The 130,438-nt window shown below is 36.7% G+C and overlaps 3 protein-coding genes across 6 annotated transcripts; 1 reads left to right on the top strand and 2 right to left on the bottom strand.

Annotated features, from left to right (window-relative positions):
- Window positions 1–14,390: 14,390 nt before the first annotated feature.
- Window positions 14,391–51,486, bottom strand: NUP37 (nucleoporin 37). 2 transcript variants are annotated; one of them, XM_023504422.2, is made up of 10 exons: window positions 51,311–51,486; window positions 48,730–48,888; window positions 44,408–44,532; window positions 41,943–42,015; window positions 40,939–41,033; window positions 24,842–24,932; window positions 22,161–22,342; window positions 19,274–19,324; window positions 15,297–15,390; window positions 14,391–14,662 (listed from the first exon to the last, which is right to left on the bottom strand). In XM_023504422.2, exons 2-10 carry the CDS (start codon window positions 48,883–48,885, stop codon window positions 14,549–14,551), a joined length of 981 nt encoding a protein of 326 aa, XP_023360190.1. In that variant the 5' UTR covers window positions 48,886–48,888; window positions 51,311–51,486; the 3' UTR covers window positions 14,391–14,548. The 2 variants fall into 2 exon arrangements, with proteins under 2 accessions (XP_023360190.1, XP_012406058.1); XM_012550604.3 differs by having other exon boundaries at window positions 48,730–48,885.
- A 53-nt stretch (window positions 51,487–51,539) lies between these two features.
- Window positions 51,540–121,789, top strand: PARPBP (PARP1 binding protein). 3 transcript variants are annotated; one of them, XM_003771080.3, is made up of 11 exons: window positions 51,541–51,603; window positions 59,010–59,164; window positions 73,370–73,600; window positions 80,853–80,960; window positions 86,679–86,849; window positions 88,108–88,262; window positions 101,451–101,634; window positions 105,053–105,231; window positions 106,865–106,946; window positions 117,711–117,849; window positions 120,742–121,789. In XM_003771080.3, the coding sequence occupies exons 2-11, from the start codon at window positions 59,015–59,017 to the stop codon at window positions 121,083–121,085; spliced, it is 1,743 nt and encodes a 580-aa protein (XP_003771128.1). In that variant the 5' UTR covers window positions 51,541–51,603; window positions 59,010–59,014; the 3' UTR covers window positions 121,086–121,789. The 3 variants fall into 3 exon arrangements, with proteins under 3 accessions (XP_031796538.1, XP_003771128.1, XP_023360191.1); XM_023504423.2 differs by having other exon boundaries at window positions 51,583–51,642; XM_031940678.1 differs by lacking the exon at window positions 86,679–86,849 and having other exon boundaries at window positions 51,540–51,603.
- PMCH (pro-melanin concentrating hormone) lies at window positions 121,781–122,562 on the bottom strand. The gene is made up of 2 exons (XM_023504426.2): window positions 122,311–122,562; window positions 121,781–121,993 (listed from the first exon to the last, which is right to left on the bottom strand). The coding sequence occupies exons 1-2, from the start codon at window positions 122,548–122,550 to the stop codon at window positions 121,781–121,783; spliced, it is 453 nt and encodes a 150-aa protein (XP_023360194.1). The 5' UTR covers window positions 122,551–122,562.
- Between the last annotated feature and the right edge of the window lie 7,876 nt (window positions 122,563–130,438).

The following is a 130,438-nucleotide window of genomic DNA, read 5'->3' as shown; positions in this document are numbered from 1 at the left end:
GAGAGAGAGAGAGAGAGAGACAGAGAGAGATATCTAGGCTGACTTCATAGGGCAGCTGGATAGTGTAGTGGATTTAATCCTGGATTTAGAAAAAGGGAGACCTGAGTTTTATGTCTGCCACAGATACATTTTCATTATGTGATTTTTGGCAGTTTCATGACTTTCAGCTTCAGTTTGCTATTTTTGAAATGTGAATTAGAGTACAATTTGTTTTATAAGGCTGTTGTGAGACCTTGTGAACTGTCAGGTGCTTTCTAAAACTATTAAGACAAGATCAACATGTTTTACATATATATATGTTTTATCTTTTGATGTCCTATGGGTTGATTCTATCCAAATGATGAACTACTATAGTGATGAACATATTCTTGCATAGTATGGGTGTTATGATGAATTGAAGTTGACTCTAGTGTGTAGGTAGATTTCAAAACAGCAAGGAGGGAAACTGCCTAAAGGTTTTCTTTTATTTGCTTGTTTGACTTTTGGTGAGCCAATGAATGACCAAAGGATAGCTGGAAGCTGAGATCTTTGCTCCCAAGATTATATGTACCACCATGTAAATGAACTTCCAAAAGAGAAAGGATAGGGTAATTGTGCTCCTAACTTCTCCCCTGTCCAGAGATGAAGATGTATCATTTCAAACCAAAGATCTGTGGTTTCACATGGTACAGTATCTATGAAATCCAGGACGAAAGACTCTAATTAGGTACTGAAAAATTCCTTTTTGGAAAGTAGCACAAAAGTCAAACTAGGAATGTGAGATGTTTTATGTTGAGTAGTCAGCTGCAGTGACTGTCTCAGTGGCCAGAAATGTACTTTGTAAGAAGGTATTTGTTAAATAGGCGTATCGGGATGCAAGTATCTGCGATGTCTGATGTACTGATGTTGCCATTGATGACAACATTGGTTCTTTATAATGGCACTGCATTTTGTAAAATGATTCCATGGTACTGATGACTTGAGAATTGGGATTGAAATGCTAATTATAGGATCTAAAATTGTGAATGATGTATATGATTTTAATTCTACACTTTGGATTTTTGAAGCAATCCAATAAAAATCTGTTACTTTCCAATATCCTTATTGTGCTAATCCTGGAGGGATTAGATTGGATATTTGGGGATCAGGTTAACACCGACAATTTCAATCTGGAAAGTACATAAAGACCTAGAAAGAGAACAGACCTTGAAAGGGATATATGTAGAAGAACAGCCCTATAGGACATCATTAACCCTATTTTATAGATGAAAAAAAAGAGGTGGAAATGAGTTGCTGAGATCCTAGTTTGAGAGATTTTCAGCATAGAGTTTTTCTCACACCCACTTTTCCCCAAACTATAACTGGTAAGTACAATGCAATAAATGCTGTAAGAGATAAGAAGCAAAACACTGGAATCAAAGAGTAATATAAGGTATCACTTTTAGCTAAATGGTGCTCTAATGCATGGAACACCAGGTGTAAAGGTCAGGAAGGTCAGGGAAACTAGAGTTCAAATTCAGCCTCAGACACTTACTGGTTGTGTGATCCTGTTTGCCTCACTTTCCTCAACTGTAAAATGAGGATAACAATGGTCCTTATCTCCCAGGGTTGTTATGAAGACCAAATGAGGTAATATTTGTAAAGTACTTAGCACGGTGTCTGCCACATAGTAAGCACTATATAAATGTGAGCTATTTTTATTAGCTGGGGAATTCTAAGAGAAGGCTTCATGGAAGAAGTATTTATTTGAGATAAACCTTTTGGATGAGTAGTATTGAAAGTGGACTTTTGGGAGAACCTAAGTGACTCCATTTTGTCCATTTTTTGCCATTTTTCTTTCTGTGTGATGCTTCTTTGAGAGTACTATCTCCTTCACAGAAATTGGGATGTTATTGCAGTAAGCCAGAAGAGATTTGGTGATGGTCCGAGCTAGAATGTTGGCTCTGTGAATGAAACGAACAGGACAGATGGGAAAAATGTGGACATATAATTGAAAAGATTTGGCTACACACTGGCTGTGTGGGGGAAGGCGGGGTGGAGTAAAATCCCAGATCTGGACTGAAAAGATTAAACCTGAACTTGTTCACAGCTAATCACTTGATGGAGGACCTTGTCCAAGTTCTCTTGAATCTCTTTTTGTCAAATATAATGCTAGCAGCTCCAGTTCTCACAGTGGGGAAATACTTGATGTTTCTTTGCCTACTGGATGCCCAACTGCTACTGCTCATCAATCATATGTCATTATAACCCCAGCTTTGTATAATCACTGAACTCCTAAACCCACTAAAATGGATTTGTACAGCAAGTACTCATTAAAAGAATAGTCACAGAAATTCCAAAGAAACTACTCATTTTTCATGTGCATGTGTACCTCTTAAAACCTGTAGACATTTGTTTTATTACTTCATTTGTTGGAGTGATCTTGGAGGCTCTGATTTTACTAATCAAGGACTATAGAGATTGGTCTTGCTTATTTTCATTCAAGATATCTTTTCTAATCTCCATATTTCAAAATGGATGGATCCATGATCTTGTCACTGTTTCTATTCCTTCCAGGTTCGATTGCAATCTATCTCTCTTCCCTTCAACTCCGAGTTCCTTGGCCTTTGCATTCTTAAGAGCTCAGCCCACTGCCTGGCACCGAGCTAGTGCTTAATGAATGTTTGTGGATTCATTGGTTCTTTTAATCTTATCTGTCTTTTATCCATATCCTACCATAAGTCCACCATAGAGGATTTGTTCCACATGCTAATGATTTTCCTTAAGGTCTTTCAAAGTCATGTAAGGATGAAAATAGCTTTGCACCATCAAGTGTCACTCCTTGAAATCAAATTAAAACAACTCTGAAGTAGCAACTCATACCTATCAGACTGACTAATCTGACAGAAAAGGAAAATGATAAATGCTTGAGAAAATGTGAGAAAATTAGGACCCTAATACACTATTGGAAAAGCTGTGAACTGATCCAGCCATTCTGGAAAGCAATTTGGAACTTCAAATTATGCATACCAATCCAGCAATACTACCACTAGTTCCGTATCCCAAAGGGAAAAGGACCCACATGAACAAAAATATTTATAGCAGCTCTTTTTGTAGTGGCAAAAAATTGAAAACTGAGGGGATGCCCATCAGCTGGGGAATGGCTGAACAAATTGTGGAATATGAATGTAATGAAATATTATTGTGCTATAAGAAATGATGAGCAGAATGATTTCAGAAAAGCCTGGAAAAACTTACATTAACTGATGCAAAATGAAATGAACAGAACCAAGAGAACACTGTACACGGTAACAACAATATTGTACGATGATTAACTATGACAGAATTACCATCCTGGGTAGCAGGTTATGTCTGCTGTCCAAAGATCAGTCCAGTTATTCCTCGACAGATTTGTCCCCACTTGGCTGACCAATTGGTGATAGATATATTTTTTCCTCCTGGTGACCCTTTAAACAAAGGAAAATACAAAATGATATTTTGTCCTGAGCAACACCTTTCCATGCTTCTGTTGTAATGGTGGCTGTGTGTCTGAGAGAGGAGGCAAAGGGTGCTAAGTCGCACAATTTCTTGACAATTTTTATTGCTGCCTTGAAAATGAGATCTTTTTCTAGTGTATTTTCTAGTGAGTGAAGAAATGAGTCAAATCAGTCTTGACATTGTCCCTATGAGACCTGAAGGCAAATGGGAGTTGCAGCAAAAGAATGAGAGGTAGGTTTTCCTTGTAGAAGCAAGTCAGAGTTATCCAATTTAGGTTTACTGCATATCCATTGTCTCATGAGGCATTTGCTTTTCTATTCGCTGTGTGACTTTGTGTACATATTTTATTATCTTTGGGCTTCAGTTTCCTCATTTTTAGATGAAAGGATTAGACTTTATTACCTCAGAATTCTCCTCCATCACTAAACTTGTGATCTTGTATTGCAATGTTCAGGATAAACATTTACAAAAAGATCACTTGAAAATAATTGCAAATTGCTCATCACTATCCATGGTAGGGGATGAGGAGACTGACAAATTCTATTACGAACCAGATGATACAAAACCCTTCAAATTAATGTATATTTCGAGGTTCAGTTGACTTCAGTGTAAGGACATAGGCAGGAATGGTAATGCTGGAAAATATGCCTAAGTGAAGGTGGAGAATCTCCAAGTTTGCAAATTACACTGAAGTCCCAAGCATCCATAACAGTGATTCTACAGCCCCCCCACTGTCTGAAAGCCAAGTATATTATATTTTCTCCCAGAGTTCTCTGATACCTTTATTCTTTTTTTTTTTTATAGCTTTTTATTTACAAGATATATGAATGGGTAATTTTTCAACATTGAGAATTGCAAAACCTTTTGTTCCAATTTTTTCCTCCTCCCCCCTTTCCCTCAGATGGCAGATTGACCAATACATGTTAGATATGTTAAAGTATAAATTAAATATAATATATGTATACATATCATACAGTTATTTTGCTGTACAAAAAGAATCGGACTTTGAAATAGTGTACAATTAGCCTGTGAAGGAAATAAAAAATGCAGGCAGACAAAGATAGAGGGATTGGGAATTCTATGTAGTGATTCATACTCATTTCCCAGAGTTCTTTCGCTGGGTGTAGCTGGTTCAGTTTGTTACTGCTCTATTGGAACTAATTTGGTTCATCTCATTACTGAAGATGGCCACGTTTATCAGAATTGATTATCATGTAGTATTGTTATTGAAGTATATAATGATCTCCTAGTCCTGCTCATTTCACTCAGCATCAGTTCATGTAAGTCTCTCCAGGCCTTTCTGAAATCATCCTGCTGGTCATTCTTACAGAACAATAATATTCCATAATATTCATATACCACAATTTATTCAGCCATTCTCCAATGATACCTTTACTCTTTGCCATTGGCTCAAATCCTCACTGATTGTGTTCTCCAAATTTTAAGGGTCCAAGCACCTCAGCTCTAATTAATCAGTGAACAGTTCGGTTAATTTTTACAAAGGATTATTTACTTCAAATGCATAACAAGAACAAACAGCTTTCCTAAAAATGAGGGGGAGGGGACATTACTTTATTTACTACCTCCAGTCTTTGAGGAGGGAAGGAGGATTATTAGGTTCATGGCTTAACAAGTTTCTATAAAGCGTTAGTCCCACCGAGTTCCAAATCCAAAGGCCCCTGGGCTTCCATCTCAGAACCCTGGCTTCTCAGGGCTTTCTTGCTGGGCTGGCTGCAACATCTGCAGCATGGCTCCCAAACTGCCACAGCTCAAACTCCAAGATCCAGCCTTTTACTCCCTGCATTTAGAACTGAAAATGAATGAAACAAGATCAAAACCCAAAGACTATTTTTGTAGCCCACAGGCCTAAAAGGAAGGAGAAGATGGCTCTTTCCCCACTCAGCTTAGTGCATAGTACTCCTATTGTGGGTTTATAAGACCTTCACATCCGAATGCCACTGGAAAGAGAGGCTATTCTGGTCTGCTAAATGTAGTTTGTTCTGGCTGTGCAGCCAAGCAAAGAGGCAGGTCCCATTCATATCGTACTGGACTGAAGGATATTTTTCTCTCAGAAGAAGAAGAATCTCCCACATGGATGCTTCCATCCACATACCTAAATCCCATTACCCTGCTGTATCCCGAGTATGAATGCTTTCTTCAGTAAAATGGCTGGGATGTGCTCTATAGGATTCAAAACAAAACAACCTGATTATTTAAACACACAGGCAATGACTCATTAGTATTGTGGAAGTTATTCCCTAACTCAATATGCATATTCTATTTTATTACATTATATTTATATTCAGATCATTAATTTATTAGATAAAAGATCAAAATTAACATGCAACTAGAAAAAATGAGAAAAAATGGCATGCAATTAAGCAACTGCATGCTTAGAATGCTCTCCTTTCTCCTCATATTTGAGTCTCTTGGTTTTCCTTCTTTCACAACTTGATTCAAGCCCTATTGTCTGTAGAAAGTCTTTCCTTATCCTCATTCCCTAAATCCCCAGGTGCTAGAGGCGTCCCCTCCAAGGTCACTCTATCTATCAAGGTTACTTTGTGGTTATTTTATATATACCTACACATATACATGTATGTCCATGTATATGTGTCTACTTTGTAGATATCTGTATATACCTTATACAAAACACACATATATATTATAAATACATATAGGATGTAGACTTGTGGGGGTAAGTTTTTGCTTTTTTTTTTTTTTAATCTCCAATGTTTAGCACAGTACCTGGAATTTAATAAGCACTTAATACACACTTACTTGATGAAATGAACCTGACCTCTTTATTTTTATCCATCCATGTATAAGTTTTATACATTTATATACATAAATTTTATACATCCATGGTCTCATGGTTGTAGGTACTCTCTCCAATCCTTCTCTGGTTTCTTGGTTTGTGAGATTCTAAACAGCTTTTCCTCATAAATTCTTCAGAAAGTCTCTCCAATGGATTACAATCCAATGGACTTTTTTTATTCTTTTAATGATCACTTAGGTTGTCCAACTGTTTCTTATTCTTTCTCTGTGCTGAATTCATTCCTTCTTTCAGTTACCCATATCCTTGCTTCTAAAAATTTAACTACTTAGAAACCTATATAGTTAATTGTTTTTTGTTAGTTAGTACAAGATTACATCTACTACAGGGAGAAAACATACAATAAGTGAAAATAGTCCTCCAAAATTAACAGTTGGATTATTTATGTCTGATTTTAAATGCATAGCAAATACAAGGGAAAATTATTTGATTAAAGCTTAAGCAAAGGAAATCTGTTTAAGTGATAAACTCAAGCCACTTAAAGAAGAAAACCAGTTTATAGAGAAAACATCTTTGTTTCCTTATCACTGTTGTGCAATTTGCCATCAGTGGCCTTTGGCTTGTTTGGGCTGTCATTGTTGTCCTTGACTGTGTGTGTGTGTGTGTGTGTGTGAGACAAAACTACCTCTCCAGAATTTTGCCAACAGCTTTCAGAGAGCTCTTACTTCAATTGACTTCAAAAATTAGCCTTACTTTTGGTAAAAGGCTAATCTTGAGGTCTTGGCTCAATCAGAAGTAAGACAGCTGTGTTTATAAAAAAAAGATCAAAGTTGTATGTGTACCACCGTTGGGAGCAAAGATACCAGCAGGATTTACTGTCTTTTACTACAAAGCAAAGAAAGAGCTGAACAGCTCAACAACAGTAAATGAAGTTAGGAGGAATGCTTAAATTACACAAAAGTGAAGCAGAGAGTCTACTGGGGAGTTAAATGCCAGTAATTGAGATTGTTTGTATAGGCCAAGGAAACTGGCAGATACTTCTGTTACTTGCAATTGTTTGTATGGATTTTATAATCTTCTCTAAGTGTTATAATTCCCCAGGTAGACTATTCTGTTAATAATCAGTGGAGAAGTCAAACAGCTATACAAGATGGGGTAAGTTAAACAGAAATCTGCTGACCCAAGGAAATTTCCAGACATGTTGTTACCTGATCCTCCATAAGGGCAGCACTTGTTTTTACGGAGGTGGTCCAAAAGAACAGCCCAAAGGGTCACAAAGTGGATTGAATTCTTTTGATTTCCTATGAAGCCTAAGTCCATACATGGAGAGGAAATATGGTTATATTGTATTTGTGTCGTGGATTATGTCCACTAATAGGCTTTCCACCTCTACTTCTATGAAATGACAAGAGTCTTCAAGCTGATACTCTAATTGGTTTGTTATATTAATATATTATATGTGAGGAAAGTATATTTTGCAAATGAAAATTCTGTGGATTTAAACAAAACAACCAACAACCTCTTCCTCCCCCTATAATTTTAAGGTTCATTTCTTTTAAAATACATAATTTTACTTTGTGTGTTTTCTATGTTATTTCTCTATTCAGAAACCCGGCAATAGTTTTGCTGATGGTCTAAAACGCAGAATGCTTTAGGATTGTTGAAACAAAAGTCAGGATATCACAAACATTGGCTATTTTGAATTCTTTTGTTATAGCTTTTAAGAAAAAAAAATATTTTTAAATCATCAAGGTGTTAAAGAAACTACCATCATAAGGGATATAAGGAAAGAGGCCATGATAATATTTTTTTTCTTTTTTTTTTTTGCTGCTGCTTTTAAACTTTTGAATGTAAGGTCATATTTGGGCTCAGCCCTGGGACTGTTGGTATGATATTAAGTTGGGTTAAACAGAGTTTAACTTTGGGGGCTATAGAAAAACATGAGAAATACCCTGGAGCAGCTGCTCTTCTCCCTTCAGAACTATTAACATTAAAAGTCTTGGGCACGAGAATATCTCATAACTTCCCAATCAGTATTTCTGGGACAAAGTCAGATTTTGGACAATTACAAAAATCCAGACACAAATGTGCAAACCAGATTCCAATTTCTCCTCTTGACATGAGATTTAAAACAGCACCAGGAACATTTCTAGGTCAGTGTCAACATGTAGTCACAAATTACCAGAGTAAGAAACAAATTGGAGTGCATGGGTGTGCGAGTTTGTGTTTTGGCAAGGGAGCAACATTGAAATACTCAAAGTGTACAAGCCAAATCATAAAAATAAAATGGGATTTATGATCCCATCCTTTTTGAAAGAGTAGGACTTAGTCCTGACATCTTGCAGATTTGTGATATCCTGACTTTTGTTTCAACAGTCCTAAATCATGCTGCGTTTTAGACCATCAGCAAAACTATTGCCGGGTTTCTGAATAGAGAAATAACATAGAAAACACACAAAGTAGCTTTAAATGCAAAAGAAAGCTGATCTACCTTAGTTATTGACCAACAAAGAAAATTTTATTCAACTCAACAAGAATATGTTAACTTCTGATGATGTATAAAAAATGAATGGGGTGGGTTGGGTATTTCTTAGTCTGAAATGACTTTAGACTCAAACGTTTCAACTGTGTACTACTCTTTATGACCCCATTTGGGACACTGGAGTGATTTGCTATTTCCTTCTCTAGCTCATTTTATAGTTAAGGAGACTGAGGCAGATATCAGATTTAAACTCGGGTCTTTTTGGCCTGGCACAATGGAGCTGTTCTCTGGAGATAAAGAGACAAAAGCAACTTGCTCTCAAGGAGCTTACATTTACTGATTATGATAGGTTACAGAAGTCAGATTGCACAGTATGTGTTAGGAATTGAAAAGCTATTAACATCCATTAATTTTCCCTTTTCATTCTCTCCTTGATTTAGGGCTATATCTCAACAAGTTCCCAAAGATGGAACATACACAAAGAAAAGCAAAATTGCTATGCTCTTTTGTGGAGCACATATCAATATGAATGCTGAAGGCAGGAGTGGGGAAGAGAGTTAAATTGAGGATGAAATGGTAAAAAGGCGAGGCTCAAGAACTTCATTCTCCTGAGGACACATTAAAGGTTGGAGATTTAAGGCTGGAAGGGATTTTTGAGATCTTCTGGTCCTGGACTTTTGGGTTTGTGGGCAGGTGTTTTAGGGGGTCCATGAATGTTGATGGGAGAAATTTCATCTTTATTCCAAAATAATTGGTTTCTTTTGTAATCCTATGCATTTTATTTATGCATCTGCATTATGCATTTGAAAATGGGTCCACAGACTTAACCAGAACAACAAAGGGGGTCCATGATACAAAAAAAAAGATTAAGAACCCCAGCTACATTATTTGAGGACAAAAGATCCTCTACTCCAGATTCTGTTTGGGACAAGTCCTTGAATGAAGAGAAAATCTCTGGGATGAAGTCAACATGTAGAGAGGAAGTAGTACCTTGGTCATATTTTTATCACTAGCTTACTATGCTAGGGACTTGAGGGAAATTTCCTCTCTGGGGGAAGATCTAGGAATTTCTTGGCTGAACTTTTTTTTTTTTTTTTTCCCAATCTCTCTCTCTCTCTCTCTCTCAATATATTTACAGCTTTTTATTTACAAAACATATGCATGGGTAATTTTTCAACATTGACCTTTTCAAAACCTTTTGTCCAAATTTTCTCCTCCTTCCATCCCCTCCCCTAGCTGGCAGGTAGTCCAATACATGTTTAATGTTAAAGTATATGTTAAATCCAATATATGTATACATATTTATACAGTTATCTTGCTGAACAAGAAAAATCAGATCAAGAAGGAAGAAAAAGAAAAACTGAGAAAGAAAACAAAATGCAAGCAAATAACAGAGAGTGAGAATGCTATGTTGTGGTTCATACTCTGTTCCCACAGGATGTAGATGGCTCTCTTCATCATTGAGCAAGTGCAATTGGTTTGAATCCTCTCATTGTTGAAGAGAGCAACGTCATCAGAATTGATGGTCGTATAGTCTTCTTGTTGCCGTGTATAATGATCTCCTGGTTCTGCTCATTTCACTTCCCATGAGTTCCTATAAGTCTCTCCAGGCCTCTCTAAAATCATCCTACTGATCGTTTCTAACAGAACAATAATATTCCATAACATTCATATACCACAATTTATTCAGCCATTCCCCAATTAATGGGCCTCTAATCAGTTTCCAGTTTCTTGCCACTACAAAAAGGGCTGCCATAAACATTTTGGACATGTGGGTCCCTTTCCCTCCTTTAAGATCTCTTTGGGATATAAGCCCAGTGAGCTATCTTTCTTCTAGTAAGGGAGTTTATTCATTTTAGGTATTATTATATGGTATATTCTCATTTGTTTATTGTCTCTGATTCTGTTTGCCATTACCTTAGATAAATGGATAATTATTTGCTAAAACAACAAAAATTTTCCGTAATTTAATCCTCTCATTTCCAAGTAAATTGAGGCAGAGAAGTGATTTGATTAAGAACATACAAATAATCAGTGTGAGCAAAACAGGATTTTAACCCAGGCCCAGCATTACTGTTTTCTTGCCCTTGGGGTATTATAAGGGCATCATTGCCATATAGAGATCTAACATTTTTGGGGACTTAATTCTTTTAACTCTTAGAAATGCCCATGATTTACAAAACAAAACAAAACAGCTCTTTCACAGATGCCCCTTTCTTGCACCTCCAGTATCCTACCATGGCAATCTTTGGTAATAATTATGAGTAATCTGGATTTGCTTTTCTCACGATAGTTCCTCTCCAAAACACACCAACTGAATGGAATCATTTAACTAGAGATAATATTCCTGAATGTTTCCTAGGGTAGAACTATTGTCTGTCATCCTTGAACACACATGCCGAATAGAGTTCTCAAATCTCTACCAAACACAATTTTTTTATTCTCCAAATCAAATCCTCCAATTAAGGGCAAATCCTTTTAAATCCTGCAATAATTGGTGCCAAAGACATCCTTTGAATGCCCTCCAGCAGCGCCTGTATCCTGAGAAGGCAAACCTTCCTGAAGAGTCAGAGGTTTGAAGTCTGAAGATCTGAAGTTAAGGCTTGCCTTTGCTTCTCATAATCTGAGTGTGATGGTGACTTTCACAGCACAACTGAGAAATTTCACAGGTCATTAATTCAACAAATATTTAATAGTCTATTATGTGACTAAGGAATGGAGCTAGTGATTCCAGAGGATATAGAAAACAAATTATGGTTCCTGAACCCATGGAGCGTATGGTTTAGGAGGGTTGGGGAAGGACTCTAACAGGAACTGTGTGAAAATGGCATAGGAACCCTTTCCCTGTCTGTCCTCTGCTGCTGGTTCAGAGTTCAAAGAAGGCAGGGATTTTCAGCTGGAGTTGGGGCAGATCTACTTGACTTGATTCAAAGACCATCTCCTTAGTTATCATCAACATCTGTCTCCTCTCAAATATCTTTTATTGATGCAAATTTAGGTGTTGTATCTTCCAGGAGGAAGTAAGCTCTTTAAAGAGTAAGGACTACTTATGGTTTTTGCTTTGTATCCTCAGCACATAAGGAGTTAACGGAAACACAATAGCTATTGAGTAAACGATAGGCACATTGTTTTCACATTTTTCTTTGTTGTCCAGAGGCGTTTGAGCTTTTGAGGTATGGAGTTGTATTTCACATTTATTAAGTGATGCTTTTTTGCAGTTTTTTTCATGCTAAAGAATACAAAGTTTGAATTCGTATATATTACTAATAACGAATATGCACCTATATGTACATCTGTGTGTGTGTATCTATATATCTCACTTTGTATATATTTGTTTGAATGTCATCTCTCTCAACAGATTTCAAACTCCTCGAAGGCAGAGAAAGTCTTTTGCCTTTCTTTGCATCCCCTATCCTCAGCATGGTGCCTGACACATAGCAAGTACTTAATAAATGTTGATGATTGATATGGTGCTTGTCCTTATAGACTTTGGTAAATGTAACATGTTAGTAGAGCTAATTATTAAAACAATGCTATTACATTTCTCACTCTCTTGGGACCTCATTAGCTCAAAGAGCATTAATGATAATTCTTTGTTGATTACTTGGAGCCAGTCTCTTGCCTGAGCTCTAGTCCCCCATTATCACTTGCCTACTGGACATTTCCTAACAGATATCCCATAGGATCTCAACTTCAGTATTCTCAATGCCAAATGGATGTCCCATGGGGATCTCAAATTCAGCATTCCAAAATTCCAAAACAACTCACGATCTTCCCAAAGCCATCCCTCTTCTGTTGAAGACACCCACCATCCTTCCAGTTACTTAGGTTTGACACATCTCTTACTTTATTCCACACAGAGTAACCTAACTTGCTAAATCCTCCTGATTTCACCTACACATATTTTCCATCAGTCCCTTTTCCCTCTATTCCCATAGCCCCACTTAGGTTCAGGCCCTCATTTTCTTTTATTGGGACTACCCCAACAGTCTCCCAATTGACCTCCCTGCCACATGCCTCTTCTCGTTGCAATCTATCCTCCATCGAGCTGCCAAAGTGATTTTTATTTAAAGCTCAGGCCAGACCATGTCACCTTCCTTCTCATTAAATTCCAGTGGCTCCTACCATCACTAGGACCAAATCGAAACTTCCCTCCAACGTTTAAAGACTTTTACAATCTAGTTAACTTTCCAGTTTTACTTAATACATGTTCCTTCCCTTCATACATGCTTCTTCATACACAGTACTCTACCTTCTATCTTCGTGCCTCTTTCTAGGTGTGAAACAAATTCCTTTTTCTCTCTGGATCTCTAATGCTGAATGACAATCTTCTTTTCATGAAGTCTCACTCTGGTGACAGTGTTGTGTCTACACTGATTCCTTTGTGTACAGCATATAGTAGCTGCTTAATAATGGCTTACTTATTACACCTTAAATAACGTACCATGTGAAATCTGAGAGGGAAGAATGGGGAAGGCTTCATGGAGAAGTTGAGTTGGATTTTAAAAACAGCTAAAGAGTGAAAGTGTCATTACAAGCACAGGGGAATGTATGGGACACAAGAGTGGTCCTCTTTGGGTAGAACATATTGTTTGTTGTGGGGAGCAGCCTGAATCAGAAATGGCAACGGAGAGTAGTGTTGGGTTATAGAGGAACTCAAGGTCAGGCAAACTTGCTAGCCATCGAATCCACTCAAGGTTTCTGAGCAGTAATGTGACCACATCTGTACTGGTGACATTAATCTGGCAACCAGAAATATGAGATCGTATGTACATCACAGTTCCCCTCAAACCAACGTACCTTGAGAAGAAACTAAAAACTAGAGGCAAGAAAATTTCAGGCAATGAAATTTTGATAGCAATGATGGCAAAAGGGATGCAATAGACCATACTGACAGCTCAGTGATAAATGATGTGATTGCGATATCAGTATCATAAGAACTTTCTTGAACTTTAAAGCCAATCAATCACTTATTGGATATATGGTGGTTCTAGATTAAAAGGCTATATATTAGCATTATGGGAAAAAAAAATCCCAGAATCTGCCAAAAACCAGAGGGACATAGGTAACCAGGTAGATTTCAGTTTTCTAGGTAAGGAGAAACATTATTCTTTTTTATTTACTTTCTATTATTTAGCTTCCTGTACATTTGTCTTAATGTTAGTGGAGGAATTTTGGAAGAAAGTCTCATTAAAAGTATGTTTTTGGGATTCAGATTTTGAGTGGCACTGATTTCTAAGATTTATTGCATGAATCATCTGTTAAATCATCTGTTGGTCCTACTTTGTTGAGCAATTAATCAGATGAATTTGAACAACAAAATAAGTTTCCTATGATAAATGAAACAATAATACTTCATACTCACTGATGAGTTCAAAATGTTCTATAGATTATTAAGACCAACATTCCTATAAAGTCAAACTGCCAAAGCAAATGTAAAATACATATGTATATACACATTCTGGCAGTGGTGGAGAAGTAATGTAAGGTAACTAAATAATTTTCTGATATTTTTCTTCCTGTAAAAAGTGTTTGCATTTAGGAGAACTGGGAGCAATAAAGGAGATGCCCTTTGTATGTTACTGTATAAACAAAAGCACTAACTTTTAATTGATATTTTTTGGATTAAGGCCAATTATTGTTCTCAAAAATATATAAAAAATGAAAATTTAGAACATATTATGAATAAATCATTTAATAAGAAGACCAAATACGTAGACATTAGTATTAAAACATTTGACTGTTTAAGTACATTGGAAATATAAAAAATAAAGATTGTAACCAAAATATTTATTAAAAATATAGTTTGAGAACTTAGTGTCCAAGGAAGATATTTTTTACATCTCAGTCACCCAAAACAATAACTTGTGGTCACCTCCTATGGCACACAGAGGGAGAGTCCTGTGCCAGGACAGACCAGATCCCACAGCTGCAGATCCAATGAGGATAGGCTAAAACCAGAAAGCAGATCATAGGAGAGGAGGTTAGTTAGAATGTAACAATAAATTCAAAAGGCACAACAAATTTAAACAAAGCAGCCTCCAAACAAACGTATCCTCATTTAACAACATGTGCTTTATCAATTAATTTTCCCGTTATCTATCAACTAGACGGATGACCACACCAACAGATTCAGGGGAATGCCATTCTGACTGATGATCCAGGAGTGGGGATGAGACCAGGTACTTGGCCAGTTCCTTCTGCCCCATAAAGAATGAGTTACTGGGATGGTAGGATGGAAAGGGTCTCATCTGAGATCAAGAACATAGGAAGATGACCAGTCTATCCCTTATGGAATTGAGCTTGTGGCCTTATAGTTCAGCCAGACAATTTCAAGACACAATGACACAATTTAAATAAAGGAGGAAAATAGAAAAGTAACAGGAGGGAAATATTAGCATGTGATTATCTTCTAAATTTGAAAAACTTACTTTACTAAATTGCTAATAATAATGTAAAAAAGATACCTTTATATGTAGTTTACATGGCCAAAAGAGCAGTCAATTTAAGGATTTTAAGTTTGGAAAGAGGAAAACAAGTAGAAGGGATGGATAGAAGATGACAAAAACTCCAAGCCAGTACTACCTGAGGGTGCCCCAAATGATGAATCAGAAGCTGAGTGGTCATTTTGCCAGGGTAGCCAGTGGTTGCAAACAGGTTTTCATTAACAGTCGACCACCTGAGAAAAGAATCAATATCAGTCATTCTGTCTTTTTTGTACAACTGAGGTTAATTCTTTCACCCAATCCTGATCCTAAACTCCATCCTAAATATTTATCCAATCCCATGTTATCTAAGAGAATATTTCCATCCAATTCTGGTGACACCTAAAACTCAAATTTACTTAGAATACTAATTCTACTTTGGCTCCTAATTTGAGAAAGTTAATCATTATTATTTATTCAGGCTTGGGGGTCAACCCACAGATGGACTACTTGACTAAATTCTGCTTCTGTTACTCTGACCATGTCAGTCCTGTTGTTTCCTTTCTATTCCCAGATTAACTAATCTGCTGCATCTGTTATCTTCTGCCTGGGCTGCCACAGGAGTCTCCTATACTGACTGATTGCTGTATCTAGTCTCTTTTCTCTTTGAATTCATCTATCTGCTGCTATCTTATTAACCTTTTATCTCAGGGATCTTGGAAACCATCTAATTCAACCCCTTGGTATACAGATGCAGAAACGGAGGCCTGAATATAAGGGCCTTTTCAGAGGTCACTTAGAAGGTCCTCGAATTCCGAATTCAGTGCTCTATTAGAATGAAGCCATGGTGACTCCACACTGGCAGCATCACTACATTTTGTGATTCTTCTTTTTCATTTTGCATTATACCTTGTATCATCACCTACTAGATTAAAAATTCTATTAAGAGACTCTTGTTTGTATCTCCCACAGCACAGATGGCAAACTCAGAGCCTAGGCAGCTTGCAGCCTGCAAAACTCCCCACTGAGGCCCAAATCAGATTAAAATATCCTGAAGAAACTTTAGCAAAATAAATAAAATATAATAAAACACAGATAATGTCATTTTGTGGCTTTCTAAACTTTTCTTTGAATTTGACACCACTACCCATTTGAGCGAGTAGTTTCAAACTGTTTTTGATAATGACTAGATCAATTCATGGCTCCAATTACAGTGCATTAGCATGCCTGTCTCTCTGACATATGTCATTGTTATTTTTCATCTTTGCCAAACTGATGAGCTGTTTTACAACAAACATAGCTATTTTAATTTTATAATGACTTGAAAAGTTTTTTTATATGATTGATAGCTCTTTTTGAAAACTGTTATTCTGTATGCTTTGACTATATTTCTGTTGGAGAATAGATCTTGTTCTTATATATTTGGATCAGTTATCTATATATCTTAGATATGAAATGTTTATCAGAGAAATTTGCTGCAATTTCCCCCTCTTGATTAACTGTTTCCCTGATAATTTCAGCTACACTGACTTAGTGAAATTATTTTCAAATTTACATAATCAAAATCATTCATTTTATTTCTTGTTATCTCTTATTTGGTCAGGAACTCTTCCTATAGACACCTGTACCTGAGATGTATAACTTTTTATCTTTAGACCACATATGTGTTTGGTTTAGCGTGGCAATACAATGTGAGATATTGGTTAAACTTAAATTTCTGCTAGATTGCTTTCTAACAGTTTTGGTCAAATTCCCTGTTTCTTTATTACATATATGCCCTTGAAACCTCCCAGTCTTTTCCTAAGAGGCTGGGATAAAGATAGGGTAAAATTGTGGATTTATTGAGCAGAGATAATGGAATCCTGGATTAGGAAGATGGTAGTATTTGTGAAAGGAAGAACCTGCACTAAAATTTCAAACAAAGATATGAAAATGACAGCTTGGACTCAGTAGAAACAATCAACAATGACTACAAGGTTTTGGCTAGAAAGAGTGTAGAGAGAAGGAGATGAATAAGGGTGCTATTCCAATAATCCCCTTCCCAAAATACAGACTACGAAGACCTTTTCTCATATAGAAAACAAATAGAATCAAAGGACTTGTAATTTAATTGGAAGCCTGCCAAAGTCACTACTAAAGGAACTAATATGTTTAAAGCACAGATTTTATAGTAATCAGTGTGGATCCCTGTTTTGGAAGGGTATGGTGAGGAGGGAAAGTAAAGCACTCTATGATGGAAAAACTATGCCTTAAGGCAACCCCTGTAATTGTATACAATATTGACAGCTCTTTGACTATGGAAATATTGAAAGTGTATTAAAAAAAACTAATGAAATTTAGGTTAGAAAGCTAGCTTTGGTCCAAGTGGAGAGACACAAGTGTTGGGCAAAGAAGCCCAACTAGATTTTACTCAGTAAGGAATGGGAGCAGAAGCAGGGAAGAAGCAAGTTTAAAGAAAGTCTGGCAAAAGACCCATCAAAGCAAAAACAATCCTGGGGGCATTTAAGGATGAAGCGAGGAATATGACGACAAAGAAACAAAAATGGAAACAATCTGTACAGATTTTTCTAACAAACTTTTTGCTGTCAGTAACAGTGGAGCAGCCACATCTGGATGCTCCCTGATGGGCTACATGAGGAAGGAGAAATAGAGCAGCTGGACTACTCATGGCCAGCATCCACAGGAAGTCCCCTGCTCGAGAGGGCACAATTATGAGAGAGAGAGGAGACCAAAGGCCTGGGAAATGTTTTGGAGCTTAATGTTATTTTTAACAATAACAATAACAACAAATGTGACTGAGAGAATGTTAAAAACTACTGATCCATGTGCCTACTTTTCTATTTCCGCAAAATTTTTATGAAAACAAGATATACCTATATTGAGGTTTATTCTCAATGAAATTATCAGAGAGAACAGGTACAATTATACAATTTAAGATCTTACTGCGCTTATAGCTTATTAAAAAAAAGCACTTGACTGAGTAGAGCTAAATAATGCCTTAAAAGCTCTCTTTCAGCAATGCTGAAGTCATATAAAATTCCTTAAATGTTGTAATAACAAACATAACTTTGATGACTCTCAGCTTATTAATATCAAAGAAATCCTTAGAAAGTGGACATGACTCCCATCATTATGAAACATTATCATGTACAGTATCCAAGTGGGAGAGGGATTCCCCATATATTTACTGACTGAATAATCTCAAAGTATAATCTCGTGCACTATAATACAAATTATCATCAATGGGAAAGGATAGTAGACTGTAGACAGGACTTATATTTGTTTTCTTCCAGAGGTATAGACAAAGGCCTCTTTTCTTTCTTGCATTATCTTTCTATTCTCTGTATTCTAACTTGTTTTAGGTTTTACAAAACCAAACCAAACTGACACTTCCTCCCCTCCCCCCAAAATTATTCACCAATCTATGCATTTTTGTTTGGAACTTTTAAAAAGAAGTTATTCTTGAAATATTGGTGGTGATGATTCCACCATTATATTTATTCCATTTCAGTCATCCAGAAAGTATTTACTGAATGTCTGTGTGCTTTGTGGTTAGAACTATGGGAACTCGGGGGAAGGAGGGGAATGAGTGGTGATAGTGGTAGAGAATGAATTGTGGGAGATAACAAAAGTAATGAGAATAATCTCTAACTTCAGAACTTATAAAAGTTCTTACAAAAGAAACTTAATACATGTGAAATTGTCCCTAATAAGAAAACAAACAATTAAGTGATAAGCTGTGTGGAATGTAGAATACATTTTCTAAGAGTTCAGAGAAGAGGGACATATAGAGAAGAGCTACAGTAGTCAGAGGATGATCTTGAAGTCTGAACTAGACCACGAAGGCTGAAGGAATGATGGATAGGTGAAAGAGAAAGTGCAAGCTGGGGAGTATTTTTGGGTGACAAGAGAAGTCAGTTCATATGATAAGAAATTATATTGGTATTTTGAAGAGGTTGGATTACATAGTCTCTAAGATCCCTGTGAAATGGTTTATGATGTTTTTTTTCCCCCTTATCCCTATCCATTTTTTAAAAATTAAAAACTGAACTTGACTTAAAGATTACCTTACCAACTATGATATATAGGATTCAAAAGATTAAATCAGTAATTTTCGAAATAACTGGGAAACTGTACCTGAATAAGTGAGCTCGATCCATATGGACAGGTCTTTTATCCTGAGGATAACTTAAAAAAAAAAAAAAGTATTTAATTACAACCTGTTATTCAACCAGTTAGCCAATAAACATTTACTAAATGATCATTACATACTAGGAGAATGGTAGAACAGTTCATGTTCTCAAGGAGCTCACATCCTAATGAAGGAGCCAGGATGCAAACAACTGTGTAGGAACAAGACCTAAACAGAATAAAGTGGAGATAATCAGCAGAGGGAAGGCATGAGAAGTAGGTGGGATTAGGAAAGATTTTCTGCACAAAGTGAGATGTTAGCTGGGAAGGAAGCCAGGAAAACCAGGAAATGGAGGTGAGAAGGGACAGCAATCCAGGCATGGGGAATGGCCAGAGAAAATTCCCCATGTGGAGAGATGTAGTGTCTTGTTTGTGGAGCAGCCAGAAGGTTGATATCACTGAATCAAAGAGTATATGGGGGGGGGGGGGTAGAAAGAGAATAAGGTATGAAGAGATGGAAAAGGTATGGGAGAAGGCAAGATGAGCTTTGAAAATCAATCAGTGCAGGTCAGACATAGGTCTAGGAAAATCAATTTGACAGTTGAGTAGAAGAGTCCATAGCAGAGAGACCAAGTAGCAGGCTACTATAGTAGACCAGGTACAAAGTGATGAGAGCCTGCATCATTATGGTGAAGGAGTCAGAGGAGGGAAGGGGCATGTGGAAGACATAGAAGTCTGAGCATGGAGAGGAGAGGGTGAGAAAGAGAAGACCGAGGAGAAGAGGCCAGTTGGAGAGAAGGAGAAACAGAAGAGGGTTTTGTCCTGAAAACAGAGAACAAAGAGAGTGAACTGTCACTGAATAGAGAGTGACAGCAGAAGTTGCAGAGTGGTCAGGAGAACAGGCCCTTAGAATTGGCCACCATGAGGTCATCAGCAAAGTTGGAGACAGCAGTTACAGTTGAATGATGGGGCCAAAGCCAAACTAGAGGGCAAAGAGGGAGTAGGGACCCCCATTCCTTGTAGTCAGCTTTCTCAGAGAATTCACCTGAAAAAGGGAAGAAATCTGGGGCAGTGACCAGTGGGATGGATGGATCAGGTGAGGATAATCAAGCTCAAGAATGGGGGAGACACAGTCCTATTCAGGAAGCAGACAGAGAAAGAGGAAGAGTGGCTGTGGAGATGATAGGGGTAATCAGCCGGAAAAGATAGAATGGAACAGGGTGACTTGACCATGTAGAGGGGTTAACCTTGGGAAGAAGTGTTACTTCTTCATGTGAAATAGGGGAAAAAGCAGAAAAAGGCATTTTAGTGATTTGAGATGGAAGAGAAAGGGAGAAGTGGGAGCTTTTGGTAAATGGGTTCCATTTTTTCACACAATAGGCAAGGGTCTCAGCTGAATGGGGAATGGGGAGAGTCGCAGGAATTATGAGGAGGATGAAAAGGTTTAGAGGAGCTGTTATGGTGAATAGACTAGCAAGTTAATTAGGGAGAAAGAGTTTTCTTACAGCAGTGAAAGTCCAGGTGAAGTTATAAATGTGTGGATCCAGTCAGCATATTTTCTCTATAGCTTTGTTCAGCAACACATTTGCAGGAATGAAGATAATGAATGAATGACTGAAAGCTGAAACTTAGCAGGGAATGATTGGCAATAAAATAAAGGGCAAGGGACTCAAAAGAAGAGCTGAAGTGGTCAAGATATGGAAAGGAGAGTATAGATAGTACAGAAGTGATGAGTGATGGCCTGGGAGAGAACTAAGGAACTGGTCATCACAGTGTAGATGAAAAATAGGGTATGGGGCTGCAAACCAAAAGGAGAGGTAGATTGACATTGATCAAATAAAGGAATTTCAGAGTTTGAGAACAAAGAAACGGAGCAGCAAGATCCAGGATGTGACCATCTTTGTGTGTGACTGAGATGAGGTAGAGGAGTACATCATGTGAAACGAGTAACTGGAGGAATTGTGAAGTTGGAGTGCTTAAAGGATGGTTAATATATGTCGAAGATCCCTAGTATAAAGATAGGAGCTAGAAAGAAAAGATGCGAGTTAGGCACTGAACTCAAGCAGTAAAGAAGGGGAATGTCCCAGAAGTTGGTAGAGGAAAGCTATGAAAATTTTGATTGGGTGGAAGATATGGACTCAGTGACCCTCAAAAGAGGTGAGCCCTGGTAGGCAGGAAACCATAGGAGCAAGGAATATTCCAACTCCCCCACATCTACTGGTGAGTCAAAGGGAATGAAAGTACGATCTGTGCTGCAAAGGAGGTCACAGGGAGGCTGTGTTATCATGAGGGCACCAGATCTCCCTTGGGCATATGGTTTGAATTGAAACTTGAAATGCACATTTTTTGATTAAAATAGCGACTTTAAAGTATTCACACAATGATTGATTGATATAATTATGAAAAAATATCAGAAAAACAATAGTAGCTTGAATCTCATAAACACGGACAATGACTTATTATCATTAGAAAGGCAAGAAGTGAGTCACTGGGGAGATACCAAAAGTAGTGGTGTAATGCCAGCGTGGCATAGAACAGTGCTCAGCACATAAGAGGGGCCCCAACAATGCTTGTGGATTTCATGAGAATCCTTAGCTATGAACTTACTTGTTCCCAGTTAGACGCACTCTCCAGACCACCCCATCTCTTCTCCCCTCTGATCCTCCACTTCCCAATTCTCCTTGGTGTTTTGTCCTCCCCACAAAACTGAACTTTCAAGAGTAGAGACTGACTGGCTTTCTTGCATTCATATCCTGAGCACTTAGCATAGTGCTAGGCATAAAGTAAGCACTTAAAAAATACTCACTCACACTACCATACAATAATGTTTAACATAATAAATATTTCTGTAGAATAAAGATTTTTTAAAATAACAAAAGTGCTAAGGAAATACCTGGACCGAGTAATATCCCAGATTAGCCAATCGTTTCCTGCAACAGCTCCAACTTTGAAGGTATTTCTTAAACACCAGTGAGCTGACATTAATGGCATCTGTTCAGATTCAAGAGACAGAATAGCCTGCTGGGTAATGAGATCATAGAACCTGATTGTTCCATTCTTCTCTGCAACCATCAACTAAAAGACAGAAAAAGATAAATTTACTGAAAATGATAATTATACTTTTCTACTCTTTAGTTGATAAGAATTTGACAAAGCAAATCTGTGGTATGAGATGCTGATCCAGCCCTGAAGTCAGGAGGACCTGAGTTCAAATCTGATCTCAGACACTTAACACTTCCTAGTTGTGTGACCCTGGGCAAGTCACTTAACTTCAATTGCCTCAGCAAAAACCAAAAAACCCAAAGAAGATGCTAATCCAAACTCCCCCAAACATTTTTTGCTAATACTTAAAGTGTATACTAAAATATAATACATTTCAATTCACCAAATTTAAAAGAATTTAACGTACAAGGTATTGGGCCAGGTTATATTGGATAGGGCTTAAATTTTCCTAGAGGTCACAAGGTTGGGTAGCAAAAGGTTTTGTGTAGGTACTCAGTTAGTGGGAGACCTTGGAAAAAGTAGGAAAAATAAATTTTAGTGAAGAAATTCATTAGTGCAATTTCAAGTGATAAAGTAAAATCATTAATGGCTAAGAAAGGTCTCCCTTCCCGAAAACTGTTAAGACTGTTATTCAGAATGAGTTTACTAATAATAAAATTTTTATAAAATGACATCAATGATATCCCTTGGATTAGGAGAATAAGTTCAAGAGTTTATCAAATACATACAAGTATTTCTTCTAGATATATTTCCCACTAGTTTAGTTATAAACTTTCCCACTGAACTACTGGCCTAAATCTAATTTCTGTTAGAATGTTGTCCAATTTTTTCCCAGAAAGTTTTGTCAAATAATGAATCCTCCCAATAACCAATAAACCTCCCAATAAAATGATGCTTTCTTCTGTATATGTCACACTAAATCTATTCCATTGCTTGCTCAATTTCTTCTTACCTTGTCTCTCTCTTTTACCAAACTTAAAAAAAAAAATTGATTGCTGCTTAGTAGTACAGTTAGAATTTTGGGATTTGTAGATTCCCTTCTTGTTCTTTTTTTTTTTTGCTTTTTTTCTTTATTTTTAACACACATTGCTTTATGAATCATGTTGGGAGAGAAAAATCAGAGCAAAAGGGAAAAACTATGGGGGAGATTAAAAAAAATGAAAAAAAGAAATGAACATAGCATGTGTTGATTTACATTCAGTCTCCTTAGTTCTTTTTCTGGATGCAGAGGGCATTTTCTGTCCAAAGTCTATTGGGATTGCTTTAGATCACTTAATCACTGAGAATAACCAAGTCTTTCATAGTTGATCATTGCATATTTTTGCTGTTACCATGTACAATGTATTCCTGGTTCTGCTAGTTTCGCTCAGCAGACTTACTTTTTTCTTGTCTCAGCAACTCTCACTGTCCCCCTGGTTCTAAACTCGAGCTCAGTAGGACGAGCCTAATTCCTCTCCCACACTGTAGCTGCCCCTTATAAGTCTTGTCTTACCCAGGTTAAGTATCTCTGACTTCTTCAACCTTCTCATAATCACTATTATAGTAAGGCCTTATCCCCCTATTCCGTCTACTTTGTGCAGTTTATCTATGTCCTTTCTAAAAGTATGATGTTCACAAGTAACATAATAATATAGTTGTGATTTGACCAGAGGCAAGAACAATAAAATGATTACCTTCATCTTTCTGGACACTAGGCTACTATGATTTAATACAGCTTAAGATTATTTACCTTCCTTTCCCTCCAATTTAACAAGCATTTATTAAGGGCATACTATATATGAGATTCTTTTCATGTTGGAAATATACAAAGGGCAAAAATAAAACAGCTCCTATTCTCCAAGAGATTTTACAGTCAACTAGGGCAAAATCATATGTAGATTGAAAAATAAGAGTATAATGTAGAGAAGAAAAAGAGTGAGGGAGAACTCAAAGTACTCTAGGACAATCTGATGAGGAAAGCATTAATAATTCTGGGCCACAGGGTAGAAGTTGGGAAGGCTTCCCAGAGGACACAGCACTTGAACTAAGCCTTGAAATTAAATTCAAATCAAAAAGCTTTAATAAATGCCTCATTTGGACATAGCACCATAATAGACAATGAAAATACTGATACGAAAATGGCAGTTTCTGCCCCAGAGAAACTTAAGACTCTATTGGGGGATAAAAGTAATACAGAGAACAAGATAACTACAAGAAGTAGAAAGTGTAAAAGGCTAGAAGAATCAGTTAAGGCTCAGAGAACATAAGAGTCGAACTGTGAAGGGAACTAAGGATTTTTAAGAGGAAGAGAGAGAAAATGCTTTCTAGGCAAAGGCACAGTGGTAGAAGGAATACAGAATTCTGAGACTAGAAAGGCCAATTTGGCCAAATGAGTTGGGCCTAGACCTGAGTGAGAATTCTAAGAGATAGGATCTAACAGTTGATTCTTGTATTAACCATTTACCTTATTAATTGCATATGCAAAGGATATATGCCTAGCCCCTTGGAATCAGTCTCATGATAGTCATAGTCCATGTACAAACTCTCACTGATTAAAAATAAAAAAAACAATAAAATCCTATGACAACTCACCTTACAAGCTTCTTCAGGATGCCAGCAGACACTCCTTCCAGGGGAACGGAGAACAAAATGAGCTTTCTGATTTCCTTCTAAGTCCCAGACTCTAATAAGAGAATATGACAAAATTTCTGTTCGTTTACATGATATTATTTAAAACAATTAATAAATTGAGATTTTATAGTTTCTCAGTATTTTTAAAAAAATATTATATTTTAAAAAAGCAAATGAGACAGTATTACAAAAATTCAAGTCTTGCTCTCTATGGCATTATAAAAAACTGAAGTATTTTTATACTCAAGAATATAGGAAGTTGCCATACACTTTCTGTGGTGTGATTAATATGCTATTGCACATGCCAAAGTATTCTGGCCCTGTGACATGGTAGAAAAAGTTTTAAGTTAATTACTTTCTATATTGTGGGCTATATGCTGGAGGTTCCAGGAGCTGAAATTCACTAATAGGCTGCAGTTCCCCAATTCTACAGTCAGTTCATATTATACTTTCCATCAATGAAGCTTAAAAGAAAAGCAGGCCTCCTGTTTTCAAAATAACAACATATAATTATGCTGTAACTTCTAATGTGGTTTGACAAAATTGAATTCATTGAGGTCAATGGCCATTTACTTGGTATTCCCTTGACCTCCCTGATCATCCTAGCCAAATAACTGCTCTTATTCATTATTCTTTTGCTTTAACTCTCCTCTCTTTTTACTGTTGCTACCAAAAATTCAATTTCTTTGTTACAAATTTGTCCTCCAGCAGAACTCAAGTTTGGGCAAATGGAATGTTGTTCCAGTAACTTGTTTTTTTTTTTTTAAACAAAAATATGTAATAATGGTAGCCAGCTTATTATCTCTGAAGAAGGTACTAAGTACATATATAATGCTCAAACTTTGGGATATGCAAGGTAGGAAGGACAGGCCAAAATAAGAGATTACCCATGCTCACTTAATGTTAAGAGGCCTAATGCCTATTGGGTGGACTCCTGATGGGAAGAAGATAAGGATAAACTACCCCCAAGAATCGTGGAGGGAGAGTCTAAAGAAAATCCACTATGGATATATATGGATATATATGGATTCTGTCTAAGGAAGGCACATATCTGATTATCATCAATCAATCCATAAGCATTTATTAAGTGCCTACTCAAGTGCCAGGTATAGGGGAAATGATGTATTAGTTCTTCAGAAGGAGCTGTTTTAATACATTTACAGACGTCCATCAATCAATCAACTTTGGTCAGAGTTAAGGTGACCATTTCTGAGAACGATTGATTTCTCAGAACCTTATCTTAAATTTTTTCTTTTGCCTCCATAAAGCTTCCCATGCTCATTGTCTATCAATTGTAGACAGTGAAATGGCACAGTAGATGGAGCATCGTGCCTGGAATTGGGAAGAACTGAGTTCACATTTGGTGTCAAATATTTACTGTGTGACTCTGGACAAGTTACTTCATTTCTGTCTGACTCAGTTTCCTCAACAGTAAACAGGGATATCTACCAGGGTGGTTGTAAGGAACAAATGAGATAATATTTGTGAGTGCTTAACATAGTGCTTAGCACATAGTAGGTGCTTAATAAATGTTTGTTTTTTTCCTTTTTCTCTCCTTCCCTACCTCTTTTCTATAGAAAGCAGGAACAATGCTGACATGGGAAAGGGGAGTCAAAGTGGCCACAGGATTCTTTTATGACTCATCTGAATAATTACACACTTTTTTGTTTGTGCCACTATATCTTTCATTGAATTTTACTTCTACGCTTTTTGCAAGAAAATATATTTATAGGGAAAAATGCCCATTCCCAAAGTTGAAAGATCAATATATTTGCTTTTAAACTCGTGTTTTTCTTTTAAAGTAAGTAATAAAGTGCTAATACTAACACTATTTTATTTCTATTGAAATAATAACATTTTGCTTTGTCTATTTAGTGACTCCCATGAGAGAATGGTTTCTGTAAACCCCCATTCTTTTGATCCCACTCTAATACACAGTTGAGTTAGTCATTATATAAAACACACATCTACACCAGGAATCAAGATATGGAAGTTACAGAATAAGGATAACAATAATTTTAAATGCTAGTCAATTAAGGAAATGGATTTTCCCAAAACTTTTATCTGATCATTCTGCTATCTTCACTTAACCCTATACCCCAATATCACCTCAAACTGCCTTGATTTGATCCCGGGTAATAACAACAGCCTCACAAACTTCTTCCTATTCCTCTTTGGGACAGGATGATTTGTGATTTAAAATTATAGGCTTATTTAGGTAGTTAGAGTATAATCAGGAGGATTTGAGTTCAAATGCAGTCTCAGGCACTTGACACTAGCGGTTTAATAGAGGCAAGTCAATTTAACTACAACTCCCTTCACTTCTTCCCCCAAAACTATATGCTTATTCAACAAATTTCAGTGGTTGTATAACCTGTCCAAACACGCAAAAGATAATAAATGGGGCTACAATTAGCATAACTAAATTAGCTATAGATACATCTTTTTATAAGTTTTCATTAAATTTCAAGACTTGTTAGAGCTCAATAGACTTTTCTATGACTTTTGACTGTCTTGTCTGATTTATTCAACAGATTTTTATTTCTTGGGAGTTCTCACTAGAAGTGCAGTAATTTTTGTGGAACTTAAACCTGCATTCACATGTTCATTGTGGGAGTCTTCCTAACTTTCTCAAATGTGGCACAATTAGGAATTTAATTTATACACTTAAATTGACTCTGTCTGCTGACATAGCCTAATTAACTTTCAGGGCATGGAAAAGGCAAAGCTTTTCTATATTCTTTATCAGAAAGTAAATTTGAGATTTCTTCTTCTGCATTAGAAATTTGGCTACATTTTAATGTTTATGAGTGACTATGACAAGTTTTCTATATTTAAAAATCTCAATAATTTTCAACACAAATCAATAATATTTTATGTTGTCTAAATCAATTCATCTTTATCATTCCAATGAAAAAATGTAGCATATAAGAAAAAATTTCTTTTCTAAGACACCACTGATGGTATATTAAATAATATTTAGAGAATGAAAATGTACAAAATAAGGTATTTTAAAAGCTGATTATGAACCAGACACAGTGCTAACCTGTGTTACAACAGCTCTGCAAAGTGAGTGCTATAAATATTTCCAGTTCTCTTTCTTTTTTGAGAGGCAATTGGGATCACACAGCTATGAAGTATTAAGTGTCAGGTAGGATTTGAACTCAAGTCCTCCTGACTCCAAGGCTGACTGCTCTATTCATTGCATCATCTAGTTGCACTAAGCTCTGGACTTTTATAGGAGGAAATATAAAGTGGAACAGAAGCTCCTTATAGGAGAAGGGGAAGAGATATGTTCCTCATATTCAACTCTGAATATGGTTTCCATAGAAACAATATTATAAACATTGGTTAAGTTCAGATAACTAGGGGTTAAATAAGTTCTAAATCCCAAACTTACATACCAAGTTTTGGAAAAAAGGGATATTTGGAAGTGTGGGATTTGCCTGTATAGATCTTAGTGTACCATAATGCAGAAAAGTTTTGTTTTTCAATATTATTTGCCTATAAGCTGAAACTGAAATTCAGTATTAGCTTTTTGAATTGTTAATCATTTCGAAGAGTTAAACTCATGTAGATCTAAGTTCAGCATATTGGGCCTTTCTTTATGAAGCCATTGGAAATGAAAAAATGGCTCCATTTTATAGTTTTCCTTTAGAATTTAGATGGCAGAAAGCATTTAAAAAGAGTTAAAAAGAGTGTGTGTGGAAAAGATTACTTGTATCTTAGGTGTCTAACAACACATGCATTTATTAAGTGCTTCCTAAGTACTAGACACTGTACTGGGTGTTGGGTTTCATGATAAGAGTACAAAGCATTACAGAAAATTATTCTCAAGTTATTTCCGTTGTGTCCATCTCTTTGTGAACCCTTGTGAGATTTTTTTTTTTTTTTTGGCAGAGATAATGGAGTGATTTGATATTTCCTTCTCCAGCTCATATTACAGAGGAAAAAACTGAGGTAAACAGAGTTAAGTGATGTGCCCAGGAGAATACAACTAAGAAGTATCTGAGGCCAGATTTGAACTCATGAAGATTAATCTTCCCGAGGGCAGGTCTGGCATCCTGTGGACTATGGAGCAATCTAGTTACCCTTGATTTTTGAAGGAGAACTAACAAGCACTAATAAGTAGGTGAATCCTGAAAGGCTTCCTATAAGTGATACCTGAGCTGAGCTTTGAAGGGAATAGAGACTTTAAGAGGGAGAAGAGAGGAAAATGGCAGGAGACAGAATATTATGTATAGGGCATGGCAATTAGGCTAGTCTGGCCAGAATGTAGTATGTATATCGAAGGGAAAATGTCTGGAAAGACAGCCGGGTTATAAAAAGCTGTAAATGTCCAATTCAGTAGTTTGTATTTTGTCCTAGAACCAATAGGGAGCTACTGAAGCTTCTTAAGAAAGGGAATGACATAGTCAGTCTTGTGTTTTATAGTATCTATTTGGCAGTTGTAGGGAATAAATTAGAGAGGGGAAAGATTGGATGCAAGGAGCCTAATTTGGAAACCATAGCCACAAGCAGAGAAAGAAGTGTTAGGTCTGAGCTAGGGCAGATGATGTATGAGTGGGAGGCGAGGGATGAAAATAAAAATGTTGTGGAGGTTTAAGTGACAAGACTTGGCAATGGACTGGATGATGGTGGGGCCTAGGGAGAGTAAAAAGTCAAGGCACTTGAAGGCTGCAAACCTGGGTGACTGAAGAGAACGGGGGTAATCTTGACAGAAATGGGTATGTTTAGAGGAAAAACACTGAGTTTTGTTTTTAACTCTTCATCAGAATATTGCTTGATAACATTGCCAAATAACATATTGTCATTTGAAAAGATTTCTTGGAATATCGGCTTGCCTGTTGTTAACTAAATTCAACTGACTCTTGAATATTCCTACAAATAGAGGTAAGGATAATACAAAACGGCAGATAATCCAAAAAATCATTTATACTTGGCTTTAGATGGTGTTTTTGTACTTACATTTGACTATGGGTGTGTCTGATATTCTGGGATTCATTTCAAACCAAAAAAAAAAAAAAAAAGAAACCACATTTTGAAGATCTAACTTAAGAGTTGGGAAGCAGTTCAATTTCTTCATCTTGCCCCCTGCTAAACTTTTCCTCTACAACCTACTCTATGCTGAGAATGGGTCACTTATTCTCATACTAATACAAGAATGATCTTTTAAAAACTTACTTTGGTTAGGGGAAATAGTTAAACTGTTTGGGTTTTATACAGCTTCAATGGCAGGCAAAATCAAGTGGAAAGGGAGCTCCTATGTCCTTTGTGAAAGAGATAAAATCATATTGGATAGGTCCGAATAACCCCTGATTCTGCGTTGTTGCTCAAATCAACACAGAATGGTAGGTAGAGTTAAAAACAGGGGCAAAGGCAAACACTGCTGGACAGAGCACAACCTCTGCGCTGACAGAAAGCAATGGCTACTATGGCTGTTGGGAACTCTGTATACTGAAAAGTTTCCATTGAAAATATCTGATGTCCCTTTTGAGTATAAAAATCTTAAGACTACTAGGTGTGGTTCATAAGATGTGAGAGCTGAAAGGAACTTGAAGAGTGAGATTAGGTGACTTCCAAGATCATTTTTGGAGAGTTTGAGTTTGGATACCTAGTTTGCTTCTTGTTGGCTAGAATTAAGTATTAAAATAATTGCTTAATTTCACTTAGGAGCAAACAGGATTTTTTATGGCATATGAAATGATCTGTGCTCTTTCTCACTCTTCCCCTGCCCTCTTTTCTGAAAAACATATTCACAAGATGAAAGGACTTATACAAATTCAGTACTGGGAAACTGACAAAAACCTAGATATTCACAAGGGTCTTTTAAAAATGATAATTAGTAGAGGGCAAAGTTTCTTTTGTGGATTCCAAAGGAGCTTTTGGGGTAATAATTTATTCTTTTTATTCTATTGTTCTTGATTTCTGGCTGGCTAATTATCTGCCTGGGAGTTCACTGCAGAAGGAAATTCCTGCTACCAAATGTTTTTGTCAATATGGACAAAAGGAAAATGGATGGTATTAACTGACACATCTGTATCCACTTGGCTTCTTTAACTGGTAGAAACCATGGTCCTTGTGAAAGAAATAGGGGTGTCTGATGAACTATAATGCACAATAAAATTTGGTAAGTAGCTTGGAGATATAATCTAAGTGGTTAAAGGCCATCCTGGCGAGTTGCATGGGAGGATGGACTGGTACTTCCTCCAGTACCTAAGGAAATAAAGGTAATAAGGAGGTGGTCAGGGAAAGAGATTTTCCGGTACATCTTTGTCTTTTGATAATGTCTGTCCATACTATGGCTTTATACCACCTATACCTTTTTTCCCACTATTTCCCAACATCTGGTCAGCCCATATGATCCTAATTTTGTTTACAACTTTGATTGTAAAAGCAAATCTGTTTTCTTCTTTACTCAGATGAATCAATTAAGATTCATGAATACTATTATGTGCCAAGAGCACTGTGGAATAAAAAAAAGGAAACAAGGTATATTTACTCAATAAGAATATAATCTCTGAGTTTTGATACTCTTCCCCCCGATTATATGAATCCTAGAATTCAATTTAATTTAATTTAATGAGCATTTTAATGTCTATCTGTCCACAAGAAGCTCCCATTTTACTGGGGGAAATATGTACAGACAAGTAAATACAAAAGCAATACCCAGAAATTTGGGGTGAAGTGCTAACATCTGAGGGAATTAGGAAAATCAATGTGTATGGAAAGTGATTCCTGATTTGAGCTTTGATGAAGTCAGAATGTGCAAGAAGAGGGAAAGCAGAGCATACCTGGGATGGGAGAGATGGAAGTGGTGTGTGTGTGTGTGGTATATGTGTGTGAGAGAGACAGAGTATTATGCACAGAGAACAGCAAGCAGCCTGGTCTGGATAGAAAACAGCATGTGTGAGGGGAGAGTTAATGTGAAATAGTCAAAAAAGATGGTGGGAGCCAGATTGTTGAGAACTTTAAATGGCTGATGAGCTTACATTTTATCCTGGAGGCAAAAGGGAGACAGTGAAACTTTGAGCAAGGGAGTGATATGACGAGACCTGTGCTTTAGCAACAATAATGTGGCAGCTCTGTGTGAGGTGGATTTCCTCTCATGTGGAAAGAAAACTAAATGAGGCGGTTATCCTAATGGACCAGGCAGAGACAAGAAAGGTTTCAACGGGACATTTCTGGATTTCTCTTCACATGACTTTTTCTGTAAAATGTGACTCAGGTATACTTGAAGCAATTAACAAAGACATTACTAGAAAAAGTATTCAGCAGAGGGATTGAAAAGTATTTGTAAAATATGGAAGACTTTACCAGAGAGGCACAACTTAAGCAGGACATTGATGAATGGGAAAATATGAATAGGTTGGAAATAAGGAAGAATTCCAGTTAAGAAGAATAGAACAAAAATATGGCATTAGGAGGACATGTGCTAACCCTCTACTGGATGTACCAAGAAAGAGCAGGGCTAGATTAATTATCTTTCCAGGTCATCTGTAAACAGTTTTGAAACTTATAAAGCAAAAAGTCACAATGACAAAAAAAGGATAAATTGGTTAAATTATGGTTTTCAAGACTTCCTTAATGAATCTCTAAGAATTTCTAAAAACAGACTCCTGAAGGACAGAGATTACACTTAAATAGATGTTTGATGAATACTAGAAAAGTGACATATGTGCCCAGGTATGCAATCATCATATAAAACTGTCTGGGAATATTAGTAATTTTACTTTCAGATAAAAATAAGGGCCCCAAATAAGGGAGTACTACATGAACATATCTTTTTAAAATCCTTACATGGTAAAAACATTACTATCTGGTTTAAACAATAAACTAGGTAGAATTTCAGGGAAAAATATCTCTGAATTTCATTTAGGTACTTAATTTTTAAAACTAAAATTTCAAAGACTATTCTTTGTAAAAGGTCATAGACTTTTTTTTTTAAACCAATCACATATGTCTGAGATAAGCTCAAGTTTTGAAGGGAAAAATAGTCGGGTAAGAATATTCTTAATAAATTTAAAAACTGCAAGGTCTGACAATTTAGTTTCCTGGAATTGTTTGAAAAGGATTAATCAATGCTCTGTAAAAACAGCTAATAGATATTTAAAAAAAGATTGTGAAACAACCTTTATTTTTATAGAGGTGAGAAGCTAATGTAAGGTCAGTCTACAGAAGAATCATTAACATGATTTAATTTGTATAGACAAACCTTACATCTTTTCTGATTAGATATATTTTTGGAAAGATGAGGATACTGAAAGATTTGTCACCTCTACATTGTGCTCATGTGTTCTACTTTTCTGTATCTATCTCAGAGAAAATCATCCCCTACTGCACATGAGGACAGGGCCCCTGACTTTTCTAAATTGTATTTCTTTTATGATACAATAGGTGCTTAGTAAACTTGCTGAATTTTGCTGGTAGTTCAGCAGGAGCAGTGTAGAGCCTCAAAATCAATACATTCCCACTGCTACTGAAATACCACATGTCAATTTTTCAGCAGATCACATGCAATGATTTCATTTTTAAGGAATGCAGAATAAATAGGAGAAATTTTTCTGCAACATAATAAGTTTTAACATAAACTTACCAGTAATATCACTTAGGGAATATTAGTATTCCATTATTTCCAAGAAAAACTATGAGTTCAATTTGTAGCCTCAGATTTTCAGCCTCTGCTGAATATCAGTTCCAACTTGAAAAGAAAATACCCTTTACCATTCACATCAACAGATAGTCTTAAAACAAACCCAAACACTTCTCTGAATGATGCTTAGTGATTTTTTGGTGCAGCCCATCCATTTTCTAGGAACCATGAGATCCACAGAAATTTGAATTTCTATAAGAACTAATATGGTAATTCAAGGATAATAGAATGAGTACTAAGTAAACTCACCCTGAATAACACATTGTGGGCAAATAAAAGTTTTTCACAGGAACATTACATTGAGATTCAGGAACCATTTCTATTTGGGCACTTAAATCTTACTGCAAATCCTAATGTAATCTTGCCATTGCATTGGATCAACACTTCAATACCTGGCTAGTTCCAACTAGGCCACAGCTCCTCAACTCTCCCTCCCACCCCTCAATCAGAACTTGGTCTCCCTCCTTCTCCAGGTCTCCTGGGCTTGGCCTTTTAGCTTCTCTTCCTCAGCTCTAGTGAAGCAGAATTCTTTTCCTGCCAGCTCCAAACCATATGGTTGTGCTCTGGGCCAGTATCTTCCCATCCTCTTCCAACATTAGCTCCCTGTAATGGCTGCTTCCTCACCTCCAACAGAATGCAAATTCCTTGTGGGCAGGGGCTATTTTGCTTGTTTGTATCTGTAGCCCTAAAGCTTAGAACAATGTCAGGTACAAAATAAGCAATGAATAAGTATCCTTTCGTTTACTGATGGATCCATGATCTCATCTATGTAACTATATCCTCTCTACTACCTAGGTGGCCAGGTGGTGTGGTAGACAGGTTTAGAGTCAGGAATATCCAGCCACAGATGCTTATAGCTGTGTTATCTTGGGCAAGTCATTTAACCTCAGTTTCCTCAACTGTAAAATGGAGCTAATAATAGTACTTACCTTCCATGGCTGTTGTGAGGATTAAATGAGATAATTTTGTAAAGTGCTTGGTAAACACTATATAACTATGATCATTATTAATACTGGTTTGTATATTAACCCTTTCATATCTTCTCATCCTAGTAAATTCTAACATAGGTCTTGGCCATGACCGTATTGGTGTGCCAAAGGTGGGTTTTGCGGCAGCAAACAAACTGGGATTATTATAAATACTGCAAGTTTACACTGCACCCAAGTGCAAGGTAACAACCTTCTCCCTCAAGAACTTAAATGACCTGCCTAGGGGCCCAGAGAACTGCCTGGATTCTTCCTGTGATATGGCCAAGATTCTGAGTAAGTACGTGCCTGTTTTATATCTTGCTTTATGCTGACACTCATTGAATCACTGAACAAAATCACATCCATAATCATACCGGTTATGGTTTCTTGTATGTTTTTTTAATAAGCTTGGGAAACTACTTGTTTGGAGACAGCCTTTAAGGTTCCCTCTTGAAACACAGAATCACCTTAACAAGTACAGACATAGCAAGGCTATATGAGTGCAGAGATGATCTATGTTGGTAATCTCTGAAAATCTATCGATCACCTTTTCGGTACTGTCTTTTTAGATACTCCAAAATACATATGGACCATTCTTGTAAAGACTGTATACAGATGAGAAAAGAGTCATTTTAGGATGCAAATCTTAGTCCATCAGTTAGCTTCTTTAACTCTGGTGCCCTCTATATTCATTTCACTCTAGTCATAAAAAGGATGGGCACACGTGCGATCCCATCATTGCCCATAAACTTACTGCTTACATGATCAAAATATATGAAATTCCAATCATTATCTCTTTTCAACATTTACCAAGCCATACACTGTTGTAAGCTTTGAGGGTACAAAGAGAGGACAAACCATTATCCTTACTCTTAAGGTGCTCACATTCTAATGGGGAGAAAACATGCTTAGGATTATGTACATATGAGACATATAGTGCAAGGTACCATCAAATGGAATTTCTCTCCCATCTTTCTCCAACTTTCCTTCTTTCTTAAACCACTTGATTCCTAATCTCCCTGCCCCTTTGATGATGAAAACTCAAGACACCAAACTCTGAGCCCACTTTCCCAGTTTCTCAATATTGATCCTATAGGTATCTAGTTAGATAGTTCTTTAATACTCTTTGCCCACTTGTCTTATTACTGTTCATCCCTTGCCAAATATTAACCCTGGATTACTCCTAATCACATGCAGCTGGTATCCTATTAGAGGAAGTTACATAGCTACACTGACTACCATGTGGATTACCTCTCCCATCCTCCACAATGCCCATTTTAATCTATACTCTCTTCCTTTCCACTGGCTTCTTCCTTACTTCAAGCAAACTTGTTTAAGTCTACCCCTATTCTTGGATAAACCTTACTTTATTGCTAAATCCAACAGCTTCTCTCCTCTTTTCCTTCATCATCCCTGACCCTTGCACCCTTAACTTGGTAGCTCCTCTTTCCTTCTCAATATCTGCAAAAGTGCTCTACTGGCACTCAGCACAGATAAGGCAAACTTCCTACTTTCAAGGAGACTGTAGCCCAAAGGCAGGATTAAAAAAAAAAAAAAAGTCTACAAATTAGATACAGCAGCATCAAATTCAAAGAGAAAAAGGACCACTAACCCACACATAGGATGCTTGTGTGCCACATATGGACTTAAGTTTCCAAATGTATTAATATTGATGTTTTATTATTTTACTTATTTTGTTTAATATTTCCTCATTAGATTTTAATTTGGTTTGGGCTGCACTTGGGTCACATACTTACCATCTGTGTATTAGAAAGCTGAAAAACCAGGTGTTTTGTGAGACCTGAGGGAGGAAGGTCTTTACTGACTAGGAAAGGGAGAGTTTGGATGATGCTGGTTTTTTACTGGAGTAGTTCTAGGATCTAAAATGCAAAATCAGGGAGGGAAATCTTGCTTTCCTTGAGGGGGGGAACACCCAGACCCAATCAGAACCTTCCTTTCCATGTTCAACATGAAGATCAGCACTCATCTAGAGTATTCACATGGGAATGAGACAGTGCCAGCATGAACCATGAAAGTGATGCTGAATATTAGGAAGTCCTGGGAAAGTAACTAAAAAATCTTGAGGATACAGCTGGTGTTTTCATCCTTGCTATAAAGCTGACAGGAAGAACTTCATAAAAGAGACGTGTTTCTGAACTGGCTTGGATAGTGATGGAGAGTGAAATTTCAATCTGCCCAGAAAGGTTTTTGATATAAAAATGAACTAAGAATGGGGCACAAAAAATAAGAATGAATAAAAATTAATATTTACCTGGAGAATTTATGAATCTGATTAAATAGGCTTTAAGCAGAAAATGGAAAAGGAAGAAGAAAATGGCCTCTATTTAACCATTGAGCTGGTTACTATAGAGGTTAATAGGCATGATACTGGGAAATCAGTGGCGAAGAATAATTTTTAGCAGACATATATCCACCAAGAAAGGCAATAATAAAGCTTATAGCTTCAAATATTTATATATCAATGAATCAATTATGGATGATAAATTGAAATACTAAACTTGACATAGAAAGGCAAATTCATTACTACTGGTTTAGGATATGACTTGATTACTAGTATTGTTAGGAAAGGGACTAACTGTTTTAAAAAACCCCAATAGACTAGATTAAAAGGGGGCAGTGAAACAGTAATTTATATCAAGAACATATACTTAGGAAAGGAAATCCACGTACTGGAAGACAAAACTGTAGAGAGCACATATGTTCTGTGTATAGTTTGCTTCGTATATATTTGTTTGCATGTTCTTTCCCTGTTAGATTATAAGTTCTTTAAAGACAGGGACTATCTTTTAGCTCTTTTTGTATTCCAGAATTTAGTACAGTGCCCAGCACATAATAGGCATTTAATAAATGTTAACTGACATCCTTCACATCCTATTTAGGTTTATTTGCAATCTGATTTCAACTTCTAAGTCAGGCCTTTTGACTTCAAGACTAACTCTATTACATCATACTTCAAATTTCATCAGTATTATTTAGAAAGGACATCTTGAAAAATCCATAGTATTCTGCAGGTTTATAGATTGCTGATTGTTTTTTGCTAAGAATTGACGGTCATCAGAAAATACATTTATCACGATATTTAGAGCAATTCATAATTTCAGTAGCGTAATAAAGGACCAGCAACACAGATCAAAGCTACACTCCAAAGTGTGGCTTTCTCATCCTGGGAAAACTTTCATTTATTTATTTCATGGAAGATGAGGTGTTCCTATTTTTATTTTTCTGTATCTTGAGGGTACCAGTATAGTTCCTGTGTTGTCTATTATCCTTACCATCTAATTGGTAATGTTTTCTTATCTTATACACATTTGATTATGTGTTATTCCTTGCATACAAAGAAAATACATATGGTTCGATAAACTGCCTTTGATTATAAATTGCTCATATCTTTTCAATGAACACTGGGCCCTACTCTTTTCCATTAAACAGTTATATACTCATTATCTGTAATGGAAGCTGGGTACTAGATTTGTTTACTACAACATGTTCACTACAACATGTGAGCTTTTTCCTACTGTTTAAATATATCTACATAGGGAGATCATAGTGAGTCAACATTAGTTCACAGCCAAAATGCTCAAGAACTCTGAACAATGTACTGACCAACTGTGACTCTAGAGGACCAATGATAACACATGCTTCCATTCCTGACTGGTGACGGACTCATAGCTAGTCATATGGTTTTGTTTTACTTGACTATGTATATTGTTTTAAAAAGTTTTGTTTTAAAGAAAGTTTAAGTAAAAGGGAAGAAAACACTTATTAACTGAAAAGAAATATTTACCAAAAAGAAAATACATAATTTGTCAAAAACTGTCATAATAAGATAAATTGTTACCTTAAAAAAGAATAAACCATATTAATCTAAACTAATTTTCTTTTACGACTAAACTACTACAGATTGGGAGAATGGCGAAGATAGAGAATATTTGCATCTCATTACTAAAGGTTCTTAGACGTTTATTAAAAAAACACAAGAGGGAAATGATTAAATGGGAAAGTTTGGCAATGATCGACTATTGCCCTTTGATAAAAAGAATGTAACTCAACCTAAAGTGAGAACCACCACATTTTGGAAGGAATACCGACAAGCATATTATGGAAAAACATGTCAAGGAGATTCAAAACTCAAGTTATACTGGATGAGAGCCAGGAAAACTACAGATCTGGAGAGGGGTGGAGGAGGGCCTACAGAACAGCAACTGGACATGCTCTCATGGCTAAAGGAAGCAGAAGAAATGCTTGGAAGTCCTAGGGTGCAGACTTTTTAGGAAGGCTTTCCTTGTGCAGAACCAATGAGAGCTGCCCCTACAGGGAAGGACTTCCTGTAGAGAGGAGGGAGTTCACAAGCCCAGTGCTAGAGCCTGTCATACAGGCTGCTGGGCACTCTGTTCCTGATGTGATGGAGTCTGAGGTCCCTGTCAAGGCTAAGTAAGCTTCCATACTTCTCTGATGTAATCTGTGCTCAACTGTTAGTCATGGTGCAGCACATCTCCCTAATACTCTCTCCAACTAGTAAAAGGAAAGGGATATGACTGATATTTCAGAAGAGCTTGGTAGCCGTGGCTACGCGGGCAGGACAGGGCAGGCTCTGTTTATACATGGATGTAGGCCCCCCTGTCACCAGGGACAGCAGAATGCAGGCCCAGGCCAGTGTCACTGGCAGGGTCACACTTAGTCACACTGAGTCCAGATGGCCGCTGCCCTTCCCCAGCAGGGCTCTGACCCTGCTGCCTGGGTCGGGGGCTGGCTGCTCTCTACTTTCCCCTCATCCCTGATCGCTGGCTTGGTCTCCTGGGGCTCTGCCCACATAACTGGGCTTTTCTGCTAATAGGTATGGCCCATCTGAGCACTCCCTTCCTCTTTCTGGGCAGACTGAAGCACCATGGCTCGCTGGGCGTTATCCCCCAATAAGGGACTCCGGTCTTTCCTTTTGGTGCTCCCAGGCTGTTCTTTCCTAGAGAGGCTTGTTTACCTTGAGCCTGCCAGCTTCAGGGTGAGTCTGGAGCTTCGAATTGCTTAGCCCAACCTCTGTACATCTGTCTCAAGAGAGGCTGTCTGATGTCTACCCATGTAATGCTCATGACTTTCAGAATGCTTTCCCCCACAAGTGGCCAGTGTGGCTGCATGACGGTGCAGGACATGGTCAGAAGTCCAGGGTCTGCCCTGAGGACACCCAGCTCATAAATGCAGAAGTCTGTCATGAAGTCAGGTCTTCTGACCCTCAACTCAAAGCTCCCCTTATAGCCTAGTGATTTCAAATGGGTTTTTCAGGACTTAGTCAAGTTTTGGACAGCCTGGCTTTGGATTTCCTAAGGAAATATCAACTTTTATTGGATGGTCAATGTATATGTGATGATGACAAAAATGATAAAAGTACACATCAGAGAGCTTTGGCTCTCTAATATAAAAATGTCAATATAAAAGGTATTACATAGTGATTGTCTTATTTCTGCGACTTAAAAAAGCTACTGATGGTATTAGAAAACATAAATTACTTGATGAAAGTAAAAAAAATATTTAAACTAAAAAATTAACTGATGCTAATATGAATAGATATTCTACATGCACATAGGTGGGTACTCGATAAATCTATATCACCAAATAGTATTCTACGATAAAATTGTATAAAGTATTAATTTTACATAGAAATTAGTCCTTCTCTATGACTTAATCCTTCTCCTTTCAATTCTCTTTCTATCCTCTCTTTCTCCCCTTTGCATCTTCCTTCTACCTCCTACTCTTTCTCTTTTAGCATTTTTATTTGTGATATTCACAGGTTTTAGAATTATTAGCATTTCATAGCTATCCCATCAGTATGTAATCCTGGACAAAATACATGATCCTCACATATAAAATTTCTGTATGAATGAATGAAATTGTGGCTTTTCTTTAAATAAAAAAGTCACACTTCATTTTCAAATTCAATTTTCATTCTTTTATAACAGTGGTTCTTTACCAATTTTACATAGAGACTTTTGTTATCTTTTTGACCATACCAGAAAATATGGAGATTTTGAGTATGAAGGACAAAGATTTTATATACAGAAAAATCTCAAACAAGTTAACTATGCAGGGAAAGTAGCTTGCATGAGGCAAATAGGAAGTACAAATTAATAATGAAGTTCATTATTGCTGACTCTGAAATATGTATTCATATCCCAATTCCCATTGAAATTATTCAATATGATGCTCTGCCCATATTAGGTACTAAAGAAGTCCTTAGTGAGGAAATCCCTTGTTTACTGCTATGAAACTGACTGCTCAAGAAACATCAGGAGTCCCTGAGCTAGCTGCTAAGTGACTTGCCAGATCCTCCAAACAGTTGTCCTGTCTCTGAGACCAGGCTTCCAACCACTTTACCATGCTACCTCTTGATTATCAAAATACAGTTCCACTGTAGAAATACAACCTACCGGCATGTATGATCATCACTCACGCTTGCAATTTCTTGGCCTTCCTTGGGGGAAAACACCAAATCATTTATGTAATCTGAATGACCGGCTAAAACCTGTCATGGGGAAAAAAATAACAAAAACATAATAGAAAAATATTGCATTTCTATTTTTACTTCCTTGCCTCAACAACTTCTGCTGAATGTGACTGTTTTCTAGAAACACTTCTTAAGCAAGATGATATTGTAAAAGTATGACACACACACTTTTCTGAAGTTTATCTTGGAAAGATAAACTTCAAATGTGTAGTAGTTGTTAAAATGGAGATACTCCATTCTTCACCTATTGACTAACCTCCTGCTGTTTATGTTTTACTTCCTGTAGAAGGTAATTAAATTACATTCTGAGAGAGATATATTCTGGGGACATTCTGACTATCATGCAGGCCTTTTTGCTGTTCTGTTCCCTTATCCACTTCTTTGATGATGCAAGGTCTGTCCTTATTGCTATAGCAGGAATGACCTGGAAGGAAGGAGCCTTTTCAGCTGCGACTAAACCTGCCTGAGGGCTCAGAGCCATACACTGACCCATTATGAAGGACAACCAGAGCAATGGGTATGTCTCCTTTAGGAGGCTGCTCATGATTTCTAGGGGGCGGTAGAAGGGCATTCATGGGGAGACGGTGACAAATAAAAGCACTAGACTGAAGAGCCTAGACTTCTCCAAATCACCCCCTCCAAGTGAAGTCATCCAGAGATGATCATTTTATTAAAGAATGATCCCAACTTAGAGCATAGGTAGAAGGTTAAAGAAATTATTTTGGATGTTTCTGCTTATTGCTAATAATAATTTTTAAAAATGGGTTAGGGAGGAGGCACATTTTGCTCAAGCAAATCAGAGAAGCAGGTAATACAAATATAATATTTTCAATATACTGCTGAAATTTTAAAAAAGAGAAACAAATATGGACCAAAGATTTATAAAAGCTTGAAGGGCTATAAATTATTACATCTATTACTATGTACCTTGTATTCATTTTTTTCCTGAAGATCTGAAGTGAACAGTCTCAACTTCCTATCAGCAGCTGCAGTACAAAATCTAAAAAAAAGATTAAAAATCTGATCACTAGAAGTGAAATAAAAAATAAAATACAAATAAAACCCAGGGGACATTATAGATAAATACTCCTACCCATTTGTTTTTTTCTATGCAATAAAATACTGACTGCAAAGCACTATGCAAAAGGCTGTGAAGGATAAAAATTATAAGATATAATCTGTACCGTTAAAGGAATTACAATTTAGCTGTGAAATTACAGCTTGTAAATTATAAAATTATAATTTAGACAATTTTTAAATTCATGAAAAGCTAAATAAGGAGAGGGAGGCTACACAATGATAAAATGTGACATCAAAGTTTGATCATTAGTCAGGAAGACTCAATGTATATAATCGTTTTGCTCACAGAAAAACTTTAAAACTTTTCAGAACTTAAATATAATATTGATTTTATTTCTAATACTATATAAATCTACACAGAAAAAAAATTCTAGAAGGTATAATTCTGTTATTATCTTGGCAAAATGAATACATTTTTAAAAAAATAATTATCCTTAACAAATTTATGTTTTCAGTTACAATCTCCTTTTTTTTCCCCTTTTGCTATATTGTAACTTTTGTGCTTGTTAAAGATCATTACGTTCATCAAAAACAAATTAAGTCCTTCAGAGTTGCTAGAAGCAGAAAGAAGTCAAGTTACTTGGTCAGTCATCTAATTTAATGTCAGTGGGAGGATGTAATAGCAGGTTCTCCTGACTGCCAGCTTAACACCAGGTCCACAGCATTGTGGGGCTTCCCAGAAAAGTATACACAACATATGCAAAGCAGTGGCTTCCCCGTCCCCAAATATACAAAACAACCTGATTATTGTATTTACAAAAAATTAACTGAATTAAATAATTATTTTGTAACTGAATAGATGAAGTCTTTCCTATCTACCAGAATAATGATACTTAGATGTCAGTGATTTTCTTTTTTATTGAAGTGTTGATATAATCACAAATGTAATGTTTTAACAATTTTAAAATAGGTAAACCTCATTTGACCTACATTAAAAAGAAAAATTGCGTCAAGCCTTTTAAAAATTTAGCCCACGGACACCCAGGGCAGTTCCTAGCTTTCTCTCACTGGCATATGGAACCGATGAGAAATAGAAAGTGGAGGAGCAAGTGGAAAAGGATGAATTTACTGCTGAGGGAAAAAAAACTGGGCAGTAGCCGCTCTGCTTCCCCCTCTGTCTTGAGGATGGGTACACTTAGATTTCCACATTCAGAGAATCTAGAGAGCCTAGATTATATCCTCCTGTCTTAAAGTGAAACTATAATGAAACTAATTGAATTATCTGTTTAACAACTTATTCAGACATTATATTTAGTAGCAGGGGATACATATGCTCTTTCAGAAAAGTTTTTTCAACAGAACCTATCAGTAAGACAATTTGTAAAGAACTGCAGGTAGAGTCAACAGGCTGGAAAGTAGCATGCTTAAAATTATCATTCAACTGAGTTCTAACTAAAGCCAGCAAACAACAAAGGGGAGAATGGTGAGTTGCTTGGTAATTTTTTAAAAAACAAAATGGAGAGAAAAATTGTTATAGAAATCATAACCTTTAGGAAGTCTTATGTCTAAAAGTCTGAAGACCTACAATAGGATCATAGGTATCAGGACAGCCATGGGACACTCAAATTTTTTGAGTTTCAATTTCCTAATTTGTAAAATGGGCACAAAGTAACATTGCAACTAAGTCCTTTGCAAGATTGTTGTGAAACTTAACCAACCACCCCCTACCTATTAAACATCTATTCTGTGTCACGTGCTGGGCATTCAGAGAAATGAAACAGTCCCTGTGACCAAGGTCAGAGCATGGGAAAGGGCTAGGTAGTCAAACTCAGACTGTGTCTTAATTAGGCTGAATAGCTCAAGTAACTTGTGGCTGAAACAAAAACACAGCAGTGGCCAAGCAATAAGCTGTTACCAATGCAAGGCAGACTGGTGGGAGTGGATTCATGAGTGATCCCGGTATGTCTCTTCCCCTCTAGGTCCCAGATCCTCACGTACAATATGGCACTCTCTATGGCCTCAAAGATCCTTCTACTTCCTTTTCTATGATCCCAGGACAATGAACAAAGACACTCTCCCCCTACCCCAACAAAAAGCTCACATGGCGGGTATGAGAGCTGCTGAAATGGGGAGAGCCTTCTGAAGTTAAGCACTGGTTAGAAAAGTGCTGAACTGGCCCAAAGACATTGATTCTTTCACTGTGACATATCGATATCATTGACTGAGATGGTGCTGAGAGCTGGACAAAGCGTCTTCCCCAGGGAGTGCTTTTAGCTCAGACAGGGAAAGCAACTTTTCCAAAGTCCGAGAGCAGCAGGGATTCTTCTAGCTGCAGGGCCTCAAGGTCACTACCCAAATTCACTTCATTTTACCTGATCACCGGAGGTAAAGTATCAAGCCTGGTCTCTGGGCTCCAAGCAATGGCATCCACTCTAAGCCCATGGTGAAATGTTCTCAGCGTTCTGTACTGAATCCCTTCTACTTCTGCCTCCTCCTCCTAAAGAGAGCAAAGCACAGTTACACAGTCATTAGGGGAAAGGCAACATGAGGCATTGTTTGGAGAAGAAAACTCCCCTCAAGTATGTGAGTAATCTAAGGCAAATCAAACATCATGACCAAAGTAACTCATCATCTCTCATTTTCTTAGATAATAAATTTTAGTTTTAGGAGGCAGCTAGCTGGTGCCATGGATGGAGTCCTGGCCCTGGAGCCAGGAGGACCTGAGTTCAAATCTGACCTCAGACACTTAACACTTCCTGGCTGTGTGACTCTGGGCAAGTCACTTAATCCCAATTGCCTTACCAAAAAAATACATTTTAGTTTTTAATGTTATAATAGATTCTTTAATATGTTAAGCTGTTTAGCAAGAATAGAGGAATATTGTTAAATGAGTTACCATACCCAAGTAATTTCTTTCTTTTTTGCTGAGGCAACTGGGGTTAAGTGACTTGCCCAGGATCACATGGCTAGGAAGTGTTAAGTGGCTGAAACCAGATTTGAACTCAGGTCAGGTGGACCTATCCTTCAGGTGCTCTATCCACTGCACCATCTACCTGCCCCTCTGAGTTATTTTTTTTGAAAAAAATTACGTGTTTTAAAAAAACAATTTGTTATTTAGGAGACATTTCATTACTGTGTAGTGCTCTAGGGTTATTACTATGAACAGCCCCAATGAATTAACATTGAGGGTATATGGCAATTGAATGATGTGTGGAAGCTTTGTGGAGTCAGAAAAATATCTGGGATCACAAAAGAAATGCTATCTTGAAAAGCAGAAATTTCTGAAAGTAATGATTTGTACGCTTCTAAGAAGTCATATTCTTACTGCATACTTGTCATTGTGCTGCCCTTCCTCCCCAAGGGATCTAGGACCCAATCCTAGCTTTCTCATGTTATAATAGATGAGCCCGGGTAAAGATCATTCACTAACCTCTTCCCTTCCTCCCCCATTCAAGCTCATTTGAGAGTTGTTTTTTTGACTACATTCCTGATATTAACTTATTTACATGCCACCTGCCTGGCTCAAAAAGTAAAGAATATATAAATTCCTGTTATTTGGGTTATTTGTTGAATTCTGTGCAAAAGGCATTTAATTAGATCTAATTGATTGCTACAAGGAAACACTTTGTAGCTGCGTGACTGAGTTAGGATTACTAACTTCATGACAGCAATAGCAATTCTAAGAAATAGAAAATTTTAACTAAGAAGTTAGTCAATTTGGCCTTCACTGCTATGAACAAATTAAGTTTGTAAAGCATATTACACCTAATCTGGCGAAGAAGCATTTCTTTGCCAAAAATCTCACAAAATTTCATGGTCAATGATAAAATATACCCAGAATATGCAGGAGTTGGTATTTTCTAGGGGCATCTACTTGAATATTCTCTTTTTCTAAGATCAACCCAAGAACTTCCCTGAGATTAAATTCAAACTATGCTTGCTAAAAGGTTTTTCTATATGTGGCAAATTCTTTCTGGCCACTCTAGGACAGTCACAAGGACCTAGGATACTAGGGCATTAGCTTGGTAGAGAAGCTCACAATATTCCTTCATACTTATTTCACATCATTAGAAAATGATTATAATTTTAGATTATTTCAGAGTAACTACCAACTATTTCTTTAAAATGAAAGAAAAAGGGGGCAGGGCTAGAGCATCAGCCCTGAAGTAAGGAGGACTTGAGTTCAAATTTGACCTCAGTCCCTTAACACCTCCTGGCTGTGTGACCCTCAGACAAGTCACTTAACCCAATTGCCTCAGCAAAATAAATAAATAAATAAATAAATAAAATGAAAAGTGAAAAGGAAGGAATGGACACTGATTTATCAAGGAAAGAAACACAATTGGTTTTAGAACTTTATGGCTCACATATATACTAGATTTGTAATTTTAGCTGAAATCTCATTTTGTCAAGGGACATCTACTGAACAATTTAAAAATAATTTAGAGTCCCAGCAAATTTCACTTTTATTTTTAATTTTTTAACAAATTTTCTCCACTTGACTAATCAATCTTTTGAAAAATGAATCATACAGATTTTTAGATCAAAATACAATCCTGTGGATAGTGGAACATTACATATAACAATTAGTCACTGTAATTTGTTGCCAAACTAACACAGGGAGTTTTATGTAAAAAAAGCTTCAGAAAACGTAATGATTATATAGACTATACAATCATGTGTCACCAATGAAGCTTATTCCTGGAAGCCAATAATATATCTTGAGCCAGCTAAAAGGGCAGGCGAGTGTGGTAGACGCAAAGGATGCTATTTTGTGGCTAATGTGGAACTGATTGCAAGTTATTGTAGAGACCAGAAATCAAGACAACCTGCTTTTGAAAACTAGACAAAGTGTTGCTAACATATATTTCCATCATATTTGATGTGGGAACCATTGTTGGTTGATGGAAAAGTAAGAATGAAAATTTCCTAACTTTGGGACTAAAAAGGATATTCAAAATTATCCAGTTGAACCCACAGAGAAGGAAACAGAAATTTTAATGTCAAAATGCCTTGTCTAAGGTCACAGATAAAAATGTAAAGTTGACAGAAGTTCCTCAGATGTCTCCATTCCAAACATGTTATAAAGTAAAGACTCTTATCAGCTTGTGCTTACTTTATAATCTCCACGTACACTACATTTTACTGGGTGGTATGGAACCTGGATAAGCTGACAATCTCCAAAGAATAGTCAATAAAAATTTACTAAGAATTTCAAATAAGTGGTAATAACTTACACGGTAGGAACTGGCCTATCTCTAGCCATGTTTATCCACAACCCCCTGAATTTTCTTTTCTACTTTTCTCTTCTTCTTCTTCTTTCTATGGGTCTGTTTATTTCCCTTTCTTCCTTTTCCTGTTTCTTTATCCATTTTGCTCCCTTTTCCTCATCTACCAGCTTGGTTCCCTGCCCTCTAAATTCCGGACAATCTAATTCTGTTCTTCCTCTTCCCCACATTATTTTTTTTATAATTTCAATCTCTATTCTACTTTTCCAGTAACTGACATAATGAACTGAAATATATTCCTTAGTATTTGTTGTTCTTTTTATATAAAACTTTACATCTCCTCCTAGATAAAATTAACTTCAGTACAGATTTAATGTGAAAAGTATATTTCAGTTCTCTGGAAACTAGTAAGTCATGCATTCCATTAACTGGAATGATTAACTGAATAGAGTGGTTGATAAAAGATTAATTGTAATTTTTTTTTTTTTTTTTGCTTTAAGTCTTTTTATAGAGGGATAAAAGCAACTTCCTTTTTTTTTTTTTTTAAATAACTTTTTATTGACAGAACCCATGCCAGGGTAATTTTTTACAACATTATCCCTTGCACTCACTTCTGTTCCGATTTTTCCCCTCCCTCCCTCCACCCCCTCCCCCAGATGGCAAGCAGTCCTATACATGTTAAATAGGTTACAGTAGATCTTGGATACAATATATGTGTGCAGAGCTGAACAGTTCTCTTGTTGCTCAGGGAGAATTGGATTTAGAAGGTATAAATAACCGGAGAAGAAGAACAAAAATGCAAGCAGTTTACATTCATTTCCTAGTGTTCTTTCTTTGGGTGTAGCTGAAAAGCAACTTCCTTTTGTAAAACACAGTGTGTTTGATGCAATTAAATTTTTGATGACTGAACATCTTCTAATACCTTAGGGTTCATTTTGAACACTAATTATATAGCTCAACCCTATAAATGTAGGTGTTTAAGAAACCTATAAATGTAGGTGTCTAAGACCAATAATTAGCACAAATACTATATTATACCTTGAAGTTATTTAAAATAAATCCCAATTATCAGCTTGTCATGCCTTTTTTTCCCTCTCATGATGGTGAAAAGAAAAAAGGAATTGTAACTGAGCATCATTTGATGGAGATTTTACTGCATACGACAACTCATCTAACCAGAATATTAATGCTACTACTCAAAAGATTTTAGAATAAAAAGGAATTTACTTTTTAGTTCTTTGATCCTATTTCCTTCTGTACAATTTGCATATTGGTTGTACTACATAATTATTCTTTAAATTAATATGAATAGAATCTTGTCTTAGCATTATAATTCAGTTCAATGCAATGGGATAAACTTTGGTTCCTATTAATTTAACAATTCAATGTCATCTCTTTCCTAAAATTTTCACTGCATCCTTCCCCCTTATCTAGTTTCAGTAACTGCTACAATATTGCACACTCACCTGAAATGTACAGGTGCCAACGACCACATAATTATTGCCACCATATGCAATTAAGGTTCCTGCATCGCCACATTCAAAGGGATTAAATTCCACCACATGAACATAATCCTCACAATCCACAGTATAGGCAGCATTTCGAGAGTTATCTTGCTTCATCTTCTATGACAGAACATAAGCAAAGTTAAAAAAAAGCAAAGTCAGAAGACTGGACTGCAGCATAAACAGATTCAATTAGATACAGACAACTTGTCACCAGAGCACCACACATTCAGGTATTAGAACATGGAAGAGCTTATATAGCCCAATATTATTTGAAGAGGTAATAAACAGGTAAAAGTCTTTAAATGATCACTGTGCCCCTTCCATTTCCCTCCCCCCAAAAAACCCTAAACCTCCCAATATCCCAAATCCATGTTAAAAATCTAAGTCAAATTCTATGAGGTTATGCTTGATGTTTCTCCACAAATATTAGTGATTGATACCTGCAAGACATGACTGCAAAATTCTCACATAATTGGCTATATTGAGGATCAGGATTATAAAAGTTAGAGTATAAAGAAAATCTAGAGATCATCTAATCCAATCTCTTTTTAGGAAACAGAGGCCCAGAGATTGCCTTTTCCAAGTAGCAGAATCAGATATATGAGAATTCAGGCCATTTTTGATGTCAAATTCAGTTTCCTTTTTGCTGTACCACAGCTGCCTCATTAACTGGGGGCACCATCAGGACTATTCTAAAAGATACAAGTGGAATCCCTAGTTAATAGTAAGTATTTAATGGAGAAATGGCACAAAATAGCTACCACCAAATTATGATTTATTCTGAAAGAGTAATATTGCTACCTTTACATGATTGTTTAACTTGACATTTAAATACAATTTTTTTTCCCATTTATGGGGCTACTGAATATATTTATCGTTCCCCCCCCCCGCCCCCCCAGGCAACTGGGGTTAAGTGACTTGCCCAGGGTCACACAGCTAGGAAGTGTTAAGTGTCTCAGGCCAGATTTGAACTCGCTGGTGCTCTATCCACTGAGCCATCTAGCTGCCCCTACTGAATATATTTGTGAAAAGAAACAAATCTTCCTGAACCTAAAAGCCAACCAACAAAAACTGAGAAGTTATGTGCAGATAAAGAAAGATACTTAATGCATCATTTGGCTCATCTTTTTCCTTCTTATCAATGAGAAGACAGAGATCACATAAACAGAAGTGACATTGTGTTACAAAGGGAAGAACTTGAGCTATCAGCTCAGTATGCCTGCGCAGAGACACAGTGCTGACTTGTACTGGCAGATGTAACAACGTTCAGACCAACGAAATCAACTTGGGTGCCCTTGGGTAAGGAGACCTTCGTTTCTTCATTTGTAAAATGGGGGCAATCTCAGGATTCTTTGTGTGCAGAAGGGTATGTGCAAGGAAAATAAAGTCAGTCCAATTGGTTGATGCATTTGGAAAATGTGTGTAATGTGCAACACCTGTGGATCTCTCAGCTCCAGCAAGGAGGAAAAAAAAGTGTCATCAGAGGTCAAGCCAGACACACTGAGAATATTCTGATTACGCAGGCTTGCAGAAACATCTCACCGGGATAATGAGATACTTGTAGCATGATCCACTAATATTTGACTGAGGCACACAAAAAGGGTTACTTCTAAATGGATACAAGACCTGGGCCAGGAAAGGGTGACATTCTGAACAACCTAGAGGATCAAGTTAGACATTTTCCTTCTGATCCATGATAGGGAAAGTCTATGACCAAACAAGGGATAAAGAGGATGACAGCAGATAAAACAGACAATTTTGAAATTTTCTTTTTGATTAAAAAAAAAACCAACGAAGCTCAAATTAGAAGGGAGAGCGTTAACTGGTAACTAGTGATTTTCCTAGAACAAATTTCTTGGATAAAGGACTCAATGCAAAGATATAAAAGTCACTGCCTCAAATTCTTATAAATAAACATCATTTTTCAGCTAAGGAATGGTCAAAACATGATCAGGTCCCTCAACAATCATAAGGAAAAATGCTCCAAAGCATTAATGACCAAAGAAAGAAAGACAAAGCAACTCTGAGGTCTCACCAGACTGGCAAATACAGCAGAAAGTGGAAAACTGCAGGGGTAGAGGAGTCGTGCGAAAACAGGTGTATTAAGGCTCATGAGGGTAAAAGTGAGTTAGTCCAGACATTCTGGACATCAATTTGGAACCATGACCTAATTAAACATCCTGACTCAGTCTTATCTCTACTAGATATATACTCTCTACTATATATGCTGTAAAACACACCAGATATAGGATCCGGATCGAGGAAAAGGGGACGCATCGGTATAAAAACATTTACAGAAGTAAGAGCGTCATTAAATAGAAAATGCGTGAACAAATGCGTGAGATACTCTTTCACGATAAGGGCTGTTTTTAGAGAAAACTGTGAAGATCTATATGAACTGATGCGGAGACGGGCAGAATGAGGGGAACACTGTGAGGGGCAGCTCCGAAAGAAAGATGGAATAGTGCTGATTGACGTCAGCACCAGGATCCCGGCTCCGGCTCCGGCCCCGCCCCCTTCCTGGCCTCAGTTTCCTCACCTGCGGAATGGGTACCCGGGGCGTCGGTCCGGCGGAGCGCTAGGGCTGTTGTCAGTGAGGAGGAGGGAGAGAAAGGGCTTCCCGGCCCGACAGACGCTACCACGCCGGGGAAGCGCGAGACAATCCTCCACCGCCTCCGCCACGAGCGCACGCGCGGTCTGGCCCCGGCACCCGGCGGGCTCAGGCGCCACTGCTTCCGGGTCAGAGGGCGCCGCCGCTGATTGGTCCGTGGCCTCCAACCGCTCCCGGAGCCGGAGGTTTAAATCTATCGAGCTGCAGGTGGAGCAGCCGAGGTGAGAGCTGGCCGTTGGCGTCCGGGAGATGCTGGTCAGGTGAACCCGGGGGAGGGGGGGGGGGGGGGGGGGGGGGGGGGGGGGGGGGGGGGGGGGGGGGGGGGGGGGGGGGGGGGGGGGGGGGGGGGGGGGGGGGGGGGGGGGGGGGGGGGGGGGGGGGGGGGGGGGGGGGGGGGGGGGGGGGGGGGGGGGGGGGGGGGGGGGGGGGGGGGGGGGGGGGGGGGGGGGGGGGGGGGGGGGGGGGGGGGGGGGGGGGGGGGGGGGGGGGGGGGGGGGGGGGGGGGGGGGGGGGGGGGGGGGGGGGGGGGGGGGGGGGGGGGGGGGGGGGGGGGGGGGGGGGGGGGGGGAGGGATTGATGCCTGTCATTAGCATCTCCGTTTCACAGGTGGGGAAACTGAGTCAGAGCCGTTTCCCCGAGGACCCCCCCAGCCTGCGGTGGGATTTAATAACCACAAATAACTTTACGGTCGGGACCCCCGTTGGGGATCTTCTCGGCAAACACGCGCAGGCGTTTGCTTTTGTCTTCTCCGGCCCACTTTTACAAACGAAGAAACGGAGGCAGGCAGGGGGTCGCACAGCTGGGAAGGGTCTGGGGCCGGATGTGGAAGATGAGTCTTCCTTAAGGGCAACGCCCCGCTGCGGGAGCCAGCACGCTAGCGGCGTGGGGGAGTGGGGCAAGCTGGACTCCTCAGTGGCAGAGGAAGGTGCAACCCGCGGCAGGAGCATCATTCTCCCTCCTGAGCAATGGCCTTGGCTCCTCGCAGTCACAGACCGACCCTTGCCCCTTGTCTCTTTGCAAACCCGCGTCAGGAGCATCATTCTCCCTACTGAGCAATCGCCTTCACTCCTCTGCAATCACAGACCGACCCTTGCCCCTTGTCTCTTTGCAAACCCGTGTCAGGAGCATCTTTCTCCCTCCTGAGCAATGGCCTTTGCTCCTCGCAATCACAGACCGACCCTTGCCCCTTGCCCCTTTGCAAACCCGCGTCGGGAGCATCATTCTCCCTCCTGAGCAATGCCTTCCTCCTCGCAATCACAGCCGATCCTTGCCCCTTGCCCCTTTGCAAACCCGCGTCGGGAGCATCATTCTCCCTCCTGAGCAATGGCCTTCACTCCTCGCAATCACAGACCGACCCTTGCCCCTTGCCCCTTTGCAAACCCGCGTCGGGAGCATCATTCTCCCTCCTGAGCAATGGCCTTCACTCCTCGCAATCACAGGCCGATCCTTGCCCCTTGCCCCTTTGCAAACCCGCGTCGGGAGCATCATTCTCCCTCCTGAGCAATCGCCTTTGCTCCTCGCAATCACAGACCGACCCTTGCCCCTTGCCCCTTTGCAAACCCGCGTCAGGAGCATCTTTCTCCCTCCTGAGCAATGGCCTTCACTCCTCGCAATCACAGGCCGATCCTTGCCCCTTGCCCCTTTGCAAACCCGCGTCGGGAGCATCATTCTCCCTCCTGAGCAATGGCCTTCACTCCTCGCAATCACAGGCCGATCCTTGCCCCTTGCCCCTTTGCAAACCCGCGTCGGGAGCATCATTCTCCCTCCTGAGCAATGGCCTTCACTCCTCGCAATCACAGGCCGATCCTTGCCCCTTGCCCCTTTGCAAACCCGCGTCGGGAGCATCATTCTCCCTCCTGAGCAATGGCCTTCACTCCTCGCAATCACAGGCCGATCCTTGCCTTGCCCCTTTGCAAACCCGCGTCGGGAGCATCATTCTCCCTCCTGAGCAATGGCCTTCACTCCTCGCAATCACAGGCCGATCCTTGCCCCTTGCCCCTTTGCAATCCCGCGTCAGGAGCATCTTTCTCCCTCCTGAGCAATGGCCTTCGCTCCTTGCAATCACAGACCGACCTTTGCCCCTTGTCCCTTTGCAAACCCGTGTCAGGAGCATCATTCTCCCTCCTGAGCAATCGCCTTCACTCCTCTGCAATCACAGACCGACCCTTGCCCCTTGCCCCTTACTACCTTTGTGACCCAGGGGGAATTCTTCTCGTTTCAGTAAACATTTATTAAGCTGCAACTGTATCCTGGGCACTGCTGTTGCTGCTGCTGCTTTACTGCCAACGCCATCATCATCTACTTGGTACATGGGATAAAGGGTCCGTTTGCCTCCATGACCTCGGGCAAGTCCGCGCTCCTAGGCATATTACAAAATAGTGATCTGCATTAAGAACCAGCTCTTGGGAGGAAAAATGTATTGGAGGTGGGGACTGTGTGCCAGGAGCTGTGCCTGATGCTCGCAACTTACAAAGTGTGAGCTATTATCCCCAAATCACAGCTGAGCAGATTGAAGCAGGCAGAGGTTTAATGTTTGGCAAAAATCACACATCTTGGGAGTTTCAAAAAACTGAATTTGAACTCAAATCTTACCAGATTTTAGGACCAACTGTTCAGGAAATACTTTTAGTAATTATTAATCATTTTGCATCAATACAATTAACTAATACATTTTGCATTATGCAATTAATGTAATTTTGCATGATTAATGCAATGAATTAATGTTACCTTTTTGTTATTGATGCAATTAATACCTTTTTGATATTTTTCACTTTCTTAACAAAATAAGTCAAAACCTGATGGGTGGTGTTTCAAAGGTGTATATGTTCACATTAAAATTTAAGTCATCTCTTTCTAGTAGATCTGAGCTGGCTTCAGCACATTCTGCCTTTGTCAATGAAATAACAAGTTAGATGATCTACAAAAGTATCCAGAAAAAAAGCAGAAAGTGGTGTCAGGAAATCTTGTGTTCAAGTCCTGTGACTGACATACACTGTATTACTGTGGGTGATTCATTTAATCTGTGAATTGCTTCTGGGTCAATAGTATCAAATTCAAAAGTAGAGCCATCAATCCATATGTAAGGATCCATATAAACAATATATTCACTGAGTTTTAAAAGGTAATATTATCTATGTTTTATTGCATTTAAAATGTTTTTCTTCTCAATTCTGAATTATCTGTAGTATTTCTTAATTCTTGATATTATTAATCAATAATTACATGTTATATGAGAAGTACATTATATTATTATACATAAAGTATTTCCTACTTTTATTCTGGTTCAGGCCACACTCAGTAATGTTTAGAGCCATATAAGGCTTTTGGGTGTCTGACATCTCTATCTGTGCCATACTCTTGATTCATTTGCAGAGAAGATGTTCACCTTAGACCAGTAACTAGAGTTTTTTTGCTGTAGAGTTCCTTATGCCAATGAAATAATAGATCTAATCTAAAAAGAAAACATTAACTATCCCATTTCAACATAGTTTTTAAAATAATAGCTTTCTATTTTTCAAAATACATGCAAAGATAGTTTACAACGTTCACCCATGCAAAATCTTGTGTTCCAAGTTTTCTTCCTCCCTTCCCCTAGACAGCAAACGATTTAATATAAGTTAAATGTGAAATTCTTTTAAACATATTTCCACATTTATTATACTGCACAAGAAAAACTAGATCAAAAAGGACAAATATGAGAAAGAAAAAAACAAGCAAGTAAACAAGAAAGATGAAAATGCTATATTCAACACAGTTTTTTTTTTGAAGTATCTACTCTACAAGAGATAATTTTTTTTAAATTAAAAATTAGCCTAGAGGCACAAATATGGGAAAAGTCAATAATCCCTGTCCTTAAGTAATATAAGCTACAGTTTTTGTTGTTGTTTAATTTTGTCCAACTCTTCCTGACTCCATTTGGGATTTTCTTGTCAGGAATACTGAAATGGTTTGCCATTTCTTTCTCTAGCTCATTTTTACAGATGGGAAACTGAGGCAAAGAGGGTTAAGTGATTTGCCCAGGATCACACAGTTAAGTGCCTGAGCCCAGATTTGAACTGAGCTCTTCCTGATTCCAAGGCTGGTTACTCCATCCACTTTGCTACCTCACTGTCCCATAAACTACTTACTATATGAACAAGACCTGGCTCATCAAGACCTGAATTTAAATATGCCTTAGAAGCTTACTGTATGATTCTGGGCAAGTTACTTAACCTCTTTCAACCTTAATTTTCCTTAGGTGCATATTGTGGAAAAACATTTGCATGTATCTTCCAGGATTCACGAATCTTATTTGTGAGCCTCAAACCTTAAAGTGTTCCATGAATACTATTAGCATTACCAAAATGATAATAATAATTATTAAATTATTAGGAAAAACTTAATGTGGCTATCTAAAAGTGTAATGGACTGCCAAGTTGTGATTTAGAGAGCTCCAAGCAGCGGCTGGATAATCCCTTGTTAACCATGTTTTAGAAAAGATGCCTTTTTTTGTGGATGATTTCAACTCTCAAGATGCTGTGATATATAACGCCCAAATAGGATGCTACAAATAGGATTTAGACCAAAGGAGAAAATTAGTGTACTATGGGAAAATCTGAGGAACATATCATTTCTAACTTGTTGAATTAACCATGGCTTTATCCCCGTGGCAATAAGAGGGCTTTGCAAATCTAAAAGCTTTATATAAATGTACTTGTCATTATTAATGCTACTTGGGACCTTGGCCCATATGTTGAATGATAATAGCTATACTTTATCACATTTTTGTACAAACTACTTTATATACATGGTTTTGTGTGAATTAGGCAGTGAAAAGATTCCCATTTTACATACAAAAAAAGGTTCAGGTCTCCCTGATGATAAGCAAGTCTGTGAAGTGACAGAGGCAAGACTCTAGAAGCAGGGTCTTCCGACTTCAATTTCTATTTACTTTCCATTATGCTGATATTATAAAAAGGGAGATGTCAAGAATCAAAGAATCAATCAGCAAACATTTATTAAGTACTTATTCTGTGCTATATAAAGTAAAGAGTGAAGTGGTTCCTGCCCTCCAGGACTTTCCAGTGTGGGGGAAAGGAGGTGGAAGATACAATATACACTTGTAAAAGAAGATAGTGAGACAGGAGACAGAATTTGAACTGATTTTTTAAAGGAAATGAAGGATTCTGAAACAGGGTGGTGATAAGGACATAATGGGGATACACCTCCCTCCCTGAGGGGGAAGGGTACAGACAATGCAAAAACCACATCATTAATTTCATCAGATTAAAACAAATATTTTATTTTATTTATAATTATTTTAAATGGAACTTCTCTTTCTACCTCTTGCTGCTGGGCTTTGTTGGTAACATAGAAAGGCCCATGATTTATGTGCGTTTATTTTATATCCTGCAACTTTGCTAAAGCTGTTAATCATTTCTAGTTGTTTTTTTAGTTGGTGCTCTAGGATTCTCTAAATACACCATCATATCATCTATAAAGTGATAGTTTTGTTTCCTCATTACTTTTATTCTTTCAATTTTTTTTCTTTTCTTACCACTAAAATTAACATTTCTAGTATAATATTGAATAATAGTGGTGACAGTGGGCAGCATTGTTTCATCCCAATCTTATCGGAGGATGTTCCTAGCTTATCCTCATTACATATAATGCTTGCTGATGGTTTTAGATAGATGCTACATATTTTTATTTATTTATTTTTTGCTGAGGCAGTTGGGGTTATGTGACTTGCCCAGAGTCACACAGCCAGAACACGTTAAATGTCTGAGGTCAGATTTGAACTCAGGTCTTCCTGACTTTTGGACTGGTGCTCTATCCACTACACCAACTAGCTAGCTGTCCCCTTACATATCATTTTAAGGAAAATTCCATTTATTCCTAGGCTCTCTGGTGTTTTTAATAGGAATGGGTAAAAAAAAAATTACATTTCAGTAGTTATAGAAGGCACTGACCTTATATCAAGCCTAATTATCTATTTCTTCTATATGATATATATTCACTTGCTTCCTTAAGTGATTTATTTATTTTTTTTGGTAAGCATCCCACATGTATTCAGTTTTTGGCTGTATTTGTTTTCTGACCCAGATCTTTCTTTCATTCTTAAGAGCAGAGACTATAACTCATCTCTAATTAATTTGTGCATTTCTTCTGTATGATTTTAAAAAGAAATTGTGGGAAGTGAACTAGGGAATTGCTTAGGGAAGAATAAAAGAATTACCTTACTGAGTTGAAAGTGTTATACAAAAGGCTTCTGCAACATAAGCCTCCTTGCCACAACTTCAATCTCATCTGATTCTTCCCACAGGCTTTGGCATTAGATCTGGTAGGTACTACAGAGAAACTGAGCCAGAGTAAGTCAGTGACGTGGCCTGTTCCTGCTAAGATTCTTTCTAGCAGAAACTCATTGTAGGTGGCAGCATGATAGAGACCAGGAAAAGGGAAGAGGGGAAATATTTCAGAATTGGGTTGTTTTTGCTAGAAACTTCAAATTGTGGTAATCTAAGATTCCAGGGGGGTCAGGTTAAAATCAACTGGAACAGGGGCAGCTAGATGGCACAGTGGATAGAGCACCAGGCCCTGAAGTCAGTAGGATCTGAATTCAAATGTGGCTTCAGATTCTTAACATTTCCTAGTTGTGTGACCCCTGAACAGGTCATTTAACCCCAGTTACCTTTCCAAAAAAAAAAAAAAAAGGTTAAAAAATCAATTGAGACATGTTTAACAAAATAAACAAAAAGACAATACAATACAAGATAATGTTAATTTGTGGTTTTCTTACTCTCCATGCTGAGGACAGATTTCAGTTTTATATCCCTGGTTTCTGCCTTCTAGGGCACAGAAATATTATTGTATTTTGGGAATATGGGCAGAAGCCTTGGGAAGATATTTTATTTAGTGATTTTTCAATATCTAACTTTTTGTGACCCCATTGGCAGAGATACCGCAATGATTGGCCATTTCCTTCTCCAGTTCATGTAACAGTTGAGGAAACAAGGCAAACAGGGTGAAACGACTTGTCCAGGGTCACAAAACTAGAGAATGTTTGAGGGTGGATTTGAATTCATGAAAATAGCTCTGGATTCATTCTTCTAGCCACTTTGATACCCCACTGCCAGTGAAGCTCTTTTATCTGCATAAATCTTTAAGTTCAAAGGATCACAGCTCTAGACCTGGCAGGGATTTCAGAGACTATTCTAGACTAACTTCTTTTTTTCACAGATAAAGCAACCCAGGAAAATTTAATGACTTGCTGACTTGACACAATTCTTTTTATGTGCCTGAAAATTGTATGTGTCCTCTATGCTCATAATATGTGTTTTGTATCTGTTTTTAGTCATACTGTTGGATTATTCTTGCTGAAAGATTTTCCTTAAACTAAAAGAGACAAACTTTGCCTGGGTGGGAGTTATTGCTATTTGTCCCCTTGCTCTCCTTTCCTTTCATCCCTCCTATTCCCCAATTCTCTCCCCTCCCCGAATTAAATAAAAACCCTGACTTGTGGATATGAAGGAATTTCTTCCTTGACTATTATCTTCTGGGTCCCAACTGTTCCTGTTTACAACCATCTTGGGTTATCGGCAAATAAACTTAAGTAACTTAATTAACAAGGTCCCTTTTTTCCATTTAGGAAAAATGGCTCCACTTTCTGAAACTGTCTTGGAAATGATCAAGAGCTTGAGAAAAAATTGGCACAGCCTTTGTCCTTCTGAGAGAACTACTGTGTGTGGGGCTGATTTCATGCTCCAGGCTTTGCAGCTGTCTATGGCAGAGATCAATAAACAGGTCAGTAGACTTCCAGGGGGTGAGAGTAGAAATAGTCTTAGTAGCTTCAGGTACCAGTTGCTTTAAGGAACTCTGTAATAAACATAAATGCTCCAAGATCTTCTGGAGTTTCCTATTATGCCTCTGTAAGGATTCTGCTGTCCCAATTACCTTCTTATTTCTAATCATGGTAAGACTATCGAGATGAATTTTAAAATTCTCCCTTTCAAAAGCTGCTATCTGTAGTGCAAACCGAAGAACACTTAAATGCTTTTTTTTTTTTTTTTTTTTTTTTTTTTTTTTAATGCTAATAGGCTTGGAACTTATGTGTGTTAGTTTTAGCCTATTTTTGTAAACTTTTTTTTGACATTTTATTTTTGGGAAAAGCTTATTTTTCAAACCTTTGTTTCTCCCCTGAGAGTACATGTCTTGACTTAATCATATTCCCAAGAGGTTATTTAAAGCCACATTCACTTTTGACATCTGACTTTGGACCTACTAGCCTGTGTGATGTTCTTCCAATTGGTAATTCACCTGTCTGTAAGCATTGATGACAGGTGGATGACTGTTGATTCACATGGTTGGATTTGTAAATCATTATCAAGCTTGGCTTTCATCTGTTTATTTCCACTTCCTTTTAATAAATGGAGGAATAAATGAGTTATGTGAGGCTTAAGCCAATTTTTACACTGGCAGAGTTAAGTTATAGTTTGTAGAGTTATTTTAGTGTGATAGGGAAAAATATAGGTTGGAAGCACTGAACCAGATCATTCTTGTACAAGGCTGTCTGTATTTTTATTCAGCAATTTATTGAGCACTGATTGGACTTGAGGTCTTCTAATTCAGCTGAGTAAACAAAAGAGATGGTGTCTTCCCTCCAGAAGGTTTCTTGTATTTTGGAAAGACAGGGTTCACCCATTTAAATCACACTATATCTTCCAAGGATATTTTAAGAAAGCTCTTTTTCAGCCTTCAGAAACTATCTGTCTGTCTATTTATCTATATATGTATGGAGGTTGTGATATTGATGAATGAGTGCATGATTAAGTCTTTTTTTCTTTTTTTTTTTTGCTGAGGCAATTGAGGTTAAATGACTTGCCCAGGGTCACAGACCTAGGAAGTTTTAAGTGTCTGAGACCAAATTTGAACTCAGGTCCTCCTGACTTCAGGGCTGGACCATCCATTGCACCATCTAGCTTACCCTCCCCCTCCTCCCTTCTCCCCCCCCAGCCTTTAAAAAAAAAAAAACCTCATCATTCAACCAGAACTGCTCTTCCCAAGATTATTAATGACCTTTTAATTGCTGTTTTATTCTCCCTCCCCTCTTTTTTTTTTCAAGAAAGAGATTTTGTGGAGGTTTAATGTGAATAGTTAGTATGAAACATTTTCCTCAAACTAGGAGTATACTCTCTCCTTTTACCTATACTGTATCTGGGGACAATAGGCTGGAAATTAAAGTAACAGAGATAATAAAATATATATATACACATAAATACACACACATACACACACATTTAGGGAACATGTGTGGCTAAACTCCCCACTTCTGAACCTAGAAATCCTTCATGGAGTCCTCATGAATTTCTCTTCAGGTGAAGTTCCCTGCTGGGTTTCAGGCCATCTATTGCTGGATTGGGCTAGGGACTCTTGCTCTGTACCCTCTTCCAATGTTTTCCATCCCCTACCCTTCCCCTGCACATACAGACCTCAGGGAAAGGGAAACACCCCAAAGCATCACTTGGCTGTGGCTGGGTTGGGCTGCTTGCCTGCTGTCTCACATTTTCCCCAGATCTTGCAATACCTTCAAGATCACTGATGGGACTTCTGGGTCTTCTGAACTTACCAGTTTCAGTACTTCCATTCTTGAATATTCATCCTGCTTACATCAGGAAGGCAGCTAGGTGGTGCAGTGGATAGAGCACAGGGCCTGCAGGCAGGAATATGCATCCTAATGAGTTCAAATCTGACTTCAGACACTTTAGCTTTGTGTCCCTGGGTAAGTTACTTAATTTTGTTTGCCTCAGTTCCCTCATCTGTAAAATGAGCTGGAAAAGGAAAGGGCAAACCGCTCTAGTGTCTTTGCTGAGAAAACTCCAAATGGTGTTAGACGTGACTGAAAAATGACAACAGCAAAACTGATCAGGAAAGAATAAATATGGGGGAAAAAAAGACATTATGTGTCTTGCTTCTATTAAAATTAGTTGAGATTTGGGAATTGGAAGAGAGATTTCAAAAGGTTGATAAGTAAGACCCTCAGCATCTTTATCATAGTCCCCAGAATATCAGAAGATGTATTAAAGTGAAGAGAGAGACTGTGAGCCAGCCATCACCCTGGGAGGAATAGTGACTCTGATTGTAACTTTGCCCCTCCATAGCAAAACTTGGAGAATAGAGCCTTCTGTTGGCCAGGGCCAAGGCCAAAACTTGCTCCCTGCTGATTCTGTCCCCTCCAGTCTTCTCTGGCCACTCATCGCATCAGCCACCCCTTTTGCTTTAATTTTAGTCTTTTTCTTCCTGCTGGCTCCAGCAGACATCTCCAGCTCTCCCTAGCAGAAAAAAACTGACCACTTGATGCTGCTCTCAGACTATCTTGTGTCATTTTTTCCCTAGCTCTTAGAAAGTCAAGCTGAATCCACATCCTTACCACCCCCTCACTTGTCAGGGTAGGAAATAGGCTACATCCAGCCTCCTCTTATGATCTGTGAGTCCTTCTGAGATTGAGTTGTTTCAGAATTAATAATCACCATTCATTCTGCATCCCGGGAAAATATTTGTGTTTTAAAAAAAATGAAGAGATGGGTTCTTGTGTTGCAGAGCAGCGTGTGATCCTTAAAAGCACTTTACAGTTACTAAGTGCAGTTCTGAATTCTCTTATCTTCCCATTCACTTCTGGGCCCTGCTTGTTTTGCTTTGGTGAGTTATTTTCTGGGGTTGACTGTGTCTTCATAGTCACATCCTTAGGTTGAGATGTGCAGTGGATATAGGATCTCATTGTGTTTGATTTTTAAAATATATGAGACGATATTTCGCGGAACAACTTCAAAATAGTTCTTCTACGATGAAGAATGAATAAATGAAGATTATACAAGAATGCTTGATACATATGCTACCACAGAAATGACTTCTGTTTAAGAGTTATCAATTGGACTACCTGCCATCTAGGGGAGGGAGTAGAAGGAGGGAAGGGAAAAGTTGGAACAGAAGTGAGTCCAAGGGACGATATTGAAAAATTACCCATGCATATATTCTGTCAATAAAAAAGTATAATAATAAAAAAAAAGAGTTATCAATTGTTCAAGGCAAGGGAGGTGTAGAAAAGGCAGTATTTGTCCATCAAAACATTTGCCTGTACTGCAAAGGACATCTTGTTCAAGTAGAAAGACTATCATTGCAGATAATCAGGTTCTCCAGATGCTTGTTTGTCAATGATTGTATCAAACCCCAGAAGATTTGTGATTACAACAGAGATTGGCCAACAGGGAAAAAAAAAACCCAAATGTGTGAAAAACCCTTATTATCTGGACCGTTGTGCAAATGTTTGAATGGTCAGTCTGCTGGTGGGATAGCAGGATATCTGAAATAGACCCTACAGAGACATCATTTCTGATAGAGCAAGAAAGACAACTAACATTTACAAAAAATACTCCATTTCTTTTCTTTTCTTTCTTTCTTTTTTTAAACATAGCTCTCTCCAACTAGATCTAGATGTGAGCATTTTTTTTTAAGGAATAAAACTCTGAATTATTACAAAAGAATAACTGTTCTGACACCATCAAAAAGAACAACCGTTGTGTTCTGAAAAATCCATAAACCTTGTCTTTCTCATTATATTCTTGTGAAATATAATCTTTCTGATGTCCATCAGAGAATTAAAGCACTGAACATTTTGAACTTCCTTCAAACATTAGCCAGCTGGCATGTTTTCCTAGCAAAACATTTTGTGATTTGACCACAGACTCTCTCAATCAGTCGTTACTGGTTTGAATCATAGAATATGCTGTCATGGTGGGCACCTGATCATGAAAACTGATATATAGAGTGCATTTTTATTTAGATTTTAAATGTTTTTACAATCCCAATATAAATGCTGTTAATCTAATCAAAACCTTTTCTCATATGATCAAGGGATTGCAAAGTTTTATTTTAACTAGGTACATCAAAGAAATTTATTTTTAGGTTGGTGTGAGAAAACATTTTAGGTTCACTATCATTTTTATTAGATTTGATCTCTTAAGGATGTTATTAGAGAAAAAAATTGTACCTGGAATATTTACGATAATTCACATAATTCATATTTTCTTAGAAATACCTGAATTTGCTTAATTGGGGAGTAGGTTTTAAAAGCATAGATCACTGAATTATAGAGCTGTAAAGAAAGTTGGAAATGATATCCTCATTTTAAAAGTGAAGAAATTGGCAGGTTAAATGATTTGCCTCACTTCACATAGCCAGTTAATTAAAGAACTGATACAAGAACTCCAGGTTCCTTATTCTACTTTATGATCTGTTGCATTGAGTCTATATATGTATGTGTATAATTTTTTGGGGACCACTGGACCTGTGATTTAATTGGAATAGGGAACATTCCTCTGTTGATACCTATAGGCCTTCTATCAATGTTGGTCAGCAAGCTTTCACCTTAAAGAGTTACCTATAGGCTCTGAGAGGTTATGTGAGTTACTGAGGGTCATATAGCCATTGTAAGTCAGAGACATGACTTGAATCATGACTTCAGAAGCTGTGGTAGGTACATCGTACTGCCTTTTATGTGTATAATGTAATTATAAAACTGGAAAATTATCATTTATCAAAATAATTATCTTTTGAAAAAAAAAGATTGCTAATTGGGCCAGTCTTATGAAATATTTTGTTTTCCCAGATTCTGATATAATTAATTAAGGAGACATTGAGGATGTCTTACCTAGGTGTCTGGAAGCTTAGATTTTACAGTTTCTTTTTTTTTTTTTTTTTTTTTAACATCATATAATAATTTAATTTATACTCAATTTTGATGTTAATTTTTTTTTATCTGAATAAAGGTTTATGACACTTGATTCAGCACCACATTTAAGATTTTACAGTTTCAAGGAACTTCAGAGTTCACACCATTCCCCCTTAATTTTCTGATAAGCAAATAGATCCAGGAAGCATGTGATTTGCCTAAGCCAGATAGTTATTAACTAATATCCAGGATGCAAGCCTAGATTTTTTAACACTAGATTTGGTGTTTTTAAAAACATTATTTGACCTTTACAAAAAAGTGCAAAGAAGAAAATTTCAGGCCATTTCAGGTTATCTTGTTTTAAATATGATTATCAAATAGAGAATTAGGTTTTGTGGAATAAAAGAGCAACAGGTAGCAGAATCCCTTCCTATATTTCCAGCCTTCTTTGACCATCATCTCCTTACCATTAATGAATAAAAAGAGGGATCCTGGAGAATTACTGTGACAAATCTCTAAGTGTAACAGAGACAACCTGGGTGCTAGGTAGAAATTTTTTTATTCATAAATAATAGATTCTTAGAACAGCATGTGAAATTTCTCAAAGCCCTATATAGCCATCTCACAAACAGTTAAACTTCATAAATATGCTCTGTTGGAAAGAGGCAGCGAAATTACTGAGTGAATTAATGGTTGGCATTTTCTGAAAGGTCCCATAATAACTGTCTGACTACAGATTCTTTGAAAAAGAGGATTATAAGAAGGAAAACCAATTAGTAATGAATCCCAACCATGGTCATTAAGTGATGCTATCATGGAAATATTGAAGGGACTTTCAGGAAAACTATACACTTATCTAAGATTTGCAAGGAAATGTTGATAGTGAGTAACAAAATGTCCCCATCAAAATATTGGGTCTCTAAGCAACCAGGATGTAATTCAAGCCAGATTGCAATACATACTATTTTCCTGGGCAGTAGGCCAAGCAGAAAGGACTAGAGAAGATATTGATTATGTATATTAGTTGTAGTCTGATCTTTCTTGAAAGAAATCCTAACTTAATTGACTTTTAACATAAGCATACTTTAAAAGTTCAGCCTTGAATCAAATCATGCTCACTAAGCTGGGACTAAGGTGGGAAAGTGTAATGTTAGATTTTAGCAATGATATTTTGCTTTCCCTGGAACAGATTAAAGAAATGAAATCTAATTCTCCCTCTATATCTGTGTGCCCATATTTTAAGACAAACACTTCTTGGAATAGTGTGGGCTATGGGAATTCATGAAGACATTAGACAGATTCAGATGAGGTTAAAAAATACATAGATGGACTTCCAAAGGTGGAGCCAAAATGGTAAAGTAGGGAATGCACTCAGCTGAAGTCTTCCAATGTTCCCATTCAAGCAACTTTTAAAATAACACCTTATTTTCTGGAATGACAAAAACCACAGTAAGGTCAGTAAGATATTCTTCCAGCCCAAGATAATGTAGAGGTTAGAAAGAGGTATCTGTGACATCAGAAAGGAGGCCCAAACGGATGAAACACCAGTGATGGCAGCTTTGGGAGCTTTCAAATCAGAGATGTTAAGGGGACCTGGCAGCTGGTCAGAAAGGATTACAGGGGATCCCTGTACTAGTACTGGACACAGCCCAGGTGATGTTTGACAACTCTTTTATCTATACCCAGTTCTGGGTTGTTGCTCAAGGGCAGGAAGGAAAACTTTCAGTCAAGAGAAAGTGGAAGCCCTAAGGAACAGTATCACTTCTGGCCCCAAGATCAGGGATTCAAGGAACAATACTGGTTCTAATCCCAAGGGAACAGGGGTCCTAAAGAGTAGTATTGATTGTAAGTCCAAGGAATCGGGGCCCTTTCTAGGTAAGGACCAGAGTATAAATAAGGAAAGCAGTGACTACACCTCTCCCCACATCATACCATCTTGGAAGCCTGAAAGCCTTCTGACCTCAGTATTAGCTTTTAGAATAGAGCAAAAAAATCTGAAGCTTGAGACAATGACCTTCCTGCTGCAATTCTCCTGCCCCCACTCAGAGTTTAACATTGACATAAAGTCCCACATCAAGAAAAAGGATTGAAAAATTAGCAAACTTCAACAGCAATGACCATAAAAAGCTAGTATGATGACAGGTAAGATCAAGACACACAAAAACAACTTCATACAAAGCCTCAAAGAAAAATGGGAATTGAACACAAGCCCGACAAGAATTCCAGGAAGAACTAAAAATTGATTCTAAAACTGAAATGAGTGATAGAGATAAAAATAGGTAAAGAAGTGAGAACAAAAGAAGAAAATTATGAAAAGACAACAGCTTGGTAAAAGAGGTACTAAATACTGATGAAAATAACCTTAAAGAATTGACAAAAGGAAAAAGAGATACAAAAATTCACGATAACAATAATTTCTTAAAAAGCAGAATTGGTCAAATGGAAAAAGGTACAAAAGCTCACTGAAAAAAATAAGTTTTTAAAAAATTAGAATTTGACAAGTGAAAACTAATGACTCCATGAAAAATCAAGGAACAACATAACAAAATCTAAAGAATGAAAAAAAAAAAGAAGAAAATATGAAATATTTCATTGAAAAAACAATTGATCTGGGAAAAAAGATCAAGGAGAAATAATTTAAAAATTATCTGATTACCTAAAAAATTATGATTAAAGAGAGAACCCAGTTGCATACTGAAGTATCTCCATTTCTCCCACTCTCCCTCTCTCCTCCCCTCCTTTTCTCCTCTCTCTCTCTCTTCCTTCCTTTCTTCCTTGTGTTCCCTCCCTCCTTCCTCCTTTTTCTCCCTTCCTCCCTCTCTTCTTTTCTTTCTTTCCTCCCTTCCTTTCATCTAAAGAAGGATGCCCTGGGAGAAAGGGGAAAGGAGAGATAGAATGGGAAAAATTATCTCACATAAAAGAAGCATGCAAGGAAAAGCTTTTACAATGAAAGAGGAATTGGTTGGGGGTGGAGTGAGGAGAGGCAATGCTTGAACCTCACATTCAAGGTAGAATGGTGGAAACAAAATAACTTGAGAGGAGGGACACAGTAAAAAGAGAAGAATAAACTGAAGAAAACAGGATGAAGGGAAATATATAGTTAGTAAACCAGACCCAACAACATATTGTTTACAAGAAATACTTTTAAAACTGAGAGACACAGAATTAAAATAAGGGGCTAGAGCAGAATCTGTTTTGCATTCGCTGAAGTTAAAAAAAAAAAAAAAAGCAATCATGACAAAAGCAAAAATAGAATTAATTGAAAGGGGTTAAGCAGGGAAACTACATCTTGTGGGGAAAAAAAACATATACAATGAAGTAATATCAATAGTAAACATGTACATCCAAATTCTTAAAGAAAAGTTAGATGAGCTAATAGATATAAAACTTTGCTAGTGGGAGACCTCAACCTTCCCCTATTAGAGCTAGATAAATCTAACTGTAGAATGAATAAGAAGTCAAGGAGATGAATAGACTCTTAAAAAAGTTAGAGATAATAGACATCTAGAGAAAATTGAATGGGAATAGAAGGGACTATATCTTTTTTTCAGTTGTAAATGACACCTTTACAAAAATTGACTACACATGGGCATGGAAAACCTACAAGCAAGTGCAGAAAAGCAGAAATATTAAATGAATCCTCTTCAGACTTCAATACAACAAAAATTATATTAAGGGCTGTGGAAGCATAGGTTTAAAGTTAATTATAAACTAAACAATCTAATATTAAAGAATGAATGGGTTGAAAAAGAAATCAAAGAAACAATTTTACTAAAGAGAATAACAACAATGAGAGGACATTACAAAATTCATGGGATTCAGCCAAAGCAATACTTTGGAAAATTTATATCTTTAGGTATGTATATCAATCAAAAAAAGGCAGATCAATACATTAGATAAGCAACAATAACAACTAAAAATGTAACCAAAAGGCCCTAATTAAATGTCAAAATGAAATTCCTGAAAAATCAAACTTACTTCTAATATCATCCTTTATGTAAGTTGGGGGAAACATGAAAAAATATATCTGCCAAATCTAGGGATAAGGGAAGAGATTATGACCAACCAAGAGATAAAGATCGCAGGATGTAAAATGGATAATTTATATTACATGAAATTAAAAGACTTTTGCACACATGGAACTAATATAGCCAAACTTACGAGAACAGAAAGCTGAGGGGAAAATTTGCTACAGGTTTCTCTGAAAAAGGCCTCATATATAAAAATAAGAGCCATTCCCCGTTTGACAAATGGTCAAAAGGAATGAACAAGCAGTTTTCATATTAAGAAATTAAAGTTATCAATAATCGCATGAAAAAATGCTCCAAATCTCTATTGTTTAGAAAAATGCAAATTAAAATAACTCCCAGATATCACCTCATACCTGTCGTTGGCTAACATGACAGAAAAGGAAAATGATAAATATAGGAGATGTGGAAAAAATAGGGACACTAATGTATTGTTGGTAGAGTTATGATCTAGTCCAATCATTCTGGAGAACAATTTGGAACTATGTCCACAGGACTTTAAAATTGCAATACTCTTTGCCCTAGCAACACCACTACTAGGCCTGTATCTCAGTGGAATTAAATAAAAAGAAAAAGACCTATTTGTACACAAATATTTATAGCAGTTCTTTTTGTAGTAGCAAAGAATTGGAAACTTAGGGGATGCCCATCAGTTAGGGAATGGTTGAGTGAGTTGTGGTATATAATTGTGATGGAATATTATTTTGCTTTAAGGAATGATGAGCAGACTAGTTTCAGAAAAATCTGAGAAGATTTATATAGACTCATAAAGTAAAATGAACAGAACTAGAAGAACATTGTACACAGTGATAGCATTGTAAAGTTGATTAACTGTGAAAGACTTAGCTACCTTAATTAACACAATGATCCAAGACAGTGCCTGAGCACATATAATGAAAAATGCTATCCACCTTCAGAGAGAGAATGTACGAAATTTTTTTTTTTGAATGAATGAATTTTTAGGATAGATTGAAGCATGTGTTATTTTTGTTTTATTTTGTTTGTGTTTTCTTTTGCATCATGACTAATGTGGAAATGTTTTGCATGACCTTATATTTATATTAAATCTATGTTAATCTGTATTAAATTGCTTGCCTTCTCAAGGAGAAGAGACAGGAATAGAGAGACAATTTGGAACTTCAAGTTTTATAAAAGAATGTTTAAAAAACTTTTACATGTCATTGGAAATAATGAAATAAATAAAAATAGTTAAAATATAAAATATAAAAATAGTTAAAATATAAACCTTAAACTCAAATGCAGTAAGGCAGAAATAATTAAATGCATCCTTTTCAGACCACGATGCAATGAAAATTACATTCAATAAAAAGCTAGGGGAAAATAGACCAAAAAATAATTGGAAACTAAATAATATCATACTAAAGAATGATTGGGTGAAACAGCAAATCATAGACATAATTAATAACTTCATCCAAGAAAATGACAATAATGAGACGTCATACCAAAATGTGTGAGATGCAGCCAAAGTGGTAAGGGGAAATTTCATATCTCTAGAGGCCTACTTGCATAAAATAGAGAAAGAGAAGGTCAATGAATTGGGCTTGCAACTAAAAATGCTAGGAAAGGAACAAATTAAAAACCCCCAGTCAAACACTAAACTTGAAATTCTAAAAATAAAACGAGAGATCAATAAAATTGAAAGTAAAAAAAAAAAAAAAACAACTATTGAATTAATAAAAGTAAGAGTTGGTTCTATGAAAAAACCAACAAAATAGATAAATCCTTAGTAAACCTGATTAAAAAAAGGAAAGAGGTAAATCAAATTGTTAGTCTTAAAAATGAAAAGGGAGAACTCGCCACTAATGAAGAGGAAATTAGATCAATAATTAGGAGTTAACTTTGACCAACTTTATGCCAATAAATTCGATAAATGAAATGGAAAAATACCTTCAAAAATATAGCTTGCCCAGATTAACAGAGAAAGAAGTAAATAGACTAAATAGTCCCATTTTAGAAAAAGAAATAGAACAAGCTATTAACCAACTCCCTAAGAAAAAGTCCCCAGGACCAGATGGATTTACATGTGAATTCTACCAAACATTTAAAGAACAATTAACTCCAATGGTATGTAAACTATTTGAAAAAATAGGGGTTGAAGGAGTCCTACCAAATTCACAGACATGGTACTGATATCTAAATCAGGTAGGTTGAAAACAGAGAAAGAAAATTTTAGACCAATCTCCTTAATGAATATTGATGTTAATATCTTAAATAAAATATTAGCAAAAAGATTATAGAAAATCATCCCTAGGATAATACACTGACTAAATAGGATTTATACCAGGAATGCAGGGCTGGTTCAATATTAGGAAAACTATTAGCATAACTGACTATATCAATAACCAAATTAACAAAAACTATATGATCATCTCAACAGATACAGAAAAAGCATTTGATAAAATCCAACATCCATTCCTAATAAAAACACTTGAGAGGATAGGACTTTTCCTTAAAATAGTCAGGAGCATATATTTAAAACCGTCAGTAAACATAATATGTAATGGGGAAAAACTGGAATCTTTCCCAGTAAGATCAGGAGTGAAACAAGGTTGCCCATTATCACCATTATTATTCAATATTGTATTAGAAATGCTAGCCTCGGCAATAAGAGTCAAGAAAGAGATTAAAGGAATGAGAGTAGGTAATGAGGAAACCAAACTATCACTCTTTGCAGATGATATGATGGTATACTTGGAGAACCCTAGAGATTCTACTTAAAAAGCTATTAGAAATAATTCATAACTTTAGCAAAGTTGCAGGATACAAAATAAATCCACATAAATCCTCAGCATTTTTATATGTCACCAACAAAATCCAACAAGAGATACAGAGAGAAATTCCATTCAAGATAACAATCGATAGCATAAAATATTTGGGAATCTATCTACCAAAGGAAAGTCAGGAATTATATCAGCAAAATTACAAAACACTTTCCACACAAATAAAGTCAGATTTAAATAATTGGAAAAATATTAAGTGCTCTTGGATAGGCCGAGTTAATATAATAAAGATGACAATACTCCCTAAACTAATCTATTTATTTAGTGCTATATCAATCAGACTCCCAAGAAACTATTTTAATGACCTAGAAAAAATAATAGGAAAATTCATACGGAAACACAAAAGGTCAAGAATTTCAAGGGAATGAAAAAAAAATCAAAATAAGGTGGCCTAGCTGTACCTGATCTAAAACTATATTATAAAGCAGCAGTCACCAAAACCATTTGGTATTGGCTAAGAATAGATTAGTTGATCAGTGGAATAGGTTAGGTTCACAAGACAAAATAGTGAATAACTATAGCAATTTAGTATTTGACAAACCAAAAGATTCCAACTTTTGGGATAAGAATTCATTATTTGACAAAAACTGCTGGGAAAACTGGAAATTAGTATGGCAGAAATTAGATGGACCACCTTAACAACCCATACAAGACAAGATCAAAATGGGTCCATGATTTAGGCATACAGAATGAGATCATAAATAAATTAGAGGAATATAGGATGGTTTACCTCTCAGACTTGTGGAAGAGGAAGGAATTTGTGACCAAAAAAGAACTAAAGATCATAATTTTGATCATAATTGATCACAAAATAGAAAATTTTGATCACATCAAATTAAAAAGCCTTTGTACAAACAAAACTAATGCTAACAAAATTAGAAGGGAAGCAACAAACTGGGAAAACATTTTTACAGTTAAAAGTTCTGATAAAGGTTATTTAAAATATATAGAGAATTGACTCTAATTTATAAAGAAACGATTTCCAAGATAAATGGTCAAAGGATGTGAAAGACAATTTCGATGATGAAATTGAAACTATTTCTACCAATGAGTGTTCCAAATCACTATTGACGAGAAATGCAAATTAAGACAATCTGAGATATTACTAAATTCGTCAATTCAAGATGAAGGAAAAAAAAGTTGAGGGGATGAGAAAATGGGACATTGATGATTTTGGTGGAGTTGTGAATGAATCCAACCATTCTAATTTTGAATTATGCCCAAAAGTTATCAAACTGTGATACCCTTTGACCCAGCAATGCTACTACTGGGCTTATACCCCAAAGAGATTAAAAGAAGGAAAGGGACCTGTATGTCCAAAATGTTTGTGGAGCCCTTTTGTAGTGGCTAGAAACTGAAATGAGTGGATGCCCATTAATTGGAGAATGGTTGGGCAAATTGTGGTATATGAATGTTATGGAATATTATTGTTCTGTAAGAAATGACCAGCAGGATGAATACAGAGAGGCTTGGAGAGACTTACATGAATTGATGCTAAGTGAAATGAGTAGAACCAGGAGATCATTATATGCTTCAACAATGATAATGTATGAGGATGTATTCTGATGGAAGTGGATATCTTTGACAAAGAGAAGATCTGACTCAGTTCTAATTGATCAATGATGGACAGAAGCAGCTACACCCAGAGAAGGAACACTGAGAAATGAGTGTAAACTATTTGCATTTTTGCTTTTTTTCCCAGGTTATTTTTATCTTCTGCATCCAATTCTTCCTGTGCATCAAGAAAACTGTTCAGTTCTGCACAGATATATTGTATCTAGGATATAATATAACATATTTAATATGTATAAGACTGATTGCCATCTGGGGAGGGGGTGGAGGGAGGCAAGAGAAAAGTCAGAACAGAAGTGAGTGCAAGGGATAATGTTGTGAAAAATTACTCAGGCATATGTTCTGCCAATAAAAAGTTATAATAAAAAAAGAAATAATAAAAAAAATTTTTACATGTAATTGGAAATAATGAAATAAATAAAAATAATTAAAATATATGGGTAAAAGAATCTAAAAGTAACTTTAAAAATAACAAAATAATAATAATAATAAAATAATTGAATCTAATATTTCCCTAGTTAACAGTTCTGAAATACTGTAAAATATACAAATAAACTTTATATCCTTTGGTTAAAAAGTAGAATTTCAAGGAAACCCAGGAAATTTATTCAAGTCTGAATAATGATGTATGTTTTGACTATCACAAACTAACCTTAGATTAACCACTTATAGAACTGCCAAATACTTTTCCTGATATTTGTCTTCCAATAATTGGTTAATATCTCAAATTGGCTCTCTTGTTTGTGGGTAGGAGGGAAGAAAAGGGGATAACTCCAAAACAAGTGGCCAACATAAGGTCAGTTGTAGCAAACTTTAAATTTATCTTGACATTAACAACTTAAAACTCTCATTTTGAAGCATTCTAATTTTCATTTTTCATCAGCACTTTGGAGAATTTACCGTCTCTCTTAGTGATGTATTGATGGCTTGGAAGCAATTACTACATGAGAAACTAGATCTGCCATTTGAAGACATGGAAGTGGTTGAACATTATAAAGACATCAGAAAGACCTATGATGCTTTTCTGAAGAATGCTAACATTCTTGACCTTATTGATGTGTACCAGAAGTGTCAAACATTGACTTCTACTTGTGAAAATAAAGTAATGTCTCCTGTAAGTAATTTTAAAATTATTATTTATTTTACTTTTAAACAAAACATGAGCTTTTATAGGCTTCTTTTTTTAAAATACTACTTTTATTTTGGGAAATAGGTTAAAAGTAGAAAATCTCTGAAAACTTTTCTTTAAGGATGTAATTTAGTATTATGTAGAAAAGTAGAAAGAGCAGGAGCTCTAGAATCAAAGCAACTGGTTTCAGATCTTCTCTCTGAGGCCCTATGTAACCTTGGGCTTAATATCTCTGAGCTTCAATTTCCTTATCTACAAAAAATTAAGTTAGATTTGGTGGCTTCTGAAATTCCTTCCAGTTTTAGATTCCTTATTTAGACCTAATTTTTTATCATAAGATTTACTTCCAGGACCTTGACTTTTACTATTTACTTTGCACATGTGATAATAAAACTGTACTGCTAGAAATCTCATTTCCTACAAAATATCTCAAGGACTAATTTTGTTTGCCTATTTAGATTTATAGATTGTTATTGTTTGTCCTTTGTTCTTGAAGAGGACTATCACATTAAGAAGGTGATGTCATGACTTCCATGTGAATTGGATTTAGGTGAGGCAGGGCTGTGCAAAGTCATCCAGCTTCATTTTCTCCTCCAGAGCCATCTGGGTCCAATGGCCAGATAGAGATCAGGACTAGAGCTAGAAGTTTGGTTATTGATGTTATTGTTGTTGTTGTTGTTGTTTGGGGAAGGGGTCAATAAATTTCAGAGTCTAGCACAGGGCCTTGCACAAAGAAGTTATTAGAAAATTTTCTTTATCTGATTTATCTTTGCCTTTTTGTGAATTGAACCTTTTTTAAACTCACATTAAGAATAAGAAAACCATTTTCCTCTACATTTGGAAACGGTTTGAGTAGTGGTGAAACCACCTAGTAAAAGTACCTTTTATGTGACTGCTCACTAATGACTTTCATAATTTTTACTTTTGAGAGATCTAAATAAAGTAAATTCTTGTTTTTTGTTAATTTGAATAATTTTGCATTTTTGGAAATATTATGGTTATATTTCTTTCAAAATTTTAGTTTGTTGATATAGTAGTATTATAGTTTTTCCAGTCTTTGCTATTTTCCCTTTCTCATTTAAAATTTTCCTTTTGTTTTTTGATCACATCTGCAAATTATTTATCATTTTCATTGGTCTTTTTTTTTTTTTTTTTTTTATACATGACCAAAACGTTATTTTGCTGTACGAAAAGAATCAGACTCTGAAATATTGTACAATTAGCTTGTGAAGGAAATCAAAAATGCAGGTGTGCATAAATATAGGGATTGGGAATTCAATGTAATGGTTTTTAGTCATCTCCCAGAGTTCTTTTTCTGGGCATAGCTGGTTCAGTTCATTACTGCTCCTTTGGAAATAATTTGGTTGATCTCGTTGCTGAGGATGGCCTGGTCCATCAGAACTGGTCATCATATAGTATTGTTGTTGAAGTATATAATGATCTCCTGGTCCTGCTCATTTCACTCAGCATCAGTTCGTGTAAGTCTCTCCAGGCCTTTCTGAAATTATCCTGTTGGTCATTTCTTACAGAACAGTAATATTCCATAATATTCATATACCATAATTTATTCAGCCATTCTCCAACTGATGGACATCCATTCAGTTTCCAGTTTTAGCCACTACAAAAGGGCTGCCACAAACATTCGTGCACATACAGGTCCCTTTCCCTTCTTTATAATCTCTTTGGGATATAAGCCCAGTAGTAACACTGCTGGATCAAAGGGTATGCACAGTTTGATAACTTTTGAGCATAGTTCAAACTACTCTCCAAAATGGTTGGATTCGTTCACAACTCCACCAACAATGCATCAATGTCCCAGTTTTCCCGCATCCCCTCCAACAATCATCATTATTTTCTCCTGTCATCTTAGCCAATCTGACAGGTGTGTAGTGGTATCTTAGAGTTGTCTTAATTTGCATTTCTCTGATTAATAATGACTTGGAACATCTTTTCATATGACTAGAAATAGTTTCAATTTCTTCATCTGAGAATTGTCTGTTCATATCCTTTGACCATTTTTCAATTGGAGAATGGCTTGATGTTTTATAAATTAGAGTTAATTCTCTATATATTTTGGAAATGAGGCCTTTATCAGAACCTTTGACTGTAAAAATATTTTCCCAGTTTATTGCTTCCCTAATAATCTTGTCTGCATTAGTTTTGTTTGTACAAAAACTTTTCAGTTTGGTATAATCTTTTCTATTTTGTGATCAGTAATGATCTCTAGTTCTGCTTTGGTCATAAAGACCTTCCCCTTCCATAGGTCTGAGAGGTAAACTATCCTATGTTCCTCTAATTTATTAATAATTTCATTCTTTATGCCTAGGTCATGAACCCATTTTGACCTTATCTTGGTGTACGGCGTTAAGTATGGATCAATGCCTAGTTTCTGCCATATTAGTTTCCAATTTTCCCAGCAATTTTTATCAAACAGTAAGTTCTTATCCCAAAAGCTGGGATCTTTGGGTTTGTCAAAGACTAGGTTGCTATATTTGTTGACTGTTTTATCCCTTGAACCTAATCTATTCCACTGATCAACTAATCTATTCCTTAGCCAGTACCAAATAGTTTTGGTAACTGCTGCTCTATAATATAATTTTAGATCTGGTACAGCTAAGCCACCTTCATTTGATTTTTTTTTCATTAATTCCCTATTTTCATTGGTCTTTTAAAAAACCCAGCTCATGGTTTTACTTATTATTACTTTTATTATTCACTTTATTAGTTTCACTTTCTTAGCTCTGAGTTCTGTCTATTCCAAAAAGTTTATTTTATTTTATTTTGTTTTTGTTTTCTCCTCCATTGGTTTTTTTTCTTTGTGGATTTTCCAAATACTTTCTCTTTTTTTCTTCTTTCTGTTTTTACCAAGCTAGAAGCTATCACAAAGCAAGTATTTTTCTTTTGGTTTTGCTCATGTGTACAGCCTACACTTGTTTAAGAAAATCTACTTCACAAATTCAGGATGTGGGAGGTGTGGTTAGACAACTGTTTCTGTGAAAAAGATCTGGTGGTTTTAAATGGACTTCAAGCTTAAAACAAGTCAGTATGCAACATGATATTAAACATCCCCCTAATAGACTGTGTGTGTGTGTGTGTGTGTATATATATCTTTATATATATATACACAAACATACACAGAAAGAGATACACACACAGAGAGAGAGAGAGAGAGAGAGAGAGAGTCCAGAGTGAGGGAGATGATTATTCCTTTGGTTACCTGATATCTGCACTACTGTGTTTATTTCTGAGAACTGTAATTTATTTATTTAAAAAATTTAAAAATAAAATAATAAAATTTAAAATATATTTTCTTTCTCCAATTACATTTTTAACATTTTTTTTTTAAGTTTTAAGTTTCAAATTCTGCCTGTCCTTTCTTTTTTCACCATTCTCTCCCTTGCCCATCTCAACTCTGAGACGGTAAGTAAATGTAAGTTATGCATGTACAATCATGTAAAACATTTCCATATTTTTCATTTTGAAGTTTGGAATAAGAGAAAAAGAATGAAACAAAATAAAAAATGGATTGCTTCAGTCTATATCCAAACAATGTTAGTTCTTTCTCTGGAGATATAGAGTATGCTTCATCATTAGCCCTTCAGGATTGTCTTGGAACATTGTATTGCTGAGAATAGCTAAGTCATTCATAGTTCTTCATCCTATAATATTGCCGTTACTGTGGGCAATGATTTCTTGATAGTGTTCCCTTTACTTTGCATCAGTTCATGTAAGTCTTTCCAGGTTTTTCTGAAATATCTTCCTTGTCATTTCTTTAGCACAATATTCCATGACAGTCATATAATACAGTTTTTTAGCCATTCTCCATGGTCATGCCTTTTTTCCACTTCTTAGGCACTGCAAAAAGGGCTGCTATAAATGTTTTTGTACAAATATGTCTCCACTCCCTATCCCCTATATCTTTTTCTAGTTTCTAATTTTTGTATCCTGCCCATCCTCACCCCAACTTCCCTGCCCTTGGTTCATTTTGCTTTGATCTTTAATTCTGACTGAAGTCTTCATGAAGAAGTAACAGGTCTCTTCTGGTTAGTAATGTCTGTCCTTAGCCCTTGCCCCTTTCTCTTTAGCTGAGTAGCAGCTTTCTTCTGAGTCTTAGTTTCTCTTATTAAAACAAATTTTGACAAAGGAGAAAATAAGATTTCCCCTATTTTCCAGGAATTTACAGACTTATGGTAGGTGTTAACACACTAAAAGGGATCTGGAAAAGGAAAGAAGAATGGACAAGGGGCAAGGCTGCTGGGTGGAAGCAGAGTCAGAAAGAAAGTGAACAGTGCATTGGGGGCTTCTCACAGCGTCCCAGTTCCAGGCAGGAATTCATCAGTCTCTGAGTCAGCCTGATGGAGGAGTCATCCTTAGCAAGGCAAGACAGCTGATGTGGAGGTGGAGCCAGAAGAGAACCCTCACTAATTAGCTAAGCCTGTTAGCAAACACGAAATCATCTAATGCTGCTATTACAGATCCACCACACCACTGGCATTGGTAATAGCCCCAAATGATTTTTTCATACAGGAAAAATCCGATCAAGTTAGAGTTGACACATGCTTTTTAAGGCTAAGTACGTCTTGTACAATACCAGTGTGCAGGATAAATCTGCTAGTTCTGATGAGATGACAATTCAAGAAAGACTGTTTTTAATTCTTGTTTTTGTGACTTTCAGTTGAACCCCAATAGTACTTGAAGGCAAATTTATTAGATTATAGCAATATATCACAAAGATTACATCCTAGGGTTGGGATGGAATTTTGCTAGGCATATAGGGCTGTATCAATAGTAAGAAAACTATAAATATAATTCATAAGAATAACAAAAATAATAATCATAATTAAGATGTACAGAAAAAGTTTTTGAGAAGACATAATACCTATTTCCCAACAACATTAGAGAGCATTGCATTAAAAAGGGTTTTTCTTCAACATGATAAGTAGAATCTGTTTAAAATCAACAATAAGTATTAACTGTAAGGAAGATAAAACTAGAAGCTCTTCCAATAAGATGAGGGGTAAAGCAAGGATGTCTGTTATCAGAATTACTATTCAGTATAGTGTTAGAAAGGTTAGCTATCACAATAATAAGAAAAATTGAGAGAACAGGTATAGAAAAGAGATGAAATTATCACTTTATTGCAGATATGACAGTATACTTGGAGCACCCCAGAAAGTCACCTATATAATTGATACAATAATTTCAGCAAATTTACAACATATAAAATAAACCCATACAAATCATCTACATTTCATTACCAACAAAATCCAGTACAAAGAGATAGAAAGAAAAATTCCATTTGAAACTACTACAGAAAGTATGAAACTACTAAGACATCTATAGAAACTATATAGCCATATTTACAAAACTTTTCACACCAATAAAGGACAGTTCTGAATGACTAGAGAAATGTTAATTGCTCATGGGTAGGCCAAGTCAATATAATAAGCATGACAATGCTATCCAAATTAATTTACCAATAGTGCCATTTCAAATTTCCATATGATTACTATAAGGAATTAGAAAAAATAATAAAAATTTTCTGGAATAAAAGTTCAAGACTATCAAGGTAATTAAGGGGGAAAATGGGAAGAAGGAGAGCCTAGCAGTATCACATTTCAGACTATACTTCAAAACCATAATTAACAAAATGATTTGGTATTAGATAAGAAATATAGTGATTACACAAACATAAGTGTTTAATGAACATAAAGATCTCAACTACTGGAACAAGAACTCACTATTTCAGAAAATCCAAAAAACAAGTCCAAAACAACAAAACTTTGGGGAAAGTTGAAAAATAGTTTGGCAGAAATGCCTCACCATATACCAAGATAATGGGTACATGATTTATACATAAAGGGTAAAATCATACATTAGAAGAAAATGTAAGAAATAACCCACTAGATCTATGGATAGGGGAAGAGTTTATGACCAAAAGAGATCTAGAGGTTCATGGAAGGCAAAATGGATAATTTTATTACTTGAAATTAAATTTTTTTTTCCCACAAACAAAACCAATGTTACTAAAATTAGAAGAGAATCAGGAAATGGGGAAAGATGGGAATTCTTTGTAGCAAGTTTGTCAATATAAGTGCTCATCGTCAGGACATGGCTGAACAAATTCTGGTATGTGAAGGTGATAGAATACTATTGTGCTGCAAGAAATGATGAAAAGGAAGGTTTCAGAGAAACTTGGAAAGACTTGTATGACCTGATGCAACGTGTAGTGAGCAGAACCAGATCATCAATTTAGAGATTAATAGCAATACTGTAAAGACAAACAAATTTGAAAAGGTTTAGGAATGCTGATCAACACAATGATTCATCACAATTCCAGAAGACTCATCATGAAACTAATCTCCAGATGAAAAGCTGATGGCTGCCTGTTTTTGTCCTGATTTTGGACATAGCTAAGACAGGAAACTGTTTTGCTTGAATATATATATATTTGTAATGGGTTTTGTTTTTCATATTTTCTCAGTAGGACTAAGGATGGAGTGGGTGGGAGGGAAAGAATATGAAGCCAAAAATAAAATTGAATTTGGGAAAAACAAAAGGAAAAAAAAAAAAGATAACAAACTGATGTGGATCATGTCAGTTCAGTTTTATTCTGGGATTACTCCTGAGAAATGACTTTTATTTTCTCTCCTGAATCCCTCTCACCTAAGAAACAATTCTGCTCTTTGTGGTTCTTTGTGTCCCTAGAAAAGAATTAGGGAATAGAGAGTGGGAATAGAATTAACAAGCCAGACAACTTTCCAGCTGCTCTTGGGTTAAATCTTCATAGTGTGACTGTTTGTTTTATGAAGTAACATAACCTCCAAGCATATTAACTGTAATCCTATTTAAATAGATATGAAATGCATTTCAAAATAAACATTTCTTTAATTTTTTAGTTATCTTAACAGTTACTTTTTTCTATATTCACTTGTTATACATAATTGACTATCATCTTTAGGTATTTTAGCTAATTATGATACATATTATGATTTGTCTAAGAAATGGAAATATGTTTAAATGCTGTCTGTCTTTAGTCATGTTGTGAAATTGTTCTAACTTCAGGCTTCCTCTTTTGTAACACTAGAGAAGAAAAATAAATTGGTGGAAGTGCTATGGTTCAGAAATACCACGGCAAACTCCTCTGATATATCCTTGTCCTTACAGAGGTACTTATTAGAACTTTTCAATCCTTTGTATTGTGACATATTCATTTTATCTTGTGTGTTTATTGCAGGTACAACTATTAGATTTCATATCTGGAAGATCGTGCACATCCTATGAAAATATAAATCCTTTTGGATCAGAATCTCCAACCACTAAATGCAACTTGAATAATAAAAAGGTACCAGGAAAATGGGATTAGTAGAATATGATTCCAGAAGCACCTCTACATAAATAAGAGAGTTCAGTTTGGAGTCAAGTAGTTTTGGGTTCAGATCCTGCCTCTTTCCCTTAGTAGTTGTGGGACCGTGAGCAAGAAACTCACTTTCCCCAAGGCTCAGTTTGCTCATCTGTAAAACAAGAGGTTTGAATTCGATGACTTCTTGGTAGAACGAATGGCCATGTTGTTATTCCCTTCAGTGATGATGGCGTCTTGACCAGTCCTTCTCATCTTGTGAGCTCTTAAGTCCTGGGTTCATTGATCCCTTGAATTTGAGCATAAGCTCTTTGAGGGCAGAAAGTCTTTCACTTTTATTTTTGTCTGAATGTAGTTCAAAAAACTGTGCCTTTCGCTATAATTACTGGCCAATTGATTATATTGTATTGAATCTTTATTAAAACACAGCTTAGAAGTGTGTATATTATGTGTGGTGAGAGGGTGAAGATTGTGGAGGTGGTGAGACTTAATTGGGTTTTAAAAATTCATTTAAATAAAGTATTGGCCAACATCTCTGTTTATATGCATGTTGTTAGCTATTGGCTGATAGAGAGAATGACCACGTAACAAAAAACCTTAATGAAGACTTTTTTTCCCCTAAAAATTGTTTTTTTAATCTGATCTTAACAAATACTAAATAAAATGAGCATTTCCATATACAAAGTAGAACAGAAAAAGACATGTGGCTCAATTAGATAGATTTTATATAGGCTAAATCTATGTGACCATGAACAGATCAAAAATTGATTAGCATTTTTTGTTGAAGGTGCTTTTAATGTAAGATGAATGATGAGATTGAAAGATTAGAAGCCCCATAATATGTTTTACCATATAAAGAATGGCTTATCTATCACATAAATCATCTAAACAATATGGTTTACCATGTAAACAATATCTGAATACTTAGAAACATTTATGAGTTTATTGATGTTGGTATTCCCTTCAGTGATGATGGGATCTTGTTCAGATCTTTACATCTTGTGTAAAACTTGTCTTTCCATATTTCCATCTTGCCAAAATACTGGGAGCCATCCTTTAGCATTCTAGATGCTGTGAATCCTGCTGTGAATGATCTCACTACATGACCAGTTCATCTACAAGCTGCTCCCCAAATGTTCAGAGGGACTGTTTATGTTTGACATGTGGCAGTACATTCTGAGCTCATTCTGATCTGATCAGCTATAGTCAGACACACATAACGTAACTCAAACATAGCAATGTCATTTTGATTCTCTTTGAGAATGAAGGACAACAACCAGCTTGTATCATTATTGCTTGTATTATTTCTAAAATGATTGAAACTATTTAGGTAGTCATTATTTTAGATCTCTATTATGTTTTCACCTGAACATAGAGTAGTATACTTTCTATTTATTAGTTGTATACTTTTTTCATATATTTTGTAAAGGGAAAAGCTATAAAACATAGTTTCATGTCAGAAAATATTCTTAGAAAGCATTAAAAGTGTGCTGGATGTCTGAGATAGCCTTCTAATTAACCTTGAGAATAGACACCAAAGATGTTTGCTATTTCAAGATGAGTATTTCTACATGGAGAAACTTTTTTTTTTTATGTGTGTGTGTATGTGTGTGTGTGTCCATGTGTATGTGTGTGTGTCCATGTGCGTGAGTATATGCACACATGTGTGCTTTGGTCACACATGTTTTAGTCAGGCTAAATTGGTGCTGTGGACATTCTGAAGCAACAAATGCAGAACATTCACAATTTCACTTTGCCCCCATAGTTTTGCTAGCTCTGTTCTATTTTTCTCTCTTATGTATTATTCACAAATTGGCACAAAGACTGGTTTTCTTCAATAAGAAATAAGTGGGGAGTGAAGGAATGAAGAAAGAAAAAAAACTTGAATAAGATTCTTCAATATCAAAATAAGTTTTGCAAATGCTTTTTGAAATCTGTGGAATCAGTCCATTTCACAAAAACAAATAGCGGTATTTTTATTTTTGGTATCTTCAGAAAAGTTCCAATCTTGTGGATTTTTTCAATATATGCCAGTTCTTCTGGACCAAAGATCTCTTCTTCTGTGGAATGCTTTTTGAGAGTGCCTCTTCAAAGCCACTTGAGAATACAACAGCAAGGGTACCATAACTGCCATGTTATCTGACCATAATGAGAGGGAGAGAGCTCCAACTGTAGACAGAAGTCAAAATGACTCTAACTGTAAAGAATCCAAGATATTTTTCCTTCAAGTTTGCCCAGGCCCACAAGTCAGGAGAGAATGTGCCAATTGTAGCAAGCAAGTTGTAAATGTGAGAACTAAAGCTTTAGACTTTTACCCAGTAGAGAATTGGTAAATCTCTAGTGATTAATCTTTTTTTTCCCCCTTGGGAGTGGGGTGGGGGCATTAGAACAGGTAGCAAAATAGGAACTAGATTATATTAAGTGTAGAAAAAGTGGAGAATTAAGTTATTGATACCTAAGAGCTTTTATTTGCCTTGTTGAGATTTTAATCTTTTGTCAAATTAATATTTCTTCCAGATGTCAGAGAGGTACAAATAGGATTTCAGTGTTTAATAGATAAAAGATACATAGAGGGAATTAAAACATTTGTTAAACATCTAGCTTACTGCGTTATATTTTTTACAAGTGTCATTTATTATTTAGAAATTCTTTTAAGATCAATACCTTGCTTCTTGTAATATTCTCCAAACCAAAACTGGCATTTCCAGATAGCTCACTTCTAAAGTAATATGGACTATCCAACTTTCCAATTTCTAAATATGGTTGTAAAGTTGTATAGTTCTTGGAAAACTCTTAAGGAATTGTATTATTTCTTAGTGCTTACAGGGAGTGGAGAAGAAAGAACAAACATTTATTTAATAATAACTAAGTGTTAAGCATTGTACTAAATCCCTTACAAATATTACCTCAGTTGATTAGTGAACCAATTTAAGACCACAAGTATTGAAGGGTATTTTTAGAATATGCAAAACATAAAATTTGAGATACAAAACCAAAAAAATTAAAATATTCCAGAATCCAAACCAAATATTAGAAAAGTTATAATTAATTTATGATCCAAATTATAACCAATCTACTACTTGGAAAGTGTTTAGTGTCTTTCATGTGTCTGACTCTCTGCCAGTATTAAGAATGCAGATATAAATGAACCAGAACTTATCCTCAAGGAGCTTATAAAGGAAGACACATAAAACATTTATGCATATAAATACATAACAAAATAAATAATAGGTAATTTAGTATGGAAGCATTAACATTTGGAAAGATCAAATAAGGCCTCGTAGAAAGTTATTGTGTAGGGGAATGACATGGTCAGATCTTTACCTAAGGAAAATCATTTTGGCATTTATATAGAGAATGGATCTGAGGAAAGGAGGGACTTGAGATGTTAATTGAGATGGGGAAGACCAATTAGAAAACTATTGTAATAATTTAGGCAAGAGGATATAAGGACCTAAACAAGGAAGGATAGCCTTATGAGTGGAGAAAAGGGCACCTGATTGATTCCTGATGAGGTTAATGAGCATGTTGGTATTATTCGTCCTTTAATCTGGAAGGGGACCAATAGCATCAGGAGGGTGATGTCTTGACTTCCAAGTAGATTGTATTTAAGTGAGACACTTAAGTCTCACTCCCTAAATCCATTGACAAGACATAGTTCAGAATGACTGGTGATGGCTCTGGATGCAGTTTTTAAACTAGTCTTTTCCGTTCTGAGTTTGTCTGGGGCAACACCCATCCAGTGCTTAGGGCTAGATAAGAATTAAAGCCTTTTTTGCCTTCACAAAAGAAGGCTAATGACTATGAAGAGTTGAAAGTTACAGAAAGATTAAAAGGATGTGAAACCCTCACCAATAAGACAGTTCAAAAGTAGTGTGGGTTTAGGGGGGAAGATAATGAATTCTGTTTTGGAGATGTTGAATTTAAGATGCCTATGGGACATTTGGGGGGAAAGAGACAGACAGAAATAGAGGAGAGAGGGAGGAGAGAGAGACACACACACACACCCACAGAGAGAAACAGAGAAAGAGACAGAGACAGAAAGAAACAGAGAGATACAGAAAGAAGGAAAGAAAGAAACAGAGAGACAGAGACAGAGGCACCAAGACAGAGCCTTCAGAGCCCACAATTAGAGGATATGATATAATGCTTCAGCAGAGGACAGGATAGTCAGCAGTGTCAGGCACTATGAAGAGCATGTGTCAGGGATTTCTTGTGTGGAGATTAACTTGAAGCAAGTTAAAGAAAGGCGTCAACAAATTGTGAGGGGCTTTAAATGTCTTGTAGAAGTGCGGTACTGAGTCACTGTGGATTATTTGACCATATGAGAAAAAGAAGCCCAATGGCAAGATATAAAAAAGAATAGTTTGGAAGGTAGACAGTGAGGTGAGGTAGGAAAGATCTCTTAGGAAATGCTTATGGTAGTGCAAAGGATTTAGGGGCATAGAAATAGGAGATGGGTGGGAGAGACTAATTCTCAAACAACAGAGTCCCTGCCCTTAAGAACTTTACAGTTTAATAAGGTAAGAGAATAATAACAACAAAAACAATGATGATAGCTATCACTTTTGTACTTTTATGTAGCACTTTACAGTATACAAAATGCTTTACATCTGATTTTTACAACAATCATGGGAAGTAGATGCTATTATTATCTCCATCTTACAGATGAGGAAGCTACAGCAAACAGAGATTAAGTGGCTTGCCCAGTATCACATAGTCTAGGAGGCAAAATTTATGTTCAGGTTTTCCTTATTTCAAATCTTCTCTATCCATTGAACACTAGAAATGGAAAGAAGAGGGTTGAGGAAAGCACTTATATAGAGGCAAGGCTTGAAGTTATCTGGGAAGAAAGATTTGATTGGTCCCAAATCAGACAAAATAAGGTGAAAGCTCAGGATTCTTCCCCTCCCCCAATTTATTTATTTATTTAATTGTTTTGATGCACATCGTTTTATGAATCATATTGGGAGAGAAAAATCAGCAAAAGGGAGAAACCATGGGAGAGATTAAAAAAAAGAGAGAGAGAAAAGAAGTGAACATAGCATGTGTTGATGGTTCTTTTTCTAGATGCAGATGGCAGTTTCTATCCAAAGTCTATTGGGATTGCTTTGGATCACTGAACCACTGAGAAGAACCAAGTTTTTCACAGTTGATCATCGCACATTTTTGCTGTTATTGTATTCCTGGTTCTGCTCATTTCGTTCAGCATCAGTTCTTGTAAATCTTTCCAGGCCTTTCTAAAATCAGCTTGTTCAATGGAATCAATAATATTCCATTACTTATACCAAAACTTATTCAGCCATTTCCCAATTGAAGACATCTGCTTATTTTCCAATTCTTTGCTACTACAAAAAAGAAGCTAAGTATTCTTTAAAGGAGAACAATCTAGGAATGGACAGCCTTTACAAAGGAGATGGAAATAGAATGATGTGATGGGGGATCTATATTTGGATGAGATAATAGTAACTGTGAGAGTGCATAGTATTTGCCCAAAGAGAAAATATATATAGAGAAAAGAAAAGGTGATTTGGGAGTAGCTTGGGTGATTAAGAAAAGGAAAAACTTATAACAGAGAAGAGAAAATATTATCTAGAAGCTTCATTACTGCTCCTTTCCAAATAGCTCTTTGGTGGGTCCATTTTCTTCAGTGTATATGAGATTGCAATCTTCCAAATAATCACTTGGTGTTTTATTGAACAGGTACAGTCAATAGCAAGGAAAATTATCTGCTCATATTTAAGCCTGTTGGTGAATTCAAAGAATGACTTAGCCTTGGCCCACATCATTAATATTCCTGATAGAGAACTTGGAAGAGAAGCTTTCACAGACCTTAAACATGCTGCTCGAGAAAAACAAATGCCTGTTTTCCTGGTATGGAAATCTGAATTTTCAAAGTGGTTCAGTTACTTTGTCATTAGGTTTAAAACTTTCCTCTAATGTTTTTATAAAGAGGTTGTTTTATTTTAAAGTATTTTATGGTGAGATTGTTTGAGAGTCAGAAGAAATCGCATCTATATTATTAACTTAGGTTCTAATAATTTTCTATACATCTCTGTATATGGGCTCCTTCACATAATTGACTGTTTTCCAAAGAAAATTTGTCAAGACTTTATTTGCTTCCTTTATAGAAAAGTTCTTATTTCAGTGACTTTCAATAAAAGTACTTTCTTAGGTTTCAGTTTCTCCATTTGTAAAATGAAAGAGTTGGACTAAATGGCTTCTGAGGACCCTTTATTTTTTTCATTTTTTAAATATTTATTTAAAATTTTTAATAAATATATTAAATAAATATTTAATTTAATATTTAGTAAATATTTAAAATATTTATTTATTTTTTAGGTCCTTTGAACACAACATCTGTTATTCCATTATCTGAAGCCAAAATAATTGCCCCTTGTTCTTAGGCATGAGTATGAACATATGATTATTATTTTATGGAATTTTAGAACTTTGTTGTATAAATGAGGAAATAGCTCTTGTTCTCAAAGAGCTTGCATTCTGAAGACCAGATCTGAAGGTCCTTCCTGCCTCCCACTTCTAGATGACAGCAAATAGCCAAAGAGGTTTACAACATTCCTACCTACCCTGATGTCAACAGAACTCTGGTCTTTCTTGAAAAGTAGATATAAGCTTCTAGTGTCTTACTCACAAGATTCCTTGTCTGAGAGGCAAACATCCTGGCTTAAATAAATCAAACCCATTGAGATATCTGGATCCCTCAAATTTCAGGCAAAGATAGCCCCTACTCAGAGAGGGGTTGTTTGGGAAAGCTTGGAGTGAGCCATGAAAATGTGGCATTTACTTACTGGGAAACCTCCAAATTTAGCACAACCCTCCCTTCTGGGAGAAATCTCAGCCTTTCCCTGTGATCTTCTATTCGGCCCTAGTTTGCCAGCCTCTTGACTATTATAAATTAAATTCTGGCTCTTTGAATATGTCTTTATCAGATCATCTTTCTATCATCTAATGTTGGTTCTCATCCTTATCTGCTTTAACTTGATATCACTAATAAAAATCTTTGGACCAAGATATTTATATCATATCTTAACATCTGCCTTTTGGTTGCAATTGCAGTTTTCCTTATTATTTAATTACTAAATATTGCTAAATAATTTCTTTTAACTTATAGGTTGCCACCTCATTCATTAGGATGATAGAGCTTGGAGGGAAAGGATATGCACCCTCACCATCTGACCCTCTGAGGACTCATGGAAAGGGGTTGAATAAATTTATTATTTTTATGGACAAACTGGAAGAAATTCTGGGAGAAATACCAAATCCAAGGTAATGGCTCATGTGATATTCATGATAGTCAGTTTCAATTTTAATTCATTAACTGATGGCTGGACACTTAAAAAGTATTTCAAATTATGAAATCAAGGTGATCCAATGAATAGTGAAAAGGCAGATGTTATTATTATTGTTATTGTTCAATCACATCTAATTCTCCATATCCTCATTTGGGGTTTTCTTGGCAGAGACACTGGAGGGGTTTGCCATTTGTTTCTCTAGCTCATTTTACAGAGGAGGAACTGAGGCAAATAGGGTTAAGTGATTTCCACAGGGTGACAGCTAATAAGTGTCTGAAGCCAGATTTGAACTCAGGAAGATGAGTCTTCTTGATTCCAGGCCCAGTACTTTATCTACTATACTGTCTATCTTCCCCCAAATAAGCAAGTACTGGACTGTTAAGTAATTGACCAAACTGTAACTATGTGATTTTTGAATTTTCAAGAGTTTTTGTTTAGCTTTAATATCAAGATTTTTGCTAAAGATAAAAAGACTGTTTTAATTAACCCTCAAAGAAGCATGTTTACCACAAGCCTTTGGAAAAATTTCAAGAATTGTGGAATAGTAGGAATGTAAGAAACCTCACGCAAGGTAATGTAAAAGACTTTGATAAAGTAGAAAGAGCACAAGACTGGTGTCTTCCTGCTTCCTCTGTTGGCTAGCTGAGTGAGCTAGGATGATTCAATTCCACAAACATTAAGTATGTGTTTTGTGTCAGGCACTGTGTGCTACGGTCTGGTGAAACACAGAACAAAATCAAATAGCTTAGGACAAACTTGGGGAAAGCAACAAGTATATAGATACAAGTAAGATAAATACAAAATCATGGGCCCGAATTTTCAAAGTAACAAAAAGATGTTCTGTAACTGAGCTGCTGCAGAGAGTGGAGTTATCTGAAATGTTCTAAAAGTTTAATTTACTGCTTCCCCCTCCAAGCCTCCAGTCCAAAAGGAGAGGCCAGTGGGTCTGCAGGTGATGGGATTTCAGGTATTTACCTTGTCCTAGGGATGGGAGGCAGGAAGTTTACCAAGCAGAGCTATTAATCACTCCTCAGCCTTTGCCGGATCGGTGGGTCACATTTGCTGACTGTGGGTGTCCCATAAAGCTCTGTCCTAGACTCTCTTCTCATCTCTCTCTTTGCTTCTTCCCTTGTTGATTTCTTTAGTTAGTTCCCGTGGACTTCATTACCATTTCTTTACTAATGCTTCTCAAATCTATTCATTCCATCTTAACCTATCTGCTGACTTCTGGTCTAATTATTTCCAAACCACCTTTTAGACACAGGCAACATCTGAAATTCAACATGTTCAGAATGGAACTCATTATCTTCCCCCACTCTTTCACTCCACTCCTTCCTTATTACTATAGAGGACAACTCCATTCTACAAGTCCCCAGGCTTGCTTCCTCATTATCTCTCACCCCCCCACATTCAAACTGTAGGCAAGAACATCTCCCAGATAGTTTCTCTTCCCTCCTCTGATGCTGGTCCTCATCTCCATACCTTGACTATTGCAATAGCAGCTGGTGGGTCTGCTTGCCTCAGGCCTCCCTCTATCCTGGTCCGTCTTCTAATCAGCTGTTAAGGTCATAAAGTGACATCTCACCATGTCACTCCCTTCCGCCATTCAGCAAATTCCAAGGGCTCCTGGTTGCTTCTAGGAGCAAATACAATTTGGGTTAAAAGCCCTTTATTTCTCAATGTCTCCCAACCCCCTACTTTTCTAGTCATCATACATGAAGCCTTTGATCCAAGGGCACTGGCCTCCTGGCCATTGCACAAACAAGACACTCCATCTCTTTTCTCCAGGCATTTCCCCTGGCTATCCCTCATTAATGGAATGCTCTCCTTTCTCACTTCTACCTACCAGCTTTCCTGACTTCTTCAAGTCCCAACCAAAACCCTATGTGTCAGAAGCCTTTCCTAATCCCTTTTAATTTGAGCATCTTCCTTTTGTCCACTATTTCCTACTTATCCTGTGTTAAGCTTGCTTGAACATGTTTGTTATTTGTGTCCCTCGTTAAAGTATGAACTCCTTGAAAGCAGGGACTCTGTTTTGTCTTTCTTTTATATAGTTGGCATTTAACACAATTCTCAGCCCATAGTAGGTGCTTAATATAAGCTAATTAATAAAAGCTACTGACGTAGATAGGTACTGCAAGTAGAAACCAATGAAAATTAATGAGAAGTAAAACAAATTTGACTCTAGAACCAAGTTCTCTGAGAGCCAAAACATACCTGTGTAGATGGTCTAGTAGTTAGGAATGCTCCTGGGCTGGTGAATGGTAATCCTTCAGAAGAGGAGTGAAAGCTCATGAAGAGAAGCAGAAATGCCCTAATCCTAAATCCTGACATTGGAAGTAACTGACTGATGTTGTAGTTAGAGCCAATAGAGCCAGAAACTCCAAAAGGGCCACTTTTTTTCCCCTTTGTAACTCAGCTGACTGAGAAAAACATGGAAGATAAAACACAATTTCTCACACACAAACAACTGCTTTAAAATTCTTTTTTTTTTCTGTCTAGGACAGAGTTGTTCCTTCCCTATTACCTGGAGAAGAACTTCTCTTTTGGAACCCCACTTTTTTTTTATTAGTTTCTTGTTACTGAACTCTAGATTCCCTCTCTTCCAAGGCTATATGAGAGGTATGTCCCAGGGGTTCCCATTCCTTGATGCCATTAAATTCCCCATCTTCCCCATCTGACACCTGAGATCCTATAAGATGGCCTCAGTCACCAAAGACAATACTAGATACCCCTTGTTCTTACTTTTGATCTGTGCAGAGTTGTCTGGCTATGCAGAACTTACTCTAGTTTCCTTGCTGTTTCTGGATTCATCAGTGACCTTACTTACCAACATGCTCCTGGCACCTTGGACAGTCTATGAGTGGGGGACACCAGCAACCACAAAGCCAAAGGGAAGCATCTTCTCATGCTTCGACAGGGGCCCCCATCCTGGACAGAATCCCCATTCGTAAAAAGCAAAATATCTTACCAAGAGCTCCCCTGACTAACTGATGAATGCAGGAAAGATTTATTTTACTTTCCCGCAAGAATGGGTCCTAGCTGGGTAGATAGCAATAAGCTAAAATTCATCGAGTTTACTACTAGATCACACGGGATATAGGATTATAAATTTAGAGCCAATCCTTTTATTTTACTGATAAAGAATTAAGCTAAGACACAGATTGCTGAAGGGATAACTGAGTGTCTGAGGTGGGGGTGCCAGCCTGGTTTTCCTGCCTGAAAGTCCAGAACTCTGTCCATCCCACTGCCTCTCTGCTGGGATTGGATCAAGCCAGTGATGGTGGAGGTCGGTTATGGAGCAGGACTGGCAAAGGCTGGCTTGCCAGCTATCTCACTGGGCCCTTGGCAATTTCATCTATTACTGGACATGTCATGTTATAGTGTAAACTTTACTCCTGGTACAGCTTGGAAAGGGTCCTGGGACTTTCTGCAGAACGGTCCTGCCTTGGAGAGAACCTTATCATCTATTGCCCTGACTCAAGTGCTATGGGATCCAAATATGAGGCGTGTGGTCTGGATTCAGAATGAGAGATGCAGAGATTCAGTGGCCCTCTTGGAACAACTGGGGAAGGGGGGGGTGTCAGATCATTCTTTGTAACTGGACCTGGGGTTTCACTAGTGTCTGGAATTCCCCATGAAGAGCTTCTTTTCATGATTGAGGCTGTCTTCTCTGCTATGTCTAATTAAAGAGTTGCTAGGGCAAGGCAGGGAAGTGACTCACCAGTAGGGTCATGTATCCATGTATAGCAGAGGCTAGACTTGGACTCAGAGCTTCCTGAATTTTTGGTCAACTCTCGACCCACTGGACCACACTGCCCCTTGGTTTAATCTAATAGTATTTCTTATATGATAAAGTTTCAGGAGAGACTTGGTTACCACCTTATCACCTTTTGCAGACCAGTTCTGTTTCACCTCAGATGAGAAGTCTTAGCTTTCTTTAACTTGGGCAGCTCAGAAAACTTGGGCTTAAAAAATAAACTTCAGAAATTCAGAATAGGGCAATGTGGCTACATGAGACTTCTTGTGAGGAAGATCTGGAGGGCTTGTGAGCAGCAAACTCAATATAAGAGAATATTGTGACTTGGCTAGAAAAACCTAAGGGATCTTAGGTTGTCCTTAGAGAGGTATGAGATTCAGAGAAAGGCCTGTACTGGCCTCTGATCAGATCACATCTAGAGTTCTGGGTGCCCTATTTAAGGAAAAAAAAATTAAAATGGATTTAAAAAAAAAATACCTTAGTAATATTTACAACTGCTTATTTCATTTGACGGTTTTGGGAAAAGTACATTTTTCCCTTCATAATTATTTATAGAATCTAAATGCTTCTATATAGTAGAATCTGATCTCAGCATTTTGAGGGGAAAAATAAGAAAAAAAAGTATTTTGGTGTTTGGCTTTCATGGAGCCTCATAGAACATGTACAAATATGGTTATTTCTCTTTCAGCTAACTGTAGTCACATACCTGGAAGCTGATCTTATGATCAAATCTGGCCATGTGATTTTATTATTAAATATAAGATTAATAGATAAATATTTTCATAGATTATGAAGTATGCTAATGCAGCTAAAATAGATTTTTTAAAGTGCTTATTTTTTCACAAATAAAGATTTTTTTTTTTTATTTCCTCTCTTTTGTGATTCATAGTGAGAGAAAGAGACAAGCTCCAACTTACTTTTCTTTTTTTCATTTTTTTTTTCCCACTGATAGTCAGGAAGCTAATGGATAACATTTGAGAGGCAGCACTCCTAGGCCTCAGGATGGATTCTGGTTCTGCAGTTCTCTGCCTTGTTCCAATCATATCTAGAATGCGAGCCTCAGTTAGTGTGCTGCCATTAGGAAGGCCCAAGATGGGTTGGAGGATTTCCAGGGAGGACAGCCAAGTTATTGAAGGATCTTGAGTCCATGTTTGTTTGAGGACTAGTTTTAAAAAATATTTCAGATATTTAAATATTTAAAGGGTTGTCATGAGGAAGAAGTAGTAAACTTGTTCATCTTGGCCCCTGGAAGGCCGAACCATGCAGGTGCAAAGGGTTGAAGTGCAAAGAAATCAATTCCGGGAAGAACTTCCTAACAAAGCTGTGCTACCAGATCTTACAAGATAGCTGCTTTCTGCTCATTGGAGCAGTGGCTGGCTGACTGCCCTGTGGCTGTGCTATGGGGGGGACTGCTTTGGCCGGTAGAGATTAGAGGAGGTGATAGCCTAAGTACCTTCCAATCATAAAATTCTGCCATCTCTTCCAGCAATAGGGCTTGAAATTTTTTTTTCAATCCTTTTTTGCCCTACATAGTCTTTTGCAGTAACCAGAACAAATATATTACTGGTTTTGAAACCTACTGTTGGCTTAAGGAGAGGAACAAGTCCTTCAACACAAAGGCCAAAAGTTAACAAGGGAGAGCTCATAAGCCAAAAAGATGGCAGGTCCTTTCCTTATTATTTAAGGAAAAACTCTTGGCCAATGGGTCATTCTCTGATATTTCAGGTCATGTTCTTAGGCATGATTTGTATGAGAAAAGGACTGGATGATGGCACATGAGCACCTGATTTTAACTGCGGTATTCAATCAAAAATGTTTTCCTCTAACATTTATTTTCTTTTGCCTTTTTTGGAGGTGGGAATGGGGTGATGGTGGAATAGGAGGAAAGACAACATTGGAAAATCCCTCAAAAGTACTGAGAATGAGGGAAGAAGGAAGCAGCCAAACATTCCTCCAGAATTATGTTTTTATTTTTTCATAGGCCTTGACATTTGTTATTGGGTCGCATCTTCACATTTTTCCAGTAGGTGCCACCATCTGACACATGCTGCATTTTCACCAGAAAATTCCTAAAGTCAGAGGCTTCATATTGCCCAAAATAATTGAATTTCTCTATTGCCTACAAAGTTTTAAATTTTCTGTCAAGTTTATTTTATAGCAAGTGATAGTTCTGTTATCTATCTGTAAGATATGTGTATAAATATTTCTGTTCCTATATATGCATCTATACACATATATGTCACAATATATACACACATACTAATATATAAAATAATAAGGGCAGGTAGTTCACACAGGGGATAAGAGGCTAGGCCTAAAGTTGGGAAGACTCATCTTCCTGAGTTCAATCTGGATTCCAATGCATTTATTGTGTGATGCTGGGCAAGTCACTTAATCCTATTTGCCTCAGTTTCCTCATTAATAAAATGATCTGGAAAAGGAAATGGCAAATTACTCCAGTATTTCTACCAAGGAAATCCCAGATGGGATTATGAAGAGTCAGACTTAACTGAAATGATTAAATAAACACAAATTATATGTGTGTGTATACATATACATATATATATATATATATATATATATATACACAGAGAGAGAGAGAGAGAGAGCATATTTAGATAGCATATGTGTATATATGTACATACACATCCTTTCTATGTATTGCATATGTATACATACATGCATGCACACATACACATATGTATGTGTATCTCTACATATCTACCTACCTATCTATGTTGAAAGTTGGGATAACCCTAGCATGCTAAGGACATTTGAAGGAGTTTGTATGGAGCATGGAAGAGAGTCAGACTAGAATAAGAAGGCTTGACTTGTACCATTAGGGACAGTGCCCATATCAGTAACATCCTAGGTCTGTGGCCAAGGGGAATGATCACTGGACATGGGTCACCGGTCCTGGACTCATATCCTGACTCTGTTGTTTTTTACCTTTGGGATTTTGGGAAGTCCTTTTCCTCCCTGGGCCTCCCCCTGTCAGATGAGGAAGTTGAACTCCATTGCTTCTGAAATCTGTTCCATTTCTATCAAAGTGTCACGATGTACATTGAAAAATATTTGATTATGGAGAGTCAGGTACTAGTGAAATCAGATTTTGGGAAAGGACATAGGGGAGGATTGTGGTTTATATTTGCAGTAAATCATATTTCCTTACAGAGAAGAAAAATAGTTGCATAATCCTTGAAGAAATCAGGGAAAAAATAGTCACCTTAATTCTTTAGAATGAGTAAAGTTAGCTGTTCCCCCTCGTATCTTCCCATTTTCCCTCCAAATCCTCCTCTATTGAGCAACTCCTTATTCTGGTCTTTAGCATTTGTATTTTGACATAATCTTGGGAATTGGGCTGGGATTTCAGGCTTTTCTTCAGTATCTCCAAAGCTCTGAGAATGAAGATATAAATAAGCCATTAGAAGCTGATCTATATGAAAGAGCCCTGGAGAGTCAGGGATCTGTCATCTTGTTAGATCTTAGTTCCTCATGTGCAAAACAAACGACAGCTAGATGGTATTGTAGTGTATAAATTACTGGGCCTGGAATCAGGAGGATTTGAGTTCAAATTTGACCCCAGACACTTATTAGCTGTGGGACCCTGGAAAGTCATCTAACCTCTATCTGCTTCTATTTTCATAAAATGGGAATAATAATAGCATCTACCTACCTCTCAAGATTGTGATGAAGATCAAATGAGATAATATTTGTATAGTATTTGGCACATAGTAGGTACTTAGTAAATGCTTGTTCCATTTCCCTCCCCCTTAAATGGTCTTTAGGGACTTTATAAGTTCCAAAATAACATATTTCTACCCATTCTCCTTCTGGCATCTGTCCAGACTGGCTGGATACTTCCAAAATAATATGTTGCCCTTCACATGCCCTTCCTCCCCAAGTCTTAACTAGGGCCAGGATAACACAGCTGTAAAATTCTTCCGCATAGTTCTAGCCTGAGTAGCCAAGGCTTGAAATGGAAATTGTTCGAGATGTTTTAGAAGGGATTCATGAAGTGAATGGGCAGAGATTTAGACCAGATGACCTCTCAGGTCACTTTCAACTCTAGGATTCTAGGGTTTAGTGACATCCAAATAGATGTTTGCCTGAACACCTACTGCCCGAGCCAACAAAGATGGATCTCAGCTCTCATTCTTGGGGCTATTTGCCAGAAGTCATAATGGGGTCAAGAGCCACTGTCTTACAGTTTGTCCCCATACAGTGAAGTTAAAGAGTTGCATTAGTCATAAAATTCCACTTGTTTCCTGTGGAGGAAATGAGAAAAAGGGAAAAGTCCCCACAGCCGACTCTGCCATAATATAATTAATTTTTCCTGTTCTTAGAATAGGTATTGAAGCTGCTTCATATTTTATCAAGCTTTTGAATATACCTTTTTTTTTTTTTTTTTTTTTGGAAAAAAAAATCTTTTTCCAGTAAGGGTTTATTCCCAGAAAGAGTGAATATTATATAACCCACTGGGTATTATGTTCTATTAAGTCTTTATTTCAGCTGTATCTCAATTCTTGAATATCCTTAAGTAAATAAGTCAGTGCGTAAGAACTCACATAAAGGAATTTATAAAGAAACCAGCCAAAGAAACTAGTATTTTGTAAAGAATGACATTATTAATCATTAAATATGGTGTAGGCTTTTTTTTTTTTTTTCTTGATACAACACAGGGAGAGTTAATGACAGTGGATAGTATACTTGAAAAAATCATTGTGTTTTAGAAAAGTGGTTTTTGGAAATTGCACAGAATTGGAAAAACATTTAAAGTGATGTATTTGAAACAGATCAGTTGATTCCAGTAATTCATATCTGAGAGGTGAGTGGTAACAATGCCCCAAGCATCTGCTGTATTTTATATCTGAATAAAGAGGGCCACAGGGCCATTGTAAAGCTATCAATTAATCAGCAAGCATGTATTAAGGACCTGCTGTGCACCAGGTGTGTTCTACTAGGTGCTGGAGTTGTTCAGTGGTTTCCAGTCATATCTGACTTTGTGTGGCCCCGTTTGGGGTTTTCTTTGCAAAGATATTTTTGTGAGGTAAACAAGGTTAATTGACTTGCTCAGGATCACTTAACTAGGGAATGTTTGATGCCAAATTTGAACTCATTTACAAAAGTCTTAATGACGGCAAATCTGTCCCCTGCACCACTTACCTTACCAGAGACAAAAATGAAAGGTCCGCCCTCAAAGAACTGCCATTCTGCTGAAGGAGACAATGTATATAAATACATACAAAATAAAGACAGATTAAAGACAATATAGTATGATTTTCTGAAATGAAAAACACATTCCACTTTAACTCTTAAAGAATCAGAATGTGTCTGTACTTAGAATTCTAACATGAGTCATTGTAGTTGCTCAACTTACTAGCTAAGTATTTCATTAATGAGCCAAAGATGAAAGAAAGAAATACTGTGTATTAGTACTTAGTGTACTCAGATGTTTAGAAATGTGATTGTAGTTTAGGTCGGAGGTGTCAGCCACATGACTTCTGGGCCCATTACATTCCTGAATGAAATCCAAGCCAAATTAAACTGTAATTGGGAAATATTTAACAAAAATAAATAATAATAACAATAAAACATAGATAATGTTAATATGTCGTTTTCCTAATGCATTTTGCAGCTTGCATTATGAGGCTTGAAGCCTCCTTTTCTATTAGAAATTGATACCATAGGAAGAGTAGATTTCACCTCAGTTTCATTCCAACTTCCCCTCTGTAAGTGAAATAAGAAGTGAGCCATTTCCTCTAAATTTCTACCTGCCATTATCTCCTTCAACTTTGTCTCACATGAGAGGCAGCCTTTCTTCAAGGTGAATCCCTCTACACACACAATCCTATTCCTTCACATCTTTCCAGCAGATCCTCCTCCCTATCATCCCTACTCTTTCATTAATCTTTATTCTTTCCTTATCTACTGGCTTCTTCCCTACAGTCTACAAATATATCCATGTCTTTCCCCTGGTCTTAAAAAAAAGCTTTAATTTACCGAACCTCACTCAAGATTACCATCCACCTCTTGTGCCTTCTGTGGCTAGACTCCTAGGGCAGGCTAACTAAACTTGGTACTTCCACTTCTTGTTATCTTATTTTTCCTCATCCTTTTGGACTCTGGCTTCTCACCTCATCATTCATTTGAATTTGTTGTCTCCAAAGTTAGCAGTGTTTTCTCAACTGTCAAATCAAATAACCTTTTCTCACTCTTCTTGAATTCTCTGCAGCTTTTGACTCTTGATTATACCTCATGGGCACCACAACCTCTCCTCTCTTTTTAGCTTCTTTTTGTATGTTGTCTTCCCCTATTAGATTGTAAGTTCCTTTAGGGCAGGGACTGTCTTTATTTTTCATATATGTGTCCCCAGTGCTTTGTAGTGATTAGCACATAGCAGATACTTAATCCATGTTTATTGACTGACAGTGATTATCATCTTCTCCTTGATAATCTAGAATTTATAACACTAATCTCTTCTCATTCTCTTTCTGTTTATCTGATCAGTCCTCAGACTTGTTGGATTTTCATCCAGGTCATGTTTACTAATTGGGCTAATACCCCAATTACATTGTTGTCTTCTATTCTACTGAAATAATTATGTGGTTTTGTGATTTTTTTTTTTTTTACCATTTGTTTTATTTTATTTTTCCAATTACATGCAGGTTTTTGTTATAATTGATGTTATATATTATGTTAATTGTTTTCATAATAGTGAGCTATCTTTGGTATGAATCCAATTTGGTCAAAGTCAATCATTGCATAAATATATTAGGATAAAATTTTACTTAAAATTTTTGTGTCAGTTTTAATTAGCAAAATTGATCTACAATTCTTTTTTTTCTGCTTTATCGCTCGCATTTGAATGTCAGAAACTTTAACATTCTTATAATAGCTTGGATGAAGATTCAGCTGCTAGGCTTATTAAATGTGGATAAAAATGAAATTAATAGTGATATTCAGTACACAAATACAGCAAAATTAGTGTCCAGAAACATCTCAACAGATTTGAATAGAAGGCTAAAGATAATGTTTATAGAAGTAAATGTAAAGCTGTGCAGCTGGGTTCAAAAAATCAATTGTACCAAGTATGAGGTATGATACAGAAGGAGAGAATGTAATTAGATGTAGCAGCTTGACTAAATTGTTTCCATTTCAAACAGGTGTTTTGCCATCAGGAAGACACTGTCTTCTTATTTTTTAATATGCTCCCAATTCCCTCAGGGAATCCTTATGAAAGCTGGTTTCTAGATTCTTCATTGTCCTAGTAACTTTTTTAAAACAGTATTTTATTTTTTCCCCTAATTACACGTCAAGACAATTTTTAGCTTTCAATTTTACAAGATTTGTAATTTCAAATTTTTTTCCTTCTCTCCTCTTTTTAAAATGATAGACAATTTGATATAGGTTATACATGTGCTAACATGTAAAACATATCCCCATATTAGTCACAATTATGAAAGAAGAAACAAAGCAAAAGAAAAAACTCACAAAAAATAATAAGGTAAAAAAGGTATGCTTCAATCTGCATTCAGAGTCCATCAGTTCTTTATCTGGATGTCCATAGCAGTTTCCCTAGTTAGTCTTCATTCTCATCTTGGATCATTGTGTTGCTGAGAAGAGGTGAGCATTCCTCATTGAACATCGCACAATGTTGCTGATAGTATATGTGGTGTTTTCCTGGTTCTGCTTAATTTACTGTACACATACCATACCTTGTTTAGCCATGCCCTAATGGATGGTCATCACCTCAATTTCCAATAGTTTGCCACCATGAAAAGGCCTACTATAAAATATTTTTGGTATATGTAGGTCCTTTTCTCTTTTTTATGATCACTTTGGGATTCAGAGAAGTATTATTACTGGATCAAACTATGCCCTTTGGGCATAGTTCCAAGTTGCTCTCCAGAATGATTGAATCAGTTCACAACTTCACCAACAGTACATTAGTGTCCCATTTCCCTCTCCTCCTCCTATCCCCTCAAACATTTATTTTCCTTTTTTGTCATATTAGATACTTCATAGGTATAAAGTAGTAGATTTTGAGTTGTTTTAATTTGTATTTCTTTAAGTAAAGTGATTTAGAGCACTTCTTCTTAGCTATATAGATAGTTTTGATTTCTTCATTTGAAAACTGCCTGTTCATATCCTGTGATCTTTTATCAAAGAGTTGTGACTTGTATTCTTATAAATTTGATTCAGTTCTCTATTTGAGAAATGGGTCTTTTTTCAGAGACTCTTGCTATATTGTTTCTCAACTTTCTGCTTTCCTCTAACCATGATTGCATCGGTATTGTTTATACAAAAGTTTTAAAATTTAATATAACTAAAATGATCTATTTTATGTTTCATAATGCTTTCTTTTTTATTGGGTCATGAATTCTTCCCTACTTCATCAATCTGACAGGTAGAATATTTCTTGTTCTTCTAATTTGCTTATGATATCTTCTTTTTTGTCTAAATCTTGCATCTTTTTTGACCCAATTTTAATATATGGTCTGAAATATTGGGCTATACCTAATTTGTGCCCTCTGTCCAAGTCACTTTCTTTTGAATATCCTCTAGTTTGTCCAAATGTGTCCTCCTAGAACTTAAAACAATATTCTAAATGTGATTTCATCAGAACTGGACTTCTTAGTCCAGTTGCTCTTAGCTCTTAGAGCAATTCTTTTAAACCTGGAGTCTGTACTTCCATTTATGTGACCTAAGGTTGCTTGACTCTTTTATCACAAACTGAACAGATATTGTTGGCTTCTATTGAACTTCTGGGACATGGAGATCTCCATGTATTTTTCATATAGTTCTGGAGAGATATTTTTTTTAATGTTGTTAATAGTAATCTTTAATACTTTTTTATTTACTAACTTTAAAAATGAGTGTCTTTTATGATGGAAGAGGAAATATACTTAATAACAATTATTGTCTTTATGGATCATAATATATTTTATTAGAGTAACTGAAAAGAGATTGTTGGGACTGTCCTTGTAAATTTACAGCCATTACAAATTCTTGTAACCTAATTTTTAATGAGAAACTAAGTTTTTTTGTTGTTGTTAGAAATATTCCAAGATGCCATTACAAAATTTCTTGACATTTTCTTTACTTTGTCATTTAAAAAAAAAAATCTTTTCCCTCCTGTCTTATAAATCCAGAAGAGAAGTTACCATTAATACTAGAATTACCATTTTCACCTTTAGAAAACAAACTTTTATTTTGCCTTAAGTTGCTCCCATCAAAAGACTACTTTCTGTTTCCCAACATGCTGTTGTTTGACTTAAAAGATCACTCACCTTCTTTAACAGTGTTGATTAACTGTGAAAATCTGATTTTCAAAATAATAAGTCTATTGAAGCATTGCCAATATTACAATGAGGGATGATCCCTTATTTCTATTTTCAGAATTGCAGGGGGTCGGATACTCTCAGCAATAAAGACAGAGTTGATAAAAGGCCGAAGCAGTGGGGATCCATTCAGGCAAGCGACAGAGGAAGTTACTCAGGATTTGGATTTGAGGATTAAAAACATTATCAACTCTCAAGAAGAAGATGGAGTTGTTAACACCACTGGCAGCAGCCCAGCACGGGTAACAGACTGCTTTTTTTCTTTTTAGCCTTTTAAAGAAAGAATTATCTCTTTTGTCATTGGAAATGTGATTCAATACTTGCTTAAGGCAGGGGAGTGTGACTTCCTCTGTACTGAGACTTGGTTCAAAAAAAATCTTTTCAAATAAGATTCTGTTAAGAGGTTTTTTATTTTGTTGTCAATTTCTAACAATTAAAAATATTCCTAAATTGACTGTTACCATCTGAGACACCATAATCCAGTGGTAGGAACACTGGGCGAGGGTCAGAGCATCCTAGTTTTAATCCTTAATTGATCGCTGTGTATAACTGAATATCCTTAAAAAAAGTCACTTAATAAACATGACAAAATGATGGCTTGGAGTTAATTGAACTGAGGATAAATTCCAGCTCTGTGTGATATTAGCAGGTGACTTTTCTGAGTCTGAGTTTTCAAGTGTAAAATGTGGGGTTTGGACTAATTGGCCTCTAATGGAACCCTTCCAATATTAACATTTTAGTAATTCAAAATAATCTTTATGTTTCTTTCCCTCATGAAAAATATTTTTAATCAAAAATATTAAAAATTCTTAACTCGTGATAGTCTAGATGTAGTTTATAGATATATGTAAATATTTGCTATTTAGCTACCATGTTAGTTTGTCTAAAGCATATTCCAATTTCTCCCCATTGATACCACTTTTAATGACATTTGTTTTCAACTCTCAGGTGACTTCTAATGACATGCCAGCCATTATACGGTACTGGTAGATTTTTTGGTGGCCAGTTTCAAACCGTGTTTAGTGGTGCTTGTGGTCTGTAGCTAGAACTCCCCTTTCCCTATTCTCAAATTTCTTATTCTCTACCGGACTATGGAAATCCCTTAATTTTGTACGTACCTATACCAAAAAGAGGAAGGGAATTGATCAATGTTCTGGTCTCTCATGACCCACTTAGTTACAGGTGGTGAATTTTTCAGGCACTAAAGCTCTTTTAAAACCTTCTTGATCACTGTGTAGATTCTTGATCAGTGAGATGAAATCTTTGAAGTACTTGAACTACTTTTAATAGCTAATAATGTAGGAAGCTTGTTTTTCTCTAAAACAAACTTTGTGACAAGATGGTTCTGTTTTAGAATTTTCCTAAGGGTTTTTATTATTTATTATTAATTATTATTTTATATATTTATTATATATTATAGATATGTTTAACATAACATATTGTTTTTATTTATTATATAATATTATAAATATTTATATTATTATTGTTAATTATAATAATAATTAATTGTGAATTATTTAGGTTAGGACCTTTTCTTAAAGTAGCTCCATGGCATTGATCTTACAGAATTATAATGGGCACCAGGGTAAAAAGAAAGACTCTTGTGTAATTCTTGTCCCTACAAAGAAAGAGCTATATTGAGGGATACCATTATGGCTGAGATTGCCCCATGTTGTGACAGTCTATAGATAGGAGAAAGTTCTGTATCTCCAATGTGTACCTTGATTAAGCCTAAAACGGTGAGTTCCAGCTCTTGCTCCCAAGGATCCTTGACTTCTGATTGCTTAAAGCCCCTCCTGCTCTAAGCTGAGTCAGGTAATAGCTCAAGAGTAGCAGCACAATGTGAACAGTAGCTCCTGTTCCTGAGGGCTGAGAAGTAAGCATTCTGTCTCTTGTGGCAAGGGTTAAAAGCAACAAGAACCTGGTTTCATAAAGTAATCTTTTAAGCAAGTCCCGTATCCTAAGACTAGGGACATTAGGGCTTGGACTTGATTTTGCTTTTATGTTGTCTATGTATAACAATAAACAAATGTTGATAAACAGATGGAATTCACTGGTCCTGACAACTAATTAGAAGTGGTTTAAATAGGTTCATGGATGTTAGAGCTGCAGGTTATTAACCAGAGTGAAGGCCATTTGGAATATGTCCCCACCCTTTTGAGGTTTATCCGGAACACTTTGCCATAAATATAGTTTTTTTGGTGCCACTGTTTCTGAGACAGAATATTGGACAAGGAAAACCATTTTAAATCACAATAAGATGCCTGCCATCATATAATTCTGTTGACAGCTGTTTACAGTATTTTGTTGGAGGTTTTTTTTGTCATTTAATTTTCATGACAGCCCTGTGAGGTCAGCCTGAGAGTGCTGTCCCCATATGAGACTTGAAGAGACAGACACAAAGAAGTGTCATTCCTAGAGACCTTTGGTCATTCCCTGACCGGAGGAAGATTTGGGCCTGGGAATCTTGATATAGCCTTCTTCTCTTTCTCTTTGATTCCACTTCTTTCTATGTCTACAAAAGACATAGCTAATCTATATACTATCTATATCTGTACAAATTTTATGTAATTTATAACCTGGATTTTTCAGTTGGGGAAACTGAGGCCTAGTGACACTGGTTTTCAAGTGTGATTTCTACTTGTTCTCACAGTTACTAAGATGATTTTCCTAAGCCAAACTTATGACTGTCACTTCCCTCCCTCATATATCCCTGTTCCCTTTGAGATCAAATATAAGCTTTTCTGTTTATACAACCAAGCAAAACAAGAAAACATTTATACAAAAACAACAAAATTATGTGATAATCAACTGTATTGGACATGATTCTTTTAAAAAATGAGGTGATTCAAGACAATTCCAATAGACTTGGGATGGAAAATGCCATCCATATCCAGACAGAGAATTACAGATACTGAATGTGGATCAAAGCATAGTATTTGAAACCTTTTTTTTCTTTTCCCTTTTGGGCTGATTTTTCTTGCACACCATGAAAAATATGGAATTATGTCTAAAAGAATCGTGCTTATTTAACCTAAAAAATAAAATAATATGATATTTTGTATTAACAAGATAAAACCTACTCAGCCTGGCTTTAACCCACCTTTCCAGCCTCTCCTTCTTGTACTCTCTAGTTCAGTCAAACTGGCCACCTCTGATCCTTACAAGTGGTAGACGTTCCATCTTCCAGCTCTGTTCTTTACCCTTGCTATCCCTTGTGCCTGGAAAATAATCCCTTTCCACCCCCCTCCTCCCCATTTAGCAGAATCCTTGTTTCCTTAAAAACTGAGAGCAAGTACTGCCTTCTCCATGGAGCCTCTTGCCATTCTCTCATCTGTTCATGACACCCCCACCAAAATTTTTGCCTTGTATTTAATTTGTTTATATTTTGAATATGCTTGTTTATGTCCATGGTGTTTTCCATAGTGGAATGTAAGTTCCCTGAGGGCAGGGACCTGCGTAGCATGGTGCCTGTCACATTAAAAAGTATCTTAACAAATGTTTATTGATTGAGTCATAATTAATGTTTGATTAGCCCACCAAGAAAAGAGTATTGACAGATAATGGAAAATTGAGTAATGGGGGGATAAGGTGGAGAGGGGAAGAGTGTTTGTGTGTACAGTCTTTATTGCATCAACTTTAAATTATGTTTGGTTTCAGCCAAGATCTCATGCCATAAATCATGGCACTGCCTACTGTGGCAGAGACACAGTGAAGATTTTACTTGTTCTCCTGGATGAAGAAGCAGCTAATCCTCCTACAGAAAACAAAGCAGAACTTTTGTATGGAGATGAAAATACAACTTCATACACTGGCACTCCTATCCTGACTCTTTTTAGGTGAGGAATGAATGAATGAAAATTTGAAATGAATTTGAACATTTGTTAAGTGCTTATTGTAAACTAGGAATACAAACGTAAAAAAAAAAAAAAAGATGCCACCAGTCCTTCAAGGAGCTAACATTCTAATGGTGAAATTACAATGTGTCTAAGGAATTGAGGAGCGAGAAAAATAAAAGCAGGGTGGACTGGGCTGTCTGTTCATGGCAAATAGTTGGTAAAGTGACCTGGAGTGACAGTTGAAGAACTGGATAGAATATAAAAGTAAATAATGGTTTGGTGCCTAAATCTAGTCAGTAGACATGATAGACTAAGTGGGCTGATTTCCATTTATTTGTTCATTAACCAACTGAGATGTACCCTCCAGTAGGAGCTTCCATGATCAGTGAATTAACTTCCCCTCAGACTGGAAGTGTGGATGGATTCTTGGAAGTTTAGGCCTGATGTGGTGGGTGCTGGTCCAGATGGGCAGAAGCAGGACAGTGACAGCCAGAAAGTAGAATAGCCAGCTAGATGGGTGAATGGTTTAGAAAGGTGAAATGTGCAGGTAATACAGGTTTAAAAAAAAATGGATGCCAAGAGATTAATTGCTAAATGAGGAGATGTCTTTAAATTCATATCTATTTCCAAGTGATGGCAAGGGACAACGTTGAAAAATTACCCATGCCTATGTTCTGTCAATAAAAAGCTATAGTAAAAAAAATTCATATCTGTTTCTCCTTACTAGTTTAATTATTTGTTTGCTGGAAAGCAAAAGGTAAAGCTGGATGAGCTCTAAAGGATTCTTTTAAGTTATTTGTTCTCTGATTCTAATTTTTCCCTTAATTTTGCAAAAAAACGTTAACCAGATTTTTCCTCTAGAAAAGTGATCTCCAAAGGTTTTTGATCATCTATTAGAGTTATTCCAAAAGTGCCTTGAGAGGCTCTGTGGAAAATGTATTTTCATTCTAATACTCTTTATCAAGTGCAAAAAATAATAATTTTATTCATTTTGGAAAATTGACCATAGAACATTAAATACAAAAAAGTAATAAGAGAATTTCTTTTCTCAGATTGGTTCTATATTTTATATCAAGAAATGAGAACAAATAATAGTGATGATAATAATTACAGCTTTGGTCTTAGTCCTATACACTCCTACCTTCTAAAGATCCCCTTATTGTTCCCCAGTTAGAACTCTGCTCTTACTGTAGGTCTTCTAACAAAGACTGAATGAGGGAGGATTCTTTTTCAGGTATGACTTGTAATAGGCAGCTCTGAGGTCCTGTCCAATGTTGATATTCTGTGGTATTGGGATTATGGGGACCAGCATTCCGAAGCTATACCAAATCAATTAGTTTTTAAAATAGTTTTTATCATAATAATTGCCTTAAAGTTTCCATCTTGAATATTTGGATAAAATTTGAATTTTTAAGACATGAAATGACCTTTGTAAATTTGATTAACTCTCAGAATTCTAAGAAAAGAAAAAGGAGGTGAGAACACCATTATGTAAAATCTCAGAGAATCATAATTTAGAATAAATCATCTAAGATCACAAAAATGCTCCTTTCTGTAAAGAAAAGTAGACTAAAAAAAAGTCACCTTTAAAAATATAAGATATTTTATCACTCTCTAATTCTTTTTTATTCAGTTCTCCAATACAAGCAAATGAATTTCTGATCAAGCCTTTAAGAGAACGTGTTCAGAAATCAATGGAAGAGAAAAAAATAAAGGTATAGTATGATTAATATGAATAAAGTTATACACAAAATTATATTATTGTAAAAATGAAGTATAACCAAAAACATCTATTAGTGTATTATATAAAGGTGATACAGGGTAAATACAAGCAACACATTTGGAAAATCAATTTTAAAAAATATGTGGTAAATTTTTAAGTTGACAACTATGAAAATTCTTTCTTTCTGCAGTCCTGGTTAATATACCACTTGCTATTTAAGTCTTTCATGATTTCAAAGAAGGAAAACAGGAGAGGAAATGAAGCATAAAAGATGGTAAATCCATAGATTTTTTTTTTTCCCCAGGAAAGGATCTTAGAGGTCTCCTTGTCCAACCCTTTTCTTTTACAGATGAGGAAACTGAGACCCAGTGAGATTAAATGACTTTTCAAGGTCATACGAGTTGGGAGTATGTGGTACAGCAAGGGCTCTAGCCCAGAGCTTCTGACTCTCGGACATATACTTTCTCCATTATTTATATTTGTAATATCTTTGGTTTTCTGTCCCAGTACCTTTTTTTTTTTTAAACCACGGATCAAGGTTCCTAGAAGGCCTTCTGCTCAACCTCTCTGTTTGGCGAAAATCTAATGATCCTTTAAAACCCAGTTCAAATGTCTCTTTTTGATTTCCCCAATCAATAATGAACCTTCTCCACTGGGATCTTATGGACTATTATGCAGTTAAAGGCATCGTGTGATCTGAAAGATGGTGATTTATCTTCAGCCCCAATTTCTGGTTCTGCAACCTCAAAACAATGAGATGTGTGCCACATTTATTGTAATTAAAAGTGCACCACAAAGGGAAGAAGGTGGAGAATACCTCTGGTATTTAAAACCTTCTGAGATCATAGTGGAGAGTGAAACTACCTGAAACTCCCACTCATCCACCTTAACCATATGGCAAAGGAAGGACAAAGGCAGAGGAATGATGATGAGAACAGAGGAAAGATGGCAGATGACCAGAAGGTCAGGAGAAAGGTGTTGTTTGATTGTTTGACTCTTTGTGGCCCTATTTAATTTTTTTTTTTTTTTGTAAAGATACTGGAGTGGTTTGTCATTTCTTTCTTTAGCTCATTTTACAGTTGAGGAACTAAGGCAAAGGGGATTAAGTGACTTGCCCAGAGTCACCTAGCTAATAAGAATGTGAGGCCAGATTTGAACTCAGGAAGATAAGTTGTTCTAACTCCAAGTCCAATGCTTTATCCACTATGGCACCACCTAGCCTCTCGAGAGATTGGATATAAACTAGACAAAAAAACAACAGTGAAAATCATCTAGAAAGAGAAAAATGAGCAAGCAAGTAATAAAAGATCACAGTGCAATGAATTGGTATTACAGTGTTATGAAAACTAAACAAAAATCTTGTAATGAAAAATAAAGATAATAATTACACAGAATCCCTAGAAATCATGGAACAAGAAACTCTAGGGTTGTTTAAATAAGAAATTGAAGTATTATAGGAAGAAATTTAGAGGAAATTTGTGGAGGGCTCAGGATATTTAAAGAAGAAAGCAATAAGTTTGAGGGTAGACTGTTAAGGATGAGAGAATTTTTTTTTTTTTTTTGAAATAGTAGTGTCTATTAGAAAAAATGGCATACTTGGAAATTGATAAATAAATGGAATAAAATTAAGCAGAACAATAACAAAAGGAATCATGTTGAAAAAACATATATATTTTATGAGAGCTGAAGTAACAATTTTATAGATATATGTAAAGATCGTAAGAGTCTCAGAAAAGGTCATTCATGAAATTAGATTATAGCATTCTAGAAAGTCTCAACAGAACTGTCCTTTATAAATAGTAAAAAAAAGAGAACAAAGAAGTCATCATCAGGATCTGTACAAATCAATACAAGATCTGTACATATCTGTACAGAAATATCAAGGCATGGAGTTCTGTAATTCAATGCCAAAAAAAAAGAATATTGAAATATTAAACTAGTTATTAAAATAGCTAAAAGTAGCTAAGAGAAAGACTTTGAGTTATCAAGGAATGATTATTTATTTAAATAGTCTAGGACTACTTTTCTAAGAGAAATCAAGGGAAAAATTGTTATGTATCCCCAAATAAAATAATCTAGAAAGCTGAGCATTGGTTAAAAAAGAAATGAATTTCAACATAGAAGAAACATTTGCTTGATTCTTCCAAAAGAAGCCAAAATTAAATTCTAAATCATTCAACCAATCTTTCATCCTACATTTATTATCTATAAGAAGGTACAATGAACAAGAAAAGACCAAACCATAAATCAGTTCAGCTTTCTAAGGTAAGATAAGACTTAAACCCCCTTCCACATACACACCTTTTTAAAACAGTAACTAAAGGCCAAAAAGAAAACAAAGTAGAACTATCTAGGGACAAAAGGATTTACGAGGATAAAGATTTAAGGGAAGCTAGCTAAAAGCAGAAGGAGAAGGAATGGACGAGAATTGGATTACTTTTTGGCAGACTGAAATCCACATTTCCTCAAAAATGGATGAGTAAAGATAAAACAGGGAAGTCACTCAAGATCAATATGAGAGAGAAGAGTTTGAGGGGAGCTAGAGATGCATTCCTGTTTGCCATGGGTTTGAGCAGAGAAAGAATAATCATTTTTCTAGTCTGAACATATGTATGTAAGATTTTGTAGAGCAGGGCAAGAAGAGGGAGGGGAAAAGACTTGGATGGAGGAAAGGAATATAGGAGGCTAGTCTTTTTCTAGAAGGGCCACTAATGGAGGGACACATTGAAGTGTGTACCTATAGGGGTAAACAGAAGAGTAATGGACTTTCTTTAGGGGAAATGGCGCTGTAATGGCTTGCTTCCCAAGTCTGGATCTCACATAAGGGAAAGGGAGTAGATGTCTCCATAGATGGCCAGTTTCCAAAGTAGAAGGGGTGGGGAGCTTCCGGCCAGAGGTGGAATAGATCTTAAGAGATCATGGTAAAGGTATGTGTGTATTAGCAGGACTTGGTCCTTTATCACTTCCCATTAAACAACACAACCTCCTTTGTGACTGGTTATTTGCTGGGAGTTAGCCTCCAGAGATTAGGTGAGTTCTGAATAGATACTACCAGAGCAATGGGATAGAGGCAAAAGTCAAAGCATTTCTTCCATACTTTTTCCTCCCTCCCTCCTCACCCACTGTGGCAAAGGATAATGAGCAAAAAGAGCAAGATGTCAGCATATAGCCTGTAACTCAAGTCTAGTCACAATACCAGCTCTGCTTCTGGAAATGATGGAAGGATCAACTGATTTCCCCATGGCGCCACTCAGCACTTGTTGGAATGACAAAATTGTAAAAGAAAACAGTGTCATTGAGCTAACTATGGATGGGAAGTTTTGTATCTTATAAACGCTTTTTCACTGACTCTCTTGATACAAAATTTCATTTTCAGTTATGAAAAGAATCTCTTCTCTACAGTTGAAACTCTGTCTTGCAAAGTGTATTTTTAAGTAGGAAATGAGACTAAATTTTGGAGAGTTGGCATGTTTGGCGACTCATTTGTGAGCTGCCTATCTTGTATATCTTGGTCAATATCCTATATTATTCTGACTCTACTCTCTGGATGAATGAAAAGGCATTAAATTCTTTCTAGTGTTAAAAATTGGGACTCTCTCCTGTCCCGTGCTTCTCCTGTCCTCAAAGCAATCTATAGAGGAGAGGAGTGGGCCAGGAAAGGAGGCACGGGGATGCTGAGTGAAGCCATAGGGCAATCGGTTGATCATTCCACCATTTTCAGAAGCAGAACTGGTATTGTGATAACCAATTCCTGAGAAGGAGGTGGGAAGAGTTTGTATGTGGGAAAGGTGGTGGTGGGGGGGGGGGACGGGGAAGGATAGAGAGACAAGTTAGGGAGAGTATACATGGATGGCTGGGAGTATAGCAAAATGTCTCACGCTGTCTAGAATGGATTAATGGGAAGTATGATCTGATGCCAGCTAGAAATAAGTGAATAGGCCGTTAGCTTCCAAAACAGACTCGGCTCTGTGCAAATGGAAGGAAGGAAACAAGCATTTATTAAGCACCTACTATGTGCCAGGCCCTGTGCTAAGCACTTTACAAATAATATTTCATTTGATTCTCACAATACCCTGAGAGATAGGTGCTATTATTATCCCCATTTTACAGTTGAGGAAACTGAGGCAGACAGAGATGAATTGACTTGCTTAGGGTCTAGAAAATGTTTGAGGCTAGATTTGAACTTAGTTTTCCCCAGCTGTGGGCTCAGAGTTCTTATCCACTGAGCCACCTAAGTGCCTAAGAAGTTGGAATGCATGATCCCTGAGATTTCTTGGAATTCCCAATTTCTGTAATATTAATTAGAAGGTTAGAGAAGTAGCAGGTATGGATAGAAGAACCCTGGACTTGGAATCAGAAAGACTCTTTAGAAAATGAGGGGGATGAATTAGTCATTCTCTGAGATCGTTTCCAGCTCTAAATCTCTGGTTCTGTAATAATTGTAGTCCAAGAAGGCCTCTAGAAAGAGATCAAACTTGAATTGGGTCTTGAAGAATGGGTGGGAGATGGAAAGGAAGAGACACCATTCTGGCTCAGGGCCAACAGCACCAGCAAGGGCCTAGACAGGAAACAGCAGGAAAAGCAATGGAAAGTAGTAGAAAATAAAGTAGTAGAGATATGATAGGGTCCAGTTTTTGGCAGGCCATGAATACCAGGCTTGAACTTGATGCTCTAGGCGATAGGGTCCCATTTTAGAACATAAATAGCCCTGTTTGAGGAAAATAAATATAGCAGCATTGTGCAGCCCAGATTGAGAAGAATTTGAAGGGAGAAGATAGGAGGGATAATCTTTCTCTGATCTTCCAAGGGCCTGAGCAATAATAGCTAATAATACGTGGCATTTGTAGATTAACATTTGCCAACTGCTTTACATATGTTATCTTAAGTAGATCCTTTGAATAAGAGACAGCGGTACCTGTGGTAGGAGAGAAGGCAAGATTTGATAATAGCTAGTTTGAGAAGTTGAGGGAGAAATCAAAGATTTAGATTTAAGCCTTGAAGAGGGAAAGAATGTGGATGTTACTAGATCCAAGAAAAGCTGTTTTTTTTAGCTGCGCAAATTAAGTTGGGTATTTTGACATCATGACCTGTCCCTTGATCAGAGTTGGAAAAAGACTAAAGGCCTTCTTTAAGCCTGTAGCCCTCAGGCCTTCATTATGTTACAAAAATGAAAATCTGGTATGGTGTCTGTCCATGGCCTTCCTGGAATCTCTGACCAGATTAGAATTTGAAAACACTGTATATATTCTTAATCCCCTGAGTCATCAGAGCCTTTGACCTGATCTAGGGGGAATGTCCTTAGTTTTTCAGAGAAGTCATTTTCCTTAATGTGCCCACATTACCAGTGTTCCTTTTGATACACAGTTCAGAACCATAATTAAAGCCTGTGGGCACTGTTTCCTTTGTTGCCCTGGAGTGTCTCATTCTTTGTGCCATCATTACTATAACTGAGTTGGAATGGCTTGAATGAGTTTTCTGATTAATAGGGAAATCTGTTGGTCAGACTTTCTCTTCAAGCAAGCTGCTTATAAAATGATAAATGTCTCTCACAGAACAGGTAAACACAACGCAGATTGTCTTCTTCTTCTGCATCCCAGAGAGTGACTTATCCAATGAGGAGAAAGTATCACTCTTGATACTTTTGTCCATGTGCTCAGCTCCAACTCCTTTCCACCACACCATGTTTGCTGCCTTTCATATCAGTCACATGTTACTTACTAAGCCCGTACTGTGTGCCAGGAACTGTGCTAAATGATGGGAATACAAAGAAAAACAAAAAACTAGCATTTCCTCATTACAGTGAGGAGTGAGGCGAATGGGAGTCAAGAATAGGAGAATGTACAGGACAGTAGAGTGTCACGAAAGCTAAGGGAAGGCTTAAGAAGGAGGAGGTAGTCAGTACTGTCAAATGCTGCAGATGGTCAATTGATGCATTCATAGTATTCCCATAAAGAATACTTAAGAGTAGGAATTAAACCAAAAATATATCCAAACTGTGAGATTTTTGTGTTTTCCCTTTGTTTACTTTGCATTAGTCACAGTCAAACATGAATTGTTACTTTGAAGTCTATACAGAACCAAAAATTAGAAGTTAACTGAAAAGGGTAATTCTTACTTTTTCCAATATAAACAACTTGGAATAATTGATGACTTGAATTAAACCAAAACTGGCTGCAATTCTATCTGGAATGGTAGTAAATTTAGAAATGTTAAAAGAGAATAAATGAAGGTAAACTAATTGTAATTAATAATGATAGTAATAGTAAGGTGGAAAAATATAAATAATAATAACAGCTAATATTTATATAATGACAACTATGATGTACCACCAGGAGTATGTTAAGTTCTTTACAAATATTACTTCATTTGATCTTCATAATAACCCTGGAAGGTTGGTAATATTATTATCCCCATTTTATAGTTGAGAAAGTAAGGCAAATAGAGATTTAAGTGGGATATGTACAAAGATCACACAACTAATAAATGAGGGAAGACTTGAACTCAAACCTTTTTTACTCCAGGCCCCTGTTCACTATCTACTGTGCCATCTATTTCCTTAAATTTGCTAATGTAAAAAGAGCTTGTTATACACAGGAAAATTTATTTTTAATTAAAAAAAAAGAAAATTTATTTTAATTTTTATGTGGGAATATAGTACTGATAGAAAGAAAAGGGGACCGCTAAGTGGTGCAGTGAATAGAGCACCAGCCCTGAAATCAGGAGGACCCAAGTTCAAATCTGACCTCAGACACTTAATAACACTTCCTAGCTGTATGACCCTGGGGTTTCACTTAACCCCAATTGCCTCTGCAAACAAACACACACAAAAAGAAAACAGTTAAATGTAAAAAGATATTAATCATTTTAAATTTAAAGATTTATTAGTCTTAACTCTTAAAAACTCATTCCAAATATAAATGATTATTTGAACATATTCTCTAGTGCATTAACAAGAAGAGAGATGCAAATTAAATTAAACAACAACAGAATTTGCTGTTTCACTTCACACCCCAAAATTGTCAAAGATGATGTGAGGTTATGGGAAGACTGACACGACAATATATTTTTAGTGAAGCTGCAAATTGATCCAGTTGTTCTGAATATTGGTTTGAAATTATACAAGAAAAGGCACTAACCTGTCTGTAGCCTTTTATCCAGTGATCTTGCCGCTGGGCTCCAGGGATGTCCGGCGGACACAAAAGTGTTTGAGTCATACTACTTAAAAGTTGCACCCCTTCTGGTAACAATGTACTGGTAATGAAAGGGGTGTGAATCAGTTGGGTAATGGTTGTAAAAACTGTGCCCTATGATTGTAATGAAACATGATTTCATAAGAAAGGGCAGTTATAAGGAGTTCAGAGATATGTTGGAAGATTTGAATGAAATGGTACAGAGCAAAGTAACCAGAGCCAAAAGAGTATTATACACAACATAAAAGAAAAAAAATCCTAAAGAAGTTTGCACTCTCAATAATTGAAATCCCAACCCCCAAAATAATGGTCCTAGAGAATATATAATTAAATATACATTTGGAGTCAGAAAGACCAGAGTTCAAATCCAACTTCAAATGCTTACTAGTTGTGGATCCCTAGGCAAATCACTTAGCCTGTGTCTGCCTCAGTTTCCTCATTTGTAAATTAGGGCTGATAACAGCATCTGCCTCCCAGCGTTATTATGAAGATCAAATGAGATCATTGTAAAGCTTTTAGAACAATGCCTGATTATATAATAGGCACTATACAAATATTAGCTATTACTGTTGTTGTTATGGCATGGAAACCTGTCAGGGAACTGCTAGATAGAATAGAATGTATACATTGTCTGATGTTCTATCATTGGCCATCCTTTCTTAACTGTTTTTCTTGAGTCCCTTGAGAGTTCCGTCTGGAAAGGGGCCTTCTTCTCCTTTCTTCCAAATGACTGATGGAATGACAAAAGACATCAGTAAAACTTTTTTTTTCCCAAAGAAAAACTCCATTTCACTGTTAATACAGTTGACTTAGGATAATAGTTGCTTTTTAGTAGCTTGACTCATTCTTCTCCTTAATATAACCAGAGTCAGGCTTTCCTATATGAGGTACTATTTTCCTCAAACTGGGAACCTCCTAAAAATTTCAGTTTAAAAACAGTTTGTGGCAAAAGGACTTTACCAATTCCTGGCAAACTTGAAGTTCATTGCAATTTTACTGCACGTGGAAATCTTTCCAAAGAGTTGGGGGAGGGGGAGGGGAAACCACTCTGAGAGCAAAATTCGATCTCTTCTTCTCATGTGACTCAAACATGAAATGATTTGAACAGCCACGCATGAATCTGGACATTATTCTCAGTTGTTTAGCACTTCAAAAGCTGCTTCAAGAGAGAATTGTTTTGCCTATTTGTGATTCCAATACAAATAAACAGAGAGATTTGGAAAATTTGCAACAGGAAGCAATCTCAATTCTAAGTAACCACTAATCTTGTGAACAGAAATTCAATTTTTATGAACAAAGGAAAAGCAGCCTCTATTTAAGTTATAAATACAATCTAATGCAGCAACTTAACATTTCCCCCCAATTTGGGAGTAGAATTAATAGAACCTTATTGTGTGAATGGACCCTAGAGAGTTCAGCCTCCTTCCCAGTTCAGGAATTCCTTCTCTGATATCCCTGATGGGAATCCAGCTAGCCCCTCTTAGACATTTTGAGTGACAAATCTCTGTATTTCACCATATGACTTATTCCAACTAGTTCAAATCAAAGTGCATTTATTAAGAGTCTGCTATGTGTACGACCCTGTTTTGCACTGGGAAGTTCTTGCCCTCAAGAATTTATATTCCATTTCTGGATTATGTTACTTGTTTAAAAAGTCCTTTATTTTATTAAGAGAGTATTGACTTCTTTTAATCTTCTACTCATTGGTTTCAGTTCAGGCCTTCAGAGTTACATTTAATATGTAATGCATTTAATGGAGCTACAATAAAAATAAACTTATTTCTTCTCCATGATAACAGTTTTCCAATATATTAAAGGCTATTCTCATCTCCTCAGTTCTACTCTGAATAGCATCCCCCGTCATTTAACTCTTCCCTATATGACTTGATTTTCAGACTTTTCACCATCTTAGTCATTGATATTCTCCAGCTTGTCTGGGTGTCCATTAAACGTGGTATTTAAAGCTGAGCATATACTCCAAGTGTAGCCTGACCATTGCAAAGAATAATGGAACTATTACCTCACCATTATCCAGTATATACTTCTCTTAATGGACCTGAGGATTAAAATTACTTTCTTGGCAGCTCCATCACAGTATTGGCAATGTTGGACTTACAGTTGACTAAAATCACTCTATCTTCTCCCCTTTGAAAGGCTATTAAAGTAGATCCCTTTTGTTCTTATGTAGTTAGTAATTTTTTGAACCTAGGCGCAGGACTTTGCATTTAGCCCTAATAAATTTTATCTTGTTGCTTTTGGCTCCTTGTTTTAGCCTGTTGAAATCTTTTTGAATCTGGCTTCTGGCATCTGTTTCCTTGGTTATCCTGCCTAACTTTGTACATCTGTGAATTTGACAACCAGTATTGTGTGATAGCAAAAACCACTTTCATAATCTTTTTTGTGCAGTATGTGTGTGTGTGTGTGTGTGTGTGTGTGGTGGGGGGGGGTTGGGGGAATATATTTTGTTTTTGTCTTTAACAAGAGACATCAATGAAAGCAAAACATCTCATGTAATTGAGGCAAATCAAAAGTGATTTTTAGTGGGCTAGTGGGAAAAGATGATGTCATAGGCAGGGGAAATTCAAGTCTGGGAGATATAAAAGTCCTTTATCCTTTAGGGTTATGGGCTGCTGTTGGAAAAAATTGGCTGCTTCTCTGTGCCCTCTGAATGGAAGCTTGTTCTCATTTTGTTTAATGCATGACTGAAGAGCATTTCTTTTTGGTGTGGGGATCATTGCCATTGTCTTTGGAAAGGTTCACAGTTGTTTACTTCAGTGAACTCCAGTGTACTCCAAAGTACTCTTAACCAAGATAATAGTTAACATTTATAAAGCACTTGAAGGTTTGTGGACCACTTTTCCTGTATTCTTTTGTTATATCTTCATAACAGCCCTCTAGGATAGGTGCTATTATTTTCCCCATTTTACATATGAGGAAATTGAGGCAGAAGGAAGTTAAGTGACTTGTGCAAGGTTAAATTAAATGTCTCAGGCAGGATTCAGACTCGGTTCTTACTGACACTGAATTTTTCAACCATCTCCAAAAGGTTAGCAGTCATAGAATGCAATAACTCAATGATAGAATGCACTAATGATCATTAGATGTCATTCATTGCATAATTTAGTTTTAATTCAAGGTGTTGTTTTCCCAATGACCCCCAAATTGTCAGATTTAGATTTTCTTGAGATATCTACATACTGTCCATGGTGCATACTTTTCTCTGAAATTATTTTACTTTCTTAATTCAGGATCACTGATTTTAGACTAGGGAAAAAAAAGCAAATTGATTGTAAGAATTCATAAGCTCACAGATCTTATGGAAAAGACCTTAGATTGTCTAGTTCAGCTCCTTTGATTTATCAGTGAGGAAAACTGGGGTCTTGGTGAGAAGTGACCTGTCCAAGATCACACAGGGAATAGGAAGCACGCCATCAGAAAAAAATTTCAGGACTCAAGCTGAACAAAATTTCTATTGATTAGAAGAATTTTGAAGATTATTATGAGATGAATATTAGTTGGACAATAAGCCTATGAATAATTGTTCGTTTTCTTCTGTTCTTTACCAGATGAAACAAACCTTAATAAGATCCCAATTTGCTTGCACCTACAAGGATGATTTCATGACTAGCTATGAAAGATGCAGCAATAGGAATCATTCCACAGAAGAGCCAGCGTCTACAACTCTCCTGCGGATTGCCCTTACTGGTAATTGCTGTCGTATTATCGGAACAGTTAACTCTGAGCTAAGAGTGGAATGGAAAGCAAAATGGACTTAAGTTTTTTAAATGATTAGAAATTTATCCTGAAAGCACACATTGCTTTAAATGAAACAGAATGTTTTGCTTTGCTTAAGTGAATCTATATAACAATTTGCACATGCAAAGAACATTCCACTTGAACTTTTGATTGATCTTAAACTTCATAAATTAAAAAAAAAATTGGGAGTATTTTACATATCATTTTTGTTCTTCATTTAAAGCAAGGGTGAGGAACATCTGGCCCATAAAATCATTTGCTAAGGTAACAGTGATGAGGACCTAAAAGCTAGGTACAACAACCTCCCATTGCTTGAGTTTTGTAAGTTGATAATTTTGTATAGCCGGTGAAAAATGTTATAAATATCCAAATGGCCCTTGGCAATAAAAATGTTCCTCACCCCCGACTTAAAGAATTATCCTATACATACATATAAATTTAAATTTTTCTCTGTGACCATGTTTTCTTTATTGCAAGGCAGCTTACTATGTCTTATTCTTCTTAAACCTATCCTTTATCCTCACTGAAAACTCTATATTCATTTTATGCCTGTCTACGTGATTCCCCACCTACTTATTCTCCCAGTCTATCATCCCTTCTCTGCCTTTACTTTCCTCTCTAAATGGTCTAAATCCTACAGTGAACCAGTTCAATGATCTAGCATCTTCTACCCTTGAATTCCTTGTTGCCCTAATACTTGTCACTCAACTCTAGTCTCGATTTCCCCTATTTGCCTTCTCTGAGTCTAGGCAGAAGATGCTGAATGTTTCTGAAAGGAGGCAGTTAACAGTGCTGACAATTTCCATTACTGATTCATTTTTTATCATCTCTCATTCACAGTCTTCTTGTTTAATGGAAATCCTTTTCTTTTCTGATCGATTCTCATTCCCATTCCATGCAATGATTATCCTAAAATTCCTTTCTCTTCCAAGCCTCTACTGATGCCTTTTCTTGTTTGCTAACAGATAATATTATTCTTTGTTGAGAAAATCAAGATTATTTGTCACCAGTTCTCTCATTTCTTGTCTTTTGTACGTTATGTCCCTCCACATATTTATTCATCCTCTCCTTTTGCTCCAGTCTCTAAGCAAAAGAAGGTTCTTATATTTGCTAAGGTTAAACCCTTGATCTTATTCCCCCCAGATTCCTCCAGGATCTTGCTCCATGAATGTTTTCCTCTCTTTCATTTCCATCTCTCCCTATCATTTTGCTCCTTCTCCACTGACTACAGATCTTCTCCTTAGAAACCTTTACTTCACGCTGACATCTCCTCAAGCTGGCTTTCTAGATCTCTCTTCTCTTTTACCTCCAGGGTTCTAGGACAGAAATTCTTAGCTTGGTTTCCATGGACGAATTTTCAAGATCTTGGGGAAAAAAATTGCATTTAAAGATGCAAAATTTAAAATTTCATTTATTCAAAAACATGATTTGGAGAAGAGTTCCATCAATTTTACCAGGGTCCCTGACAAAAAAAAGGGTGACCAATCCCTATTCTAAAAAGAAGAGGCCTTATTAACAGTCTTTGCTTCTTTATTACTCAGTTGTATTTTGCCACCTTCTCATCTGGCTTCTCACCCTATCAGCACTCCATAATATTGTTATTTCATCAATATTATGTGATCTTTTAAATAAATTCAATGGCCCTTTCTGCTCTAAGGTGTTCATAATACTTGCCACTATACATTATCCTCTTCCATATGGATGTTCCTTTTTCCTCCTTGGCCTCTGTGACTTGTTTTTCATTTCTCTTTCTACCTCTCTGGCCACTTTTCAATTACCTTTGTTGGATTACCATCCATCAAGAGCCCACTCTGGACCCTAGTCTTATCTGTATACCCTTTCCCTTGGTGAGTTCATTTACTCCCTTGGGTTCAGTTTTTTATCTTTAGGCATACTAATCTCAAATGCATAAAGCCAGCTTTAATCTCTCTTTGGGACTCCAGTCTAGACACTGATTCCTGGGTGTCCAGTTGACATCTTAAAAACAATTTATCCAACATGGAACACATCACTTTTCCACGAGAATTTATCTTTCCCAAATATAATGTTTTACTTATCTGTGGCCATGTTTTTTCCCACCAGGCTTAACTTTTAAGTGGGGGTATTACAAAATTCTTTTAAATAATGTAGTAATATAAGAAGAAACTTGGTGTTAGTGAATAGTAAGCCAGTCTTAGAATTTAGGAACATATGGCTGCAAGATGTGCCTTTGTCACTTATTGCTTACATGACCAAGAATATGTCTTTTCACCTCCTGTTGTCCCAGGCAGCTCTCTACTAAGCTGCAAATAATTTGCCAGTTTTTACCAGTAGAGTTTCCATGCTGGGAATTCCCTCTAGCAGTGAAATCCTAGGTCTAGATTAACCCTCGCCAAAAGTAGGATGGAGATGCTATGTAAAATGAAACTGGCTAATATTTTTAAACATGTACTAAATTTTGTGGCATAATTACTTTTAAGATTAATTGCAAACTAGTTCAAAGTCATAGAGAGTTAAACATTTAAAATATTTTCCCATAAGTGACCCTTGGGACAAGAAGAAATTATAAACAGATTGTTTGTTAAAAGAAAGTATTTGGTGGAAAACAAAATTAGGTGATATAAAGTGATAAGAACTGAAGATAGAGGAGTTGGATAGGAATGAATTTACATTAGATACCCCGTCCCTTCATAGCATTCTTATTTAGTTAATCAGCTGATCCGGCTTTATATAATGTTTGATGAAAACATATAAACTTTGAATGTGTTAACCTGGTTTGAATTCTTCAGGGCAATAGTACCTAATAGGTATTTATTTTTCTTTCTTTCTCTCTCTTTTTTTTTAATACCTCTTGCACAATAGAAGGCATGAATTCATCTGATGGAGAACCAACCCTTGGAACAAGTTCTGGAAATGTTCAGCTGAACAGGAGTAAAAGTGAAAAAGTATCCAAAAAATCAAGTGATCAGACAGGAAACAAGGCCCCCAAGAGGAAACAGGTGGATTTGAACAGTGACAGTGGCCTCTGTATTCATGAAAATGAACTGTCTCAGCCCCAAATGAGTAAGATCCCTAAGACATCAAGCAGTCCACAGAAAAAATCAAATAAAATTCTAGCCAGATCAGCAGCAAAAGGCTGCAAACCAGCCACCAAGAACAAATTAATTGCAGGACAGGCAAAATTAACTCAGTTTTTTAGAGTTTGAATTTGTCTCTTTTGGTCTCTGGGCATTTGGGTATTAGTCATTAATCAAAAAGCAATCAATGAAAAGATTTGGAAAGATCAACACGTCAGGTGCATTAGTGCTTTGCCCTACTGAAATGTGGAATATAGAAGATGTTACCGTCGGTCAAATTAGACAAATGAGTCATGATTATGCTGAATTTTCATGAGATTTATTACACAGCAAAATGTTTACATTTAGTATATCCAGGAAAAATCTCAATCATTTGTTCCAAAATACAAACATTGACCACATCTACATTTATGAAGCACAATAACTTTCATGTTTTGTTTCACTGGCATCCAAATAGCTTCGTTTTCTTGGGAAAGGAAGATGGAAGCCTGCAGGTATCAGATTTGCCAACAAGGTCGATAGACTCTTCCCAGCATGCATCTGAGCACTGTAGGGAAAAAAAAATTCCAAAAATTTAGGCTGTTAAAAGGGACTACATTGCAATAACTATTTTAGAAATCAAAGAATAATTAGATTAATGTAATTCTGAGTAACCAGAATTGCTATCATTTTATCAGTGTTTATTTATTGTGAGCTGAGTGCTTTATATTAAAAATTGTATTTTTACAATTGTATTCCTATTTGATATTATTGTAATTACCTATTTCTAAAACCATTTCCCCATTTTTCATAATTTTTAAGATGTCTGAGTTGAATAAATAAAACTACTCACTGTCAAAATCTCTCCTTCCTATTGGAAATTTAACTGAGTTTTCTTCATCCCCAATCTCTCTCCTTTCCTGTGTTGATTCAATATTCTGAACTCCATTGTCAGCTGGAAAAGCCACTGATCCCTTCAGTGCAAGATATGGGAGCTGCTTAAGAGCTAGGTTCAACGGCAGACCACGGTTTAAGAAACTATGTTTGAAGCCTACATTCTGTTTAAAAGAAAAAGTTGAATTATGTTTCAGCTTTCTTATTATGAAATGAAAGTGTCATTTCATGGTAGAATATGTGTATACTAATTAGTGACATCCATTTAATTTTTTTAAAAGATGAACAGTATTTTTAGTAGGACTGAAAACCTTCCAGGGTTTATAATATCACACTGATGATATTGAGGCATCGATAAGATTACATTAAAGTCAAAACTCTCAATCATAGATAATTTTTTGTTGAGCTTTAAGAAGACAGATAAATATGATTTAAATGCCTATTGATTTTAAAGACTAGGAAAGTAGATACTGATTCATACCTTTGGATTTCTGCTCTCCTCTTCATTGATAAAACCACCCTCCTCGGATTTATAATGTTCAAGGGAAGGCACAGCTCCAGATTTGTCTGCCATGTCTTCCTTCTGAAGGGATTTACCCAGGCCAAATGGAGTCAGGAGCGCGTCGTCCTCCACGGTTCTCATGGATTTTGATGCTGAAAGCAAAAATGCTTGAGAGAAAAAAGACAAAGTTAGTATGAGCATGTAGGATGAGAAACCCATCTTCTGTAGTTTGCCGTTTCTCGAGAATCACACAGGTGTTGATGCTCGTGCCTTGGAAAAGAAAGTCTTCCCAGATGATATCCTCCCTCCACTGTCCCTAGCTTTTATATGTTTTACCTCCGTGAAGAGAAGCCACTTCAAGGATTTAAATCTATCATTTTTTGAGTGACTCATCAAACGAAGACACTTATCTTTTGTGTAGCTAAAACCTTACATAGGTTTGGCCATTATAGAGTTTTTAATCTCCAGCATGAATTTTCTCAGAGTGTGATTAAATTTCTTTGTGGAAGGCTTAGTGTACAATAGATTAGACGTTCTTTGTAAATGGGATGTTATTAATGTAGTCCACAGGACATCTGGCTCTCTGCTCATTCTCGTCTTCTCAATAGAACTTACCTTCTGATTAAATGCATTTAAGAACCCAACTATTCAAAGATGACAGGTAGAAGGATTTTATTTCATTTTAATCCCTGAATAAGGTGTAATTGCTTTTAAGTGACAGTTTTTTGATAAACACTTGACAAAATAAAGCCCTGATGATTGAAATGCATATGATTGTAAACAAGTTTATAACTCAAGCATTACATCTGATGTCATTATGTAGTCTATCTCAGTATCTGGAAAAATACTTTCACAGGATATTGCTATATTTTCTTTCTCTTTATGTATTCAGTGCTTAGCATATTGCCTGGCACATAATAAATGGTTGTTGATTGATTGATATATTTTCTTTTTTTCCCTTTGGATAAAATTTAGTTCCCCAAACACCACTGTCAGTATGTACATTTAGTATCAATATAACTATAGTGCACCCAGATCTTCCTCTCTCTCTTTCTTCTTCCCTTCTTTGCCTTCTCTGATCCAACCCATTAAAAGTCATTTTCAGGGGACATTTCCATCAACCATTAGGGTATCCTGAATTTTAGCAGTAGTTCTACACCTGGCAGGAGGAAGTTAGTTTAACCTCACCCTAAATGAGACCCTTCTGATCATTTCTAACTTTGGGTAATATCTACAGGATAAGAGAGGTTCACTCATTGCAATGTTCTCCTAGATGAGGGGAGGGTTCTACCAATGGTCTTATTCTAAAAGTTTAGATTATTAAAAGTGACTCTGCTATAAACATAAAAAATGATTAGAGTAATTTAATATCTGTTCTCTTGTAAGAAAAAGAGAACTTTCCAATGCTAACTACCCTCTGCCCCAAATCAGTCCTCCAGAGCATGCTCACTTCATACCTACAAGGCTAGGACATCATCCAGTATTAGTGGGAATGGGCTTTGTATTTTCCTTAAAACTATGCAGATTCCTAAAGCAAAGGCTAGATTCTAAAGGTTTCCTTCTTACAGCAATTTTGGACAGATGGTCTAAGGTAGGAACCATCCTGGCTATTGAAGGCATCTTAACATTGATCAGAGGTCGGCTAGGGTCTTTTTGTCCCCTGCCGCAGGAATATAATCTAGGATCATCTCAGAAGGTAAGATGAGCAACCTGAATTATTATAAAAGTGCAGTGAAAATCCTGATTTGGGGAGTATAGTCAGGCCCTCCCCAGATGCTTTAACACTGAAGAGAAAGATGATCGGGGCCAGACCTGGTCACAGTGCAATAGGGTGTTGATAGTAGCAGACACTTGACTGGACAAACCTGGTGGATAGAAGAGCAGGAAATTCTGATGGTGAATGTGGGCAGCATTGATGTTGGAGACCACGGAAGCTTTTGGTCATGAGTGATACCCCAGACCTACATGTTGCTTTCATGCCAAGGTTTAGATAAGCAGAGGACTGTCCATTGTCTCAAAGTTCATAGCAGATGGTAACTACTTTGGTGATGTGGGATGGAACGTGGGATTGTGGCTGCCAGCTGGAGCAGCAGCCCCTGGGTCCGACCCAGAACAATTCCAGAAGTCCCCCAGAACTGTGTGCACTGGAAAGATCTGGAGAACTTGCTCTATATCTGAGAGAAGGGGGTAGAGGGGGGAAATCCAGGGCACTTCCAGGAAGCCCTCACCATGACACAGAGACAGATACTTCATGCTGTGGATGCAGCCTCAGTCAAAGTGAGACTTATTGATGTCCTTAGCTTAAAAAGACCAAAATCTCCCTTGTATTCAGGGCCATCTTCAGTTATCCTGTTCTACATCTGGCCACTGAACCCAGATGGCTCTGGAGGAGAAAGTGAATTACACAGCCTTTCCTCCCTTCAACTTAATTTACTTGCATGAATGACTTTACCTCCCTCATGTCATGGTCAAAAAAAGGACAGACAAAAGCTCCTGAGACAATCTCTTGCTCTATGACTGCTTCTATCATCCAGGACCTGACTAGGACATCTGAGTCCTGGAGGCCCAGCACAGCACCTAGAATAGGGGTTGATTGGTCTGTGCACATAGAAGTCCTGATTCTGCCCATCCTACTGTAGAAGCCAGAGTCTTACCTCATTTGCCCAACTGGATTTAGCTCTCTACTTTCTTTTCCTCAGCTACCATCCTCCCCAATCAATCGGTAAACATTTATCAAGCACCTACTGTATACCAGGCATTGTGCTAAGAGCTGAGGATGCAAAAAAGAAGAGACAATTTCATAGTATATCTTACCCACCATTTTGTTAAAGCAATTTTTTCCCCAAAGCAGAGATGTTTAATAAATAGATAAAGAAGGAATAATAGATATTTCTTACAGAAATGTGAAGCACAATCTCCCAAATTGTCCATACCTTTGGTCATTTATCAATTGGGGAATGACTTGTAGTTTTATAAATTTGAGTCAGTTCTCTCTATATTTTAGAAGTAAGCCCTTTATCAGAAACATTGAATATAAAAATTGTTTGTTTCCTGGATTTCTGCTTCTCTTATTTTTAATACATATTGCTTTATGAATCATGTTGGGAGAGAAAAATCTGAACAAAAGGGAAAAATCATGGGAGAGAAAAAAAACAGAAAAAAGAAGTGAACATAGCATGTTGATTTACATTGTCTCCATAGTTCTCTTTTTGGATACAGATGACATTTTCTGTCCAAAGTCTATTAGGATTGTAAAGCAGTATTTTCAATAAATGTGTTTTGAGGATGATGATTATATATTTGTTTTTGGGTAGTAACTAAGAGCATTTCAATTTCAAGCAACATGTATTAGTTGCTGTCTGTCTGCAGAGGACTGAGCTTAAATTGTAGGAGGTAAATGAAAGGATTAAATTAAATAGTCTGTGCTCATGCATTCACAATACAGTTAAATACAATCCATAGGCAAAAGATAATCAAAGAAAAGGATTCAGATCTGTCTAAAAGAGGTGTGAACCAGGTGCTGAGGAAAGGTTCAAGTTTATTGGGAAGGGGCCAGAATCCTAACTGCCCAAGAGATTCAAAGAGAACTTCTTAGAGGTGGTTGAAGTAGCAATCAATCAGTCAGCCAGCATTCATTTAGTGCTTACTGTGTGCTAGAGAAATAGTCCATGATCTCAAGAAGCTTGTATTCTAACGGGAAAGACAACATGTAAATAAATAGGTAAATACAAGATATATACAGATGACTTGCCTTGGAATCCAAAAGCATGTTTTAAGCACCTACAATGTGCAAAACACTGTGGTAAGTGTTCGAGTTACAAACAAAATTGAGGTAAGTCCTTTCACTCAAAGGAACTGACATTCTGATAGAAAAGACTACACAGAGTTCATATTCATGTTCAGTTTATGGCAGATAGAAGGTCCAGGTAGTAATCAAGGGAAATAAACAAGCAGATGGCAAAAGCACCTTGGGCAGTAATGTTGGATAAATGGTCCTGTTGAGGTTAGGAACCGAATGTTGAGGTGTAGACCACATGTTGAGGTCTACATTTGGGGTACCTAAATGAAATTAGGGTTTAGTTAAGGTCTAGTGGCAGGTTTGGGGTACAGGGAGTCAAACAGAGTTCCCCTGCAACTCCCTTAGATTCGGCGCAAGGATACGGCGGTATATGAGGTCTAGAAGCGGTGTGGATTCCCAATAAAAGCATTTATTAGCCCAGAGAGCTAGATTAATAAAAGAGGTTTATTATTGAGTTTAGAAGTAGGAGATAGGTGAAGGTAGAGATAAGGAGGGCACTGGACAGAGGGTCCAGCGGACAGAGGGTCCTCATATGGCGACCATGTTTGGAATCTCTGCAAAGAGGGGTTCCCAGTATGGTCCTTTTAAGTCTGAGACTTAGCTCGAGGGGCTTTGGGGTGTAGCCCCAAAGTTGGCTCAGATCTGGGTGGGGCTGGGATAGGTCCGGACCTTCTATTGGAATTCAAAGGGACCAGGATTTGTGAGTCAAAGGGTAATTTACATTAGCTAGGGGGGTTGGGAATCAAAGATTGGAATCTTTCCCGCATCAGTCCCAAGAGGATAGAAGGTCTAAAAGTTAAAGTTTGAGGATCTGGGATCTTTCTAGTATGGGTCACCAATCAGCTAACAGTAGGCATCTTGTGATTGGTGGGAACTGGGCAACTGGACAAAACGGGTTGGTTGGAGACGGGAAAAGTCCTTGTTTTGTCATCTTCATTTTGATGGACTAGAAGAAGGTAGTCTCAGAAGTTAAGGTACAAACTATTGGGAGAACAAGCAAAGAAAGGCCTCCTGTGGGATTTGACTGGAAAAATAGAAAGGAACCAGACTATGGAGAACTTTAAACAATACTTTGTAATTTATTGGAATTGGTTATCCCATAGACATTTTGAAATTATATTTTCAAAACAGAACTCATTCTTTTCCCACCAATTCTTCTCTCTTCCCAATTGGAACAAATAATCAGGAGTAGATGATCAGGACATGATCAGTATTAAAAACAGCGAAGAAGGCAAAAAGGATGAGGACTGAGAAAACGTCATTACATTTTTACAATGTAATTTAGGTGGAGCCAAAATGGTAGATTTTAGATTCAGCAACCCAGCTAAACACTTCCAATATTTCCCTCCAAACAACTTTAAACACCTCTGTTATACACATGTAATTCTGGTTCACAGTTTCCAGAACATAGAGTAGTACTTATGGACAGCCAAAAGGGAACGGGGACTCTGGTCTCAGTTCCAATGAGCACTAGCACTTATGGCTGAATGAGAGCAGGAGACCTGGTCACAGTACAATGGCAAATAATCTGGGCTTTTTCCTGGGTAAAAACTGGAACATAGACCAGAACTGTGACATCTCTTCCCAGATGGAAGCATTGAAAACTTGTGTATTCCCAGAACTAGCTCTGAAAACAGCAACATGAAAAAGTCTAAAGCTAGTGACAAAAAAAGTCTAAAGCCAGGTAAGCAGAGCCCAACTTTAATATAAAATGCAAAGTAGGCTAGAAAAACAAAACAAAAACAACAAAAAGAAGTTGAAAATAAAAAGCTACTGTGGTGACAAGGAAGACCAAGATAAAATTAGGACATAATATGAATATCTACAAATAAAGCCTCAAAGAAAAATGCTAACTGGACACAAGCCCAATAAAAATTCCTGGAATAATTAAAGATAGTGTGATCTGGGAAGAGGTGTGGTTGGTCACTGTTCTCCTGGTCTATACACCAATTTTTATCCAGAAAGAAACCCTGATCATCTACCAATACAACTGGACATCTTCTCTGCAACTTAGAGCTTAGAAAATTGCTTGAGTAAATTAAGTGACTCATCTATTATCATATTGACAAAAGGTGACAGAGGTAAAAAGTAGGTTTTCCTGACTCAGAGGATATCCTTCACCCCTAGATCTCTTTACTAATGAAGCTCTAATCTAAAAAACAGAAAAAGAAAAAAAAAAAAGTTGATCAGAGACATAACATGAGTCCAGTTCAATATAGTTAATTAATGATGGAAACCCAACTTAAATCGTGTAAAATGTTGTCTGAATAACCTAAATAATAATCAATGGAGTCAGTCATCAACAAAAAATTCTTAAGGCTAAAGAATTAGCTTTTGGGTGCCCAAAACTCTGTATCCACTTTGTTCATTAAATTGTTTTTGAATCAAATGTTAACCTTAGAAGAATGGGCTCATTCAATACCATTGTGTTTTCCCTTTTAAAGTGTTCATTTTTAAACTAGGTAATTATTGGAGGGAAAAACAAATAATTATTTCACAGATCCATTATTATGTCTTAAATTATCCCTGTCTTTTAAAATAATCTGTCTCCCCCAACTGATTCAGGATTGCAGTGAATGGTGCTAACAGCTGATTCCTTTAGGGGGTTGTTGGAATCTCATTAGATGGATTTGCTTTGGAAGAGTGTTTAGGGAGGAAAGCTCTTAAGTACTCAGGCTTCTTTGATCCTCCAGCTTCCTTTGGGGAGAGAGGAAGAATGTTATTAGTTTTTTCCTTGTATGTTTCCCACAGTCTGAAGACCTGCCTTGGAGCTAACTGTCTGTCCCCATGTAGAGAAGATGTACCTTGGGAGTAGAATTCTCTGAATCTGCTGCCGTTCTGGTAGGGTAATCAGTATTAATAATTACACATTTGGATTTAAATTATGACTGGATGAACTGGTTTGGCTAATCTTCACACCAAATTGAGACCAAATCCAAACCATTTTGAGGTTTTAGAAAGGTTGGTTAATGTTTTCCTTTATTTTATTTAACTATCATAAGCCTCTGAACATTATGAGGTTTTCCCATAACCATTTAATTATGTAGAAGCAATCCAAGTTTTAAAAAAATACAAAAAGATAGCTTTTCTTTTACACTGGTTGCTCTGATGTGCAATGAAGCATAGTTATTTTTTTCAATGATGCTTAGAATGGTATCCCCAAGCAATAATATCACTTTGAAGAAAAATGACTGGTTTAGGTAGTTTAGAAAATCTTGGGGAGAAGACCAAAGCTTTCTAAACAAATGGGGAAAAATACATTTTCTAAAGAGTTAACTTTCGCCTCCTCCTTCCTAATTACCCTCCTTCATCATTAGTGTAGCCATTCTGTGATGAATTTGGAATCTAGGTTGACTCAGATGAAATCACAAGATGGAGGGCAGGAAGATTCCTTTATTCAAGCCAATCCCCTCGTTTTCCAAATGAAGAAACTGATATTACAGATGACATGTGAAGTGACTTCCACAGATCTCATTGCTAGGAAGGTCTAGACCTAGAGCTAAAATCTGAATTCAGATCTTCTAGTTCAAAATAATGTGATTATAGTTCAAGTGACCTCTGGCTTTGTAAAGCTTTGTAAACCATGGAGCTCTCTATAAAGTGTGTTCCTACTTTCAGTATCATTATGAGTAATTTATTAATGTAGAACCAAACACCCCCATAGCTCCATCACCCACTTTTGTGCCAGTTGTCCCCTATACCTGGAATGCCCTCCTATCTCACCTCTACCTCCTAGAATCCATAGTTTATTATAAATTCTGTTTAATCACCACTTTCTATAGGAAGTCTTTCCTGATTCTTTTGACTGTAGAGGATTTTCCTCCCCAAATTAATTACTTAGTATTTTGCATATCTTTTTGTATGGATAAATTTAAAAGCACTAATTAGCAATAATTTAATTAAATGTTTTGTATTTACAAAGCATTGCTCTAAGTGCTAGAGATGCAAAGAGAAAAGCAAATTAGTCCCTGATATCAAGGAGGCTCTCCAAACAGGATGATACCATATATAGGTATATACACAGTACACACACGTGTATACATGTATGTATGTATGTGCACAGACATTTATATGTAAGTATACACATATGTTGCCTCTACCAATATAATGTTAAGCTCTTTGAAAGTAGCCACTTTCACTTATTATTTTTTAAATTCTTGGTGTATAGTTTTTAATAGGAGTTTTTGATTTGGGGTCAGTGAACTTCTTGTTTTTTTTTTTTTTTTTGTGAGGCAATTGGAGTTAAATGACTTCAGCTCGGAAGTGTTCCCTGAGATCAGATTTGAATTTAAGTTCTCCTGACTCCAG

Source organism: Sarcophilus harrisii, chromosome 5, assembly GCF_902635505.1.
Source record: "Sarcophilus harrisii chromosome 5, mSarHar1.11, whole genome shotgun sequence".
NCBI lineage: Eukaryota > Metazoa > Chordata > Mammalia > Dasyuromorphia > Dasyuridae > Sarcophilus > Sarcophilus harrisii.
Note: the sequence above shows the minus strand (reverse complement) of the source record. Positions and strands in the feature narration are given on the sequence as shown.

Excerpts from the sequence above, each read along its gene's own strand:
- NUP37 (XM_023504422.2), bottom strand. The coding sequence starts at position 48,885 with ATGAAGCAAGATAACTCTCGAAATGCTGCCTATACTGTGGATTGTGAG. Across the intron at positions 41,034-41,942 it reads AGGAAAAAAATGAATACAAG|GTTTTAGCCGGTCATTCAGA; the intron begins GTACATAGTAAT and ends TCCCCATGACAG. Across the intron at positions 24,933-40,938 it reads AGTGATGATCATACATGCCG|AGTCTGGGACTTAGAAGGAA; the intron begins GTAGGTTGTATT and ends TTCTCTTATTAG.
- PARPBP (XM_003771080.3), top strand. The coding sequence starts at position 59,015 with ATGGCTCCACTTTCTGAAACTGTCTTGGAAATGATCAAGAGCTTGAGA. Across the intron at positions 86,850-88,107 it reads AACAAATGCCTGTTTTCCTG|GTTGCCACCTCATTCATTAG; the intron begins GTATGGAAATCT and ends TTTAACTTATAG. Across the intron at positions 117,850-120,741 it reads CCTGCGGATTGCCCTTACTG|AAGGCATGAATTCATCTGAT; the intron begins GTAATTGCTGTC and ends CTTGCACAATAG.
- PMCH (XM_023504426.2), bottom strand. The coding sequence starts at position 122,550 with ATGGGTTTCTCATCCTACATGCTCATACTAACTTTGTCTTTTTTCTCT. Across the intron at positions 121,994-122,310 it reads AGGAGAGCAGAAATCCAAAG|AATGTAGGCTTCAAACATAG; the intron begins GTATGAATCAGT and ends TCTTTTAAACAG.